The sequence below is a fragment of the Diospyros lotus genome, chromosome 7, assembly GCF_014633365.1.
Source record: "Diospyros lotus cultivar Yz01 chromosome 7, ASM1463336v1, whole genome shotgun sequence".
In the NCBI taxonomy this organism is placed as follows: Eukaryota; Viridiplantae; Streptophyta; class Magnoliopsida; order Ericales; family Ebenaceae; genus Diospyros; species Diospyros lotus.
The window spans coordinates 19,871,660-20,010,921 of NC_068344.1; the positions used below are offsets into that span (position 1 = coordinate 19,871,660).

The 139,262-nt window shown below is 37.6% G+C and overlaps 2 protein-coding genes across 3 annotated transcripts; both read left to right on the forward strand.

Annotated features, from left to right (window-relative positions):
- Positions 1 to 26,880: 26,880 nt before the first annotated feature.
- Positions 26,881 to 116,115, forward strand: LOC127806465 (pyruvate kinase 1, cytosolic-like). The gene is made up of 17 exons (XM_052343776.1): positions 26,881 to 26,893; positions 103,734 to 103,865; positions 104,139 to 104,235; positions 104,525 to 104,622; positions 108,023 to 108,178; positions 109,162 to 109,239; positions 109,702 to 109,833; positions 110,499 to 110,579; positions 110,802 to 110,873; positions 110,966 to 111,055; positions 111,285 to 111,429; positions 111,609 to 111,697; positions 113,364 to 113,459; positions 113,607 to 113,674; positions 113,873 to 113,972; positions 115,015 to 115,074; positions 115,612 to 116,115. Exons 2-17 carry the CDS (start codon positions 103,797 to 103,799, stop codon positions 115,762 to 115,764), a joined length of 1,584 nt encoding a protein of 527 aa, XP_052199736.1. The 5' UTR covers positions 26,881 to 26,893; positions 103,734 to 103,796; the 3' UTR covers positions 115,765 to 116,115.
- On the forward strand, positions 30,769 to 102,778 carry LOC127806464 (phosphatidylinositol-3-phosphatase myotubularin-1-like). 2 transcript variants are annotated; one of them, XM_052343774.1, is made up of 19 exons: positions 30,769 to 30,985; positions 31,108 to 31,176; positions 32,766 to 32,840; positions 32,932 to 33,003; positions 34,421 to 34,490; positions 44,474 to 44,523; positions 47,044 to 47,333; positions 47,448 to 47,521; positions 47,604 to 47,667; positions 47,850 to 47,915; positions 48,405 to 48,504; positions 48,600 to 48,713; positions 54,672 to 54,841; positions 71,551 to 71,635; positions 72,346 to 72,573; positions 74,646 to 74,705; positions 74,837 to 74,901; positions 98,856 to 99,135; positions 101,069 to 102,778. In XM_052343774.1, the coding sequence occupies exons 1-19, from the start codon at positions 30,857 to 30,859 to the stop codon at positions 101,579 to 101,581; spliced, it is 2,574 nt and encodes an 857-aa protein (XP_052199734.1). In that variant the 5' UTR covers positions 30,769 to 30,856; the 3' UTR covers positions 101,582 to 102,778. The 2 variants fall into 2 exon arrangements, with proteins under 2 accessions (XP_052199734.1, XP_052199735.1); XM_052343775.1 differs by lacking the exons at positions 30,769 to 30,985; positions 31,108 to 31,176; positions 32,766 to 32,840; ... (1 more) ...; positions 34,421 to 34,490; positions 44,474 to 44,523 and adding an exon at positions 44,555 to 45,915.
- Positions 116,116 to 139,262: the final 23,147 nt, after the last annotated feature.

Below are 139,262 nucleotides of genomic sequence, written 5' to 3' on the forward strand. Positions count from 1 at the left end.
ACATCGAGCTACCCCGGGGACCAAAAGACAAATTATTCACGGCTGCTAAAATGACCAAAATATCCCTGCTACCTAGTAGCTATATTTTTGTCATTCTAAGTGTTCCAACTATCACCATATGGTAACACTGACCCCACGAATAATTTTGCATATGCCATGTCTTTGACCTACTAGTGTAATGACGAAAATACCCCTCTGCGTAACACCCATCATTTAGAAAGGAATAATGTACTAACACCTTTCTAAATGACTTCTACCATCCTTAGATCACTAGTCCAATAATCCGTGACTACTCGAATGTACTTGCTTATCACTGGGAGCTACCCAGAAGCACACACTCTTAAGTCACGTTCCCAGGGCCCTGGATTATTCGATTATTCTTGGACAATCACAAGGGGGTGAATCACAGAAACTATCTTGTAATAGTCTGTCTTAGCTAATTAGAAACCATACTCCCAACTCAAAAGGATATTGATCTTTGATAGACCTCACTTACAATGAATCCAAGAATATAGATCTAGGTTCACTAGACCACCAACTAATACTCAAGTATTAGAGTACTCGTCCACGTAGTAGCAGTGATAGACTAGCTCCATGATAATTAGTACTTTGTCATTAGCTTCTATCACAGGTCCACTCTACGCATTCCAAATGCGCTTGTACAATTAGAGTAAACGGACTGTTTACTGGCTAAGGCAAGCCATCCTCCATTAGGATCTATTGCACAATGATCTTATCATGATAGAATGCCCAGTTCTATCAAAAGATCAAGAGTTATATTTTCTTGCTTATTAAGTACCCATGATTCATGCCTAACTGTGAAGAACGACCCATCACATGAATCACTTACTTAATAGCATGGACACCTTTCCAACAATTAAATGCAAATAATATATGTGCCATAAACTGAATAAAAGAAACATCATTACCATAAATTAAACAAAACGTGTCTTTAGGGCATACATTTCCAACATATATCACGTAGGAATGAAATGCCTCAACAACCCTTATTATTTTGTGAAATCTTTGATGTTTGGGGCATTGACTTCATGGGTCCATTTCCTGTGTCATTTGGTTATGTGTACATTCTGTTAGCTGTGGATTATGTTCTAAGTGGGTGGAAGCTAAAGCCACCAGGACTGATGATGCTTCTGTGGTTGCAGATTTTGTTCGTTATCACATCTTTTGCAGGTTTGGCATGCCCAGGGCCATCATCAGCGACCAAGGATCCCACTTTTGCAATAGAAAGATGGACACCCTACTTCGTAAGTATGGGGTAATACACAAAGTGGCGACCCCTTATCATCCACAAACTAATGGGCAAGCTGAAGTCTCAAATAGGGAGATCAAACAGATTTTGGAGAAGACTATCCAGCCCAATAGGAAAGACTGGAGCCAGAGATTAGAAGATGCGCTATGGGCCTATCGCACTGCCTACAAAACCCCCATCGGCATGTCCCCCTATAGGTTGGTTTTTGGAAAAGCGTGTCACTTGCCGGTGGAAGTGGAGCATAAGGCATATTGGGCAGTGAAGCAATGCAATATGGACATCAGTCAAGCGGGGTCCCAAAGAAAGCTCCAACTTCAAGAGCTTGAGGAGATTAGGATGGACGCATATGAGAACTCCCGCATCTACAAGGAGAAGACCAAGGCTGTGCATGACAAGCTTATTGTGAGGAAGACATTCGAAGTTGGCCAGAAAGTTCTGCTATACAATTCCCGTCTCAAGTTGATGCCCGGTAAGTTACGTTCTCGTTGGACTGGTCCTTTCATAGTTATTCATGTTTTTCCCTTTGGTGCAGTTGCAATCAAGGACGAGTCCAATGCAAAGCAATTCACAGTGAACGGGCAGCGGCTTAAGCCATTCTACGAGAGCTTTCAGGAGCATATTGTGGAGGAGCTGCATCTCCTCAACGCCACCTCCATTTGATTCATCAGGCTATTTCTCTCTCCCTAGTATTTTACATTTACTTGTCCTATTCTTGATTGGAATTTCATGTTTACATTGAGGGCAATGTAAAGTCTAAGTGTGGGGGGAGGCAGCATTCTTATTTTAGCAGCATTTTCTTTATCTTTTCATATTTCTTTTTCCTTGGGTTTAGTTGAGTCTGTTTGCGTGGAAATGCAAGTTAAGCAATTAAATCTAAAAGAACCCAGCATGATTAGAACTTCGATCTTATCTTCCTTGATTTCAAGTGACTTGGCAATGAGTTTGATTTGATAGATTGATTGGGTAGTCTACAGCCGTGAGGATTTTGAGCCTATTGTCTTTCTTGTGTGTGCATTCACCTATCATGATCTCCACTCTAGAACTTGTTTTGATTCTTGGTTGAGGCTATATTTGTTCATGCATGACTCAAACATGATTAAGGCATTCTTTCTTGTCCTCATTTAGCCATTTTGTTATTCAAAAAAAAAATAAAAAAAAATCAATCAATCCCTTTTGCTTGCCACTTAGAGCCATCATTTTTACCCTTCATTTTCATACACCCTTTTTGGACCTTCCAACCTTAGGAGGAAGAGGAATATTAAGTGCATTCTAGAGAGAGAGATTGAATTCATCAAGCAAGTCATAAGGCCAAAGGCATCCATGAAAAAGAAAAAAAAAAAAAAGAGAGAAAAGGATAGAATGGTGAGTGAGTAGGAGCGTAAAACGCACTCATCTCTACCAAAAAAAAAAAACAAAGTTGAGACAGAGCGTAAAACGCACTAAACCGAATAAAGATGCAATGTTTTTCATAATGCTTGGAAATTCTATCTCTTGATCTTGGAGTTGCATGAAATGTTTTCTCAACCTAAGGCATGTTTTCCTTCATTGTTGTCTTTCCATTTCTTTCTTCCCCACATTACAACCCTGAATAAGCCCTTTTGATTTGTGGCATGCATGTGACATGGATAGTGGAGATTGAGAAGATAAACAAGCTTATGGTAGTGGAATTGTGATTGGGTGAATTTGAGCGAAACAGTCACCACCACCCCTTGAGAGATTTTTGAGCATACACTTGTCCTGTTAGAGGCTTCTACTTTTGATTTGTCTTATTGAATGAATTGCCATATCACTTGTTTTCTTGGAAGTAGAGGAAAGATGATCTTTGAATGATGAATTCTTGAAGACTTACCTACCTTGCATCTGATTTGTGTTTTTCCACATTTCTATTCTTGAGTCATAGAGTCTAGTGTTTTGCCCAGGAGTGCAAAAATCTAAGTATGGGGAAATTGATAGCATGCATATTTATACCATATTTTGGCATTTCACCTCAGTCTTATTAGGCCATTTGAAGTAATTTTTGCTGATATTTCATTGTTTCTATTTTATTATGCTTCAAATCATCCTTACACTATTTTCTATCTTACTCCTATGGATCCAGGCTTTAGGGAATGTTGGATGGACTAGAGAAGTGGCTCAACTAAAGGAGCTTGGGCTCACTTATTTTCTGTTGGGCTAGACCCAACCCTAGCCTTCCTAGCCCTTCATTTCTTAGCCATGTATTTGAGGCCTCTTAGCACATATATTCAGAGAGGAGGGAAGTGGAAAAGAGAGAGGATTCTGGCCGTTTTTGTTTGTTAGCATTTTTCTGTTTCCTTCATCTTTTGTTTTCACTTTGTTTTTCCTTGCTGTAATGATAGGCTAGAGCAATTGTAACCGGTTGTGTATCTTGAATCCATATGGAATCTGAGTCCCGGATGAGCTACAAAATCATGGTTTGTTTGTTTTAATCTTGTTCATTTCCATTTGGTTTAGTTTGAGCAGATTTGTGAATGCATGGAGTTCATGGCAGGTTTGTGTGAACTTGCATGGTTTCATTTTCTGTCAAATGCTTGAGAGAACAGAATGTTATAACCGGTTGGTATAACATCTCGGAAATGGATGTTATGTGCTTGAACGGTTGTTCTTGCATAGGTCCGGATAGGTTGAATAGAGAGTGGATGGTTGCATTTTGTTTATAAGAGGTTTCTATATTCATTTTGTTATTCCAATCATTCTAATCCTTGGACGGTTGTTGGGGATGCTTTAAGTTTGATATCCAGAGATTAAAACACCTAACAAGCTAAGATTTATAGAGTGGACGAGGAAGATTTCATAGAGGGGACAAATACACAGCCGGTTGCATTCCATTTATTGATTTTCATCCATCATTGTTTTTCTGTTTTGATAATTAGTTTTTTGTCAACCCCCCCCCCCCCCAAACAAACTGTTGGTTCTTCTTGTTCATAGAGGAAAGTGAGGCTCCTTGTGAGAGATGACCTAGGGTGCACTTTGCTGCAAACTAGAGAAGAGACATATAGATCTCTAATTCTGGAGTGGTTCGACAATCGCTGGCCAGTGAGACCCACGGCAATAAATTATGTTAATAGTGTCAGGAAGCGACATGTAAGGGAAATGGTATTTGGACTTGGGCGCCAATATGTGTTGATGTGGGCCCCAAGGACCGTTTATGTGAAGTTTATTATATGTTTACGCATCTAGAAATCAGATAGGTATTGGGCATGGCATGGTATGATGTTGCATTGACATGAATTGCATGGGGTGTTAGGGAAAGAGTTTTTTCTGTACCCTACAGCCTTTCTTTCTAGAGCTTGCTAAGTCCTGCGACTCACGTTTGTTTTCCATCATTCTAGGTAAGAGTATCCTGAGACCGCAGGTGTGTTCAACGAAGTTGGGTCCAGATTGTTGAGTCATGATAGTAAGTGCAGAGCTCTCCCGAACCTAGGTCCTGGGTGTCATTGTGTAATGTTTTATAATTTTGAGTTAGATAAATGTTATGTAAGCCAAGTGGGCTTACGGTCTGAATGTTTATGTAAGAACATCTATGGAATGCTATGTGATTAAAAAGATATGGTTTTAATAAGGGTGGTGTCTGAGTTTTTATTTTGTGTTATTGTTCTATATCACTCAAATAATGACCCTCTCACGGATCCTCTATGCTAGCGGGGCTCCGGGAGGCGGGCCGTTATAGTCCTAATGGTAAATCAATCAAGCTCCAAACTTAATTTATCCTCATGGATTCCATTTCATCTTCTAATGTAACTTTCCACTTTTCCTTAGCATGACACTCTAATATATCTTTGATTGTTTTAGGTTCCTCATCATCGCAAAGAGTGATGATATAAGCTTGATTTTCAATTTAAAAATTCTTTCGATGAGTTTTTAAACATATAATCCTATGCAATTGAGGATCATTGCTTCCTTCAATTGAAATTGGATCAGAATCAACCTCAACTCTCCCACTCAATTGCGATCTTTAAAGAAAATTTGTGTGCTCCTACTGTTAAGAGTAGGGTTAGGCACAATGTCTTGAGTTTCAACCATTTGTGTATTTGTACTGTCTTCTTCCACCTCATATAGATGATAACATTTATCCACATCTCCTTATTAGGGAATTGATCTTCAAGAAAAGTGACATCATGAGACTCAATTTTAGTTACCCTTCCATCATAATCCTCACAAACAAATACATAACCTTTTGAGTATTTGGAGTATCTAATAAAGATACATTTCTTCCCTCTTGGTCTTAGTTTGCCAAGTTTGTGAGAATTGTCATGAATGTATGCCATAGACCCCTATGGATGCAACTTATTCAAACCAGGTTTTCTACTTGACTACAACTCATAAGGTGTATAGGAAATTGACTTAGAAGGTATACAGTTAAGTATGTAGGCAACAGTCAACAAGGCATCACCCCAATATTATATTCAGAGGTTAACTTGTGCCATCATAAACCTAACCATTTCTTGCAAGGTTGCATTCCTATGTTCAGCAAAGCCATTTTGTTCCTGAGTTCTAGGAGTCGTTAGTTGCCTCATAACACCCCATTCATTACATAGTTCTTTAAACTGTTCAGATAGATACTCTCTCCCTCGATCTATCTGTAATGCTTTTACTTTCTTATCTAATTGATTCTCAACTTCATTCAAACATCATTTAAAGCAATCTAATACTTCAAATTTGTGAGAAATCAAATAGATATGACCATATCGGGTGTAGTCATATATAAGTGCAATGAAATATTAGGCTTTATGTCTTGCCTTAACACTCATTAGTCCACAAATGTCTAGGAGTATAAGTTGTAAAAGAAATTCATTGTGCCTTATCCAAGTGGTTTTCTAGTAGTTTTTCCTTCTAGGCAAAATTTAAAAGTGGGCAATTAAAATTGTGTTTGACCCTAATAGACCATGATGAGCAAGTTTATTTGTTCTATCTTGCTTGATGTGCCCTAATCTAGCATGCCACAAATTCACATCCATATCATTATTGCTAGATTCAGTGACTAAGGAAAAATAAACACCACAACTATTATTGCAATAATTAGTGTTCACTACCATAAAACCATTCATTATAAACCCATAACCATAATATGTAGTGCCAAAAGAAATCTTAACATATTCACCATGAAAATAAAGACTATATCCTAATTTCAATAGTGCAAATATAGAGAACAAATTTCGTTGAAAATTAGGAGCATAAAAGATGTCATGTAGGTATAAGATCTAGCCTTCTTGCAAATCCAATTTGCATATTCCAATTCTTTTTACTTCTATTGTAACATTATTGCCTACATAAATCCATTTTATTCCACTTGGGATTCAACAAAACTCCACAAATTCATTTCTGTCTCTAGCTATGTGGTCTGTGACTCCTCAGCTTATAGTCCACATAGGATGAGATTCAGTAAGCAATACGATACTAGAAACACAAATTTCAAAAAATAGTTTCTATTAAAAGAGGTGGAAAAAGACATTACCTTTTTAGGCTCAGTGCATTCACGAGCATAATAACCCAGATTACCATAATTATAGTAAGTCTCTTTAGTCTTATCCTTTTTACCACCACACTTTCCTCTTTTGTGCTTATGATACTTGTTCGTCGTCTTATGTTCCTAACCAATCTCTGGCTCCTTAAGAACATAGTACATTTTCAAGTGCCATATGTTATAGTTGTATTCATTAAGTTTCTCACCTTTATTCAGGTTAGTTATGATGTTGTTAGTCACAAACTACAAAGAGACATTAAATGCAACATCAATTCATGTTCATTATACATGCCACTAGTTGCAATTTGAAATTAAATTATTGAAAATTCTCCATATGAAATAGATTCAAAAGTTTACTAGGTTCCCAATTAGCACCTATACTCAAATGGTAAAATTTTCTCTAACTTAATTTAAATTGTGCCAATTTAATTCTAGGCGAGAATTCTTCTTGAATTCTACCAATCTTAGAATGCCCATATAATGGAGTAACGTAGTTCATAATTGTCAAGAATTATTTATCACAAAGATTAAATAATCAACACTGAAGTAATGCATTTCATAAATATGAAATAATAAACCCATAGTTTAAAATTTTTCCACAAAAGCAAAAATAAACTAAATACAAGGATTATGTAAAACATTACCTAATCAATCTAATCCTACGAGGGATAGAGTGAATGACAGCATGAGGAATGAACACAAAATATTGAATATTAGTTAGTTAGTTCAATTGTTTGTTATCATTATTATGCAAGTTGTTTAATTTGTTAGAAGTTGGTTTTGCTTCACATTGTTTATATACAAGTAGAATAGCATTAGAGGACAATACTTTTGGAACTACATGAGTAAGAAATTCATTTTTCTTCCTTCTATCTTAAATTTTCCTCTCTATTTATTAAAATGCTTAATTCTTTACATGGTATCACAACATCCGATCATGGAGGCATGATTGTTTTAAAAATTGATTACTTTTTTGTCTATTAGATCATTGTTGGAAACTTTTAGCCTTCTTAATTTCAATCAGTAATTTGATTCTTCTTTACTTAAAGTGAGTTGCTTCATGGATTCAAGCAGAAGCAATGTTGCAACCAAACTAAAGCTTCGAAATCCTAATGTTGTATTAGGAGATCCTTTACAACTTCATGCTTCTGATCATCCAGGTATGATCTGTTGGGATTACATATCTCTCATCATATGTGCAGCGAAATTAAAATTTAGTTTGCAGGTATCCTGTTTTTCAAAAATTATGGTTTAACAAATTGAAAGCAAAAACAAAAGGTTACCTCTTTGATGAAATCCGATTTCACTGTTAGGTTTCCGACCGTATAATTCTCTAAGTGCAGGATACCGAGTCGGTTCACCCGAAATCACTTCTATTCAAGAATATTAAGAGAAATGATAGTTAGAAGAAATTTTCACAAAAATTTCTAACTTAACTTTTGGATTCACACCATTTCTTCAAGAACTCTCACAACTTCACAAGTGATTCAAGAGTTTCAAAAGATTGTAAATGAAAGGTTAATGGAGCTATTTATAGAGCTTCATTAACCCTACTCCTTTAATGGAAAATGGGTTGGGCTTCCCAAGCTTATTCCATTTAATACTATTGGGCCAAGCCCAATTAAATGGAGTTTTTGAATCCAAACCAATAGTGTCATTGGGCCAAACTTAATGTGTTAGCAAAAAGCCAAATTCAATTAATGATTAAATAATTATATTCATAATATAAACATTTAATTATTCTTATTTATCCAATAAATAATGGACTATTATTAGTAATTATAAAATTACTAATTTTTCCATTTTCTCTTTGAAAGTGATTTCTTTTGGGTAAGACTTTTTGGGTTCACAAATAAATTGGCAACGAGAATAATCAACGATTAATTATCGTAAATCATGAGTGACATCTAACAATATGTCATGATTACCTAATTTATGGTGAAGCGGGTATGTAAACCTTTTACTACGTTACTATGCAATACGGTCTTTCTATCATCTTATATCCTGACAAAATATGAGATCATGGTTAGCAGGTCGAATCTCTGAATCTCATCATATGACCAAATCCAAAATCAATCTTGACTAATTATGGCACAACCCTTATGGAACAAATTCCATTGTCATATTACCTTGGTCAAGAATTTATCATCAAGTGATTATTGGATCACATAGGATATCTTCCTCATAAATCTTGATGTGGTAGATTCCATGTTTGATGCACACATACCTCATGTATCATTGAATCAGGCACATAGATATGTATGATTATTCTTGATTAGAACAATCACTTAATATCGCTGATATCCTAATCTACCAATACATAGATATCCATGTCATCTCAGGTCTAAGGGCTAGTTGCATAATCGTAGCTAACATTAAATCAATAACCCGTGAGAAATAACCCCATGTGATTTAATGTTAACAGTCTCGTTCAGTGAACTCGTTCTTGCAACAGGCACCCACTCATCTTCCTTCTATATCTCCTATATAATGACACGAGACTCACCAACCTTATCTTTCAGTATCTCTTATTGAATAAGGAAAAAGACGATGTGCTAGCCTTTACGAGTTGCTATTATCCAGATTAGGAATTCTATTGCCAGGAACATTTTATAGTATAATGAATTGTGGATTATTCGTAACTCGTATTCTTAACTCTTAAGAATGGTATCCACTCCTTATTTTACTAATGGATATATGTTTTATTATTTAAACCATATTGTAATTTAAATAAAACATAAACTTGCCATTCAAATAATATTTAAAGAATTACAAGATTGAGTCCCTTTGTGTCACTAGAATCAGTCTTTTAGGCTCATATCTAACATGATCTTGGTCTCAGCTCCATTAACTAGTACTAATCATAGATCATGGAATAGGGGAATACAAATTGCTTTTGGAGCAAAGAACAAACTAGGTTTTATTGATGGAAAGATACCAGTTTCGGAAGAGGATAGTGATGAATTTAAACTTTGGAATAGGTGCAATTACATGGTTACATCCTGGTTATTGAATTCAATATCAAAAGATCTGGTAGATGCTTTTATTTACACAACAAATGCAAAACAACTCTGGGGTGAAATTGTAGAGAGGTTTGGAGAAAGCAATGAACCTCTAGTATATCAAATTCAATGAAAAATTGCTTATATTACATGTTTGTGATTTTATGTAACCCACAAATAAGACGCAAGTATAACTAGTCAAGACAAGTAAAATGATGAGTAAAGATTGTTTTCACAGAGATTGGTAACTAAACCTCTTAATTACTAAAATTAGTCACAACTAACTATGTTTGGACAATCGATTACTTAAAGAAATTAAACACTAAATTGTGCAACTAGAAAGAAACAAATTTTAACAACTAACAATCACTTAAATTCTAAAGAATTATAATTCAATTGATTAAAACTTAGGGGTTTCTAAATTCACCTAGCAACTCCATTGTATCGAATTACTTCAATCTTGATTGATTAGGTTACAAACTATGTATATCAAACACTCTACTTTATTTATTAGCCTATATCTAGGTCTAAAAAATTTATTCAAGTAACCTAACTCACTATATGTCTATGTGATTTAGAATTAGAGAACACATTAAGCATAAGTACTCATAACATGATAAAAATATTCATCACAAATATTATTAAAGATTGCACATGTAATCAAGTGAATGCCTTCTCCCATTAACACATGTTATTTTGTCCAATAGTTTATTCCTTACTTATCTATGTCTAGCATCATAAGAAATCTCAAATTATGTAATTGGTGATCAAATAATTACAAGCATTAAGTTTAGAAAAAAATAAATATAATCAAAGTAACAATTACAACCAAAAATTGAGTAAACTAATAAAGTTTCAATGTATAAGATCCTTTAGAAACCCTAGACAATTAATTAGCCACTCATAATGAATAATATATCTCTAAAAATCATCCAAGAGTTTCTGCATAATTGAGATTAGGGGTGAGCATTTGGTTATAACCAAACCGACCCCCCTAAAAATTCTTAACCGAATCGAACCATTTGAAAGAGAGTAACCGAACCGAACCAACCGACAAAACCCACCTAACCGAACTAATAGAAACCGATTTAACCGACCACTATTACCGTCGACCGGCGATTTCGATGATCGGAATCGATCATCAGATTCCCACAACAGCGATGTGTAATACCCGGTATTACATGGTATTGAAAATAAATAATTTTTGGATTATTTTGTCAGGACCTCGGGTGGTCCGGAAAGCCCAAAGGTCAATCCCGATAAATTAATTAATAAAATTCTCGAATTGGCGGCTGGGAGTGCCTCGAGACTTGGATGTCCAGGGAAGAGGGCAAGGGACTAATGAGCGTCTCGTGATGAGGATAGTGACGCTGGTGGCGGTCTGATCGGGAATGATTTTCGAAATAAATTTTGTATAAGCCCGAGTGGGTGCCAATACCGAATAGTTGAAGGGGACCTCCTGGAAGCTGAGGGGACCCTAGGGGTGGTTCAATTTTCTGAGTAAGGCAACCCTTAAGTGCTTTCGGGTCGAATAAAGGTTCCGTGCAGGCACAGGGACGAGGTCGGTATTCTTGAGTAGCGGTGGATTATTAATTTTGATAAATCAAGATTTAGTAGGGCTTGATATTTATTAATTAAGGTATGGAGGGTCAAAGTGCAATTGTTTAAATTTCTAATTGCAATTAATAAACCCTCAAGTGTAATTAAAGTGAATGGGGAGGGTTTAATATGTAATTATATGTATATATATATATATAGAGGCGCCTGTGTAAGGAAGCTTCAAGGAAGCTTCCTAGCCTCTGTAATTTTGAAATAAGAGTGAAAGGGAACCAAGTGAGAGAGCATTTCCGAGAGAGATAGGAGCTTGGCCGAAGCATCACGTGAAAGAGAGTGAGGCGAGAGAGAGCAATGCGAGAACAAGAGAGGAAGGAGATAGCTGGTGGTTGGAAGGAGAAGCCGCTGTGATGGCGGCCATGGCCGACGCGAGGCAGAGCAGAGGCAGACCAGCGAGGGGTGCGGTGGAGCTCATGGAGGCTGGAGGCGATGCTGGCTCGCGATGGCGCACGATAGCTACTTGGGTGCGTCCATGGCTAGCCAAGCAGCCAACGATGAAGGCAGCGGTTTGAAGCTGCCGATGATGGAAGCAGCAACCTCAAGGCAGGCGGCCATAGTCGCGATGGCTGAAGGTGATGCAAGCTGGAGCAGCGGCGGCAAGAGGCGTTCGGCGAGCCAGTGGGTGGCCACAGCAAGGCGGCCAGGAGCTTCACCGAGCGGCCATGGCAGAGACACGTAGGGGAGGCCGACGCGCAGCAGGCTCGCGGCGATCAGGGGCGGTTCGGTGCGGCTAGCGGTGGCTCGGCGGCGAGAGCCTGATGGCGAGGGCGAGCTGGTGGAGCAAGCGGCGGTGGCAGGCGTCGTGAGCAGGCGCTGTGCGCGCACGGGAGATGGTGAAGAAGACGGTGAACAGGGCCAACGCGCGCGGGAAGGAAGAAAGGAAAGAAAAAAAATAAAAAATAAAAAGAAAAAGGAAATGGAAAATATGGAAAATTCTAGAAAAATTGGAGGAGTTTCTAGAAATTATTTTGGGACTCAAGGAACGTGCCGGAAGCTCGAAATGGAGATTTGGGCGCAAGAGAGTGGTATAAAAAGCAAGGCCGGTATGGGCGTTTGGCTACGTTTCTCCCTACATGAGTCGAGGTAAATTATATTTCCTTCCCAAATTATTTACATTAAGCAAGTTAATGTAGAATAATTAATTGTTGGATTAAACCCTAAGTCGGGGTTGTTTGGAAAATTATTGATGGCTGGTCTATGTCGTGGTTGGTATTATTTTATTGAGTTTGTTGATGTATGGTTTTGATGGTGTGTGTCGAAGTTGAGGGCATTGGTTTAGTGCCGGATGTTGATAGAGTTGGGTTTGTGTGCATTTGTATCTAGATTCGACCAGGGAGACGGTGATCCTAGAAGAGGTTGGAGTTCGGACTGGAGTTCGTGCTGAGGCAGAGTTGAGGCTTCGAGCTAGGTAAGGGACGGCCCCATGTGGAGGTGGCCTCGCAAGTTGGTAAATATGTCTGATAATGTTTTTATGTTGCATTGGCATGTAGTGGTTATATCTTATGTGATGCAAGACCTAGTGGACCAATGGCCATATGGAGGACTAGTGTGGTAGGGGCTGATAGGTTGATGCCTCAAACCTTAGTGGGTTGTGAGGATGTGTGAGCCTAGCCTCATTTGCATGCATTGGCATACATAAACATGATTATATTCATATTTACATGCATTGCACCCTTATTGAGTCTTTATGACTCATGAGGTTTTACCTCATGTGTAGATGATGCAAGTCCGGATGCAAGTAGGGATGGCGCCGGGAGGCCGTTGTGGCAACTAGCTGAGTTGCCCGAGTTATGTATTTTTAATATTGCTTGTATGTAGCCAGGGGGCGTGGTGTATGTATACCCTTGTGAGTAAATGTCTGTGTTATTGAGCTTAAATGTATTTAATTGTGTAATCATCATAGTGTGATAGATGATTGTGAGATTGCTTGTTGAATGTGGCATAGTCGGTAAAGCCAAGTTTCAGACCGAGTCAAGATCAGCAAGGTATGTTCTCATAAATCCCCAATACTCAGCGAAGTGTTTGTATGCTAGCTTTTTGCCTGGGTCACCTCTGGCTTGCTATGGGGTGAGCTGAAGAGAGGTGAAGTTCACTCGAGTTTCTGGTCTTGGTCCGCTGGATTTTTCTTATTTGAGTTGGGACCGATTCCTGAGTGGAGCGAAGGGAAGGACGAAGCCTAGTTCCCACCTAGGGCGTTTCCTGTTGAAACATAGTCCAACCCTTTAGTTGTAGTTTGTCGGGTGAGTAATCCGGTCGATTATTTACCGGTGGCGCCCGTAAGTGGGAGCGGGTCGTTACACGATGTCTCATATATTAAAAAATAAGGTTGATCCAAAGGCTATTTTGTTATAGATCTAAAAATTAATTTTATAGTAAACAATATACAAAAAAAAAAATCTAGAGAATTTACCTGATAAAGGGTCGAGGTGGAGTGACTGAAGTCCACGACATCGGTGTCTTCATTAGAGAGAGCGATGGCAGCCACCTCCGCCATTGCACTAGAAAGTTTGTGATGAAGTGATGAAGAACAGAAGGGGAAAGGGACGGCCGAAGGGGAAGGGAGGGTAGAGAAAGAGAGAGGTGGTGGGGGATGTGGCAGTGGGTCAGTTGCTGCCGCAAAGGGGGGAGAACCAGAGAATGGGGAAGGGAAAAGAAGCGTCGAAAAGGGAAGGAAGGAAAGAGAGAGGGAGGCTTCTAGGGGTTTATGGTGGGTTTCTGGGGGGATGGGTTTCTAGTAGATGGGGGGTGTTGGCAGTAATGGCAGTGGCAGATGGGTTTCTGGCGGTTGATGTTAATATTGGGTAGTGGGCACTATCTTTTCTTGAGCAGCTGTAAGGCAATTGTCGTGTGCGATTCGGGATGGGGGGTGTTAGTGCGGTTCGGTTAACCGATTAATTTATAAATTAATAATCGAACCGAACTGATTATTAAAAGTAACCGAACCGAACCAATCAAATTAGTCGATTTGGTTCGATTAATTCGGTTAATCCGAATATTTGCTCACCCCTAATTGAGATCCTAAATAATCAAAGAAAAATAGAATTTAAAAAATGAAACCGATTTTCTTTGATATCGCCTTGACTCCTCCTTGAAGAAGCACCATTGTTTGTTGAACCTCTTGCCTCCAAAACCTTGCTTTTGGTACCTCTAGGCTGCTGCAAAAGTTAGGAGTAAGTGTGATATAATTGTATAGCAATGGCACCACAACCCAAGAGGGGGGTGAATTGGGTTAATTATTTAGAAATTAAAAACTTTTTAGGAGAATTTGAAATAAAAATATAAAAACAATGAAACACAACCAAATAAGAGAGATACAAACGATTTATAGTGGTTCGATTAAACCCAGTCTAATCCATTCCCTTAGCTTCCCACAAAGAATTTTCAAGCAATCCATTAAATCTCCTACTTAATCCCAAGAAGGCTCTCTAGTAACAAGCTAGGAAATTACAAAACCTCCTACCAAAACGCGATAGGTCCTCTAGCTCACAAGCTAGGAAATACGATAATGATGTACATAAAGAAAATTTGAGAGATGAATCTCTCAGTTACAATGATCTCTCAAAGATAAATACGAAGGCTTGAATAAATGATACAAAAGATAATCAAAGCCTTTTGAGAGAAAAATGAAAGCATAAGTAGAATGGAGAAGTGAAAATACAAATATTATATCAAATGAATTTATTCTTGCTTGTTAGTTCTCTCAAGTGCATCATTGAATGGTATTTATAAGCATCCCAAGAGCTTCAAAAGAAACTAACCGTTAGAGAGCCATTAGAGCCAGTAAAACTAGTCGTTAGAGATATCTATGGCAAACACGATCGACAGGCTCAAAGAAATGATCGACCGGTTAGTTCAAATATTCAAAATTTAGTCGACACAGTTCTTGATGCAGAGGCAATCGACAGCAAACAACCGAGAGCTTGCATAAAAATGGTCGACATACTAAAATACGGTCGACATTATAAGAGAAAACGGTTAACCATTTTTCAACTATTGACTCCTTGGCCTTAGATATTAAAACATGGCTTTGATAGCTTTGGTTACAAAAAGAGTTTTCTTGACCGGAAAATATTTTAACACATTTGATTTCAACCAAACACTCAAAAATCATGTCAAAATGAATGTTTTCCAGTTCCAAAGATAAACTTTAATTCGTTTTCAAATGCCAAGAAAATAAAGTTTTTCATCATCAAAACATTTACAAAGGAAAAAAAATTAGAGTGGATGGAACAAAAAGCTCAAAAAGATGAAGGAAGGAAGCAAAACGGTCTCCCCGAAAGAAAATCTGTCTTCCCTCTCCAAAGCTGCACTTTTTCTCCTCTTCTTCTTCTTCTTCTTTTTTTTTTTTTTTGTAGGGTTTCGTGACATCAAATCTCCTCTATAATGTGTTTTCCAAGTCCTTAAATAGATGGATCATCTAATAGGTCCTAAACCATCTTGGAAACATATTCCCAAACTAAAAGGTCTTCTTTCACAGTAGGGCTGCCTATGTTTAGCAAATATGCATGCTTTTTAGATTGCCTTCCCATCAAAATTGGGCTTTATGGGCTTCATGAAAGTTCTAGGTAATTGTCTTAGTTGTCGAATGCATATAAGAACACCCAAATCAAATATTTGTGGAAGAAGTTATGGTCCAAAACTGAGCAGAGGTCCAGGCTAGAATTTTAGTCCTTTTGCATGTAGCGTTCCAATTCGATCCCAACTTCTTTTTCCATGTTAATTAAGAACTTTGACTTCCAATTAGCCTCTTAATTCCTCTTCCAACTATACCACATAATAAAATAAATATTAGTGCTATATTAACTCAAAAATAAATTAATTAACACACTAATTATCTAAAACTCACAAAATTGGGCATTTAATTTGTGAAAAAAATTCAACTCATCAAATTCTCCCAAACTTAGCCTTTGATCATCCTCAAGCAAAGAATGAATATAATCAAGCAATGAACTTCCAATTGGTCATGCCTAATCTCCTCAATCAATCAACATCCAAGATTCACGTGATTGCATACATATATAATTCAAATAATGATCAAACACAAATCAAGCTAAATCCAAATTCTCATGCCAATAAACTCCAATCATGAAAAATGAGAGTGTATGAATAATGCCAAGTCAAGCTTGATGCATGCTTATTAAGTGGAGTTTATTTAAATCAATGAGTGTATGATGGATCTTTCAATGAATAATGTAAATGGACATTCCATAGGCTTGTTTTTCACATCATTCTCCACTAATGTAGATCATCAGGACTTTTACTAGCTTGTAATGTAAGGCCATGGGTATTGGTTACAAAGAAAGGATAAAGATAACGTAAACAAGGGAACTTAACACATTAGAAATGTTAAAACAGTCTTGTATGCAAAACTTCACCATCTCAAACAAATTTAGAGCTCATTCTTCAATTTTGCACAACAACCTCTTCTTTTGGAATGGGGATTATACACAACATATGATTTCCTTTTAATTTTTCATCATTTTGCTTTTTTTTTCTTTTTCATATTTTTCTTTTCATCATTTTCTTTTAGCTTGCATACTCTAAACTTATTTTCTTGCATCAACAATAAGGTTGCCTTCAATTATCACTTGAACTCCACTAAATAAACATATGAAGGATTGTAATTGCATACCAAAATTCAAGATAACATGTTAAGTGCTCAAGTAGAGTGTATTCATGGTTTTACATGCTTAAGGTTTCGAGTTTAATGTGGCTAAGAAAGAAATTTTGAATGGGGCTTTCACATGCATAGCATGTACCATTTTATATAAAGTTCGAAAGGAGTAAACTACAGATGAATGTAATTAGGGTGGTTTGAAAGGCTCAAACGATCCAAAGAAGCCCTAAATCTTCTCTAAGCATGACTATCATCTAGGATTTCGCCTCAAAAAATGTTCAAACAAGTTCTAGAATGTCATAAGAGCTCGAGTTTTCATTAACTCACATAAACCTTCACTAACAAACACACAATCAAGAAGTACTTGGCATGGAATGAATAATTTTCTGCATAATTCATGATAAAGAATAAATTGAAACAAGAATAAGTTTGGTTACATGATTCACATTTATTCAGAATTTAAATTATATATTGCAGCAATCAAGATGATCATAGATAGTTAACAATCTCAATCAAAAGATAACTAATGACTTTACTCATCAATACTCCAAAGATTCTCTAAGCTAAGCTTGTGAAAATTGGAAAAATTCAGCCCAAAAAGGAAATATTTCAAAAAAAATTGAAAATTTTGCTATTTCCCTCCCCCAAACTTACATTATCTTTAATGTTCAAATAAAAGAAAAGAGAGAAGAAGAAAGTACTCCCCAGAATGTGAATTCGAAGCATGCGGCTCATGTGATAAAGTTGGAAGACAATTGACCATATAGAAAGAAAAATGAGACCAGCTATAAAAAGGGAAATAACTGTTGGGAAGTTTTGAAAATCAACCTTGAATTTGACCCATAACCACCATCCATGAAGCCTAGAGACACTAGAGAACACAAGAAACAAAGCAACACTCAAAAAGAAAGAAACAACTAGTACTAATATGGCCAATTGCCACTTATTAAGCTTAAAAATAAGGAAATCATGAAACTAAAAGGTTAAGGAGAAGGGAAGTGGCAGTTCTAATTTTAAGTCTTTAGTTTGACTTGACCACCTTCATTGGGGAGTGGAAAGTGTGATTGTGGACACTTGACGATCAATAGGTCCACCAAAAAAATGCTTCAATCACTGTCCCTTAAGCTTAAAAGTTATATTAATACCTAAATATTAAAGTTCCATTGCTCTATCAAGAGAAACATGAATAACTTCCAATGGACCTAACAATCTAGACTTCACTTTACTAGGAAAAAACTTTAACCTAGAATTGTATGATAAAACTAGTTCGCCAGGTTCAAATTTCCTATTCAATATCTTTTTCTCATATGCCACATCTTAGTTTTCTCTTTGTATAATTTGACATTCTCATATGCATCTAACTTTAATTAATCCATCTCATTTAATTGCAAAGGCTCTTCTAACATCCAGCTTCCATATCAAAATTTAAATGCTTGATAGCCCAATATGCATGATGTTCAAGTTCAATAGGAAAATGACATGCTTTACCAAATACTAGTCTATAAGGACACATTTTAATAGGAGCTTTGAATGTAGTTCTATAGGCCCACAATGCATTACCAAGTTTTTGAGACCAATCTTTCCTAGACCCATTCACTATCTTTTCCAAGATTCTTTTAATCTCCCTATTAGAAATTTCTATCTATCCACTAGTTTAGGGATGATAAGCAGTGGCAACTTTATGAGTAACCCCATATTTGGAAAGTAAAGCATCAAACGGTTTGTTACAAAAGTGTGAACCTTCATTATTGATTATTACCCTAGGAGTGCCAAACCTAGTAAAGATGTGCTTTTTCAGAAATATGGTCACCACTCTAGCATCATTCTTAGGCAATGCCCTTGCTTTTACCCCTTTGGAAACATAGTCCACAACAACCAAGATGTATTTATTACCAAATGAAGAAACTAATGGTCCCATGAAATTTATACCCTAAACATCAAAAAGTTTAATTCAAACATTATGTTAAGTGGTGTAGAGATCAATACACCTCGCAAACAGCCACAAGAACAGATTGTTAGGGCAGAGAAAATAGCAAAACAGTAAGTAAAAATAAACGAACAGCAAGCTGGAAAAACAAAAACAACAAACTCCCTTTCGACGCTTGGCATTGGAGAAGAAGAAGGTGGATTTTCAAGGCTCAACATTAATCGGTCCGACACCCACAAAAGATAACCAAGAATCGGTTCCAAGCACAACCCAAGAATTGCATTCAATTAACACCCAAAATGGCCTCAAACACAAAACCCACAACCGAGAATCTCATACCCACACAAGGATGAAGAAACCCCACCAAGGAGAACCCTCTTCTCACTCTCGGCTCTCTATCTCTCTCTCTCTCTCTTCTTGCATTCTCTTCTATTCGGCGCCCCTTATTTCCACAAAATATCGATACAAATAACCTCCTAAGAACCAGATAGAGATCTCCAAGGATGAGGATAACCATCGGGTTATCCGATAGATTAAGATAAGGTAGGAGGATCAAACCTGCATGAAATCGGTCAAAGGAAGAAATCCAAGCTTCTGTTGGAATCGGGAGAACAAACGCCTTCAACAGAAATGAAGAAGCTAGGTCAAACAAGGATATATATATGTGGGCTTTGTGATAAGGTATTGTGGGCTGTGGACAAATGGGCTTGGTCATTGGGTTTGAGCAGTTGGGCCAAGACCAACTTTCCTCAAACCCAAAGTAAATGTGCTTGGGCCATCTTCTTGTTGGGTCACCTATTTGTGGGATTGGACGTCTCAATATAACTATCAATCCTGCATCGAGGCCTATGATAGATAACTTACCCGACCAAAACATCATCGCCTTGGACTTGTTAGGTATTACACCTCAACAAATCTCCACCTTAATACCTAACAAGGCCTACACACAAGCAAATGAATTTATTAGTTGACACAAATACCAAACAAATTGAAAAAAAAAATTCACTTACCTTTACCAATGTTTAAAAGTGCAAGACATCTTCTAAACTTGGCCAACGTGAGAACCTTAGTTCCCATATCTGAAGGATTATACTCAGACAATATTTTCTCAAGTTTAACAATTTCTTGGGACACAATGTCACAAATAAAATAAAGTCTGATATCAATGTGTTTAGTGCGTTCGTGAAACACGTGATTTTTGCACAAATGAATAGCAGATTGACTATCTGAATATAAAATCACGTCATCACTCAAAACACTTAGTTCTTTGAGTAAACCCTTAAACCACAATGCTTCTTTAATGCTTCAGTGGCGGCTATATATTCAGATTCGATAGTAGAAAGAGCAACTATGTGTTGAAGTTGTGACTTCCAACTAATGCAAGTATCACATAAAGTAAACACATAGGACGACATGGACTTTCTATTATCCCTATCACCGGCATAGTCAGAATCTGTAAATCCTTTTAGTTTTACTCCTTCAGTTTTATGTTTATACACTAAGCCAATGTCACATGAACCTTTCAGATATCTTAACAACCATTTCAGAGCTTCCCAATGTTTAGGACCAGGGTTAAACATAAACCTGCTAAGTGTACTAATTGCATGAGCTAAGTAGGTCTAGTACACACCATCAAATACATTATAGATACAATGACATTAGAGTATGGTATTTTACTCATGTATTCTTTCTCTTCTTCATTAGCAGGTGACTGTTCTTTAGACAATATGAAATGGCTAGCCAAAGGTAAGGAAACAGGTTTACAATCATGCATACCAAATTTTTTCAATATTTTCAAAACATAAGATGATTGGTGTAGAAATAAACATGAATTTGACTTATTCCTCTCAATTTCCATTCCAAGGATTTTTCTAGCATTTCCTAGGTATTTCATGTCAAATTCTTTATCTAGAGTTAGGTTTATTTCATTTATCACCTTCAAATTTGGGCCAATTAAAAGCATGTCATCAACATATAACAATAAGAACACACAATTATTATGTTGTTGAAAGTATAGGCAATGATCAAACTCACTCCTCTTAAACCCAATGGAATGCACATAAGAGTCAAAGCATTTATATCATTGCCTAGGGGACTGTTTCAAACCATATAAAGATTTCTTAAGGTAACACACATCATAAGGTTTATCTTTATCTTCAAAACCCCTAGGTTGACATATATAAATCTTTTCTTTAAGGTCCCCATGCAAGAATGCAGTTTTTACGTCTAATTGTTCAAGTTCCCAATTAAAATGTGCAACTAAGGCAAGTATTACTCTTATAGTGGTATACTTGACAAGGGGAAAAAAGATTTCATTATAGTCTACCCCCTCCTTTTGTGTGAACCCCTTAGCTACCAACCTAGCTTTAAATCTTATTGGTTCGTTCCCACTAGTACCCTCTTTCACTTTATAAATCCATTTGCAACCCACTAAGGATTTGTCTTTTGGCTTAGGCACTAATTCCTATGTTTGATTTTTATAAAGTGAATTCATTTCTTCTTTCATTGCTTTAACCCATTCCTTAGAGTTTTCACTTTTAACTGCCTCATCATATGTATTTGGCTCTTTGTCAACTAATTCTTGATAACTGGCATAAGCAAGACTATAGTCAATTCCTAATCTTTGAGGAATCCTATATGGTCTTCGCTCTCTATCTCTAGTCAATTGGTAATCGGTTAAAGGGTCTTGGTTAACAGGATGTTCTTCTTCCACATCCTCACTACTCTCTTCCTCAGTAATAGGCTGATTTTGAGTATCATTCTCCACCTCACTAGGGGTAACAGGAATGTGGGTACTCATTCTCTCCACCTCAACCACAGGCTCTTCACTATCTTATTGTTTCTCACTCACCAAATCAGACTCATCCTTAAGACATGGCATATCTACTTCATTAAATGTGACATCCCGACTAATAATGATTTTGATACCCTTTTGGTTTCTATCCCATAACCTATATCTCTTAACACCTTCAGGATAACCTAAGAAGACACACTTGCTAGCTCTAGGATCTAGCTTTCCCTCACTCTGATGGGAGAAAGCGTCACAACCAAAGGTCCTTAACACAGAATAGTCCGCACATTTACCATACCAACGTTCATAAGGAGTATCACCGTTCAAAACAACAGAAGGAGTCAAATTGGTCAAATAGCAAGCAGTCATAATAGCCTCACCCCATAATGACTTAGGCACACCAGAACTCAACATCATACACCTAACTTTGTCAAGTAAGGTCCTATTCATCCTCTTAGCAACATCATTATATTGTGTGATTAGTGGTTAATTTTGTAAAATTTTGTTATAATTATAACCCCTATTTTGATTTTAAATTGGTTTAATTGAATAGTTATGTGTAATATATATATATAATATATTATAATAAACATGTAAATATAATATATATATATATTAAACATAATACATATACTCAATGGAGTGCATGCGTGGAGCATCTATATAATATATAAGTATATAATATACCATATAATATATCATATAAATATATACATAATATATAATTTAATAACACTCAATTGCTTGCTTGTAGGATGAAAAGGGTGGGCTTGGAAACTCAAATTGGATTGAAGAATGAAGAATTTAAACCCAACCCATGAAAAATTAAAACCCAACACATGCCCATTAAATTGAAGGCCCAAGGCCCAACACATGTTTAAGGCCTAACTTAAGCAAGCTCATGGAAGACATTATTTGAAGAAGACCCAAGCATTTTTTTTAATCCTAATAAAGACCAAAAACCCAATTATAGAAAGTTATTTTTTATTTTTAAATATTTGTTTTATGAGTGCTTTATTAGGTATGTTTTTTTAGCTAAAATCCAATTAATTTTAGGTGTGTATTATAGCTAAAATCTATTTAACTTTATGAGTGCTTTATTATGTGTATATTTTAGCTAAAATCCATTTAACTTTAAGTGTGTGAGTACCCATTGGATATAATTATGTCTAGTTGAATAATTGAAATTATGTGGTTTGTATTGCATTTTATGGGCTATAAATAGCTCATTTGATTGCATTTGTAAGGGGGATTATTATTTTTGAATCAAAATTTAGTTGTTTTCTTAGAATTCTCTATTTGATAATTACTTTTGTTCTCTCTTATTTTCTCTATTGTTTTCTCTTATGATCTTACTTTCTTTCTTTTTTCTCTTGAATTCTTATGTCATTTATTGTTAGTTTATTATCCACCGCCTAAATGGCTAGTTAATTTATGCCTTTAAATTTTTGCAATTTTAATTCCTGTCTTTTTATTATCCACCGCCTAAATGGCCGGTTAGTTTTTACTATTTTAATTCATGTTATTTAAATTATGTTATTTAAATTACGCCATTTAAATTCCTGTCAATTAACTTTCAAATAAAGATGAGTAGCTAAATCCAATTTTGGGTTAAGACAAGGACAGTGTACAACGCTAATGATTCCCAAAGAAAGCTGCGCTTTAAATGAGTAACATTAATTTAAATTTCAGTATGAGTGTGCATTAATTATTGAAAAATCACTAGGTTTGGATTGGAGCATAAGCCTAACTTAGAGCTTTCATGCCATGTATGAGAGTTACTAGAATTGGAAACGCTATCATACACAAACCTGGATGATTAATTTAGTTGTTTCGTATATTAATTGCAATCGGATTTATGGTAGTTGCTTAAACTAGAATCTTGCATATCATGTATGGGGATTTCTTAAACTAGAACTATCATTATCTCTAATTGCATTTAATAACAAACCCTCATATCTGAAATTAAATTAATGTTACTAACCTTGTCTGCTAAAATTTGGGAATCAACAGGTTAGCGCTGAAATTGTCTTAACTTAAGTGCTATCCAATTTCATATTCTCACATTTAGCGTTTATTTCAACTTCTGCCATGCTTTATTTTCTAGTATCTATTGTCTAAAAATAGATAAAAAAATCTTGTTGCCAATTTGTCCAAATCCATGTGCGTGTGTGTGACATTCCTTTTCTTTTGCCATAAATAAATCTCTTAGTGGACGACCTGGACTCATCCAGAAAATACAAATTTAAATTTGGACTACAACTGCACTTGTACACTGACGAGTATAAACCTCTCACCAAAATAAAGAAAAAAATATAAAAGTTTTAATATGTTTTTATTGTGTTTTAATTGCAGGGTGAGAATGCAGCCATTGTGGAGTATAAGGGATTGTTTTATGTCTAGTGATGCCACTCTCAATGCACATATTGTCAAAACTAGCATTACAAAACTCAAGACCATTATCCGTTCTCAAAAATTTTATTTTATTGCCAGTTTGATTTTCAAATTGAAATTTTCAATTTTTAAATTTTTGAAAAGTATCATATTTTTCCTTTAACAAATAAACCCATACTCACCTAGAGAAGTCATCAATAATGGACGAAAAATACTTATTGCCTCCAAAAATGAGATTGCTCCTAAGTCCCCACAAATCCGTATGAATATACTCTAAGATTCTAGACGTCTTATGACTACTAGATGAGAAAGAAAGTCTATGGTGTTTTCCAAGCACGTAGTGGTCACAAAATGGCAAATCTGACACCTGATTCTTACCAAATACACCTTTATTGTTAAGAAATTTAAGTCGCTTAACACTTATGTGAGATAACCTATTATGCCACTTTTGTGTGTGATCAGTGTCAACTGATGCAATAGTGAGAGTAGTGCCACTAATTACTTCAACATAGGTGATATATATGTCATTTTTCCTAACTGCTTTAAAGGCTCTAAGAACGCCTTTAAACATTTTAATCATACCATTGCCAACCCCACCTGTGAAACCTATCTTTTCTAATTCCCTACATAAATTAGATTTCTACCCATCTGTGGAATGTACCTAACTCCATTTAGTGTATGCACAAATTCATTTTCAAATCTAACAGTTATGTCACCAACACCAACAACTTTATAAGCCACATTATTGCACGTAATGACATGCCCATGATCAGACTCATGCAAGTTTTCAAACCAGTGTTTATGAGATGTGATATGAAAAGATGCACCGGAGTCTATGATCCACTCATGCATATGGGAGTTCATAAATAGATTAAATTCAGATGATTCTTGGTTCATAAACATATATACCTCCCCAGTATCACATGTAGAAGATATAACATTGGCCTCACTCATTTCTTTCTCTTTTTGTTTGTTTTTCTCTACATAGCAGTCTTTTATAAAATGTGGTAGTTTTCCACAACCATAGCATTTTTTACCTTTTGCCTTCCCTTGTGATTTAGACCTATTTCTACCCTTTTTCTTGTCACTCTTATTTTGTCCCTCACCACCCCTATTTTGAGGCCTTCCCCTCACAAGATGTATCTCTCCACCTCTTCTCTCGTTTCGTTCAGCTTTCATTTCCCTTTCCTTACACTCAAGAGATTCAACTATAATATCTAGAGTAAGGGTTTCTCTCCCATATTTAATTGCATTCTTGACCTCCTTATATATGTCAGGAATAACATTTAAAAGAATAATAGCTTTATATTCTTCAGTAATTTTTTCACCGCAATTAGTGATATCTTGAACAACTTTATTGAAAATATCAAGATTATCATCTATATCTTTTGAGGGGTCAATTTTAAAACTAAAGAAACTTTCAAGTAAGAAGAGTTTGTTAGGAGCGAACTGGGTTAAATAGAGTTTCTCTAGTCTTTTCCAAAGTTCTTGAGTTGTATCATGTTTACCAACTTTGCGTAAAATCGAGTCAGACAAGTCCAAGATCAAAAGTATATGCTAACTCATCATTTTTCTTTTTTTCTTCTTTAGTGAGGGTTTTATCAAAAGTGTTATCAATTGCTTTTGAAACCCTTTGTTGAACCAATATTCATTTCATTTTTTGTTGCCAAATTGCAAAATCACCTTTTCCATTAAATACACCTAACTCAAAGTGATGTGCAGCCATGATATGCACAAAGCACACAAGAATGCAACACAAAAACAAGACAAAAAACATATTCGAGTAGACTATTTTTGGGTTCTTTAGATGTCAATCGAAACAAATTCTAAAGACACAAAAAGGACTAGTTGTTAAGGTGCAAATTTTACAACAACTTAAACAAACAGGAAATCAACAAAACATCAATCACACTGAGGATTAAATCACAGCTAATGAAGGCAAGTAATCACATAATAACCCTAGCTCTAGCAACATGTATTGGTTACCACCACAGGGTAACCCCCAACCTAATGGCCACCCCCTCCCGATGGCCTGCTAGTTGCTGGAAATTTAAATAGGGTTAAGAAAGTTCTCACCGAGCGGACTGATAAATCAGTTCGTAAATGAAAAGGGAGTCTGAAAGAACTGATCACAGAGGGCTGATGTGCTCTTCGGTAGAGCACGCTGTTTAGGAGTTGTAGTCGCTAAAGCCGCTGCTCGTCGCTGCTGCGGTCACCACACGCCGCTGCTGCCAGTGATGTTGAGTGACATGTGCCGCACCCACAGGTGCGCCTTAACGTTGAGAAACCCACGTAGGGTCTCACGCGCTGAGTTTTGAATGGAGCAAGGAGATCTAGCCAGATCTTCAAATTTGGGTTATGTTTGTGCAAAACGTTCCAGATCTGAAATCGGCTAAGAAGTTGCCAATTTCTTCCACCCACGAAGCCATCAAGGCTTTGATACCACTTTGTAGAGATGAATACACCTCGCAAATAACCACAAGAATAGATCATTAGGGCAGAGAAAATAGCAAAACAATAAGTAAAAATAAATGAACAACAAGTTGGAAAAATAAAAACAGCAAACTCCCTTTCGACGCTTGGCAATGGAGAAGAAGAATGTGGATTTTCAAGGCTCAGCGTTGATCAGTTCAACACCCACAAAAGATAACCAAGAATCGGTTCCAAGCACCGCATTCAATCAATACCCAAAACGGCCTCAAACACAAAACCCACAATCGAGAATCGCACACCCACACAAGGACGAAGAAACCCTACCAAGGAGAACCCTCTTCTCACTCTCGGCTCTCTCTCTCTCTTCTCGCATTCTCTTCTGTTCGGTGCCCCTTATTTCCACAAAATATCAATACAAATAACCTCCCAAGAACCAGATAGAGATCTCCAAGGATGAGGATAACCATCGGGTTATCCGATAGATTAAGATAAGGTAGGAGGAACAAACCTGCATGAAATTGGTCAAAGGAAGAAATCCAAGCCTCTGTTGGAATCGGGAGAACAAACGCCTTCAACAAAAATGAAGAAAGCTAGGTCAAACAAGGATATATATATGTGGGCTTTGTGATAAGGTATTATGGGCTATGGACAAATGGGCTTGGTCATTGGGTTTGAGCAGCTGGGCCAAACCCAACTTTCCTCAAACCTAAAGTAAATGTGCTTGGGCCATCTTCTTGTTGAGTCACGTATTTGTGGGACTGGATCTCTCAATATAACTATCAATTCTGAGCCGAGGCCTATGATAGATAACTTACCTGACCAAAACATCATCACCTTGGACTTGTTGGGTATTACACCTCAACAAGTGGCATCTCATGTTTGTTGGATATGTTACCTACTCTATAACATCTATCACAGATTTTAAAAAGGTTACAGGCATACTTAATTAAAAGGACTAAGCTAATAAAAGCCTAATTACAACACTTTTGTAGCAATCTTATTCCCAAAAAAGTGACCACCATAATCAAAGGCATGACAATGCATCAAAATATCATTATATTCTTCACTAGGCATACATCTCCTAAGCATTTGATCATTACAAATTCTGAACAAGTAAGGTTTATCCCAAATATAATACTAAACATTGTGCAAGAATTTCTTCTTTTGATAAGCATTCAAATTAGGGGGACAGACTTTACTTACAATAAAGTTAACAAACTCAGCATACCAAGCCCAAACTTCGACGAAGCAATAGGACTCACCATAAACTAGCTTGGTTAGATGAATTTGTCAGCTTGGTTCGCACATCAACTACCCACGCTTCTACTTCTAAGTTATTAGGTAATAGTTTTCTTCAAACAATTTTATACAGCAAAATATATATATGGACTCATCCACTTGTGGTTAACTAATAACCTCAAAAATTATGCTACGATAAAATCATTATTGGAATTTTTTTTTGAAATAATAAAAAAATGCCAAACATGCCCTTAAGGCCAAAATACCTTTTAAACCAAAAACGAGAAACCTTAATTTCTCAAATAAAAAATCCTAGATGAAATTGCTATCCCCTTCATGCCTTCATCGTCCATGGCTTGGTCATCTCCGCCATCGCTAGCCATTTCCTTCATCTTCGCCTCTCATTGTTGTAGTCAGAGTTGTAGGCGTCACCATCGTTGTCGCTGGGGAAGGTTAAAAAAAAAAACGTGACATAGTGATGTACTTTGGCATTGGAAATGGTGGATGTAGGCAGTTGGTTGAAGGCAAAGAGTTGCATCAATCATCCTCACTAAGAAGATGTTCAACATTTCTAATACTAGAAAAGGTAGTGGAAAGCCAAGAAAATGGTCGGTCGTAGGTGGATATCTTCACGAAGAAGATGAACAACGACAGATGTGACACCATTGGCTTCTCCCACTAGCCTTTCGCAACCATCGACTTCTCTCACCACCAACTGCATTCGGTCAGTCTCTACTATTTCTTCTCTGTGTTTTCATACATACGATCAAATACTTGTTAAAAAGAAAAAAACATATTCCCTTTCACATACATACACATTGAATCCTTTTTGTACAAACGTATATACATATACCCACTATACATTTATACTTTCATATAGTATGAACAAATTTACATATGTATACTAGTATGTATGTGTATATGTATACTACATTCATGTATACATATGTATTACTTGACACATACACACATGTGGATACTTAACAAGAAAAAGACCTTTAAGTTCTAAAAGTGTAGCAATGGATTCAATGCCAAGTCTTAGTGTAAATCACTGAAGGAAATACACTATGAACCACAATCCTATTTACTGTAAGTATTTGTTCTTTCATTTTGAAGAGAAAAAGACTACGTTCTCTTTACTATTTTCAACTCGTTTTGACTTTTTAATTTTTTTAAAACATTGAAAATACGTTTATTTTGTTATTTTCAAAAACAAGAAAAAAATTTGTAAAGGAAAACCAAAAGGTGTTTTTAGCCAAAACACGTTGAAAACACCAAAACGCGGAAAACACTCATTCCTCCCCCTAATCTCGCACACAGTAACATCTCTCGTGTTTCTCCTCTCTTATCTTCATTCTCAAGGCTTGGCCGTCGATCGCGACCGCCATCGTCATCACTGTTGCGAGCCACTATTGACCCCATTGATTATGTCTCATCTCTTATCTCTTATCTCTTATCTTATCTCTCTTCTCTGTTGGTTTTTGGGTATGTTGGTTGATGGGGATAAGTGTGTCGGGTGGTTGGATCTGATTGCTAGAAACCACTGGCCATAGTGGTCGGTGGCGACTGGTAGTGCGTTTATGTGGGTATAGGTTTGGCTAAAAGTTTAACCATAGATGTATGGAGATTTGACCGTTGGATATTGTTGATTTTTTCATATGTTGGTTGATGGGGATGAGGGTGTCGGGTGGTTGCTTTTGATTGCCGGAAACTACCGACCATGGTGGCCAGTAGCAACCGACAGTCTGTTTTTCAGTTTTGGCTAAAAATTAAAAATAAATCTATGAAAATTCTGCTGTTAAATCTAGCCAATTTTTGTGTATGTTAACTCACTTGATCTGACGTTTCTAATGGTAGGTTCTGATCGTGTGAATTTTCAATCGGAGTTGGTCGCCGACGATGAAAAAGATGTAGGGTGCAGAAGAGAATAGAAGAAGAAAAGAGAAAAAAGAAAAAGAAAAAAAAGAGGAAAAAAAATTATTTTTAAAATTTAAAAAACGTAGTATATCTATATTATAATTAAAAATATAGACTAACATATAGTATATTATTAAATATTACACATATTATGTATAATAATATTTAATATAAATTATCACTCAGATGTGAGTAATTCATTAATTAAATTTATTATTTTATTTTAATAATAGAATTTCATTAAAAAGAGTTAATTTTATTATTTAATAATCAAATTCATTGAATAAAATATCATAAAATAATTTTTCTCAAAATTCTAAAATAAACACGTTTTATAGTTTTTTGTTTTAAAAAATAATTTTTTTTAAAATAACAAAAAATATATTTTTAGTTTTTTGAAAATAAACTATCAAAATAGAAAAATAAAAATGAATTTAAAATTTAAAATTAAAAATTAAAAACGTAAATAGAATATAGCCTAAATCTTTTGATAAGAGAGTTTTTTGTATGCACACTTTAATCACTTTGCATGGTTATATTTATAATTGCCCAACAATTAAAAAGGTGCAACTGTTCTCAATGACTATAACTACTCAAAGATGTGCACTCATTATAAATAGCTGCATCTCGGTTATAGTATTATATATATATATATATTACACTATTATATATATAATAGTGTATTATATATATATAATAGTGTAATTGATAAAATTAGATTCGAGTCAACCTCTCATTTAGGTTTGGCCCAAATCAAATATTAATAATCTTATTATTATTTTATCTCAATATTATTCATGATGTTATTTTATTTTCTCCACTTTTCAAGTGATTTGCGGTGAATCTTGTATAAGGTGTTCAAAATTATATTAGTCGTGTGGATTTATTGCTATTTTTTTTAGAAATTTTTATTTTCTGAACATAAGAAAGTTTTTTTTTTTTAATAAAATTGACATCATCTCTTATTTGGAAGTCTCGTTAGGAAGTCAATTTTTTTAATAAAAATAATAAATATATATAAATAATATATCGTGACGTGACGGGAGCGTGAACACGTTGTTGTTCACTGTTTAGAAATCTAAACTCGTTCGCTCTTTGATTTTGATTCTCTCTCTCTCTCTCTCTCTCTCTCTCCCTTGCCTGTCTTTGTCTTCAAGCTCGAGTCGCCGCATGGCTATGCCCAGACCAAGGCCTGGCCGATCGACCGCTCTTCGCGACTCGGATGACCCTCGACTCACCGAGTCCGAGAAGTTAGAGGGCCCTGGAAGCTGGGACGCCCTCGAATGGACCAAGATCGAGGTACTTGAACGAATTCCCCCTACATCTTCTTTTCCTTTTCCTTTCTAGGGTTTTCAAATTTGACTGTCTGAACCCAACAATGTTCGCGACTGATTTATTTGTTTGCTTCTACGACACCGCAGTCTGTTTCGAGGTCTGTTCCTGAAGGCGTGTTGGAGTTCTTGCTTGAATCTGAACGAGTCATAGCTCAGGTACTTTTTGATGTCAATTCTGCTTATCTTTCAGTTTTGTTCTCGGAATGCATCGCGGTGCAATTTGGTTTTAGAATCTTCGTGAATTTCAAATAATTCAAGCGAAGGGGGTTGGGTTGGGTGGAGGATTCTGATGAATGCGTCTTAATTCTACTACTGCGGTATGATTTCTTTGGTGAAGATGAAAAAGTTCTTGACATTTCTAATTCTTTTGGCTAGATTTTCTGAATAATATGAATATTGTAAAAAAGGACATTCCCAGAGCATGAGGTTCTGCTTTGTACGTAGCATTTTCTTTCCTTTTTGAAAATATGCTATTTTAACATTTCAAGACCGTGACCGTTTAATCTCAAAAGAGTAACTTTACCGTTTCTACCAAGCCTTGCCCTCAAATAATGTGAATTTTTCTTATTTAGTAATTTGCCACAGTTTCTAATATTTGCTGAATTGGAATCTGTATCTTTGTTTCTTCATCGAAATCGCCAATGGGTTCTTCACCATTTCTTTGAATTTGCTTTAGCCCAGAGAGTAGAGTTTTTTGATGTGAAAATATAGTAACAATGGGCAAGGACGGTCACTCATGACGATCTTCATGCAAATTTCACCAATCTAGTGGGTAAATTGACAGTATTTAGGGTGGCTTGCTAACTCACCTTCAAAGAAATATTTAAATATTTTTAATGCATGAATATGTGTGTGTTTTTTTTAACTGCTAGTATTTTATTCAATGATGAATCATGGTGGTAGAATGATAAGCCCAGTTTGCAATTGGAAATCCATGAATGCTAGCTGAGGTCAAGTTAATGGACCATTGTAGATCAAAGTCGACTAAAATTAACATGTTGATTTCAAGAATATGTCTGTTCAAGCAAACCCTTTTGGTCCTATTTAATGTGGGCCATTCTTTTTTCCACCATTACCAATTATTTCTGTATTACTGGTAAATATTAATGCACATACAATGTTGAATTTTCTGTTTACTTCACGAGATTAATGATTCACATTTTGCCTTTCCGCGCTAGCTTGTTCTAGATTTTTGTTTCACTTCTTTCTTGATGGTATTTAAAAGTCAAGCTCGGTCTGGGAGCCTTTTTCAGAAAATTACTTCTTCATGTTCCTCTGTTGTTTTTTGGCACAAGAGATCAGAAGCGATGATAACCACCCTGGTGACTACTCCATTTTTTAGCCTCTACCAATCACACGAATTCCCTGGGCTATCACTCTCTGTACATTCTTTTTTCTGCCTTTTTCCCCTTGTAAAGATGATGTGGGAAACTTAAATGAGAAAGCATTAAATGGTTGAAACTTTTGGGCAACTTTCTATGTTTGTTGATCTTAGCATGATGTTGGGGACTTTTCATTACTTTCCAAGTTGTCTAGTTTTTCTCTATTGACAATTTAATACAGGTAAGTCAGTTCATAAAACAATTTTTTTCACTTGTTTGTTTTATTCTTCCCCTCTGCCTAGTGGGATTAAGGCTTACTGTTGTTCTTGTTGTTTTGATTGTTTTATTCTTCCTATTTCTTTGTTTGGCTACTGATATGTCATGATATAGCTAGACTTTGTGGTTCCTCAATTTTGGTTCCAGGGATATGGTGTGGTTCTGGTTAACACTGACGAGGCAGGTACCTTATTTGTGACCAATTATCGTCTTCTATTTCTGGTAAGTTCTGCATGCCATAGTATCTACCACTGCCCCTCTTCTTTTCTGGAAGCCAATTATTTATTCCTAATAAGTGATTACTTTCTTCAAGAGTGAGGGATCCAGAAATGTTATCTCTCTTGGCACTATTCCACTGGCTACAATAGAGAAGTTCAACAAAATTGTAAGTCTGTTCCTTGTTTCTTCTTTTCCTTATACTGTAATCTTTTTATCCATGTTCATGATGCAGGATTTTCATTCTTCAAAAATCCAATGCCCTCTGAAAGAATAAGAATTAGCCTTTTGGTACTAGTGAGTTAGAATGAGTGTTTTGGGAATTATTTAGGGTCTAAGAGGTGCTCTTAAATTTTTTAGTGTGGTTAGTAGAACAGTGCAGAATGTAAGTTTGGTCCTCTGATTGGGTAAATGGAGTTCATACATTTTGTCATACTGACTACTATAATAATATGTAGTTTTTCTTAAACTATATGCATACTCAAGGGAGTATTCAAGTAAAGTTGAGCGTGATACTCAGATAATGAAGATCAAAGTTTGTTTATTAAAAAGAAAGGAGGCCAAATTTTGTTATCGTCATGGGGTACTTGATTGAGAAATCTTAATTTCTAATTCATTTAACTGACACTAAGTACTTGGCCAAGCCCTGGGGCAATGTACTAATGTGATTCTTTTGAGAAGAGAACTTTGTGGTGATGCTATACTGGCCCCTCTCTCTGTCTCTCTCTCTCCATATGTGTGTGTGTGCATGCTTGTTTCCTGTCTATATGTTAGGTTCCTAAAGTTGAGCTAGGGTTTAGAAGGAATTTTGAGGGAGGAGAACAGATTGGACGGAGGAAACAAAACAGAACGAGGGAGAGACAGAGGTGGTGAGGGAGAACAGAGGAGATTGAGAGAGAATTCTAGAGGGGAAAAGACTGAATTTCAATTATCAATTTCCACAACAACCCCTATGTACATCTCCGGTAGCTTTATATAGCTACTTCCTTTAGGTTGGCGGTAAGTTGGTTACAGTTACAGTGTAAACCAAAACAGAGAACACAAACAAACAGAAAATACCTACTAGATTTACTATTTTATACTTGGGGTCCTAACACTATCTTTGGTTTTAAAGAGAAATTGCATCATGGTCATTTATATGTGCATACTAGAGAGTAGAAAGAGGACTTTGTTGCACTATGTTCATATTGGACAAACTTAAGTCGCAAAAACACATGCACTGGATGTCACATGTAAACTGTGCTTTGTGAAGTATCCTCTCTCTCTCTCTCTCTCTCTCTCTCTCTCTATACATATATAAGAAATTCTAGGGGTTGCACATGTTATGCATGCACCATATATATACATATATTGGAATTGGAGACATTCCTGCTATTTTTGTAGGTCACTGTGTTTTCTGTGATCTACTTGATACCTAAGATGGTCTTTGAAGTCTTGCTAAGAATTGATGCACTCCTTTTTTTCCTTTACCGGAATGAAATTTATTCAATTATCAACTTCTCATCCTTCAATTCACTTGACCTCTATTATTTGTTTTTCTTCGTATATGAATTAAATCTTTATATTTGGTCATTGCTTGGCTGTAGGTTATGAAGCCACAATCAGCCCCTCGACAGTCTGAGAAGAATCCATCACGGCGACTTCTCCAGATTATAGGTATATTATTCAACAAATTGCTCTGGGGAGTTTCTTGTATCTCAGTTTATTTAATGACACTGTTTCAATAATGTTAGGATTTTATTGTTTGAGGTCAAATAGAATTGTTACTGTCTGGTATTTGTAAACTTTTGGAGTATAAGTGTCTAATGTAAATCTAGCTTTTTGATTTTTTACATGGTAAAGGTGTTGAAACTGATGCCAATATGGGAGTCAGTACCTTTTTTGTGGTTTAAATGCTAAAAATACTGATATTCCTTTTTATATTTTTTTGCACTCCAGTTGTGCCTCGCTTCCCCTTCCCCCCTCCCTTTTTATTTATATTGGAGAACTTCTACCAGCACACTTTGTCATCTAGTACAAGCCAGTTTTGGATTTGCTCCACCCACACAACAATCTTATCTGTTAAGCTCAAGCGATTTGTGCCATGTGAGATTCAAACATGAGATCCTTGTAGGTAACACCAGCATGCAATCACCTGCAAATTATGCATATTAGTTAAGCTCAGCTGTTTATGACCTTTGGGAATGAACCTTTAGGCCTGCAGGCTAGTAATAGAAACCTTCTTAACATTTGGGCCACTTGAACGGATTTTGTTCCCTGCTACTTATAAGCAACAATTAGTTAATGTGTTGAAAGTTATAATGCTTCGTGTTGTGGGTGGGATTTTAGTGGGTCTGCTATTCACACAAATTTTGGAGTTGTGCAATCAGGCAAGGATTGGTTGGTCCATATCCCTGGCTAAAATTTGTGTCCTGTTCCATCTTGATTTGGGAATACATAAGCTTTTTCATCTTGATTTTGGAATACATAAGCTTTTCCTTTTTCACATTAGGAAGTTGTGTTTAAGTGACTTTAACTGTGCAAAGATCACATGAAAATTTTCCTCTTGTATTGTTGAGAAGTAATTAATGGAAACCCTGCAGGTGCAGTTGGAAAAAGTGAGAGATGTTCTCATGACAAAGGCTGTCAGAAAACCATCAAAGGGACAATTCTCACATTGGCGTATAGAAACAAAGGGAAAAAAATGAACAAAGTCTCTGATGGAAAAACCATTGGATTGGCTATTAGGGTTTTGAAGGGTCAAGAATTGCATGAGCAGAAGCTATGGGTCCTCTCCCATGGTTTGACCATGAGCACACTTTAAAAGAGAGAAGGTATAGTGGAAATGAGAGTGGTTAAGATGAGGTGAAGAATGAATGAGGGATTCTCTTATCTAACACTATCCCCCACTGACACGCAATACGTGCTTTTCTGTTCACATTGTATATTACTATTGATCTGTTGTGTGCGTGAGTGGCTTTGGGCCAGCCAGCTATAATTTATAGTAACCTTCAGCTTAACTGTAGCCTTTCCAAGGAATGAGAAGTGGGTTAGAATCAAACTGAACCAAGAAGTTTGAGTTTGGCTTGATATTTGTCATGTACCTAGGGTTTAACCTAGGGTTTGGATTGGAATTTGGAAGAATCTGAGAGAATTAGGACCAAGAACAGAGTGGATTGAAGGAGAATTGAACAAGAGTGGGGAGATAATAGATAGAAATGAGGGGGAGTTGCAGATAGAACAGAGAAAGGGAGAGATTAGAGAGAAAGCAAAGGGAAATGGGAGGGAATTGATGAGAGGGAAGCTAAAATTCAATTATCATTCAAACATATCCTATGAATAGTCTTCAATAGCTTTATATAGCTATTATACAGAAAATAACAAACTAACAAAAAAATACAACTAGAGAAAAATACAAGTAAAATGTAAAATAGGCTAATTGTTGTTTTAGCCCTAGTAAGACCCTTGGGTCCTGACATTTCCCCCGCTTTAAAACTTTCCTTATCCCCCAAGAAATGCCAAATCGATGTCACGGATGGACCGTGACAGGGTCAGCCTTCTAATAATGATTGAATTAGGAGGCTTAAGAACAAAACAAGAACAGAGAGAGAGAGAAGGAGAAGAAGACGATAATGAGAGAGAGAGAGAGAGAGGGAAAGATTCGTGTAGAGAGAAATTCTGAATTCAATTCATTGATGCCCCCCAAGATAGCCTTAGAGAGAATATATACTCAGCCGTGGGAGGATAGGTCCGCTGTAGCAGATCCTATTCCCTCATTCTGTTGCAACCAACCTTTTTGTCTTTTCCTAGCCACTACACGTGGGACCTAGAGGCTAACTAATCCTCAACAGAAAATGACAGGAAGGAAAGCTAACAAATTACGGCAGAAAGGAAATAACCAAGAATTACAGCAATAAAGAAATTAAAGATAGGTAAACTGGATTCTTCTCATGACAGTCAAGCCTTAGGGAAGAAGAACTGAGAGGAAGACTAGAAATGGAGGGAGGATTTGAAAGGAGGGAGAATTGAGAGAGAAAAGAGAGGGAAAGAGAAATTTAGAGGGAAAAATAAACTTTGTATTACTTTCAAACATGCCCCTCTTCCTCTTCGCTTAGTCTCTTTACAGGCTTCTTTTCAATTATAATGTCTAACTAAAATGTACAATCGTTTCTAGCACTAACTGAAAGGAACAAAACATCTTAGGTATTACAAGCATAATGACTAGGTTACCCTTGGGGTTGTGACAATTCCCCCGCCTTAAGAAAGTTCTTGTCCTTAAGAACTTGCAGTGACGGGCTACGGCTTAACCAATCCCTACTTTCACTACTTCTTGTTCCCTCTCTCTTTCTTTCTCCCATGCTCTTCTTCATTGAGGAGTTGAAGTGTAGCAGTGTTTGCAACCTTTGAATGTTCTTCCTTTTCTTCAGTCCTTTCTTCGAATTCAGTAACCTATATAGAATGCAATGGTGACTCTTGAGTCCCTTTCTATAATAATTTCTGCAAATTCTTCCCGGTGATCACCTTGCAGTCATCGGTTTCTTCTTGGAGAACAACCTCTTCGTCTTCTTCTTATTCTTCTTTTTCATCTAGTCCTTCCATGTTTAGTAGCAATCTTCTACATTTGTGGCCTGGACGGAATTTGTCTCCGTTTTATAGCATGATCCTAGTTGCCTCCTATGTTCTGGCATAGAATTTTTGATTGCCTTAAGGTTAGAGTAAACCTCAGGATTTCCTTCCAATTGCCGAGTGGTGAGAGGATTATTACTCGGTAGGATTTTGTGTTTTTTAAAGATTGCTTCGAGAGCAAGTTCTTTTAACCTTGCCTTCTCTGTCGCTTATCTCACTGTAGCAGGCATCAGCATCTTGACCATGGACCTTAGTTCACCCTTGAGGCCACTGATAAAGCTTGACACAAAATATTGCTCCATGAGGGATGGTTGGGAGCTCCATATTAGAGCCCCTAGCTCCTCAAACTTCCCTTGATAGTTAGCCACCGATCCTTCCTACTTCAACTTGTTAAATTCCTCAATTACAGCTGCTATATTTCTCTCCAAAATGTTTGCACAGTTCCTTAGCAAAATCAATCCACTTGGTTTTAGTCCCTCTAGACTTGGTCCACCTTGGTACCAAAAATTAGTCTTATCATTCAGATAGGCTGTTGCCAAGTTAATACTCTGGTTTTCAGCCACATTGTATAATTGGAAAAAACACTCACACCGATGGATCCATCACCTCGGCTTTGATTCGTTAAACAATGGTATATCTAACCTTAGCATAGGAGTGTAATTGGAAGTATGAGGGGTTAATTCCCTTACCTAACCTCCTAAACCTCCTTGCTCCTTGTGTGGCATCTCCTCCGTCCTTGTCACTCCTTGTGGCCTTGGGAGGATGCCCTGATCGGACAAGCCTGGATTGAAGACTGCCTGAGGAGGAAATTCTAATGGTAATCGGAACTGAGGGAGTGATGACAACATATTGAACGTGCTATAAATCCTTTGGCCATACTGCTCCATCGTCTCCTGATGCTTCTCCAATTCTTGCTGCATACTCTCTTGTGTGGCTGTTAGATCCTCACGCATGCTCTCTCTGATCGCAGCCATATCCTTCCTACTTTGGGTGACCGCCTCGTGTGTTTGAGTCATTCCGAACTCCAACGCCTCCATCCTTGATTCCAATTGCCTCAACCTCGTTCCTTCTGCCATAGTTTCGAATTTCGATTTTGGTTTGCTTGTACGTATTGCCTCTAATCATAGTTGAAAGTCGCTTAGCTTCGCTTCGCCTTCACACTTCAAATTGAAATTGCCAAAATTCTCAACCGAGAATCGTTGGCTTGTTCCACCTTTCAGAATTGCAACAGTCGAGGATTGGTCGACTTTGCTTCAATTGTGGTCCTTCAAATCTACTCGCGATCATGACGGATTCAACGGTTGCTCCCTGACCTGCTTCTCCTTTGCGCCTTCCTTACTTCGTCGAAATCATGTTGCCATCGTCGTGATTCAACAATCGCCTCCTAGCCGATGCCTTCTTCTCACACGAACACCATCCAATGGTCGGAGGACCCTCAACTTTGATGTCACTCCTTGAGTTCACCTAGATGGCCGGAATTGCTATTTCATATCTCGCACCTAACTACCAAGGATTGCTGGAATCACCACTGATAATTGTCGGAATTCACTTGGCCTTGCGTTGCTACCAATTCTCCTGAGTTTTTACCAAAATTGTAGGACTCACAACCAAGAAGTGTTGGCTCTGATACCAAAATGTCAAGTCTCAGGGTTGAGACTTGGATAGTTTTCGGAATTAAAGAAGAACCGAAAGAAAGAATAGAAATGGAGGATTTGAAAGGAGGGAGAATTGAGAGGGAGAAAAGAGAGGGAAAGAGAAAATTAGAGGGACAAAGAAACTTTGTATTACTTTCTAACATGCTCCTCATCCTCTCCGCTTAGCCTCTTTATAGGCTTCTTTTTAGTTATAATGTGTAACTAAAATGTACAATTGTTTTCGGCACTAACTAAAAGGAACAACATAGCTTAGGTATTACAAGCGTAATGACTAGGTTACCCCTAGGGTTGTGACACTCCATAGCTTTCGATATGCATTTTCCTTCTCTTCCATAGCTTGGGTGGAGAAATTTTGAGAAACCTCTGTATACATAACAAATTTGCAGTAGCTCTCATCTACACTTTGACTAGAACACAACCAGAATCAATCACTCTCTGTTGGTCATAGTGAGCAGCTGAAACTTGCAGAGTGTTGTACTCACCAACTTTCCCCATCAGAGCTCCTTCGATGTGGGCTGGTTTGAGTCCATAGGATTGGCTAATCGTGACCCGAACTTCCTTTAATGTTTCGCCACCATCTAGTGAAATTAAGGATGATAGACATGCATCCTTAGTGGCAGTTTATGGATTCCAGAAAGACCAACTGCCATGCTCACATGCAAAAATATTTGCAATAACCTTTAAATACAATAATGGAGAAATGTGGACTTGCCTCGGATACTCAGACAAAAGCTGTCTGAGAGCGTCAAATCTAGGAGTTGTTGTAGCACAAATTTCAGTCCTCAATCCCTCCTTTTATAGAGGTGATAGAAATCTTAATTAGCCAGTTGGAGCAAGAACAAACAAAGCATCAACAGCTTTATTCTCCACAACAAAACTTTTGACTTTTGCAGCTATCTTCCTTAGCTTTCCTTTAGCTACAACCAGTCTCCAAAATTCCTCACAACTTTGAATCTGCTGTCTCTAAAATTCATTACAACTTTGAATTTGCTCTTTACGGAGAGAATTCCTGTTAGGAGACTTCCCTAGGTTGCTACTAGGACATGCGTTGATTAATTGTAATTCTAGAGGTTAGACAATCAAAGTTCTTATATTCCAAATCCTATCATGCGGAACAAGCATGGTGTCCAACTCTCTTTTGGTCTCCATCTTATGACTGAAAGAGAAATCAACATCTGTCTTTTCAACAAGTATGTTTTTCTCCCTTGAAACACTTGCTTTAGTTACCTCTATTACAACTAACATCAAAAATTGGTTTGCACCTTTTGCAATTTGGCTTCCATCTTCTATAATAACCGCAATACCGTCATATTGTTCAAGCTCAGGATCTTCCATGTTAGCACTAAGATATCCTCCTGCTGAAGCTGTCTTAACGTTCTTATTGCCTGTTTTAACCCAAGCCAAGGAATCCTCAGCTTTTCCCAAAACCAAATCCCATACATTAGTTGATTCTCCATATATTGGACTAGGCACCCAGGGACTTTCCTTCCTTTATCAATCCCTCCAATAATCATTTATTTTTCTCTTGCTAGCTCTCATTAGGCACATCTTGATGTATTAGTCGCCCTTTTTCTAGTTGTGTAACAATTGTCAGCGTTCTAAAACGCACTAGGTGCTAGTTGGGCGCCTGGGGCCTAGCGCCTAGGATGCCTAGGCGAACTGCTATTTTTTTTTAAAGTTTTTAATGTAATTTCATGTTATTTTCAGATAAATCAAAGTTAAAAAGACAAATGAAACTTATATAAATCCGAAATTTATATATATTTATATATAAACTGGGGTGATGGCTAGGGCTGGGGAAGAACAACTAACAACGAGAGAGAAGATTGGTGGCAGCAGCCAAGGGGCTAAGGGAAATCAGGGCCAAGAGAGACGATTGGAGCGACGACCAAGGGAAATTGGGGGCCAAAAGAGACGGCTGGCAGCGGTGGGGGCGTCGGTAACGACAAGAGAGAGCTTTCGAAGAGGCGATTGGTTAATCAGATCGACGCCTAGGGAGGCCGATTAGCCTTTAATTGCGCGTGGCCAGGGGCCGCCTAATGCATTGGTGGCGCCTAGACAGGCTAATTTTTAGAACCCTGACAATTGTAACCGAATTCAGATCAATAGAATTCTCCTTCAGTGGAGTTTCAATAATATTTGCAATAGGTAAACTACCTTCCTTTGTAGCGTCAGCTGCCAATATATCTCCTTCCACATTAACTCCATTATCTGAATCAACCTTCTTCGGTGGTGTCACAGTGACTATTCCTGCAACTGCCATTCCTGTATGGACGTCTTGATTGCATAAGAAGAGATGAGAAAGTTCCGCAAGATCCTTAATGGATGAAACATGGCCTCTATCACAACTTTCATCCCCGACATGATTTGTAGCCGGAATATGTGATGAATCAATATTCCTGTCCGGGATATCAGATGCATGAAAGTTATCCTCGTCCCAGTTCTCATCTCTAATATGATTTATAGCTTGCATATCCATTGAATCATTAGCTTCCTGTAATTGTAAAATGTGGTCTACACGGATCTCCTTATCCAATCTCTCTTCATCTTTGGAATCTTGAGTTACAATTGACTGGTTCGCTTTAGTTCATTTCTTAGATTCCTATAAATCAGAATCCTGCGGGAGGACTCCAACACCAACTTCCTCACCATTGACTGAGTTTTTAGTTAGAACTTCCTGATCCAATATAGATAATTTAGCAACATCTTTCTCTTTTTGTTCGTCGAAATATTCCAGAGGCTCACTCTCAACAATTTTCTCCTCCAAGAGTTCTCTGTTATGTTCGTTCAATCCTGATGATTGATTGTTTGAATCAATCATCTCTTGATTATAATTTTCGAGATAGTCACATGAAACATCTCCTCCCAACTTGTCAAAGAATTTAGCTGGAATACTGACATGATATATCTTAGACAACATCTCCGCAAACTCCTGCAGTTGCTTGCATAACATATTGTTGGTTTCCTCGCGTATCTATCTGAGCGTACTTTCAAATTCTTTTTCCATGTCCCATGATTCTGGCTGGTCGCCTCATGATTTCTGTTGTATCCAACTAAAATTGTAGCATTCTTCTGCTACAATTGAGATTCGTATTATTTCATCGTGCGTTGTCTGCCATGGTTGAAATCTTACAAGTAGGAAGAGTCAAAGGCCAAGGAACTGCTTGATAGCCTCTTATGACTCAATCGATCTTGTTACAACCTCCAGAGATTGCCTCTGAACTAATTCTAGTCTAGTCGATCCTGAATCTAATTTTTAGATAACCTAAGCTGCCTTGTTTGAAATTGCATCCAGGAATTACTTAGATCCAACCTCAGCAATCCTAAATCTGCCTCTGTCACAGTTGGAATTGAGAAATCGATAGCCTGAAGGTTGCCTTTAACTTGGCTCCCTGAATCGCCTCCTGCGACTCAGTTTGCTCTTGAAATTGCTCGCTCTACTTTGCTGTCAAAGAATCAGCTACTCTACTTGGGTACAATGTCAAATCGGAATTACTGTATCGCTGAAGCCACCTAGCTTTGTTTCGTTGCTTAGATCTCCAAAGTTGCTTGACTTTGCTTGTTTTAAGATTGCTAAAATTTGCCTAGTTTTGCTTGCTGTTGTGATTGCTAGAACGCACAACTTCTTGAATCTGCTTCGTCTTCCTTGTTCGATTGCTAGAAATGTCTGATTGAAATGAACTACTATGCAATAGATCTAATTGACTCGCCTGCTGCAACAACTTCCTCTACTCGCCGAAATAACCATCGGAATCGCCTCGCCTGCTCAGCTCCTAAAGTCAAACAGCACTTACTGGATTTCACAATTGAGAGTCAATTGTTGGCTTCGTCTTCAACAATCAAATCGAGAATTACTTGCTTGCTCTGATATGCCAGAATCACCGAAATCCGCAGCTTAACTGTTTTCGCTAAAAGTTGTCTGAACTTCGCTTTGCCTACTTGCCTTCAAATCGAATCGAAATCACAACCAAGGATTAACTGCTTTGATACTAAATTGTCATGTACCTAGGGTTTGGAATTTGGAAGAATTTGAGGGAATTAGGAGAGGGAAAATTGGACAGGAGATAATAGACAAAATTGAGGGGGAGTTGCAGACATAACAAAGAAAGGGAGAGATTAGAGAGAAAACAGAGGAAAACGGGAGTGAATTTGAGAGAGAATTGATGAGAGGGAAGCTGAAATTCAATTATCATTCAAACATATCCTACAAATAGTCTTTAGTAGTTTTATATAGCTACTCTACAGAAAATTAGAAACTAATAGAAAAATACAACTAGAGAAAAATACAAGTAAAATGTAAACTAGGCTAATTACTGTTTTAGCCCTAGTAAAACCCTTGGATGCTTACAATGTTTTGATGGTTTGGCTCGGGATCTTTCTTTTGAGAACTAAATTAGGAGGTTTTAATTCTGGTTTAGTCAAACTGATTGCCGATCAAGATGGTGCCTTACTCAGGCCATAGTAGTGCGAGATCTATGGGCACAATGGTCTGTAGTGGTGATTGGTGTGTGTACAAGGAGTGTACCACGGACAAGTTGATGACTTCTTGGTTTCTTCACGGGCAATGAACTATCTCCCCTGTTGATTTGGATTTATTCTAAGAGACAGTCTATTTCCGTCAACCAAAAACTTAGAATGTGAAAACCTGCACGTGCATCTTCCATTTAAGAAAGCAAACAGTTTTGGGTAAAAGAAACATGTCGAAAAATACCTCAAATGGTACATTTCATTTATTAATAATAGAACTGCTGGATCAAAAGTGAAACTTTGTTCAAATTATAGGGGCCACTCTTGTAATGTATCCAACTTTGTTTTGAGTTCTGCATTTCTTCCATTCAGCACACTTGGGAGAGTTGTGTGTTTTTTTCATCTCTTTTCTGACATGATTTCACATTGTCTGTTCTTTTATTAGATGTGATCTCGTTATGTGCTTCTAATATCATGACATGATGCTCCTAGCAGTGAGCACTGGTTTATTAGATGTATCTGCAAATTTCCTTGTTTCAATTTGTGGAATCTGTTTCCCTTTTTTTTTTTTTTTCTCTTTAAAGATAAATTCCAGTTTTCCTTGAATGGATTTTCTATGTTATTTGAGATTGTGTTTCAAATATTGCTTTCAGAACTGGAGTCCTTGTGCGAAATGTATTCTGTATGTAGACTTTACTCCTTGGTACCATATTGTTTTAGTGGTGCTTGCACTTCTCCTTTTGTTATATTTTATTGGAACAGTAACTGAAAGACAATAACTAGTTGCATGTGATTATCCTAGTTTCTCCATATGCATAAATTTAAAATGGTTATTAAGTATCCTTGTCATTATTACTGTCGTCATTTCTGGTTGGAGATAGTGATTGAGTCATGGTTTCTTTTGCTTTGCAGGCAAGGATATGAGAATTATTGTGTTTGCATTTCGACCTCGAACAAAGCAGGTCAAGTGTTATAGTTACGGCTTTAGTTAATTTTTTATACATATTATCTGATTATGGATGACCTAGCTTGTATGATGTTGATCAATTCTTTTCTTCTTTTTCCCCAAGTATAGCATTGACATGGCTATTAACATCATGTTTTTCATTATGTATTAACAGTGTGATGTGTAGACCCGCCTCTAATACCTTTTTTCTTTTCTTTTCATTTTTATTAATGTTGAATTAATTGTGTAACTATCAAAGATGTTACTCATATAACCAAGGCAGGATGGTTAAGTGGAGAAGTACATCCAGTATTTTATGTGATCGTAAAATCCTTTAAAGCTAAAAGTTAGTTTGAAAGGACAGGCATAAGATCATCTTTGTTTATAGTGCAAAATGTTGGGTAGTTAAGTATCAATATGTGCAAAATATGAGCATGGCTGTGATGGGAATATTATGTTGGACATGAGGCCATACAAGAAAAAGCCAAATAAGAAATGAGATCATATGTAATAAAGTTGGAGCACTGCCTATTGAAAATAAGTGTGGGAGTCATGAGTAAAGTGGTTGGATATGTGAAATAAGACCTATCAATGCACTTGTGAACGGAGTGGATAAAATGGAAGAAGTTTATAGAGAGCGAGTGAGGGAAACTCTAACGGACGAAGGATATAATAGCCTCATATTTGAGATGCCTTTTTTTCATATTTGCTCCTGTTGTCTACTTGTCTTTCTAGGATTTATTTTGCTTAGCTCAAAATTTTGACATCTAGCAGGCCTGGCTTGTATTTGATATAATTGCTATCAATACTGGGATTTTTATCATTTGCAGTTTTTAAAGCTTAAAGTTTATCTGGTAGTATTTGAATGCAGTTTTCCTTTCTTTTTCTTGACAAGTAAGTGGATATATACTACGTATATTATATATAAGCCACCAGAATGTGGGGGCAATCTCCATACAAATAGGAGAATTGCCTAAAGTGCTTGACCAAAAATATATGTATAACTAAATAAAATAAATAAAAGGACTTTGGAAAGCTAAGCAAATCCTCCTTAAGCCAAACAAACAGAGAAACAAGAAGATTCCTTTAACACAAAAAACTGACTCTCTATACCTTCAAAGACACTCAATTTTTTTCGTGCTAGATGTAGTACCTGATGGAGAAAGGAACCAATCTCCAATCACTAAAATACCTCCTACTTGGACAAGCCCAGCTCTAAGGACCTCACAGAAGTTAGCATCAGCCATGCGCATCAGAAACACAAACAGGGGAAAAACAATTCTAAATATCACAGGACACTGTACCATGTAATAATAGAAATGAGCAAATGACTACTTTATATTCCTCTTACATAGATAGTGTCTCTTCACTGGACCGAGGCTTGGCAGCGGTCGTTTGGTGTTATCAGGTTTGCTGCTCCATTTCTCTGTTTTGTCTAGTTCTCTCTATGCCCCCCTCTCCAAGTGAATGTTATATATATATATATATATATAGATATACATATAGATACAAATCCTTCTTTAATATGGGTATGTATCAATCTCCCATACTTTTATGGAACTGGAGTTTTTTCCCTACCAAAGTCTGTGTTTGTGTGATTATTGTTATCATTATTATTATTATTTTTACTGCTTTATAAAACTTGGGTGTCTATCCATCTTGTGTGCCTCGGTAACATCATAATTTCTCATTTTTGCGCAACTCAACTCCCTAATGTGGTAGCTCAGCATCATCATCCCTTTCCTCCACAAATGGGGAATCAAGCCCCAATTTATGTTTGAATTGCAGCGCTCAAACCAAGCTATTGGCAGAAACTAGAAAAGAAATTCTAACTGTACTAATGTTGTCTCTGCCTAACCGAAATATATTTTTAAATTAATTCATGCAATGGTCCATGGCCATATTGATTACCAAGCCAGAAACTGAGTCCTTGTATCATTATGAAGTTCCAAAAGAAATAAGCCTGACTCAGTTCAAATATTCATGACTCCTTTCATGATCAGCCCATCAAGATGTGACGGTTGTAGACGAACCATAAAAAAACACATTTATCAGTAATGAAATTCGTTCCAAAGACACTCCCTATTTTGTCAACCTCCTCAGCCACTTACCACAAAGGGATTTCTTGAAGTCCTCAAATTTTATTGTCCCTACCCTCTAAAGGAAGACAATTTTTTCCAATTAGCTAAATAATGCTTAAACTCATCACCCAGACCATCCTAGAGAAAATCTGTTGGTAATTTTTCTAAAGTGTCTAGCCACTAAAGCCAAAATAGTGAAGAGAGTCATAAAGTTTGTCTCAATACTGTACAGAGTTTTAAGAAGAGTAACTTACCTCTTGGCATTTCTTGATGCTTCTAGGAGACTAGCCTCGCTTGATATTTTAGAGCACATCCCTCTACAATAACAATTTTGATACTTAATAAGTTTTGACAAAATTGATACTTATATTTAGATGTTAGATAGTTCAAAATTGATGCTGCAAATTGCTTCTTCATGCGGTTAAAATGATGTAGAAAAATTGCAAATTTTATAGAGACGCACTGTGTTTGAGGCATTGCTGAGGTGTACGAGGCCAACAAGGCTCTGGGATATCTATGCTTTTACCTCTCACCCTTCCAGATTCAGGAACACTAATCCTAAGACGCGGTTGCTAATTGAGTACTTTAGGCTTCTTGGAGTGGGTTCTTATCATGCATCAACGACCTTTATTGAAGATGAGTCTTTCACTCTGTCAAATGAATGGTGGAGAATTAGTTCCATGAATTCAAACTACACTATGTGCCCAACTTATCCATTTGCCTTGCTTGTTCCCAAGTGCATTAGGTGAGGCATTGATAACCATATTGCATGTTATCATTAGGAATTTTCTAAGTTGTGAAAAACACTCATCTTTCCTTATATGCGTGTCTGATGAGGGTTTTGGACTGCTGATGTCAGTGATGAGGAAGTGCTCCAGGCTTCCATGTTTCGTGCGCGGTGTAGGTTGCCTGTAATTTCATGGTGTCATCCAGGCATGTGTTGGAAGTCAGATTTCTGATACAAATTTCTGCAGCTTTTCCATACTCATTTGTTTTTTTATGCAATTTGTCACAGAAACTGGAGCTGTTCTTGCACGGTCATCCCAGCCATTAGTTGGTCTCATGATGAATATGAGGAGGTAATGGTGTTCCCATCTTTGTTCAAACTGCTGCTTCTTTTTGTCAATGATTTCTCAAACTGAATACATTGGATTATGACTTATCATGAAGTGTTTAGAACTGGATGCCAATCTATTTCTCCTTCTATCTCTTTTTCATCTGATGAATGGACCTTAATCTACTGCCATGTCTTTGTATGCAGCAATGCTGATGAAAAGCTTGTTGCTGCACTTCGCGCTCAGCTTGCTGATGCAAAGCAACCACAAAGGTATCAATTCATTTTTGTGTCATTTTTTTCACTTTGTGTTCTTTTTCCCAATGTTCCGTCCTTGGTTTTCTGATTATTTCTTCATTTTCTTTTTTCTGGTTTGGCATGTCCATGTCCATGTCCATTTCCATTTCCATTCATTTTTGTTTGGTTTTTGTCAGTTGTTACCTCTTTCTTATTATCTGATGGTCTTTGATTGCTAAAATCCATAGTTGAATTCCACTTCCAGTTTTACACAGTGTCAACTACCTACACTATCAGTTCTTGTCGGATCTCAAAAGATCAACCATTATTTTAATGTTTTTTCTTTCAGTAAATCCTTTCTTTCATTTTATGCCTGTAGTTGTTAAGGTTTTGATCATTTTCTTAAATTGTCTTGTAAAATTAGTATTTCATCCAATATCATGTTAAATGCACTGAATGGATTCCTGAAAGTTGGCTATGTAATTATAGTACTCTGGGCTGAAAAATGCTACACTGTTCCTGTAGGAAGCTTTATATTGCAGATGCAAGACCTCGAAAAAATGCCTTGGCAAATAGTGCAATGGGAGGTGGATCAGAATCCTCTTCTAATTATTTTCATTCTGAGGTTGAAACTTGTCTAGTTGTTTGTCCCTCATCAATAACAGTTGAACTTTCTTAATTTTCTAATATTAAATTCTTTTTCTTATAATTTGTTTACAGATAGTTTTCTTTGGGATAGACAATATACATGCCATGAGGGATAGTCTTTCTCGGCTTAGAGACTACTTAGATACTCATGGTACAACTTCATCAGATGGAATGTCGTCATTCTTGGTATTTTTGCTGCCCTTACTTAATTGCTTTATGTTGATGAACAAAAAAATTTCAACGCCTCAAAAGGTTGTTCTATTAAGAGAGGGCCCAATAATGCATGCCAAGATTCTCTAATAGAACTTCTTTCATAGCAATGAAAAACTTGGTTCGGATGTGTTTTGGTATGAAGTGCTTGAGGATAGGTCTGGGATTTTTGCTTTTGGTTGATTTTAAGTGTGGAAGAACATAATGCTTGAGTAGCAGTCATTACTTATGTCATGATGTTGATAATTATAATGGTTATATTGTTGTTGTATTGTTATAAGTAATGTTCTGTTAGTTGGGTTGTTGCTTAGGCAGTTCTGGCTATTATAGATTGCAACAACAATCTGTTATTAAGGTGAGCTGAGTATAAAACTCAGCTATACCTTCTCCTTCATGTAACTTTGTCTTACATTTATATTTTTAGTAAAATTGAGCAAGATTTTTTCTTTCTTCTCTCGCGATTTTCTTTTCGTGACCTAGGTTTCTGCTTGATGGTATCAGAGCCACAGACCTATATCAATGGCGTCTAATCCAGATCTTAGTTCCTCTTCCTCTCCCCTTGTTTTTCTTCTTCCTTGTCATTTGCCTCGCAATCTAATTTTTGCGGCGGTGGAAAAAGCATTCAGTTTTATCCTTATCAAGTTGGATTCCAACAATTACATTTTCTGGAAAGCTTAGATCCTAGCAACGATCAAAGCATTTGATCTTCTGCCATTCCTCAACAAGTCTCCGCCTTCGGCGAAGTATGTGGCAGATTTGGTAGCCAGTGAGTCTAGATCTCCTGTGATCAATCTTGAGTATATGAATTGGATTAGATCCGACCAATTGCTGTTGGATGGCTATTCTCTACAATCGATAAAGAGGTTTGGCACAGGTGATTCACTATGAATTATCTACAGAGGTATGATCTTCTTTGGAAAACTTTCATTCTCGGCAAACTATTGCTAAATTGTTTCAGTTAAAGTAGCAATTGAGATCAATTAAGAAGGACTCGTCATCTGTAAACAATTATATCTCGAAAATCAAGACTATAGGGCATGCGCTTGCTGCTATTGGTGAGCCTTTGAATGATAAAGATTTGTTGCTTGCTATTCTCAATGGTTTAGATCATGATTATGAGACTGTTGTTAGTCTCATCACTTATCAAATAGATGGCATGGATCTAGAGAAGGTTCAATATTTGTTGTTGATGCATGAACAAAGATTAGTTGCTAAAAATATGCCACAATCTGCTGTTAATTTTGAGTCTGTTATGCTGATCTATGCATGTTTATATGGCTTCATATTTGCTGAGAAATGGTAGTGGATTGCTGAACAATAGAGGTGGTTTTGTACGAAGAGGAGGTGGTTATATGAACAGAAGAGGAAGAGGCCTGTGGTAGAACACCTGGTAGGAGGATTTACTGTCAGTTTGTGTGGTAAATCGGGGCATTTTGTTGATAGGAATTTTCAACGAACACTTAGCCAACATTTTGGGAGATCTAATATTGTTGCTCAATCAAATTTGAGAGCATATATAGCTTTCCTTGGTGATTCTAATGAAGCCTTCATGAGTGAAGTAGGGTTAGTTCAAGGGGCTCATTATGGTAATTTTTCACAACCTTCAAAAAACCTATCCCAATCTTCTTTGCTAGAACCCTCATGGTTTGTTGATTTTGGAGCAACAAACCATATCACTTCCAGCCTCAACAATTTGTCTTTGCATGCTCCATACAATGGTGTTGACAAAGTTGCCATTGGAAGTGGTAAGAAACTTCCTATTTCTAATATTGGCCTTAGTCAATTATATACTTAAACCAATCCTATATCCATTATTTCATTGCCCAATGTTCTTTATGTTCCTCATATGAAGAAGAATCTCATTAGTGTTTCACAGCTTACAAGAGACCATAATGTTGTTGTTGAATTTTATTCTAATTCTTATTTGATTAAGGACAATGGTTCAGGGTTAGTGCTACTTTGAGGACACCCTAAGGATGAGCTTTATCAACTGGGTCCAACATTTGGTCATGCTACTAATAGCAACTCGACCCAATCCATAAGGCCTGATCTATTTGCTAGTAGTGATTTTTCTTTGAATAATTGTAAAAGACAGCATTCATTTTGTCATGACCTGTCTCCAAATGTCACTGTAGCCCAAAACAATAATGTGTGTCAACAATGGCATGCAAGATTAGGGCACCCCTCTTTCAATGTACTGCATTTGATTCTGAATAAAATTCATGTTCCTTGTTCCCGTTCAGCTCTTTCATTTTGTGATTCTTGTAAGATTGGAAAACTACATCAACTTCCTTTTGCTGATTGTGAAATCATGTAAAAAAAACCATTAGAATTGGTCTATCCAGATCTATGGGGTCCTTCTCCCATTGTATCTATTGAAGGGTATAGGTATTACATTATCTTTGTTGATGCATGTGCTAGGTATACATGGCTTATATCCTTTGAAACTGAAGTCTAATGCATTGTCCACCTTTATGATCTTTCGTAAGTTTGCTAAGCTTCAATATCAGACCGAACTCAAGGCTATCCAAACTGATATTGGGGGGGGGGGGGGGGGGGATTCAACGCCTTTTTGCCTTACCTTCATAGTCATGGCATTCAACCTCGATTTACCTGCCCCTATTCCCACCAATAGAATGGTGTAGCTGAAAGGAAAGACAGGTACATAGCTAAGATGGGTCTTACATTGTTAGCCCATGCTCACATGCCTCTAAAGTTTTGGGTAAAAGCCTTCCAAACTGTTGTTCACACGATCAACTTGCTCCCCGCTTCTCCCCTCAAGTTTAACACCCCATTTGAATTACTCTATCACAACAACCTAATTTCCTACTGCTGTAACCCTTCGGATGTGCTTGTTTTTCTTACCTTAGACCCTATAACAAGCACAAATTTGATTTTCACTCCACAAAATGTGTGTTTCTTGGATATAGCCATGCTCAAGTTGGTTTCAAGTGTTTGCACCCATCGGGAAAAGTTTATGTTTCTAGGCATGTGTTGTTTAATCTTGATGAATATACGTTTCCTACTTTGTTTTCACCCTCATCCTCTTCTTCTTTTACACGTCAACCAACTCCTAATGGTTTTTCTACTCCGTTCTTTCAATCCCTCCCTTCACTCTCTTCCAATTATTCTTCTCCTCAAGTAGCACAACCCTCAATTCCTGCCTTATCTACTCCTGTCTCTGTTGATTCTTCTTCCTCAACTACTGATCACTTGACTCCTATTCATGAACCACAACCAATTCAGCCTTAGTTACATAAACCTAAAGCTCATTTACCTTAACCTAAAGCTGCTCTAGCTCCTTCTATTCACCATATGCTTACCAGATCAAAGTCTAAGCAACTTCTGGTCACTTCCCTCATGCCTTAGTGAGTTCCTTAAAACCTAATTCAATTCTTGAGGCTCTATTAGACCCTCGATGGGTTAAGGCTATGAAGGAGGAATTTTCTACTTTGTAGCACAATCATACATGGGACCTTGTTCCCTTCTCTAAAGATATGAATTTCATTGGCTGCAAGTGGGTGTTTAGGGTTAAGTACAACTCTGATGGATCAGTTATTAAGCACAAGGCTCGGTTAGTGGCTAAGGGTTTCTTCAAACTCTAGGGATCGACTATGCTAAAACTTTTAGCCCTATTATTAAGGCTCCTACTATTAGAGTGTTGTTCTCATTTGCTGTTACCTTTGGATGGGACATTCGACAGGTAGATGTGAATAATGCTTTCCTCAATGGTGTAGGCTAAAAAAGTCACTTTATAGCCTTAAACAAGCTCCTCGAGCTTGGTACACAAAATTGAGATCTGCATTACAAAATTGGGGGTTTTCAAGGGCTGTTTCTGATGCTTCTTTGTTCATTAAATGGACTTCTAAGTATGTATTATTTATTTTGGTGTATGTAGATGACATTCTTGTTACCGACTCTGATTCTACAACCCTTCAAGCTTGCATTTAGGACTTGGATACTCACTTTGCTCTTAAAACTCTAGGGTCTGTCAATTACTTCCTAGGGTTTGAGGCACATAGAAATAATAGTGGCATTTATCTCACTCAATCCAATTATACTTTGGACTTGTTGAAGAAGGTAACTATGCAAGATTGTAAACCCTGTGCCACATCTGTGAATTCGAGTGTTTCTTTAACTGATGAGGGTGATTCCTTTTTTAATCCATCATTATATAGAACCATCATTGGTTCTCTACTGACATATATAAGATCATACATTGCATTTGTGGTTAACAAGTTGAGTCAGTTTTTGTCTACTCCTAAGCTGCAACACTGGTTAGCTTGCAAATTGCTACTTCGATATCTTAAGGGAAGTATTGGTTTGAGCTTGCTATTTTCTCCATCTCCTAGTGATCCATCCTTAGCTGTGTACACGGATGCTGACCATGCAAGCTGTAAGGTTACTAGGAGATCCACTAGTGGGTTATGTGTGTTCCTTGACAATAATTTGATAGTTTGGGGCTCATGGAAACAATCTGTGGTAGCTAGATCGGTTGGAGAAGCTGAATATAGGGCTATTGCACAGGGTGTTACAGAGGTTTTGTGGCTGAAATCATTGTTTTTTGAGTTGGGATATTTGTATGTTAATACTCCAGTTATTTGGAGTGATAATCTAGCCGCCAAGAGCATTGGTGAAAACCCTATTTTCCACTCACATACTAAGCACATTGAGATTGATGTGCATTTTGTTTGAGAGAAGGTGGAGAATGGTGAAGTTGAGATTAGATATGTTCCTATTTCTCATCGGGTGGCTGACATTCTTACTAAAGGGTTGCCAAGGAATCAGTTTCTGTTTCTGTGTGACAAGCTTGGTCTTAAACTGTCGCCAGTGCATCTCAGTTCTAGTGGCTCTTCAGACAGTCCAAAGATCAGAGTTTCTTCTTCTGTCACGGAGTCTGATTTGAGGGGGAATGTGGAAGAACATAATGCTTGAGTAGCAGTCATTACCTATGTTATGATGTTGATAATTGTAATGCTTATTTTGCTGTTGTATTGTTATAAGTAATGTTCTGTTAGTAAGGCTGTTGCTTAGGCGGTTCCGGTTGCTATAGATTGCAACAGCAATCAGTTATTAAGGTGAGCTGAGTGTAAAACTCAGCTATACCATCTCCCTCATGTAACTTTGTCTTGCATTTCATTTTTAGTAAAATTGAGCGAGATCTTCTCTTTCTTCTCTTGTGATTTTCTTTTCATGCCCTAGGTTTCTGCTTCACTAAGCTTGAAAGTTGGTTTAATTCAATGTTTCTACAAGTATCCCCTCATGACAAGTGAGCTAATAGGCACCCTTGGTGCTATTTAAAATTACCTGTGCTTGATAACCTTAACTGTGAGCAGGAGCAACCTAACCAAATGCCTCTCAGGGTGGTGCTCTCTGCTTTTGTGGTTAAGGCATTCCCCTTCTCAATAGAGGCACCCAGGGGCCTCGATATTTTTCTGCAAAACAAAATAGGTTAATTCATTTCTACATTGCCTCTTTTGGAACAATATCTTAGTAGCTATTCCAGAAATTGACTTTGGTTTTGTGGTTAATCAAAATTTGCTTCTCTGTTTTGAGGTTCCTCATAAATGAAAACTCGCAGTTACTTATAAAGTACAAAAACTAACTTTCTGTAATTATCTATCATCTTGGATCGTTTGTTTATTAGTTACAAATCTGTCTTGATTTTGTTAGACTGATTCATATTACTGTAGCATGGTTGACGGTCTAAGTACCCTACCCACCACTCTCCTGATAACTTTGGTGGAAACTAATGTTAGAATTTAAGTCATGTCCATGATATATATTCCAAAATGGGTGAATGCATTTATCCATTTTTATGTTGACTGGGATTATCATCATAAAGAAATGCACAACACCAGGAAATTGAATTTATTTTGGAGGCCTTCCTGTTTAGTCATTGCGCAATTTTAATGTCTTGTTTGGCCGTCACAGAGACACGGTGGATGGACTTGGGGTGGAGGTAATCTCAGCAGCATGTCTGCTTCTGTATCAACGCTGGGAGACAGTGGTTGGTTAATACATATTCAGAGTATCCTGGCTGGGTCTGCTTGGATTGCAGCACGTGTTGATTTAGAATCGGCATCTGTCCTTGTTCATTGCAGGTCAGAGTTTTTAGATGACTTTAATCTCGTAAGTTTTGTGATAATTTGATGAAACTGATTCTCTGCTGCTTTGCGGATTGTCAAAATTAATAGACCTGAAATTTTTAAGCTTTTTCTTCCTTCATCATGGCTGATTCATGAATTTAATATGCATTATTATTTGATGAATTTGTGATTGTGAAAAAGGAATTATTTAAATGCCGAAATTTTTCCCAAGTTTTTTTTTTTTGGCTACTGATTCATGACCTCTATATCTATTACTATTATTCATGGATATCCTATTACTATTATCCATTAATATCTCCCCAAAGAGTCAAGTTGTTAAAGGGATGAGCCAACAATGTTCAAGACAATGATTTATATATATATACACACACACACAATTAACATGTGTGAAGAGTGTTACAACAAGTTTCCACTGCAAGATAAAATATAAACTCTTAAATTCTCTTACACTCCCCCTCAAGTTGGAGCATTCATGCATGCCCAGCTTGGAACAAATATTTCTCATTTTAGATACATTCAGTGACTTGGTAAAAACATCGACTGACTAATATCTCATTCCTACATCACATGTCTCAATGATCTTCTGTTAGAGGTTTTTGCAAATGAAGTGGCAATCAACTTCAGTGTGTTTGGTACACTCATGGAAAATTGTGTTGGATGCAATGCAAGTAGCACTTGATTGTCACACCATAGCTTCGCAAGAATGGAATTGATAGACCCAATTTCTTCAAGTAGTTGGTGAATTCACATCAATTTGCAAGTGAATTGAGCTATAACTCTATATTCTAATTCTGCACTTGATCTGCCTACCACCAAATGCTTCTTGCTCTTTCATGATTCCTGATTTTCCTCCTAGAAACACCATAAACTAGTAGTTGACTTTCTATCTTATGGGATCTTGCTCAATTGGCATATGAGAAACCTTCGATTCTGGCATGATCTTGTTCACAATAGAGGATACCATAACTGGAGTGCTCTTGAGGTAACACAAAATCCTCATAACTGCCTCCCGGTGAGTAGTCTGTGGGGTTTTCATGAATTGACTCACTACACTGACTGGGAAAGCAATATCTTGTGTTGTCATGGCTAAATAATCCAAGCTTCCCCTAGACAACAATACAGGTCTGGATTATCCATTATCTCACCATCATCAGCTGTGAGTTTCTATCTTGAAAGAGGTCTAGTACATATTTTCTTTGATGCAGAAAATGCCCTTTTTGGATTAAGTGTAACACCCAAATTTTTATAAAGAGATGAACAAGAGGGAAAACGAAGTCCAAGAGGAAACAGGATTTCTAAAGCCATTGTAGATTGGAATTGAGTTCACATTCTAAATGGAGATTGAGATAATGGGGGTTATCATTGTTGTGGAGGGATTTAAATGGGGCTGGAATTTTGAATTAAACTTGATTAAGTTTGGGATAAATGAAGAAAAATCATGATATATACATTATTGTTGGAAAAGAATTTGGGAAGGATTAGGATCGACTCTAAGGGATAATCAAGAGATAACTCAAAAACATATATAGATATTATCTTAACATGATTTGAGGATGATAAGGATTAGGATTAGGATTAATTATTATGGAATTGAAAATAAATGAGAAAATTGAACCAAAACCAGAAGGGTTTGTGAGAATTAATGAGAAGCAAAGTCAATGGATAATGGTGGATTTCTCTACAAAGGGTTTAGGTGAGTGGTTATTCTTGCACTAGTATGTTTTGAAAATTGTTCTCATGCTTGATTGAAAAGTTGTTTCAATGTGATATATGTTCTTAATTTATGTTACTTGATATACAAGAATTGTTGATTTGAAAATAAATTGAGAATTGTGATTTATCAAATCATTTTGAAAAGAATGTTGATGGTGTTTGTTAGCATGTTGTTTTTTAACTGTTATGAAATTGTTGGGAGAAGTATAGGGATTACTTTGACAACTAAAATTTGACTATCTATACAGTGCCATTTTAGTTTCTCAACAGGAGGAGATGAAAGTGATTATTGTGTCTTGCTTCACCAGGTACTTGGGGTAGATCCCAAGGAAGTTGCTAGGTCCCCTTGCACATTGATTGGGTCCAAGGTTATGCTACCCATTGAGATTTGAATTGATTATGGAATGATATTGTGGTTCCCTTGTGTCATGACCTAGGGTTTACTTAGGGTTTGGATGGGAAATTGTGAAGAGTGTGGGGAAGAATTAGATAGAAATGGATGGAGACAACAAGAATAGAGGGAGAATAGAGGAGATCGATAGGGAGAGGAGAAGAGATTGGGAGAAACAGAATTCAGATTATCATTCACCATATCCTAATTCTCTAGGTTACAACCTATTTATAGGCAAAGGTACAAACCAGGAAAGTAGTAAGGTACAACCACTAACTAATACATGCAATATCCTATGCCTAATAAACCCTTGGGCCTTGGCATTGTGACAATCCCCTTTCCTTAAGAGGTTTTTTGTCCCTTAGAAATTTATTACAATCGAGATGTTGTTTTTTCATCCAATTCTTATCTTCACTATCTAATTTCTTCTTCGCCTTTTCTTTTCCTTTTTCTTTTCTCTTATTTTCCTTTTCCTTTTCTTTCTCCTCAACAATAACAATACTATGATTTGCTGTAGCACCAAGTCCAGCCATCCACCTATTCCCTATTGCAATTGAAAATTGTTCCAATTGATCTGTCATTCTTGGAATCATATCAATTCCAATTGTAGAAAGGAATTCAAACTTCTCTTCCAATGCTACTTCATCAACTTCTTGCAAATATAAACTGTGATCCCCACCAATATCCTTGCTTAATCTCTCTTCCTTGTCGGAGTCTTTAGTTACAATTGGCCAGTCCAACTCTATTTTTTCCTCAGATTCCTGCTCGACATGATTTATAGCTTTAGAAACTCCTTCAATCTGTTGGCTGCTCTTATTTGAACCGTTAGGCTGTAGCCCATGCTGTCTAAGAATGGCTTCTAAGGCAAGTTCTTGCAACCTGGCTTTCTCGACTGCCTGTTTCATAGTTGCAGGCATCATCATCTTGACCATTGACCTCAGTTTGTCCTTCAGACCACTAATAAAACTTGATACAAAATAGTGTTCCGTCAGGGCTGACCATGTTACTCCATCGTCTTTCGATGCCTCTCGAATTCTCTCTGCATTCCTTCTTGAGAGGCAATGAGATCCTCCCACATGTTTTATTTGTTGGCCGCACTTTCCTCCTGGTTGTGGGTCATTGCCTCATGCATTTGCGTTATCCTGAAATCCCACGTCTCTGTCCTTGATTCAACGTGTTTCATCCTGGTCCCCTCGGCCATCCTTCAGTTCCCGATTGTAAATGTGCCTTCTTCAAATAATTCCTGATTTGGACCTAGCGGTGCGTAAAGAACGGCCAGAGCTGCTCCTTGGTCCGATCACCAATTTTGATCGGAATTGCTGTCGATCAGCAATTGCCCGATCTCTGTAACAACTTCCAAGGACCACAAAGCACAAGCTGCTTTTTGAGAATTGATTCTCTTCTCACCATTTCTTCCTCGCCTTCCAAAATTCGAGTTTGAATCAATGTCGGAGATTACTGACCGAGAGTCATTTGTCGAAAATTAATAGCCAAGGATCGTTGGCCTATTTCACTTTAAAGTCGAACCTGAATTTGGTTCAGTAAAATGAATCTGCCTCCCTAGTGGCTTCAAGTTTAGCCAACCTAATTCTGCCTTCCTAAATCGTCTAGATCCAAGTTAGTAGTCAAGGACATCCTTGTTCTAAGTTCGCCTGGATCTGCTTCAATTATCAGCCGAAATATACTTGCCTAGAGTACTAGAAATTGCCTGGCTCTTTGGAATTAGCTGCATTGAATCACCTTGGTCAACTACTAAAATTTATGGATCACAGTTGAGAATCGTCGACTTTGATACCAAATGTCACGACCTAGGGTTTACCAAGGGTTTGGATGGGAAATTGAGAAGAGTATGAGGAAGAATTAGACAAAAATGGAAGGAGACAACAAGAATAGAGGGATAACATAGGAGATCGGGAGAGAGAAATGTAAAGAGAGAATACAGAATTCAGATTATCATTTCACCATATCTTAATTCTCTAGGTTACAACCTATTTATAGGCAACGATACAAATCAACAAAGCAGTAAGGTACAACCACTAACTAATACATGTAATATCCTATGCCTAATCTACCCTTGAGTTCATGACACCTTGGTTAATTGATGTTTTATAAGTCGTGGAAAATTGTAGCTGCACCATGTGATTTCATGTGATGTATAATATTGATGATGCTTGTTGGGTGGGGAATAATGGTGAATCTTTGATTTGAAATTTTGTATTATTATATACATATGAAATTTTTTATTTTTATATTGATCTATTATGCGGGACGACCTTCACTAGGCTTCAAGCTCACCACTATCCCTAACATATTTGTTGAAGGAGAGAAATTGGTAGAGAGAAATCGTAGTTGGAGGAAATAAATTCCTCACCTAACATAGAAATTATGCACCTACATATACTAATCCTAAATGGATGATGACATCATCCATGACATAAGCATGATGTGAATATAACTAAAATGATAAATCTCGCACTCCTCTTCAAGTTGGAACATATATATTATATGTTCTAAGCTTGTTACAATTATAATTTATTCGAGGGCGCATGAGGGTGTTGCTGTAAAAGATGGTTGCTCCGCAAATGAGTAACAAATCTGACTGACGATTGGAGGTTGTTAAGGTGATGACTGGAGGCAGATCTTGGCAGCAACGACGATGATGGCAGATTGACGATGCACCGGCGACGCAAGACCTGTGCGATGCACAAGATTTGGAGAATAGATCGGGAGATCTAAGAGACACGCCAAAAGGAGATAGAAGCGCGAGATCTAAAAGCATGCCGATCTGAGAGCCGGGCTGGAAGGAGATGAGATTTGAGAAATCCTAGTCACAAGATATGATAAGCAGCCACGAGATTTGAGACGAGTGGCCGGATCTGGACTGGTGCGGTCGGATCTGAAGATTGACGGTCAGATCTGAACAGTGGTGGCCGGATCTGAGGGATTGACGACCAGATCTCAAGGATTAATGGTGATCTAAGAAATGATGGTTGGAGAGACAACAACCAATGAGGTAGATTCGGCGAGAGACCGATGAGGCACATCTAACGAGAGACCGGTGAGGCAGATCTTGATCGAAATTGACAGATTTGAATGAAGAGAGGCAAATCTAGACAATGAGGGTTGGATGGACAAATCTGGACAGAAATGATGAGGGGCACTAGCGGCTACAAAGGCTGGATCTGGCACAGATCTGGAGAGGAACGACCGGATCTAAGGTAAGCACGGTCGGATATGAGAAGATGCGATCAGAAAGAGATCAGAGAGACATATCTGACTTGATTTGGCCGGATCTGAAGCTTTGGTTGGTTGGATCTGGGTAGATTTGGTCGGAGAAAATCACTCGCAGTAGCAATGGCGGCCAGATCTGGTTGGATCTAGGTGGATAAGGCTGGATCTGAGGCAGGCACGACTAGATCTGGGGTTAGCCAGGAAGAAGATGGTCGGATCTGAAGCAAGACCAGCTGAATCTGGTGAGCAATAGCGACATCGACGACGAATCTGGATGGGAAAGGCGGCGGTAGCGGTGGCGGCGGCGGACAACCGCAGTGGCAAATTTGGAAGCAGGGGCCGACGGCGGCGCTGGGAAGACGATCGATCTGGAAATGGTGGCAGCTATGTAGGCAAGATCTGAGGCTGACCTGCGAGATTTGAAGCCGCGACGAACCAACAAGGATGCCGAAGATGAGATCGGCCGTTGATTGCGACGGTGACGGCCTGATCTGTGGTTGACAATGACGACAGACAGATTGGTGATATGGTGGCGATGATAAACAGACGCGGAAGGAGCATTGGACGTGCAAGGAGGTGGCCGATCTGGAGGAAGGAGGCGGTGCTGGGCGACAGGTAGATCTGGATGTTAACGGTGGCCGACAGATCTGAAGCAGTTGGAGACAGTGACAAATGTGGACACAGGAGAAGGTGGCAGCGGCGGAAGTGGTGGCCGAATCTAGGTGATGGAGATGGCTGACAATTAGGGTTTTGGTGGCTCTGATACCATGTTGAATAGGAGAAATTGATGGAGAGAAACCCTAGTTAGAGGAAATAAATTCCTCACCTAACGTAGAAATTATACACCTAGTTATACTAATCCTAAATGGATGACGACATCATCCATGAGATAAAGATGACATCAGCCATGACATAAGCATGATGTCAATATAACTAAAATGATAAATCTCACAATATTGTTTAGGTAAGTAGGAATAGGGGGCTAACATGGACTTGGATTGGGGGATTATCAGTGGACTCAATTTGGGATGGTTTTATTGTTAGTTGTTTTATGTTATTTTAGTTACGTAAGTATGGAAGAATTTCGACTTAGTAAACTTTAAGTCTTGGCTTAAGGTTCATGGCCGGTTATAGAACTTGTAGGGGGGGGGGGGAATGTGACAATAATTTCAATCCCAAGCAACTATGTAATGCTTCCCTAATCTTTAGACTCAAATTTGGATTTTGGAGAAATACCTTCAAATTTTTGTTGTCCATGACATAATTCCTTGTGGCAACAATATCGTGAATGTGAATAACTAAGAGTATACCTTCAGAAGTTGACTGTTGATGAAACACAGAATTATCACTTTTAGAAAGCTGGAGACCAAACTCTTAAACCATCTCACTAAGCCACCCAAACCAATACCAAGATTTGCACTATCGCCTATTAATGAAGGATGTCAAAATACTTGTGTTACCAGTCTTATGATCTGATGCACTAGAATCAATGACCCACGTGCAATGAAATGAAGATAGGGCAATGGGTTTACTTGTCTAGAGTAGAGTAGCAGACGAGGGAGTAGCTAAGTGTTGAGAAATATGAAATTGATGTACTGAGCATAGTCATAATCTATGATAGTTATGGCTTCATAGGTGGTTGTGGTTTGACGTTCACTTCATTTCCAAAAACTACATTTGCAAACATATTAGGAGGTTTACCATTTGGCTTCTAACAATTGCATTGCAAATGCCCTAGTTCACCACAATGATATAAAATTGCCTTACCACGTTCAATATTGCTTCAGATATGTTCACCACCTTTACTACCACGATCATGACCATCACCAGTTCTTTGATTATGGGCACATGGCTCACTAAGACAAAATTATCACCATCCCTGTTGTCCTTAATGTACATATCACCTACTGCATCCAGAAGCCTCCACCATAAGGTGCAAACCCATCTGGCCTTGCTGGCAAAGAATTTATTTGACCACATTACGCCTTTCTTTCTTTCACCAAGCAAGAAATTAGACCTAGTGCAGAACCAAACTGAGAGGTTAGAAGTTTTCGTACGTGCTTCCAAAATTTTTGAAAACCCCTACTTCTTGGTGGGATTTGATTTTCTATTTCTCTTCCTAAAGTTTGCACAAAATCGAAGAATATTAGACACCCTAATAGTATTCACGCCTTTTTTTGTGCTATCCACCAACAATATGTCACCTCAAATAACATACACCATGACACCTATGCCTGAACATGTTTAATTAATTTTTCCATTACTAGGGTAAATAGGGTAAGGACTTAATGTAGATCCTTAATGCAATCGCATTATAGTTGCGAAAGCCTTAGTATCTCATCCACATGTTTTGGCTCCATGATACATGTCTTTAATTAGTATAAGAAATTCATACTCCTTTCTTCTCTAAATCCCTTCATAAAACTTCTTTAGGAGTATTGTCATAAGCTTTTTCTTGATCTATAAACACTATATATAGATCCTTTTGTTTATCTCTACACCTTCTCATTAGATATCTCAACAAATATATAGCTCTCATTGTTGACCTACCAGACATGAAATAAATTGGTTTTAGATACCTTGGTTTCTCTTTTTAATATTTGCTCAATCACTCTCCCCCAAGTTTCATTGTGTGGCTAATTAACTTAATTCGTGTATAATTTTCACAATTTTGAGCTTCTCCTTTATTCTTGTAAATAGGCTAAAGTGCTTTCCTCCAATCATCTAGCATCCTTTTTGATCGAAGGATTACGTTAAATAATTTTATTAACCAAAAAATGCCCCATTCTCTCATGCATTCTATACCACTATTGGTGTATAATTTGGTTCAACTGCTTTGCTATTCTTCATCTTTTTTAATGTTTCTTTATTTCATTTGGACATATATGCCTATAGAACATTTAATTACTATCTTCTATAGAGTTACTAAAGATATCCCAAAATAATACTTATTTCCCTACCTTCTTTTAGTAACTTCAAGAAGTACTCTTTCCATATATCTTTGATTGCCTCCCTCATTTACTAGCACTTAACGGTTTTCATCTTTTATGCATTTTACTTTGCTTAAATATCTCATTTTTCTTTCTTTTGTTTTGGCTAGTTGGTACAAATTTTCATAAGCATTTGACTTTGCTTCACTAGCAGCCTTTTTTGGCCAAACTATGCCTCTTTTGGTTTTCTTCCTTATGACATTTGTGTAAAATATTGTAGCAAGCTCTCTTAGTTTTGACTTACCCTTGTACCTCTTAAATCAACCATCAAGACTCTTTTGATTTGGGACTTTTCCCTTTGACTCTCTCCAAGAACCATATTAGTCGTATTTTGAATAGTATTAGCCATTTCGCCGAACATTTGGTTAGCCTCTCCTTCTACGGTCCAATCTCTTCTATATGCCACACTTGTTCCTTGAAAATGGTTTGTTTTTCACCTTTTAATTCCACCATCTAATTCTTAGGCTTCTTTTTGTGCTTTTTTTTCTCTTCCATTTTTTGATATGGATGTCACAGACTATAAAAGTCTGTTAGGTAGTCAATGATTCTCCAGGTATAACCTTACAATTTTTACAACTTAACCGGTTCTCGTCTCATAAGAAAGTAGTCTATTGGGTGGTTGATACACCCTTTGAATATGTGATTTAAGTGTTCATCTTGTTTCTTAAACCTAGTGTTGGCTATTACGAGATCATATGTTGTGGCAAAATCCAACATAGCTTTACCCTCGTTTTTTTCCATGACCTCCATGTACATTTCTATACCTATTCCCTTTGCTATCTGCATGACCCTTTTAGTCACTTCTTATCTTGATCTTTTCTCCTCTAGGAATCTCTTGTACCCACTCCATTGAATTGCATATAGGATGACAATATGTGTGTCCAATACATGTTTATATTATTTTGTAGCTAGGGATTCCTTATTGAGATGATGATTTTTCCATAAACTGTAAGAACTTCTATAATGGACTTTAGACCAGTACATATATTCTCTGGGTGGTCAACCATGATGGTAACACTTTGGGTGCTAAATTTTTAGACTCCAATTGGTACTCCAAATGGACAGATCATAAATAGTACTCTGAAACTGCATCTTCATACAATCAAAAGCCTAAAACTCACAGATTTCAGTCCCAATGTCCCAATTATGTAGTAGTTGAATATTCAAGTGCTCAGAATAGCCTGAAAATTTCCCCAATCCTGTAGATCTATCCAAGGCAAACCAAGAGGAACTTGTGTAGTTAGTTGGAGCATCCATGGATCCAAAGACTATTATAACTACTAGTAAAAATAAAGTTTGATTTGAATTTAAATGTCCCGCTAAATCTGCTGGTTCCCATTGGTACAACTTATTGTTTCAAGAGTTTCATAGTTTTCCTGTCTGTCCCAATATGTCTCTAGGGAAACATTAGAATTTTGGTTCTCTACTAAAGTATTGTGTTGGTTCCTAAATAATTCTTTTGGCAGTTTATATTGAAAGGAATGAAATTTTGTGCTTTTGCTTTGATGGACCAAGAAGGAAGTGATTGCTAGGGGCTGATGTCACATTGAATATGTAACTGTCACTATACAAAAGCATGCATAGTTTGCATATTTTATCCATATTAGAAGCTCCTAGGTGACTTTAACCATAGTAGCGACATGGCTTGGTTTTAAGGTGTAATGGATCTAGTGTGATGAGAGCTGATACACATTTTCTTTCTTTCTGTTGGAGAATAATGGGAGTACAGCTGGAACTAATTATGGGAGGGTTGAAAAAATGATAGGAAATTATGTCAGTAGATTTACTGGGCAAGAATTAGGGAAGACAGCTTTTTGATAGACAGTTTTTATGTTTTGTATATATACTATAAAATATGTAATTTCCATGTACATAGTTGTCACGACCCCAATGAATTAGGAAGATATTTTTTTTATTTTTATTTTCAGTTGTTATATATTTAATTAGTGGTTATGTTCTAGGAATTACAATTATGGAGAAGTGAGGAGGTAGTGGTGGAGTGTTTTAGGAGCAGTTATTGTCAGTGGAGGAGTGGTAATTGCCACAAATAACTGTGGTTAGCTTTCTATATAAAGCTACAACCCTTGAGATCACGTATAAATTATGAAGAATTTATTGAAGTCTCTTATTTCCCCCTATTGTTCTCTCTGATCTCCCCCTAAATTCTGTCAGATTTATCCCCCATTTCTCCTGGTCTTCCCCATACTCTCTGTCAGTCTCCCTCATTTCAATATGTCTCTCCCTTATTTCTTCCTATTTCTCCCCCAAATTCTAGTTCTGCCTTCAAAGAAAACATTAGTTAGGACTAGGGTCAAGTTCACTATTCCTATGTACATGGAAATTAGTGAAAAGTCTGGAGTAACATCTTGAGTAAATTTGTTGTAAAATATGTAATTTCTATGTACATGGAAATTACATATGTAATTTCCATTTACTCAAATGTTACTTTCTTTGTAATCCTGAGTAAATTTTCTAATAGATAATGGAGTACAATCTAAATGGGGAACAAACAACATCGAGTGGAGGGTGAAATTCTTGGTCAACTTCACTGTTCCTATTCTGGCCACTTGGGATTGTGTTCCATCAGCAATCTGAACAGTCCACTTCTCTCGACACGGACTGATTTTAGTGAAAAGTTTGGAGTCTCTAGTCATATATCTGAAGCTCCAGAATCTACAATCCACACATTTGAATGACTGCTTTTATCATTTAGGGCATGAATGATATTACCTTTATGAGCCATAATTCTTATCGCAATGACCAAGGAGGAGGGACTACTTTGTGGTTGGCCAAAGAGTTTCTGTAACAATTCCATTTGTTCTTTGCTAAAGAGAGATATCTTGGTCCTTTCTTCCGAATTCACCATGTTCCTCCTGCTTTCTCTTCGATTTGTTGGCTTCATGTCCTTCGATTTGCCATGTAAATCCCGACACTTATCCTTCATGTGGCTAAGATTTTGACAATGCTCACATTTTGGCCTGATCCTGCTTTTGTTTTCCATAGTGTGATTGAGGCTAACAAGTAGCAAGGGCAGTCGCTTCGGTGGATGGATTTTGGGTCCCTAGCATGACTTTCTTTCTACTCTCTTCTTGTCTCACCTTGACAAATGCTTCTCGAAGGCTTGGGGTTGGTCTTGTAGACAAGATCCTTCCATGAACATCATCCAAGTTCTTATTGAGACCAATTAAGAACTTGTATACACTTTTGTTTGTTCGACAATCTTCTTATAGTACAATCCATCTTCTTGGCACTTTTAGTTGTGCTCCTTAAACTTTTCCAATTGCTACCAGTGCCAGTTGAGGATGTTGACGTATTGAGTGACAATGAGGTCTCCTTGCCGCTGATCATGAAGAACACACTCTATTTTAAACAACTTAGATGTGTTCTCCATGTGCAAGTATGCCTCCCTTGCAGCTTCCCAAATCTCTGTACTGTTTCTTAAAGGAGAAAATTTTCTCCAATCTCATTCGTCATGGAATTGAGGAGCCATGTGTCATGACCCTAGGTTTTCCTAGGGTTTAGAATGGAATTTTGGATGAATTTGAAGAAGAAAGAACAAAATTGGAGGGAGAAAACAGAATGGCGGAGGGAGAATTTGAGAAGAGGAGATAAGGGTTTGGACGAAGAGAGAGAGAGATAAGAGTGAGAGGGAAACAAACGGATTTCATTCAATTCATAGCTACCTGTTCTCTATTCAACAACTTATTTATAGGTTGTTTACATCCTTGCGGTTATTACCAAACTAATCAACTAACACACCAACTAACTCAAGTAACTACAAACTAACAAACTCTAGTACAATTACAGCTATTGCCCTTTGGGTCATGACAATTCCCCCTTTCCTTGAGAGGTTTTTTGTCCCCAAGAAACTTATTACACCTAGGCCCCTGTTTCTTCATCCAATTTCATCTTCATGATTTGATTTATTCTTCGTCTTTATTGTTTTTTTCTCTTACTTGCTTTGGCATCTTTTTCTTTCTCCTTCTTGGTTTTATTTTATGGATGTAAGAGGAAACATCATCTCTTTGTTTAGTAGGTATTTAAAGCTCTCTTGAAGTACCTCTATTTTCCTTTGCTAGAGTCAACATCAACTCCCCTATATCTTCAGTGGCTAATACATAGTTACCTAGTTCATGGAACGCTCGGTACGCGAAACGTGGTACGCCACTTTTCCCTAGACGCGGTACGTGAGGGTAGACTATTTTGGTTTGCCACTTTAGGTCATGGTACGCTTTGGTGTGCCAAAATAGAACGCCTATGAAATATATAAATTTTTGGAAAAATATTTAAATTTTTTAACTATATTATAATATATGAGAATTATTAATAAAATATAAAATATATAGAATCTGTTTATATTTATTTTTTTAGATTGGTGTTAGTTTTTTTAAATATATTAATAATGATAAAAATATCAAACAAATAAATATTAATATAATAATTATAAAATCATAAAATTTAAGAAAGTAGAATGGGATGTGGAGTCCCAATAAAAAACACAATTCACGAGAGGCTAGGCTGTGCCTCTTTGCAGACCCACTTATTGTCTTCACCAGCTGATGCAACTTGAAGTACTCCATCGCTGAAGAAGTTTCGAAGATTTGTAGTTCATTGTAGTCACCTCTGTTTGGAGATGAGAAGATCTAATGTTGGGGAACTTGCTGCAACCTCATCTTCATCAACTTATATCGGATTTGATCCTTGTGATTGCTTCACCTTCTAGTTCTTGACAAAGACCATGAACTGTTGCAGTGAAAAAGGAAGAAGACAACATCACTGTAGAGAGGCGTATTGGAATGTGGTTCCCGGGGGGGAGGGGCGTATTAGGTAACTATGATATTTTCAGCTTCAGTTCATTGATTGTAGCGTCCTAGTACGCGCACCACTACGAACCAGTTCGAAAATGCACCACAAACTGGAACGCACGAACCAATTCGTGGTTCTTAAGGGAGGAGAACAAACCAGGTAACTATGGGCTAATAAATCTCCCACAACATCATCTACTATGATTTTCTTGATAGTGCCTAAAAGATCAACAAAATCTTTTGCCACACGATGACATTTTTCAACCGCCTTTTCCTCCTCTTTGGCTCTATTTTGTAGATCCTCAAAAATTAGCTTTGAATTGTCATTAGGTATTGGAGGATTACCTATTCCTCAAGAGAATAGACTTGAAGTCTTCAAAATCCACAGTTGTTGCGATCAGATCCCTTCTTGATTTTACTTCCTGAATTCCCTAATCTATTGCGGAAAATTCATTAACTTCTTATTGTAAACGGGGGCTAGCCATAGAAATACCTTTGTTTTGCTGGCTAATCTTAAGATAACTTTTAGGCAGCAGCCCATGTTTTTTGCAAATGGCTTCCAATGCCAATTCTTGTTGCCTTGCCTTCTCCGCTGCTTGTTCCACTGTGATAGGACAAAACATTTTCACTCTAGGCCTCAGCACATCGTTAAGACCATTAAAGAATTTTGACGCAAAGTAAGACTCATTCAAGGTCAGACAGAAATTGAGCATCAACACTTACAATTCCTCAAATCTTGCCTTATAATCCATTACAGGGTCTTCTTGCTTTAGATTATTGAATTCTTCATTGCACCTCTCATCTCCGACCTGATGTAATGCTAATTCATCTTTTGTCTGTAAACTGGAAGCATTAGGTATGCTAAAAGCTGACTCCATGGAGCTAGTGCTTTCGATGCTTGTTCGAATTGGTCCTATAGTGGATCTAGGGCTTTCCTTTATTTCTGAAAGCGGAAATTTCTGTGAAAATAGAATTAACAAGTCGTCCAACTTCCATTTGAGGATAGAGAATTGATTTCTTGTTTCAACACATTCCTCCTTGAGTGGTTTCTCCCCCTAACAGTGTGCTTCCAAGAAGTCCTTTGGCCATCTTGATAGTTTAATTCTTGAGAATTTACCACTGTAATAGCTTCTTGATTAGCTTCTAAGGATCCCCTCGGAAATCTGAAGTGGTTCCGATAAATCTAATTCACCTCCTTAGCAGCTCCAAGTTCTGCCAACCTAATTCTGCCTCAAACAGAATCCGTTGCAATCTGACAAAAATTAACAACGGGTAGGAGAGGGCAAAAGCCCTGAACTGCTTTGTCAACCTCCTACGACCCAATTGATCCTGGGTTGATCTCAATCAGACGAGCTAAGAGTTGCCTGGGTCTGCTTTTCTTTCACACGTCTTCAAATCTAAACCACTTAACATGATCCTCAAATCTGAATCGAGAATTAGCTAAATTCACAGCTGCGAGACTAGCTCTTACTTTGCCTCCACGATTCAACCCGAAAGTTGCTTTACTCTGATTCGCCTTCAAATCCGAACAAGAAGTTGCAAATTCACAAGCGAGATTCATTGCACTCGCTGCCAATCAGACTAACAATGGCTTGACCCACACCCGACTACACGTTCAATTCCAAACCAAGATTGGCGGGATTCGCTTGAGTTCGTTAGAATCACCTGGAATCCTAGCTCGACCGATTCCAATTTGTTGGCCTGTTAAATGCCTAAAAGTTGCTGCTTCGGCCAAGCTTCAATCCACTTCCAGGGATGAGAAACTTCTAATTAGCAAGTAACTATTGCCTCTGTTGCGGCTTCTCAAAATTGCCCTCGATTAGCTTCTGAAGACAACCGTGCTTGTTTCGCTGGATCTGCTACTTGATTTCGCAACTAGAAATCGTCGGAATCACAATTGGAATTTTTTAGAACCACATCCAACAGCCATTGGCTTTGATACCACTTTCCACAACCCTAGGTTTTCCTAGGGTTTAGAATGGAATTTTGGAGGAATTTGAAGAAGAAAGAATAGAATTGGACGGAGAAAACAGAACGAAAGAGGGAGAATTTGAGAAGAGAAGGGAAGGGTTTGGACGAAGAGAGAGAGAGAGAGAGATAAGAGTGAGAGGGAACCAAATTGATTTCATTCAATTCATAGCTACTTCAACAACTTATTCATAATTTGTTTACATCCTTGCGGTTTTTACCAAACTAATCAACTAACACACTAATCAACTCAAGTAACTACAAACTAACAAACTCTAGTACAATTACAGCTATTGCCCTTTGGGTCATGACACCGTGACATAACTAGGTTGTTTTTTGTATTCCATGACCGATACTTCGATCTTCCTTCTTGGGTTGCACGACTTCATTAGTGAGGTAATTATCTCTCCCTTTCTGGGAAATAAAGATCAGGACTGACTAGGACCATTGAAGGTAGTTTTGGCCATTCAACTTATGGCTGGTGATGGTGAACGATGTGTTGTCGATGGCTCCCGTGTGACTCAGGAAGGAACTCTCATGGGAACCCGACTTGACTTTTCCTTTGTCGTGAATGTTGTTAGTCAATTTCTAGATTTCCCTTGTTATAGTCACTAGAATGTTGTGACTCGCATCCTGACATACATAAAAAATGGATTAGGTAAGGGTTTATTTTATGAAGATAAAGGACACACTCAGGTTGTTAGTAACTCTGATGCTAATTGGGCAGGATTGCCATCACATAGACGCTCCACTTTTGGTTATTGTGTCCTTGTTGGAGGCAACTTAGTATCGTGGAAAAGTAAGAAACAAAATGTCAGTCTAATGCTGAGGCTGAATATCGAACTATGGTTGTAGCAACCTGTGAACTCATATGGTTGAAGCAATTGCTCTAAGAACTTAATTTGGAGACATAAGGAAAATGAAACTGATCTGTGATAATCATGTAGCTATTCACATGGCCTCTAATCCAGTTTTTAATGGGAAGACCAAACATATAGAAATGGATTGCTACTTTGTTGGAGAAAAGGTTCTTTCTAAAGATATTGCTATTACATTTCCGAACTCTAATGACCAACTAGCTGATATCTTCACTAAATCCCTTTGTGGACCAAGGATAACTAGCATATGTAACTAGCTGGGGTGCATATGACATGTATGCCCCAGCTTGAGGGGGAGTGCTGAATATTATAATTATTGTTTTGTTGACCCAGCTGGTTAACTGATTTATAGGCTGATTTGATAGACTGATTTATTGGCTGATGTATAGGCTGTATTTCAGGCCTGATTCTTTGTCTAAATTTCTGCTGTAAATATGTTCCACAATACTATAAATATAGATTAAACCGAGGCTCTTGCTCTTAGGCATTCAGCCAATTCTCTCTTCTCACAGTATAACTGAGTTATGTAAATCACTTTTCTCCTTCCTACATAGAATCTCCTAAGCAAGTCCTTGCCTATAGTTTTTTTTGTTTCATCTTTCTTTACAATACAGTCATCCTTGCCTCACATTTTCCTATGCATTTCAATTGTTCTCATTATAATAATGAAAGCTTTTTAGCATTTTCATATTTGCTTATTAGTAATAATTTTTCCTTCTTTTTGTAGTGATGGGTGGGACAGAACAACTCAGTTGGTCTCCCTTGCTAGTTTGTTGTTGGATCCATATTATCGAACTTTGAATGGGTTTCAGGTACTGACCAGACACTGATGGATGGCGTTGGTTTTGTTCTTTTAACATGCTGGACCTTACTCTGTTAAATCAGTGGTTGCATGTGCGAGTGAGTCAAAACTGGTTTGGATTTGCAAAACCCTGAAAAGAAAATAAATTTCTATTTATGTTTTGTTCCATTTCTATGGGCTAACAGCAATAGTTCTCTCATGGTGGAAAAAAGCTGTATTATGGTTACCATACAAGTACACACTAGTATTTTGTGCACAAGATGGTGAAAGTAAAATAATTTCCAGTTATGGTTTGTTAAATTTCCATTGATGAAACAAAAAGTAGTTATTTGACTGATGGTGGCAAAATTCCTAATTTTTTGTTAGTATTTAAAGTACCTTTAGCAAATGAATATTTGGTTTTCCCTGATTGGATCATCCTTATCTTAGGATTATTTTATTCACTCCACCCTTTCCCAAAAAATGGATAAATTAATAAATACATAAATAAGCACAATATAAGTTCATCTGGCTGTGCCTTGCTGCTAGGTTCATGTTTGGTGCCTCATTTTCTGCATCCGTGTTGTGATTCTTTTATCTGAGCCATCTCTGATACTTGATGGAGGCTGACAACAAAGTCAGGGTCCTGCACCAAGCCCCCATGCACATAATGCTGAGTATTTATTTGATTGCACTTAACTGGCTATAACTTGGGTTTTTACATGTTTTTTTTAAGTACAGGCATTAGTGGAAAAAGATTGGCTGGCATTTGGTCATCCATTTTCGGATCGCTTGGGAATGCCAGCAATATCTGGAAGTGGTAACATGGCTTATGAATTACCTCGGCAGTTTTCAACTGGAAGTCTCCCATCACCATCCATGCGTCAAGCATCAGGATCATTTACAGCTCAAACTCAAAGTTCTTCTCATGCTCAAACTTCAAATAACTGCTCTCCCATATTTTTGCAGGTTTGTGTAGCAGAGTAATGCAGCTTCCATTAGTGCTACTGGAGTTTCATCTTGAAGTTTGAAAAGATGCTTAAATTCTATGCCTATACCTCTTTGTGTCCATGCATTTTGTGTTTCTATGAGTTTATGTTGTTGGAAACCATCTTTTGTTTAAAAGCTTTCATACTTTTCTTCTTTAAACTGTCATTAGTGATTATTTAATTCACTTGACGACCTGAAAGCATCAAATTCCAAGCCGTATCCTTTTTTGCTTCCTTTTGTAGTCACTCCTAGAAACATGAAATCACAAACCAGCCTTGTTTGTTGTGGTACTATTGCAGTCCCTAGGACAGCCCAAAGCTTTTCTTTTTATCCTTCATTACATCCAGGCAAATATCCTATGTTATTAGTATTCCTTCAGCGACATATGCAATACTCATTGAGAGTCTATTCTTTGTAGCCCTTATGTTCTGAGATTCTTCTTTTCAAGCTAATCAAAACTAAATGCCAACACAAAAATTTTAATCATGATGGTTATTGCGATTAGTATTCACTGCATCAAAACCTTTCCTGGTTTTGCTCCTAAAGCATTTCCTGATTTTTCTTCTAAAAAATTGCCATGGATAGAGATGATTGGAGATCTAAAATTCATGTAGTGGGATTAAGGCTTCTGATTGTTGTTGTTGCTCCTAAAATATGTCCTGATTTGCTCCTTATTCCATATTAGATTGTCCCCTACAAAATAAAACGTGGAGCTGCATTGCTAAACCAGCACCTTTTTTTTTTTCTCCAAACCTAAACTTCACTTGGGTCTCTGAGCTTGTTGAGAAGGGCAAAGGCATTGCTATATATATTCTTGAATCAATCTATTATATCAATTAGTAAGATGTGTTAACAATGTCCCAACAACTGGTTCTTACAGATTTATCACTCATCTTATTAACATGGTCCATTATGGGCGAAAGAAAGTGAAGTTCACTGTTAAATCACCCAGATATGTTGAGAAATATCAAAGAAGAAAAAAGAAAAGAAATAACAGGAATCAGGAGATACAATTTAAAGGAAAAAACATATCTTTCATGAATGAGTCAAAGCTAGAACTTGTTTGAAATGAGTCAAATAAAAACTAGATACTTATTTGAACTTAAAAATTGTTTAATGTTTTGAACTTCATTCTATTTATTTGATGGATACTTTAACATGTATATAACAAAAGACATTTTATTCTGTTACTAATAATTAATCTCAGAACATGTAGTCATGGTGATGCTATATTTCTGAAGAACAAGACGTGCAATGAAACTTATCCCTGCAAGTTCTGTTTTAATATTTGTTGCCTCCTCTATTTGGCAATATGGAAACTGCTATCTATTTGGGATTGTGGTGCGGGTTCAAATTATGGGAAGCAAATTTCGAAAACTGGGGCTAAATTCTGCTCATATATTTCAATTTGGGGTTGCATACCCCTTATAATGTGTTTATGAAACTGAGCGGATCTGAATTAAGGTGTACTCTAGGTTTGCCAAGAGCCACATAGAACCCAGATCCTGATCATTCTCTACTCCATGGCTTGACAATGGATGTGGTTTGGAAACTGTCAATCCAAGGACTCTTTGATTTGCAGAGGGCTAATTCGTTGATATTTCTTGAGACCCAACCCCAACCCTAACCCCTTATTTTTCCCTGAATCCACTCACAAAAGGAAAATGTAAAGTAAAAGGAAGAAAGAAGAGAAAAGAAAAAGGGAACACAAGTGTGCACATGGAGTATTAGTTGTCTTACGTGCCATTCATAGATGGATTTGGGAGTTTAGCTTATCTAATCAATGAATTGAACTTGAAGTGAGGAAATATTAAATTTTCTTCAAAATTATTTTTTGGAACTTCTAGCATGTCAACTAGTTCACCACCAAGGAGAATCCTAATGCATTTGGAATTCTTAAAACTTGAAACCGCTCGGCCTCTCCTCCCTCCCTCCCTCCCTCTCAATAAGTCAGCACATGGCTAATTGTGAGACTTCTACTTTTGGAATTGGCCTCTCTCTCTTTGTATACATCTGCTTACAATTATGGTTTGGTATTTGAATTTTTGCAGTGGGTTGATTGTGTTTCACAGCTCTTGCGGATGTATCCTTTTGCATTTGAATTCTCCTCGGTATGTTATTTATCCCATGTGTGAAACTTATAGTCTCAATTATTTAAACTGAAATTGCTGTATCAAACCAGCAGGTTGTTGGATTGTCAATTGTTGAGTAACGGCTTAAGACTCTCCTATTTTTCTTGCAGGTTTTCCTGGTTGATTTCTTGGACTGTGTACTTTCTTGTAGATTTGGAAACTTTTTTTGCAATAGGTACAAACCTTCTTCTATAGCCTTGGTATAGTTATATGTAGTCTAATAAAAACATTCCTAATATGCATTTCAGTTTGTTGCATTTTATTTTTGGCTTAACAAACCACAAAAAATTGGAAATCATGGATTAGTTATCGCAGAGGAAGATTTCTCTCTTTTGATACTGTTAAAGAGGATTATGATTTGATTATAATATTCATATTAACTAACTGCGCACAGTTAAATGTTTTGGATATATTTTGTGTATGTCTCTTGTATATATTGTTTCCTTCTATTAGTATAGGATGCATGCATGTAATTCCTTGTACTAGTCATTTGTGTAATAGATTATTTTATTTAACATGGTATCCAAGCCATACCCTAACCCAAACTAGTCGCAAGCAGTGAAGTAACCCTTGATAGCAAGCACCACCATCTCTAGTCATTGAAATTGTTACCGTTTTCGTTGTCACAACCTCCGTCACCTCCAATCACCGTTGACAACAACAATGAGCCCAAATTGTGTCTCTCATGCAATCACATCCTTCATTCACTGCCACTGAAGCTTCTAGTCATCGTCTATGGCAGTGGCGAGTTCGGATTGTGCTTCTTGTGTGATTGCAACCCTTTAGCGACTCAGATCTGCAACTTCTTCGCGCTGTTTCCCTCCAGATCGCTCATCCCCTTGCATGAATCCAGGCCTGTCTCCTCCGAGTGATCCTCCAGGTCCAGGTCTGTCTCTCAAGATCATGCATCCCTGTCCTTTTCTGTTATGTGTTCTCTATTCTGTATTTGCAACAATGTCCACTAAAGCCTATGACACTTATACCACAGCCTCATTGACCTTAGTCACCATTCCGCATTTTTTAGGAGTAACAGTTATTACAACTGAAAAACTAAATAGAAAAAATTATTGTGTGGTCTTCAGGACTTGAAGATGAATTAACAAAGAATGTCAGATATTTCCATTGCAAATCAATTGACTTAGAGTAAAGTGGATGCCCAGTTATTATGTTTGATATGGCAGACAATCGAATCAAGTTCAATGCCTGTCTTCACCCTCTTCGTACAAGCAGTGACTGACCTATTGAATTGTGCTGGCAAGTTGTATACTGAAGAACGGTATGCATAATTGAGAGAAAAAGAAGAGAAGAAAAGAGAAATTGGAGGAAAAAGAACAAATCAAATCTATTAAGCTAGGGTTACAAGCATTTATACCAACACATTGTAACTGTTATGTACGAGCTACCCATGCTAGGTACAAGGTGCAACTATTCCATCAGCACACTTTATATAAACTAATAGGAATTTTCAACACTTCCCCTTAAGCAGGTACATGCATATCATATGTGCCTAGCTTGGAACAAATATATTCAATCCTCAGACCTCAAAGAGCCTTAGTAAATAGGTTAGCCAGCTGATCCATAATCCTGACAAATGTTGTAGAAATCTCACTAGAAACTAGTTTTTCTCTCACAAAGTATGTTTATTTCAATATGGTTGGTCCTTTCATGAAAAACAAGACTAGAGGCAATATGGATAGCAGCTTGATTGTCACACATAAGCTGCATAGAACCTGAATCACCAAACTGCAGCTCCTTCAGAACCTGTTTCAGCCAAATCAGCCCAAATGTAGCTAATGCCATGGCTTTATACTCAGCTTAGCACTAAATCTAGCAACAACTTGTTACTTTTTACTCTTCCAAGAAACCAGCTTGCCTCCAACTGAAACACAATAGCTAGAAGTGGACAGTATTAAATGGACAACCTACCCAATCAGCATTGGCATAACCAGTCACCTATGTATAACATTTATCCTCATATAATAAACCTTTACTAGGAAAACTTTTAATATATTGCAAAATATGCACCACAACCTACCAATGACTATCACGGGGAGAATCCAAAAATTGGTTAACCATAGTAACAACAAATGTAATATCTGGTTGAGTCATTATAAGATAATTCATCTTCCCAACTAGTTTCCTATAATGCTTGGGATCATGAATAGGTCCCTTTTTCCAGGAACAAACTTATAGTTAGGATCCATAAGCGTATCAATAGGCCTAGAATCCAACATGCATTCTCCTCCATAAAATCAAGGGCAAACTTCCTTTGAGAGATTCAATGCCATGCCCATATCTAGCAACCTCATCATCATCACTAGTAATGACAATATCATCTACATAAACAACCAAGTCGATAACACCACTAGCACCATGGTGATAGAAAACAGAATAGTCAACTTCACTCCCTAGTCAATCCTACAGAGCTAAAGCAACCAAACTAGCACCTAGGTGATTGCTTTAGACCATACAATGATTTCTTTAGGTGACAAACCAGTTGAGACTCCCCCTAAGCAACAAATTTAGGTGGTTCCTCCAAATAAACCTCCCCAAGAAGAAATCCATGGAAAAAAGCATTTTTTATGTCAAGATGATGAAAAGGCCAATGTCTAATGGCAACTATGGAAAGAAACAAAAAAACTGAAGCAATCTTAGCCATAGGGGAAAAGGTATTTTCATAATCAAGATTGAAGATTTGTGTATAACCTTGGTGATAGGACTTTACACAATTGATTGAATTTTAGCTCTTACAGTAGGAACTTCCCAATTACAATAGCTTATAGTAATGGATATTAGCAATAGCAAGAAAAGAAAACAAAAGAAAACAGGCCTATTCGAGAGGGCCTCAGTCTCCAACGGTTTCTTCAACAATTTTCCAGATCCCTTCTCTCTCCTCCTTCCTCGCCTTTTATACCTATCTCTCATTCTGTTTCAGCCACACGCATGAATATTCCCCTCTAACCAACTTCTGACTCTTTTGTCCCTACCTTAATTCCCTTGGTTGCCCCTATTTTTCATCTCCTTTTACGCCTTTGATAGGTGAGACTAATGGGAGTTCTAACAATACTCCCGCCCACAAGTTTCACCTTGTCCTCAAGGTAAAATTTAGGAAATTGATGCAAGATCTGAGGATAGGGTTCCTAGGTGGCCTCTAGGGGTGGCAACCCCTTCCATTGTATCAGAACCTCAAGACTTCGTAGATTCTTTCCCTGACTCGGCCTTGCACCCAACAAAAATTCTGTATGCACCTTCAGTTCCCACTCAATTGTCAACTGGTCAAGAAATTCGGTTGTTTCCTGCATCTCTCCTTCCGCTTTGCAAAGCTGGGATACATGGAATACGGGGTGGATCGCACAAGAAGGTGGTAGGGACAGCTTGTAGGCCACCTTCCCGATCCTTTTCTCCACTGCAAATGGGTCGTAGAACTTAGGTGACAGCTTCTCATTCATCCAAGTAGCCAAAGTCTTCTACTTTTAGGGACGAATTTTAACATAAACTAAGTCACCCACCTCGAATTCCACATCCCCCCTTCTTTTATCTGCTGTCTCCTTCATCCTCGCTTGTGCCTGCAACAGTTGGGACTGGAACTCTTCTAAAACATAATCCCTCTCCAACAATTGTTGTTCAATCATCGAAACTGCCGTGGTGCCCTTCTCGAACCTCAACAGAAGGGGAGGTCCACGCCCATAAACAATCTGGAATGGAGTCAATTTAGAGGAAACATGGAAAGAAGTGTTATACCAATATTCCGCTCATGGTAGCCAGCTGCACCATGCCTTAGGCTTGGAGGAGGAAAAGCATCGAAGGTATGTCTCCAAGGTGCGATTTAGGACCTCCGTTTGGCCATCAGACTGCGGGTGGTAGGATGTGCTTCTTCTCAATTGAGTGCCTTGCAGCCTGAATAACTCTTCCCAAAAATGGCTAACAAAAATTTGATCTTTATCGGAAACTATAGAACTTGGAATCCCATGTAATTGGACTATCTCCTTCACAAAAATCCCTGCAACGCTAGCCGTTGTAAAAGGATGTTTCAAGGCAATAAAGTGTCCGTACTTAGGCGATCCACAACCACTAAGATAGTATCCATCCAAGCTGACTTAGGTAATTCTTCGACGAAGTCCATAGACACATCTTCCCAAACTCAACTAGGAACCAAAAGTGGTTGCAGCAATCCACCGGGTGATAGAGCCTCATATTTATTCTACTGGCACACATTACATTGCTGAATGTCTCGCTTCATTCCCACCCAATACATATTGGAAGCTATCCTCTTATAAGTCTTGAAAAACCCTAAATGACCCCCAACCAGTCCATCATGCCCTTCCTTCAACATTAATGGAATTAACCCTAACCCCTTAGGAAGATACAGCCTGCTCTTGAATAGCAATTGGCCATCCACCAGCGCAAAGTTGGGTCTGCTAAAGGGATTCACCTGCACCTCTCTAACAATCTATTGGAGTGTAAAATCTCTTTTCACCTCCTCTTTTAGTTGGTCTAGCTGCACTATTCGGGGAATGGAAAAAGCCATCAATGTGGCGGAAGAAGGGAGGCGTGAGAAAGTGTCGGCTACTCAGTTCTCCAATCCGGGACAATATTGAATCTCAAAATCTTACCCCATCAGCTTGATGACCCATTTTTGACACTCCAGGCTAACCACCCGCTGCTCCATAGGAAATTTAAGGCTTCATTGATCTGTTTTAATTACAAACTTATGCTCAAGTAGGTAATGTCCTCATTTCCTCACTACAAATACTATTGCCATCAATTCCCTCTCATGCACCGATCTAACTCGACCAGTGAGGTTTAGGGAATGGCTGAAAAAAGCAATTAGGTCTCTGCTATTGCATCAACACTGCTCCTAATCCATGCCCAAATGCATCAGTTTCAACAATGAATTCCCTCGAAAAATCTGTCAAGGCCAACACGGGAAAATTGGTCATTGCCCTTTTAAGGGATTGAAAAGCCTGCTCCGCTAATTTATCCCAAAAGAAATTATCCTTCCAGAGGCAGTCCGTCAAAGGCCATGCCACTTTTCCATAATCCTTCACAAATCGCCGATAATACCCCGTAAAACCCAAGAATCCTCAAAGTTCAGGCAAGGACTTGGGGCTAGGCCATTCCATTACCGCCTTAACCTTAGAGCTATCTGCAGCCACCCCATCTTGAGAGATGACGTGCCCCGAATACTCACTCTCCCGCTACCCAAATTGACACTTATTCGCATTGGCCTACAACTGGTGGACTATTAGGAGGCCCAACACACAACTCAAATGTTTCTTATGTTTAGCCATATCCTTACTGTAAATCAGAATGTCGTCAAAAAACACTAAAACGAAGTTCCTCAAATGCTCTTTAAAGATCTTGTTCATCAAAGGATTGGAACGTGGCAGGGGCATTTGTTAACCCAAACAGCATAACCAAAAATTCATAATGCCCCTCGTGTGCGGAAAGCAGTTTTAGGAACGTCATTAGGTGCTATTCGAATCTGATGATACCCTGATTTCAAATCCAACTTGGAAAAAATAGCATCCCTATTCAATTCATCCAATAGTTCTTCAATAACTGGAATTGGAAATCTATTGGGAACTGTTACCTTGTTTAAAACTCTATAGTCAACACAAAACCTCCAGCCACCATCATTCTTCTTGACCAGCAACATCGGGCTGGAAAACGGATCGCACTCGGCTTGATAAGTCATGTTGCCAACATCTCTCGAACCAGCCTCTCAATCTCGTTTTTTCTGAAAGTAGGGGTATTGGTAGGGGCGTACATTCATCGGCGACACTCTCGGTTGCAACGTAATCACGTGATCCTGCCTCCGGTGTGGGGGAAGCCCACATGATTCCTCAAACACATGCCTAAACTCTGCTAGCAGCTCCTGCAAGTTGCCAAGGACTACCCAGCCCACATTTTTTTCTTGGGTAATTAAACTCCCCAACTCCAACAACACCCTTTCTCCATTCTCTCTAAACGCCCTCATCATCAACTTCAACATTACCAAAGTTTTGCTGAGGCTACGATCCCCATACAGCGCCCCCCCCCCCCTCCGCGCTCTAAACTTCATGACTAATGAACCCCAATCCACTTGTGTTTCCCCAAGTGTAGCCAACCACTTCATTCCAAGGATTACGTTCGAGGTCCCCAGCTCCAATGGCAGGAAATCTTCCACTACTTCCATATTTTGCAACGTTAAGCTTACCCCTTTCCACACTCCAGTTCTCTGAACAGCTATGCCGGACCCCATGATCACACTATAGCCTCTCGTTTGCGACCTGACCAGTCCCAATTTCTGCACCAATTTCGACAATATAAAGTTATGCGAAGCCTCGCTGTCAATGAGAACCACCACCTCTTGGCCTTCTATTTTCCTCTTGATCTTCATGGTCTGTGGAGGGGTTAAACCAACTACCGAGTTTATAGACAACTCCACGACCTCCCCTGTTTTGACCGTTTCACCTAGCTTCCCTGAATTCTCCCCTGTTTCAACTCCTTCTGTAACTTCCTCTTCTTCTCCCCTTGCCTCCTCGTGAATTACCATCACCTGCAGCTCCTTGTTCATGCATTTGTGCCCATTCGTATATTTCTCATCACAACGGAAACACAACCCCTTAGCTAGTTTAGCTTGTAATTCACTCTCACTTAGCCGTTTAAACGAGGGACTGTTCCACTTACCGACATTAGGAGGCCGGTGAGAGGAGCTGGGCATGGTGGTCGTCGGTCGTGGTGATGCCACCGAGGGTGGTAAGACCAGTACTCTCTGGTGGTTGGCGACTAGGGCTATGGGGGTCTGAAATCTGGTTGTGCCTAGACTGGAGTGGCTCCCTCGCACCACCAGATTCCTCTCCTCAATTCGTTGGGCTTGGTCCATCATCTGCTCTAGCCTAATTGGTCTCATAACCCTCATCTCCGCCCTTATGTCGGACCTCAATTCATTTATAAAGTGGCCCTCCAGCAGCACCTCTGGCATGTCCTCAAGAGGAGCAGCCAGCGTCTCAAAGCAGAGGCGGTAGTCCTTGACGGACCCCCACTGCCGTAGCGCCAGGAATCGTTCTACCACCGTGCCTTCTTGTGTGGGTCTGAATCTATTTCCCATTCGACCTCCCATATGAATCGTACTCACCGCCAGCTACCTTATGCCGATTTCCTAGTTCGGGCGTGGCCTCCCCAGTGAGGGTCGAACCCACCGGTAAGTGCTCGCCCGACTGTTTCCCCTTCCTCCCTTTCTCGTGGTCCTCCCATCTCTCCATAAGCAAGCCAAATTGTTCCTTCATTGTCATTGTGTTTTTCTCGATGTTTTGCACCTTCTGGAACTCTTTTGCATTGATTCTAATCCCATATGTAATCCCTCCATCTTCCCTTCAATTTGCTGTTGATAATTCTCCATTCTTCCCTCCAGATCCCCCACCCTCTCAGAGATGATCACCCCCATGGATCGTTGCTCTGATACCAGATTGATAGGACCTTACACGAATGAATTTTAGCTCTACAGTAGGAACTTCCCAATTACAGTAGCTTATAGCAATGGATATTAGCAATAGCAAGGAAAGAAAACAAAAGAAAACAAGCCTATTTGAGAGGGCCTCACTCTCCAACTGTTTCTTCAACAATTTTCCAAATCCCTTCTCTCTCCTCCTTCCTAGCCTTTTATACCTATTTCTCATTTTGTTTCAGCCACGTGCATGAATATTCCCCTCTAACCAACTTCTGACTCTTTTGCCCCTACCTCAATTCCCTTGGTTGCCTCTATTTTTCCTCTCCTTTTACGCCTTTGATAGGTGAGACTAATGGGAGTCCTAGCACTTGGCAACCAAATCGGCTTTCAATTTGTCAATAGAGCCATCAGGACCAACTTTAATAATAAGCACCTAGTGGCAACCAACTAAGGATTGCCGAGGAAGGGGAACCAAATCCTAAGTCCCATTAGTAAGCAAAGAAGACATCTCTTTATCCATAGATTGAGGCCTATCAAGATAAGCAAGAGCCTCTAACTATTTTAGGTATAGAAATAGATGAAAGAGAAGAAACAAAAGGTAGAATGGACAAAAGATAAATGATGATAGCTCAAAAAGTGTAAATATGATGAGCACTACGAGAAGAATGAGTACCTCTCCATAGGAAACGTTGAACGAGATAGGGAACTAAAGGAATAATGGCACCTATAGAAGGAGCTGCAACATCTAAGGGAACATGAGGTGGAGAAACCACACCATCAGGATAAATAGAAATTCGAGAATGACCCTAATATGTTAAGAATGGATGAGAAGGAACAAGGGAAGCAATGGGAGAAGAGATAGTTGGAACCAAAGAGGAAAAAGAAGGAACAGGAAGAACCTCTTCGAGAGATGAAGAAGAAGAAAGTACTAGACTCAAAGAAAGTAACACTAGAAGAAAGGAAATACTGGTTGAGATGTTTTTTTTTGCGGGGGGGGGGACACATAATCCTTCTGAAATTGAGAATATCCCAGAAAGGCACATTTAACATATCAAGGTTATAGTTTGTCTCTTTTTGGTAATAAAAGATGAACAAAATAGGTGAAACCAAAAATACAAAGAGGAAGAGGATATAAGGGTTCATGAGGAAAAAGTAGAGTATGAGGAATATATCCATCAAGAACAATAGAGGGTGTCAGATTAATCAGATAGCAGGAAGTCAAAAGAGCAACATCTTAGAAAAGAAGAGGAACATGCATATGAACAAATAAGGTACAAGATGTCTCAATGAGATGACAACTTTTATGTTCTATAGCCCCATTTTGTTGTGGAGTATATGGACACGAAGTTTGATGAAGAATGCTTAGTGGCTTTTGGTGCAAGTTCAATAGGAGTGATTGGATTTTGTCCGTAGACGATCTCAACATGACTTCGACCAGTAGTTTGACTTGGAGATTGATTGTAGGCAAACTTTGTTGGCGAATATTTTTTCCAATGAAAGGTCGAAATACTTGGTTCAGAAGTCACATAAAAGTGCTTGGGGCATCGGAGAGACCAAAAGACATCACCATCCATTCATACAACCTGTCTCTTGTCTTGAAAGTAGTCTTCTATTCATCTCCCCATCGCATTTGAATGTGGTGGTATCCACTTTGCAAAGCAATCTTTGTAATGATAGATGCACCATGTAATTGATCTAGCAAATTGTCAAGATGAGGAATAGGAAAATAGTATTTGATAGTGATCTTGTTGACGGCATGACTGTCAATGCACATATGCCATGATCCATCCTTCTTTGGTAATAGAAGTGCTAGTACGGCACAAGGTCTCACTTTCTTTCACTAATCCGTTAGCTATATGTTCAATGACTTGCCGTTGCAATTCCTCATTCTCCTTTGGACTCATTTGGTATGAAACTTTATTTTAAATCACAAAATTATGAACAAAATCAGTGCAGTGTTGAATTTCTCGCATTGGAGGTAATACAATGGAATCTCTTTAGGGACTACATCACTGTACTCATTTAATAAGGACTTCACCATTTTTTGGAAGTTCTTAACCTTCCCTATTTTCTTTTAGCATGATCAAGGCACTTGCAACTTTAGCTTCTTCTAATGCTCTTGTGAACATTGATTTTGATTCAATATCACGTCTGACCAACTGAACTTAATGAATAATCCTTCTTGAAGGGCATCAATACTATATGTGCACCATCCTTCTCGAATGAGTAAGTATTCTTGTGCCCATGAATGGCTCGACCATTGTATTGCCAAGGCCAACCCAATAACATACGACAAGCATCCATAAGAATAGCATTACACCACACCTTGTCATGATACTTCTTACCAATAGAAAATTCTACTAGGCATTCCTTCGTGACCTTCACATCATTACCCTTTCGTAGCCAAGTCATCTTGCAAGGATTTGGATGTTGTTTAATTGAAAGTTTAAGCTTATCAACCATCGTTGTAGACACAATGTTCTCACAGTTAACCACACCAATAATAACATCACAAATTTTTCCATGTGAAGTACATCTTGTGTGGAAAATATTATGATTTAACCAGTGACCTTCTTCAACCATGGCAGCATTCAAAGCTCGACGTACTACTAGCATTTCACCATTTTTGACAAAAGTAATTCCCTCATCACTATAATCTTTGTATATTCTTCATCATGCTTTTCACTAGAAGCTTCCTCAACAAAAGACACCATCCTTCTATTTGTACAATTGGTAGCAATGTGATCGAAGCCTTGACACTTGAAACTCTTTTGGGAGTTGCTTGATAAACTGCTACTTACCTTATCACCTTTTATGTCGGTCATAGTATAGTATTTGACTTGGTGGACTTTGTCAGAGTGCTCCCTTGGTTGGAAACACTGTCCTTATTTGCACTTTTAAACCTACCTTTAGAGTTTTGTTGTTGTAGCACCACCTTTGATGACAAGTTAAAGACATCTTGAAGTGTCCAATAGTGTTGAAGTTGGACAGCATTAGAAATCTCATATTTCAATCCTTGAACAAATCTCGCAATTGTTTACTCATCGAGTTCCATAGTATCACACTTCATCATCAGTTCTTCAAATTCAGCGACATTCTTCAAGAGTCATGTTTCGCTATCGAAAGTTATGGAATTTGATGAAGACATCTTGGCGATAATGATCTGGCAAGTATTATCTCTTCAATTCTTTATGCATCTTCTCCCATGTTTTGATCTTGCTACGTCCTTCACATTCTCATTAGAGTTTTAGGTTCTCCCACCAAATGGAAGCATTCTTCTTGAGTTTGATGGCTATTTATTTAACCTTGCATTGCTCAAGAACTTCCTTGTAATTAAATATATGTTCTACAATATGCATCCATTAAATGAACTCATCTGATTGCATCCTTCCTTCAAAGTTTGGGATATCAACTTTCACTCCCGGATCTTTATTTCTCTTTTTGGTCTAGCATGCACAAAGTCATGGTTAAACTTCTTGGTCGGATGGATCACTTTGATCATGATGGAATGGGTTTCCTCTCTTATGGCTCCATCATGTTGCTCTTCGTCTAATTCATGGTTATGATTCTCACGTCGCTTATATTGTTCAAGACATTTTTGAAGTTGTTCAATCTCATGTTGCCTGTTGTCGAGGACAACATCATGAACATGGCCTTCTTGGTTGTTGCGGTTTCTTCATGGAGGCTTCTTTAATACCTAGGCTTAAATGTAATTGGAAAGGGAGAGAGTAGTGTGATCAATAAAGAAAGATATCAAAGACTAGTTGATAGACTTATATATCTATCCCATACAAGGCTGTAAATAGCATATGCAATTGGAGTGGTAAGTCAATTCATGCATGACCCTAGAGAAGAGCATATGCAAGCAGTCTTCAGAATCCTCCATTATGTTAAGGCATCTTTAGGGAAAGGTATCCTATTTAAAAAAAGCACCAAGTTGACTATTGAAAGCCTATATCAATGCTAATAATGTTGGGTGTCTCACGGATCGAAAGTCCACATCAAGTTATTGCACTTCTCTAGGAGGGAACTTAGTAACTTGGAGAAGAAACAAAGAATGGTTGTTAGATCTAGTGCAAAAACTGAATTTAGAGCAATGGAAAATGGAGTATGCAACTTCCATGGCTCAAGATCATTGTTGAAGATCTCAAAGTCAAGCAAGAAGGGACTATGAGACTTTACTATGACAAGAAGTCAGCCGCCAATATTGCTCACAATCCAGTTCAACATGATCAAACCAAACATGTTGAAGTAGGTAGACATTTTATAAATGAAGAGCTTGGTTATGGATTGATTAGTACTCCTTACACTTTAATTGTGCAATAAATTGAAAGACCTCAAAGATGGGAAGATCACACTGTACGTGCTCTACAAAATTCCAAAAGGAGTGGTATCCAAGTCCATATTTTAGAATGTGATGGAATGCGGAAGTTAAAGAATTTCTGGATTGGGTGGACTGCGTTGAAAGTTATTTTGAGCGGAAAGATGAGCTGAAAGAGAGGAAAGTAAAGCTTGTGTGAGCAAAGTGGCAAGGACTAGCTGTCACATTCCTAAGGGCAAGATAGTAAATATAATTTCCTTTACGTTGTGAGGATAGCACCTAGTTAGTTAGGAGTAGCCATACTTCACCAATTGTACATTCTTGGTGGTTGTACTCTAGGTTGCACGACGGATACGAGAAATGTTTCCAATACGAAACGGAAATGGGGAAACGACATTTTTCCAAAAAAATAGGAAACGGAAATGCGGGTTAAAGTGTAAATTAAAAAAATAAAGGGGTTTTTTTATAAATATAATTTTTAATATAAAAAATAATTCAAACATAATACAAATAAACACAAACAATAGACATAAGTTTCATAATAATTAATAGTCTATCTTTTTCTATAAAAAAAATGGGAAACACCAATTAATAATATTATTATTGTAATTAATTTGGAAGAAAACCAAGAGCGAAAACATGCTAGTGTCAGTGTTATGACCCTAAGAAAACTAAATTTAATAATTAAAAATAACATAAATAAAGAATATTATTTAACATATATACATACATATCATTATATTTCTCTTCTTTTTCAACAGTCTATACGTACATATACATATATATATTATATCGTCTCGCTTTCCCCAAGATTTTCTTTCTCTCCTTTCTTTCCCCTTCCCTTAGCCGCCTGCCGCCCGTTCCTCTTCTTCTCCAGAAGGCAACAACCGCCTCTTGCCACCGACCCTCTTGCCACTGCCCCGGCTCTCGTCGTTGACCATTGTTGCACCCTCCTCCTCCGTCACCACTGCCCTGACTCTCACCGCCTCACCTCTCATTGCTGCATCCTTCCTCTCCGTTGTTGCACACCCCTCCATCTGTTGCTACCGCTGCAAGCTCTGACGACCAAGAGGGATTTGTGAATTTCATTGTCAGAAATGCTTTTCTGGCCCTTTTATGTAATTTGTGAAATGGCCCCGAAACGTTTCGCAAATTACAGAAACGGCCCGAAAAACCAGTTTTCGAAACAAGAAACCGTTCGGAAACGCCGAAACGACATCTCTGAGCCATTTCCGTGCTTCAAAGGTTGTACTTCAGCTGGAGGCTATATATAATGCCATAGCTAGAGAATATGATATCATGTGTGATGAATGATATGCAATTCTTCTCTCTCCATTCTGTTATCTGTCTCTCCCATATCTTTTCTCGTATCTTCTCTCTCCCTCTAAATTTTGTTCTATCCTTGAAAATACCTACATGGTCCCTTGTCAAATCTGGGGGTTTGATAATTGGTGTTAGAGCTCGGCTATCCTCGACAATTGATATCTAGGCACATCGAAGTAGTGAGCTAATTCTAATGGGTCAAGCGATTTTCGGTGATTTTGGCGTCGTCTTTGACTTGATGACTATATCAACTTGGGTAGGCACCAGCAATCGTGTCCAACCCATTTTTGAAAGGAGCAAAGGCCAATTGTAATCGAAGGAGTTAAGTCGAAGATGAGGAGCAGTAGAGACGATTGGAAGTTTTACTGATAGTTGTTGCTTCGACAATAGGTGTAGTCGGTCGATTGAAGGATGGCTGAAGGGACGAGAATGAAGCAATTGGAGACTTGTTTAGATGCTCTAGAGTTAGGTCTTCGCTAAAATCAAGAACAGTTGGAGGATAAGTTGGATATGATGAAGCTAGGCCTTTGCCATAGGCAGGAGGAGATGAACTGAAATAGGTTAGAAAGTTCGGCCACCAAAAAGGGTGTTACTAACCTTCGAACAGATTTCACGAGCCTTTGAGAGGAGTTTTCATAGTGTTGAGTTTGTTCACTCAATTACCAAATGCGAGCTTGCCAGCGAACTTTCCTCCAAGGTCCAACTCAGCTCTGATTCTGACAGGAACTAGAAATCGGCAGCAAACATCCAATCCCCTAGAAACAGAGTAATGATCGGAGTTTGTACTTGAAACTTCCATAAGAGGAGCACAGGTAAATCAAAACTATATCCCAATGCCGAGGATAGATATTCCGATATTCGAAGGGGATAAGCCAAGATGGTAGGTGCGACACTGTGAGCGGTTCTTCCATCGCTATCGAGTGGAAGAAGGCTAGAAGGTCAATCTAGTTGTATCCTACTTGAATGATGTGGCTTACGCATGGTATCAGGCTGGAGCAGAAGGAGAGTTGATCTCGTTTCACATGATTTTGTGGCCGATTTATGTGATCGCTTCGGGCAAAGGACAATGACTGATGTCGTAGAAGAATTCAACAAACTAAAGCAGGACAGATTATTAGAGGATTATCAAATCAGATTTGAAGAGTTGGAAGTCGTTACTACTCCTCTCTCACCCTACTTTGGGAGAGTCGTACTTTGTGTCGAGTTTCATCAGTGGGCTAAGTGATGAACTCAGACCAACCATCAAAATGTTGCAGTCAGCCACTATTAAACAGGCAGCAGAGAAGGCCCAACTTTAGGAGTTAGCCTTGGAGGCGATTTTTAAGAAGCAGAGGGCCATATCGAGGGTGTATGCTAGGGGCAGCTCACAGAACAATGGAGGAGCATAACTAAGTTGGGGCAGCAAATGCATAAGGATAACTTGCTTCCTAAGGCCATGCTCAACCCCATTCCGACGAGATCCCTCTTGGTGGAACCGAAACGACAGCTTGGTTTGTGCTTTCGTTGTGGAGAGAGGTATTCTCCCGGTCATCAATGTCAGAAACATTTTCTACAAATGGAGGGGCAACAAGGAGAGGAAGAAGAAGGAGCAGAGGTGGTTTGTGGATTGGAGGCTGCAAGGACAAGAGCCACCGAAGAGGAACTTGGAGAGATATCATTGCATGCCTTGGAAGGCTTCCCATCCGAGAAGATAAGTAAGGTGAAGGGTTCAGTGGGAAGGAGGAGGGTAATGATTCTCATCGATGGTGGGAGCACTCACAGCTTCCTGGATGAGGAAACTACCTTAAAATTGCAGTGTCTCATGCAGGCAACTCTTCCTTTGGCAGTGACTGTCGCCAATGGCAACAAAATGGTAAGTAGATTCAAGTGTCCAGAATTTAGAAGGGTGATGCAGGGCCATGATTTCACTACGGACTTGCGAATTTTAAAGTTATGTGGTTGCCATATTGTGCTAGGGGTGGATTGGATGAAAATGGTGAGCCCTTGATTTTTTATTTCAAAAAGCTAGAAGTGACCTTCGAATCAACAAGGAAAAGGATCACCTTAACAGGGAGTTTGGAAGGGGGTGAATGCAAATTGGTGATGGGTCGAAGGATGCAAAAATTATTTCAATGTGGGGAAGTTGCCATAGCCCAGTTGCATTCCATATATGCAGTGCATTCGGGGGTTGAGGAAGAAGATGCAGGAGGAAATATTCAAGGAAAAGGATTTCGCTGAGATGCCTAATTAAAGTGGATCTTCACAAAGCCTATGACTCTATTAGTTGGAGTTTCCTTCAACAGGTCTTGGTTCGGTTGGGTTGGGTTGGGTTTTCCTTCCCAGTTTGTGAAGTGGGTTCTTGAGTGCGTTTCTACCCCATCTTACTCTCTGATTATTAATGGTCCCACCTGTGGGTTTTTTAAAGGTAGGAAGGGATTGAGACAAGGTGATCCCCTATCCCCTTTCCTTTTTGTGTGCTGCATGGAATACCTGTCAAGGGCTCTTAAGTCTGTCATGAAGAATTCGGATTATAATTTCCACCCTAAATGTGGCATCCTTCGGATCACCCATTTGGCCTTTGCGAATGATCTAATGATGCTTGCTAGAGGTGATGTGCCTTCTGTAAAATTATTACAGATTGCCTTAGAGATTTTGGGGCGAAGTTGGGTCTGCATGCTAATGCTTTAAAGTCGAGTATCTTTATGACAGGTATAAGTGGGCAGGAGCTTCAGGAGATCCTTCAGGTGGCTAATTTTTCTTTGGGCATCATGGCATTTCAGTATCTTGGCATCCCCTTGGTTGCAGCTAAGTTGCGTGTTAATCACTAAAAAACCCTTAATTAATCGTATTTCTGATTGCATCAAGTTGTGGAATGCGGTGTCTCTCTCATATGCTAGTAGAGTGGAATTAATCAGAGCGGTCTTGCAGGGTATTGAGAGCTTTTGGCTTTGCCATTCTTCCTATCCCAACTGTTGTGATTGATAAAATCATTAGAATTTGCAAACAGTTCCTCTGGAATTCAAAGACCCCTCTGGTGGTGTGGAAAGTTATTTGTTTGCCTAAGGCTGATGGAGGGCTGGGGCCTCAAGGATCTTAAATGTTGGAATATGGGCTTTCTCTTAGTCCTATGGAATTTCCACACCAAAAAGGACTCCCCTTAGGTGAGATGGGTTCACCATTTTTATTTCTCTAATACTTCTGTTTGGTTCGAGGGTCTAATGTGTGTGCCTTCATGTTTATGATTTCTTTCGACCTAAAGGCCAAAGGGAGCCTTGGGCTTCGGTTGTCTGGAGCCCGTGCCTAGTGCCCAAGCATGCTTTTATTTTGTGGCTTAGCGTTAGATCATGTCTGTTAACGAGGGATAAGCTTTCTTTCTTAGACATTGACTGTTCATGCCTGTTATGTATTGAAGCAGCAGAATCAAGGAAGCACCTGTTCTTCCATTGCTGTGTTTGTTCTGATGTGTGGTCCCATATAAAGGATTGGCTAGGTATGGGAAGAAGGATGCCGTCTCTTGGTAGTGCCCTTAGATGGCTTAAAAGGGAGGCACATGGATCTAGCTAGCAAAGCATTGCTAAGCATATGGCTCTTGGCAACACGGTATATTTCTTATGTGAGGCCCGTAACAGATCGATTTTTGAAAATTCAAAGCCCACGATAGAGTGCATCATAAGAAGGATTAAAATCTTTGTATACAAGGCAATGTTTACTTTGTATCCTTATGTTTTAGTCCAATATGAGTCTCTAGCTATGGGTCTTTTGTAATTGTTTGGTTCCATGTCCCATGGGTATGCCCAGAGTACTTGTACATTCCTTTGATCATTTATACATATTTACTCTTTGATAAAAAAAAGAAAGAAAAAAAAAGATGCAGGATGAAATGTAACAGTAGAAAGAAAGGGGCACTCACGGCTCAAACTGGCTTCCACACTGCATTCTCTCAACGAGGTACAACCTAGTGACCCTTTACAATTATTGTTGATTGAGTTTGAGGATTTGTTTACCGAACCTTCTAGCCTATCCCAACCCGATTCCTTGATCACGCTATCCATTTGAAACCAAATGCGAAGCTTATGAATGTCCAGACCCACAGGTATTCCCCTTTCCAAAAGGCTGAAATAGAAAGATTGGTCAAAGAAATGTTAACCAAATCAATAATTCAGCCAAGTCAAAGTCCCTTCGCTTTCCCCACTCTCCTAGTGAAAAAGAAAGATAGCTCTTGGCAATTTTGTGTTGATTACCGCCAATTGAATTCCCTAACCATCATAAACAAATTCTCAATTCCAATCATAGAGGATCTCCTAGATGAATTATCCGGTGCCATTGTTTTTTCCAAGCTTGACCTATGATTAGGGTACCACCAAATTCGAGTGAGTCCAACAAATATTCCTAAGATTGCCTTCAGGACTCATCAAGGCCTTTATGAGTTTTTAGTTATGCCATTTGGCCTAACTAATGCCCCTACCACATGTTACGTTAGCAGGATGTTGTCATGTCCCAAGGGTAATTAGAAGGGCAATAATGTAATTAGTTATATTAGTTTGTTAGGAGATATTTGGGTGTTTGTTAGGAGCACATGGGTGCTGTTAAAAATTAGTTAAGGAGCTACCTAAGGCCTATAAACAGGCCCATTGTAAGAGGAGAGGGTATGCTGAAATTGATATTGAATCTCTATTTTCTCTCTAAGTCTCTCTCTCCAATCTCCCTCACGTTCCTCTTGCTTCTTCCCCTTTCTCTCTCAATATCTCTCCCTTTTTCTACTGCTTTTCCCCCTCCTACAATTCTGATTTCATTTCCCAATTCCTCTTCTAACCTATCACGAACCCTAGGTTCGTGACAAATGTTAGCTTGGTGTAGGGGTTGTTTGGCTTTGCTAGAGACTGTTTAGCTTTGTTTAAATAAGTTGCGTTTCTGGCATAGTTGGAGAAATGTTTCAACATGCACGTGACAGGTGTAAGACCAAGTGGACTAATGGTTAACCGTTTTTGGTGCCCGAATTGGGACATAGATCAATATAAATTCCAATGACAGGTTCTAGTTTCTTGGCCTATGGCTAGTTTCGCCCATAAAAGTTACGCCAAGACAGACAGGACATATGTGAGGCCATGGGAGACTCAATTGCAGCAAAAGAATGCTTCATTTTCAACTGGAATGGAACCTCAATGGCAGCCAAAGGAGGCTGCATTTTCTGCTGGCAGCAACAAGGACAAAAGAACAAGTAATGGGATTCATGAAGAGTGCGAGGAGTTTGGCCGTATGTTCTGCGAGAAGCTGCAAGAGTTTGCGATGATACTTATTAAGAAGTATCATTACAACTTTCCGGTGGAATACTTCGATTATTGTTACGGAAGTTTTAATAAAGAGGAATTTCTCAAAATGGACCAACCGAAGGAGAAGTCAAGATGGCAGGAAGGGGATTCAGTTGCAGTGGTTGAGAAGTTAGAAGAAAAAATAATACCCTAAGATGCATCTACTGAAAGGCTGCAAGGAAATAATAAAGAAGCAATTGATGAAGTGATAGAGGAAGCCAAAGCCAACTCGTTACCCCAGGGTGGCTAGAGCATGGGCGGAAGGATTTGGTAGTGTTCCAGATCAGAAGTTTGTGGGAAATGGAATAGCATTGGGTCAGGAAAACCTGATTGAAGGACCAACAATTTATACCGACATTGGAGCTGGAATTCTCCCTCCGATTCTGGACCTACCGGAAGCTAAGAGTGGGAATACCTACAACATTTATCCTAGGCTAGGTTAAGATTGTGATTAAAGAAGGCCCTAAGTATATTGCTCCTTTGTCTTTGGATCCAAATAAGGTTGAATCTTCCTTGGCTGGGGTTAAATTAGGTATCAAACAGCCCCCAGTGCTGGTTTTGGCAGAAGGCTAAGGGAGATAGTTGAAGAAGTCGAAGATTTTGTTGTAGGAAACAAAACTTCCGTTGCTGTGTTGTTCTTTACTTCCACTAGCGAATCCAAGTTGTTGTCTACTGCATGGAGGGATGATTGGTTGGCTGAAATTGAAGTTGCAGCAGCTCCTAAGGCTAATGCTCACAAGCATCCTTGGTATGAGTGTCCAAGGCAAATCTGCAATCTTCCATTGCTGCATTTCGAGGATGCTGTTGATATTTTTCAATGTGCAGCTGTGGTGCACCATGGAGGTGTAGGAACAACTGCTGCTGGTATTGAACTTGAACTCTATCAAATTGCTCCTATTGAAGTTCTAGGCCGAATTACGACGGGGATTAATCTTGGATACTTAAGAACGAGGAAGAAGAAAACGCTTAGAAGGACAAGAAAAGAAAGAAAGAAAAATCAAATAGAGAAGGCAGGGTATTGGATAAAGAAGCAACGGCGAGGTGGTAATAAGTTTCTTAGGGACAAGAAACATTTCAAGGAGGAGAAATTGTCATGTCTCAAGGGTAATTAGAAGGGCAATAATGTAATTAGTTATATTAGTTTGCTATGAGATATTTGGGTGTTTGTTAGGAGCACATGGGTGCTGTTAGAAATTAGTTAAGGAGCTACCTAAGGCCTATAAACAGGCCCATTGTAAGAGGAGAGGGTATGCTGAAATTGATATTGAATCTCTATTTTCTCTCTAAGTCTCTCTCTCCAATCTCCCTCACGTTCCTCTTGCTTCTTCCCCTTTCTCTCTCAATATCTCTCCCTTTTTCCACTGATTTTCCCCCTCCTACAATTCTGATTTCATTTCCCAATTCCTCTTCTAACCTATCACGAACCCTAGGTTCGTGACAAATGTTAGCTTGGTGTAGGGGTTGTTTGGCTTTGCTAGAGACTGTTTAGCTTTGTTTAAATAAGTTGCGTTTCTGGCATAGTTGGAGAAATGTTTCAACATGCACGTGACAGGTGTAAGACCAAGTGGACTAATGGTTAATCGTTTTTGGTGCCCGAATTGGGACATAGATCAATATAAATTCCAATGATCTTCACCTAAGCTTATAGCCATGGTTGACTGCACTCAGATGAAACAAATGGAGATGCAGTTACAACAAGTAACTTTGACAGTGATGGAGATACAGAGTCGGGTGGGATTGATGGAAGAAGTGATAGGAGATGTTGTTGATAAGAAGTTGGAAGTCGTCTCCGATTGGTTGCAAGGGGAGATGCGTGACCAGATCAAGGAGGAGATGCAAGAACACAACAACATGGTGCAAAACTAGATGCAACAATTCGTGATGATATTCACTCATCAAGCACCGATAAGGTTATCCCCTAATTTGCCACCTTGAGAGAGAATGAATCCCGTACTACTAGGTATTGGTACTTGTCATAGAGCAATCGAATCCTCAGATTTGGGAAAGGATCTAATAGCTACAGTAGAGAATGTGACAGGCAAGAGGCCTGAGGCTCTGATGAATTGCGGTCCTTCGAATTTTTCGGTGCCTAAGCGAGAATTGCCCGTGTTTGATGAGACTAAGCCCCAGTGGTGGATTTGGAGGTGTGAGAAGCTGTTTAATATTCATTAGGTGGTTGATGACCAGAAGGTTACTCTGGCAGCAGCATACCTGAACGACGTAGGCGACGTCTGGTTCCAAGGATGGGCAGGAGTGAGATATAATTGCAGTTGGGAGGAGTTTGCTAGGGGAATGTGCGAAAGATTTGGAGAACGGAGAACTGTAAACATTGTAGAAGAATTTAATGGGTTGAGGCAAATTGGGACTGTGCATGAGTATCAGCTCAAATTTGAAAAGTTGAAATCACTCACACTGAAGAAGAATCCCTATATGATTGAGGAGTACTTTGTGTCGAGTTTTATAAGCGGATTGAACAAAGATCTCAGGTCCATGGTGAAAATGATGAGGCCTAGATCGATGCAAGAGGCAGCAAAGGGGCCAAATGAGAGGGGTTAATCCAGGAATGGTACTATCAAGAGGAAGGATGCATAGCAAGGAGAATTTAAGAGGAGGAACTGGGGTGAGGAATATGGCCAATTCAATCTATGGAAAAGAAAGAAAAACAATGTTAAACAAGATAGAAAATAGAGAAAACCCTTATTAGGAGTAGAAATCTATATTAGTTCTAGACTCCTTCCATTGAAATTTATAATAAGTTGTACAATAATTAAGGCTACAATCAAGGCCTAAATAATAGCTAATTACATCTAGTCACATGCTAATTACATGTTAATTGACAGCTAATCCTTTTTACAATGGAAAATCTTTCTTCATCTTCTTTCCTTGATCTATGGCAAATCTTCTTTCCTTGATTTAAGGGAAATCTCTTTCTTCCTTGATTTATGGAAAATCTTCTTTAATTTTTTGTCTTGATTCACGACACTCCCTCTCAAGCTGGTAAATAGACATTATTCATTCCTAGCTTAGCTATAATCTCCTAGAAAGCTAGGTCAATTTCTTATTAGGATTATTTCTTTTCCTATTTTGAGTCAATTTCTTATTTCCTAATATTGTTTAGTCTTTTCCTATTTTCTTATCGAATACCCCCTCCTTGCTTTGGAAATGTGCTTGTCCCTAAGCACAAATGAAGGAAAATTAGACTGAAGAACCTCTTGCTCCTCCCAAGAAGCTTCAACCGGAGACAAATCAACCCAATGAATGAGAAACTCCTTGTTACCATTCTGAATTCATGAAGCCATGCGAAAGCGAGGTTCGGCTCCACATGGCTGAAGTGCAAGTCACACTGTAGGTAATCCTCCATGAAAGCACTTAAGAAACATGAAGCACATGGTGGCACGTGGCTGCAGTCGCATTTTCATGGAGGATTACCTGCAAGTCGCACTTTCATGGAGAATTGGTTGGTTACTACCAGTTTGCTCTGCAGGCTGAAGTGCAAGTCGCACTGTAGTGTGGCACAAATCCTCATCCTAGCGACTTCTTGTTGTCTTGGCCGCTGCACAATGTCCTCCCCTGCACCTGACGCTGTTGAACCCACCTTAATGGAGTCTATGTCACGCATAAGGGTTTGTATTTGTGCTGACATTCACTCCTGTTCAGCTACCTCAACCGCATGGTACTCTTCTTGCTTCTGCACATTATCGTCATGCATCTGTCATGAACCTAGGGTTCATAACGGGCTGAAATCGGCAAATTTAGAACTAAGAATTGACAGATTTGGGGAAGAAAATGAGAAGAAAGAGAGGGAGAAATAGAAGAACATAAGAGAGAGGAAGAATGGTATAAGAAGAAATTAGAATTTCAATTTCATAATTTTTCAGCATACCCCAACAAACCAATAGCAGTAGCCTTATATAGGCATTACAAGCTCAATAACAGCCTAGCACATACACCCCATGTGCTTCTAAAATATCTCCTAACTATTATTATAATACTATTACTATATTGCCCTGTACTTACTACTTGGGTCATGACAGCATCTTCATGAATTCATCAAAAGCCTTACGAAAAATGTTGTCGTCCATGGTTAGCTTTATTACCACCAATTTGTTAATGGTTCAAGTCCACAGGTGATTAGCTATATTAGAAGCTAACCCCTTCAAAGACCTCCTTTCCTGTCTACCTATGTTGAAAGCTAGGGCTTGATAGAGAGAACCCTTTGATCTCTTGTACACAGAGCGTGTTGGAAAAAATATTATTATTCTTATTGTCCATACTCAACTACAATGGAGTCTTTATAACATAACTCTAGCCTCTTAATAGAAAACGAATTGCAAGTCTTCTAATCGACATAGGAAAAGACCCGACAATATTAGGAAATAAGAAACTAACTCAAAATAGGAAAACAAATCTCCTAATCAAAATAGGAAAAGACCCAACAATAGTAGGAAGTAAGAAACTAACTAAAAATAGGAAAAGAAATTAACTTCTTCATTTTTGGACTTAGTTCTACACTTGTAAATTTAGGTGATTGGAGGTTTGGTTGTATTGCCCATAACAAATTGGCAGAGGAATGAATTGAGGTTGATACACAGAAGGCCTTAGTGATCCGGAGGTCATTACTCCCCCCCCTAAAAACTTGCAAATTTGATAAACCCCACAACTTCCATCATGCTCTGTAAATACCCATCCCATGAGAATCCCTTATGCCAATGCCATATAAGAACCATTTTCACTCTAGCCTATACTACCCTATAATTATCCTACCCACAGCTTTCAAACTTCAATGCAAGTGATATAGTGAAAATATGTAAGCAAATAATGATAGAGCAGATGCTTGTGCTTTACCTTGTCTCACGTTCATTCCCAAGGAGGGTATGTACTGCAAGAAATCTTGCAAAATGTGAGAAGCAGAACCATTTGCTTCTGGAAGAAATCAAAGAATTCCCTGGAACCACACAAATTTCCCATTCTTGTGGCTGGGTCAAAATCATCTGGTTCCTGTTCTAGGTAAAAGGTCCCACAGAGAAAAGAGGAGCACAGGTAATGCTGAGGCTTTAGTGCAGTTATGTGAATTTTGCATACTGGATGGGGATATTTTTCACATCACATTTGGAGATAACTTTGGTAAGTGACTCAGTTAGATTACCTTGGGGTTGGAGATATACCTAGTAGATAATGGATATTATTCATTTATAATGTGGTCTACATGAATGTTTGGAATATTGTTTATTGCGAAATACATCTTTGGTCTAGTCTCTAGTTCATTCTAGGAAAAAGCTATGTAATAGGAATTTTGACTTGTTTTTGTGCATTTTTTTTTCTTTTTTGTGGTGCCTTTCGAATCTTGTTTTTAGGTTGGGAAAATTAAAAGAAGTCAATATTAAAAAAATGGCTAAAGCAGACATGAAAAATAAGTTGCATATTATGTGAATGTCTTTTCTGTTTCATTTGCTCGCTTTAACTTTGTTTCAAAGCTTTCTTCCTGTTGTCAGTGTTTATCACTAAATCCAATATATCAAATATGTGAACCTTGTTATGCATGGTGTTCCTGATTGTTAAGTATATAATTATGCACATGAAAATCTAAACGTAGACCTCAATGAATTTGCTTGATTGTTAATGAAAGGCTTGCTACACACATACAGTTCTAAATCTAACCCTATCTTCAGAGATATGTGCAAGGCAGGATAGTGAAATATTAGTCTCTAGTTCTATAACGCAAAATGGAGTGCTTTATTTATTTATTTATTTATTTTTAATTTCAGTGAGAAGGAAAGACAGCAATCTAGCATCCCTGACACATGTGGATGCTTGTGGATGTATTTGGCTGATTTGCGGGCATTAGAAGGAAAAGCTCATGTGCACTATAACCCCTTCTATGATCCATCAAAGCATACAGGGCCTCTGTTACCACCTGCAGCAGCTTTAGCCCCAACTCTATGGCCTGAATTCCATCTCCGGTGGGCTTGCCCTTCAGAAGCCCTGTCAGGGGAGGTTGAAGCTAAATATAGGGGCATGTCTAACAAATTCTCTGAACTGCAAATGGTAATTGCTTTCATGCTTTCTTCTACTGTTAACTTGTGTCCTTCCTCCATCAATCTCTTATTATTACTTGTGACTGTTTTCTCCTGAACTTGAGTTGATACCAAGTGGCAGTTTTGAACTCATTTTAGTGACAACCACTGTACCTTTGTTATGGTATTGTGGTTTTTTGGTTTTCTGCAAATATGCCTAATTGGTGTCAGCCCGATCTTGATACAATCCATAATCCCTATAACTTCTTGCATTTATATATTCTTCTATGCTTGTCGGTAGTAGAACCACTAACATGATTCGTGCATTAGTTTATTATACCTACAAATCAAGGCTAAATGCTACAGCTTAGTTATAATTTTGGGACATAGCTGCAGATAATCATACTGCTGGAGCAGTAATGAGAAATTGATATGGATGCAACACAACTTGAGCTTATCTTGGATCAAGGTTCTGGAATCTTCTTACTGGGGATGGCAATGGGTGGGTAGGGGACCCCACCCCTGGTCCTGCATCTCCATACTTGTCCCCATACCCATACTCTTACCCTTAGGGTATTTCGTTTAACCCCACATCCCCATACTCAATAGGGTAATGGATACCTGTATACCCAATAAATTTTCATTCTGAGTTCATACTAGTTGGCCTATCATGGTGTCAATCCAATGGAACATTTTATCAATTCATCCCTAGTATAAAGATGTGATTGACTTAAAGGCTTAGTTTGGCTCAGTTGCTTTTCTTTTCTTTTTTGGCTACTGGAAGATGCCACCCCACCACAACTACACAAACTCGTCTGCAATTTTTACTCCCTGCCAAGCTTCTTCTTTGAATTCTAATTTGATCCCTGGGGGGACTTCTTGTGTTGAGGCTGTAGAATAGCATCTATCCTGGAGTTCCTTTCTTACTATGCAAGTTCATGAGCCCATCTATCCCCTGCTCTAGATGAGTGATACAGCATCCATCCGTTTTTGTCCTTCAGTGTACATTTTATATATCAGCAATGGGCATCAAAACTGAAAATTGTCAGTTCTGAGCTGCGTTGAGGGTAAGAATTCTTGGACTCAGCTGCATTGAAGATCAGAAGTCTTGGCTTTTTATTTAGTTGTGTTTCTAGTTTTCAGTTTTTATTTTCAAAATTTTAGGAAAGAACAGAAAATGGCTTTTGGTATGTATTTTGTTCCCAAAAAAAAAGTAATAATAAACACAATTTTCTGTTTCTTTTGGGGAAAATCACAGAAATGCCAAAAGGATGCTTCCACTTTGTTTTTGCTTTTGTTTATCAGCCAACAATGAAAACACCAAAAAGTCACCCGTCTATTTCTTCTTCTTTGGCTAGTGTTTCTTCCTCTGCCTCCGCCTTCTTCACTAGCAACCCTGAACCACAAAACTAGGTCGTTGACCACTCTCTTTTTTTATTCCCTCTCTTTTTCTCTCTTTTTTTTTTTTTTTTACTTTTTTTTCTTCATATTCTTCTCCACGGCAAACCCTTGCCAACATTGAAGGAGAGGAAGAACAATGGTTGATGATTGGTGGGTTTTCAGGCCCAGAGGAGGATAGAGTCAAGATATTCATGGGTTTGGAGTATTTTTGGCATTAAGAAATGATTTCTCTTCATATATTTAGTCACTTGTTAAACTATGCAATTCCTTTTCAAACAATATTTCCTTTTTACTTTTAGAATTTTGAGAAAAGACAACAATATCAGATGCAATTTCAGTTTATAATTTTCTGACTGAAAACAAAAAAACAAACACAAAATTAGAAGTGAAAACTGAAAACAAACACATTTTGGTCCTAAGCAAGATGTTTCCTCTTTTCTTTTCCCATTATCTAATGTTTTATTTAACTGGGAAATGAAATAGAGTTCCTCCTGGAATCTTCAATTTGATTATTTGTAGGATTATTTCGTCTAAATTTCTGGGATGCTTGCAAATGCTGACAGGCAAAAGAACTGGCAGAAAAGAGAGTTAAAGAAATGGCTGCTACCATGGAGTCCTTGACTGCGGCATTGCAAAATGAGAAACAAATCAGCAGCTCAGCAATGAATTTGGCCAGGAGTGCAAGCAAGGAAAGTGTTGCAATAAAGAGAGCAGTACAGTCTCTCGGGTGCAAGGTTCACTTCTCTTGCAGTGGTGACTGTATTGTTGACATTGAGAGCAACTTGACAGCAAGTCCACAGAAATTTATGCAGTCTCCTTCAAAAAGAAAATCAGATGGAACCATGCAGGATGATGAGAAATCAGATCTCTCCATGCCGATAGCAGCCATGGATGATGATACCAATTCCGATAATCCAATTTTTAGGATTTGTGAATCATTATGCCCATTCCGCACACAAGATGGAGGGTGCAGGTGGCCTGATGGTTGTGCTCAATTCAAAAATCAATTTGTTGGTATCAAAGCAAACTTTGACGCATTGGATCGTCTCTCTATTTATGACAGTTATTTTCACTGAATGAAAATATTGGGAGTATTTATCTTAGCAGCAGCACCAACTTTTTGGCCATGATTACTGTCTGAGAGGACCTTTCTGAAAGAAACTAGACAAAGTTTTGTAGGAAACTCTTTGTTAGAACAGATACAACAGGTAAATAGCAGAGTAGGATGTAGACGGACAGCGCAGGAAGATGGACCAGGCATCAGGCATGTGTTTTCATCATACTGTGACAATATGGAGCTAGCTCTGGACCATTTGGCTTTCTGATAATGGCAAGGACTAAGCCAGAAAGCTTAAAAATGTTAATGGCTCAATAGCTGGTGGTGTCTTAAGCAGTCCTTAGAAACACTGCATTGACACATTCCCATCCATCTCCACATTATATTCAACTGTGTACAGATATTTAGCAAGCAATTGACTGTTGAAGAGGTCCAATCAGGGTTCTTGTAGACCAGGATGGTTGGAAATAAAGTTCTGCATTCTAGTGGTGGAAGCTCTGTTTCTTCTTCTTCTTCTTCCTGCTGGAGGAACAAACGATGGAAGCTGTGTGTCAGTCATATGCTTACGTGTTATAGTTGTAAATATGGACCGAGGCTACATTTGTTGACAATATTGTGTTCGTTTGATCGTAATTAAGAATAAAGATTCAGATGTAGATTGGTGCATGTTTGAATAGAATCAAGCTATATGGAACTGAGGAATAGCCTTTGGTCTCCTGCCCTAGCAGGGTATTTGAAGGCAAAAGTGGATGCCTCTTTTAACATAAATCAGTCTTCTGGAGGTATTATCATAAGGGACTATAAAGGCGATTTTCAATAAAGCAAGAACATGTCAATTTTACTCTCCGGGGGTTGCTTGCAGCAGAGGCAAGTGTGGCTAGACTGGCTCTCTCATGGATAGAAAGACTGGAACTTGTGATCTTGGGATTGAGTTTGGTGCATTGAACCATGGGGGGTGTGGCCTTATGATGGAGATGTCAATTGGTATTTTTTAACTCCAACTTGGTATTAGTAATGTAATTGATTGATTGATTGATTGCAGTTGCGTGGGCACGCTGTGCGCGTGATCCATGCAACGGTTCTCTTTACACCGACATTTTCTATCATTTTTCTTGGTCCTAGTCTCATTAGGCTGTGTTTGGACTTTGGAGTGTACTGCCCCAAGGAAAGACGGTGTAAATAATCGTAAACTGTAATAGTCACAATCCACACTTTTAAGTATTTCTATTTTTACATTGAGGTAAAACGATTTTGCTTTTAAAAAAGAAAACATTTTTCTGACTTTTCGCACACTTAAAAATAAGTGAACTATTTTGTCAAAAAATATTTAACTCAAAAAGAGATGGACCATAAATTTGATTTTGTCTTCAATCAATAAATAAGATAAAATGAGAAGTAAAAAAAAAAAAAAAAATTCTCTCCTTTTTTCTTTAGGGTTTAGCCTTTAGAAGCAACAATTAAGAAATAGGGCGAAATAACTTGCTTAGTTGCAATCAGGTTTGAATTTTAAGTAAATTTGAAAATATTATTATTTTTATATAATCTTTCTATAAAAGTAAATGTTTGTAGGCAAAAGAAATAATGTATTTTTTATACATGTTTTTAAAAGCAACTACTTATGCCTAAAAAATTACTTTGTTTTATATTTCATAAAATATGTTTTATGTAAAAAAAAAAAAGATAAATATAATTCATAATTTTTTTTTGAAAATAGTTCCTTTAAAAGAGACTAGGAGGGGTCGAAATTAAAAAAAAAAATTTTAAGATAAAAAGGTGAAATCTCTCATCTTAAGAGTTCGCAGTTTAACCTCAAAATTTTTGCAGGAATGCCCATGAATCGTTAAAAAATAAAATAATTATTTTATTCCCTAAGAACTTAAATTGACACAATTATTATCATATAAGGTGTCAGAAAAAATAACGTGTTTCGATTGAATGGGTTTGGAGTTTTCTTAATTAATATTATTAAATTTAAAACTATATATATATATATTAAAGACCGCTTACGCCACGTAGCCCTGCTGCGGAGTCAGAAACCATTGACTCAGCACGACGGAAATGGTGATTCAGCTGTTCTAAAACTTAAGACGCCCATCTTTTTCATCGTATTTCAAACGCGCCCCCCCACAGTCACCAACCTTCATTCCTTTTCAACGCAACCCCCCCTTCAGCTCTCTCTCTCTTTCTCAGGCGCACGGCACAGGCTTCGGGCTTCGACTTCCAGTTGATCGAAAATGCACTCCAGTAACTTGCTCCTCGATGAACCTATGCGGATTGCTTCAGTCCTCGAGCCTTCCAAGCCTGTAAGTTTCTTGATGTGTCAAACTTTCGCTGATCCATCTTCGATTCTTCCGAATCCCGCCATGTTGATCTATAACTGTATCCTTACGCTTTTGATTATGATTTCGAATTATTTCTCGCGTCTTCACTTGTTCTTGAGCTTCTCTGCTTGTTATATAACTTGGACGTGTCTGCCTTTTTGGTTGTGTTGCTGAGGTGATCGGTTAATCACGTGTCCTTTTATCCTTGCATACTTGCTGCTATTCAATCGGATGAACTTTCTGCTTCTGCTGCAGAATTTCTTTCCAGCAATGACGAAAATCGTGGGGACGCTTGGTCCGAAATCCCGATCCGTGGAGGTTATTTCGGCCTGCTTGACGGCTGGGATGTCTGGTGTGTGCTCCTTCTCTCTGTTTTTGGTTTCTGATTAGATTCGTCGTTGAACGAACAGTACGTCGTTAAAAGGGAGACGTACTCTCATCAATTTAAAAGGACGCAAATAACAAAAGAAATAGATTTCAGTTGTCACCAAGTAGAAATTAAAGGTCTGAAAGGTTTTTATTTTCTCCCTAGTCCCTACTGGAGTGGAAAAACCAAATATCAATAATTGTAGGCTTAGTTATGATCGCCTAAGTTGAATCTGTGAATTTTTGCTAAACTAACAAGTTTCTTGATGTTTTAGTGGCGCGGTTTGACTTTTCATGGGGCGATCCTGAGTTTCACCAGGAGACCATTGACAATCTAAGGCTTGCTATCAAAAGTACAAAGAAGCTTTGTGCAGTAAGTTTACATTTCTTGCATTCATGCTTCCACGGGTTCTTAGTTATTGTTGGCAATTATGCAGAGGATATTAAAGATTTAAATCATATTTTTGGTGGCTGAAGTTGATGTCCAAAAAATTTGGTGATGCTATTCACATTCTCAAACACTCGCAATATTTAGAATAGAGACCACAACACCACCACCACACCAAGCCTTAATCCCACTAGTTGGGGTCAACTAAATTGATTCTAGCTCAGCAATCATCTCCATACCATAGTAATATCTTTGGTATATGTGTCATTTGTATGTAGTCTCTTGTATTTACGAAGTCTCTATCTTATTCCTTGTAAGATTATTTGACAGTCATCTAGGTAGATTTCATAATCAGCTCCTTTTAGGACTCTTTTGTCTAGGTAACCCGGTAGACCATCCATGGGCAATTTGGTTCAATAGTCTATCTCTCCCTCACACATGGTGAAACAAAACCATAGAAATTCCTTTCTTATCATAGTATATTGTAAGTTTGTGCAGACTGCAAATTGTATGACCATTGAACACACCTGTAACTTTGAGAGTGCTCCACTAGAAATTCCAAAAGAGTAACATAAAAGCATTTGCCAAAAAATGATGATGGCAAATCTATATATCAGTTCAAGCATTGCTATTCCCTTATAAGAACATGATTAACCTCTTGAGGCCATTATGTCTAAACTTGACTTTAAAACCAAATGATAAATTGTCAACTGTATATATCAAATGGAATGTATCAGATGTCTTCCTTTCACCCTCATGCTACTTGGTAGTAACCAACCAATTCTCTAGATGTCTCCCGGAAGGTACCACCCTTGATCGTATGCTACTTGTTAAAAGTGGAAATATTAAGGGGTTGTTCTCTTCGTGTTTTGAGTTTTGAGTTTTGAATTCATTTTCAATTTTGTGTTTTGAGATTGTTGAAAACGCATTCTTTTTGTCTGTAACGTTTTTTGCGTTTTGAAAATTTTGAGCGTGTTTATGATGAAAACAACCAAAACGACTTTTTGTTGTTTTGAGTTTTCTTTACAAAAATTTTCCTTGTTTTCGAAAATGCTTTTTTTGAAAATATGAAAGTAAGCACGTTTTTACTATTTTGAAAAATTAAAAACGGCCTGAAACAACAAAGAGAATAGGGCCTAATTCTTTCTCTTCTCAGTGTAATCCATTGTCAAATGATAAAAATATATTTTTGCAAAAATGACTACTAAATACTAACGACTCATACGGTGATGAATAAGGCCATGCACAACATAGGTTATGTCGCTCATTCTTAGCTTAGATGTATTAGCCCAATGGCTTGCAGGTCGCTCCCCAAGCTCTTATGACAATTCACACATCTCAACACTATGTTTATCACTCCTAACTTCTTTATCGTTTTCCAGTGGCCAAAAGTCCACTTTTTAGATCCAGTTTTTATGAAATCCTCTCTGTGTGCTTGTACAAAGTAGGGTAGAGCCAGATTCAGCATAACTAGGAGTGGGTTTCATTTGTTTTGGGCTCATTTCCTTCCTTAAGAAATTCTAACATTCAAATTCATGCCAATATTTTAAACCCGTATGACTCTCAAATCACAAATTCAATTCATGTAAATAATATATCTACCTAAACCTTGTGAAACAATGATGCTAAAGATGCTAATTCATTCCATGAAGCTGAATACAACAACAACATATCCAGCCTTTATCCCACTATGTGGGGTCGGCTACATGAATTCTAGACTTCCATGTATTTCTGTCTTTTGTCATATCTTCATTTGAATCCATACACTTCATATCAAACTTTAATGTCTCTCCCAAAGTCTTCTTGGGTCTGCCTCTACCTCTTTTTTTGACTAATTGTTCCATTTCATCAACTCTCCTTACAGGAGCGTCTCTTGGTCTCCTTCTCACATGACCAAACTATCTTAGTCTAGTCTCTCTCATCTTCTCCTCAATTGGCACTACTCCTACCTTATTACGAATAACTTCATTTCTAATTTTATCTTTTTTTGTATGGCCACACATCCATCTTAACATCCTCATCTCCGCTACACTCGTCTTTTGGTCATGCTGGTATTTAACTGCCCAACATTCTGAGCCATACAGCAAAACTAGTCTTGTAGCTGTCCTATAGAATTTTCCTTTCAGTTTTAATAGGATTTTACCATGCATTTCTCTATTTTAGCCAACCTGCCTTAATTCTATGTGCGACATCCTCGTGAATTTCTCCATCTTTTTGAATCACTGATCCCAAATATCGAAAATGGTCTTTTCTTTGTAAGATTTGGTCTTCCAGTTTTATTATAACATCATCTACTCTTGCATTCTTACTAAATTTACATTCCATGAAGCTGAATACAAAAAAGAAAATTAACTCGTCAAAATATCATGCCTTTTCATTTAGGATTGTTTAGGATTTATGATTTCTCCCAAACAGAACCAATTGAGATGAAACTTTCCAGGCACGATCTAATATGTTATGATTATGTCCTCATAAGATTTTAGGTCAATTGAACTATTGAAGGTTGAATGATTTAGATTCAATTAAAGCTGTAGCAAAGTATCTTTTGTGATTTTCAAATGATTAGTCCAATCAACATGAAATTTTGCAGATGTTTTCAAGTTTATATGGGATACATCATCTTATAAGTTCATTCCAAAGAGGCCACATGAAAAGATGCCACTTGAGCCCAATCTAAACATTTAGTGCCAAAACATTCTCGGGCTCTGATACTATGTTGGAAACATATGGACAATGGAACACGAAATTTAATTATACATCCAAGTCATTTCCAAGAATCAACCTGAACCTCTAAAGGCTATCCTTGATGTAAGATTACAAGAACCACACTGCTAATCTGCAGCTCAAGACCTCATTATCAAACAATTACAATATTTTGGAGAGAGTAAAGCAAGATAAGGTTGGTTCTTTGTGAATAGAAGGTCATGGATCCAAGTCGTGGAAACAGTCTCTTTGCAAAGCAAAAGGGTAAGGCTGTGTTAAAATAGTGACTCCCCTGTCCCTCACAAAGAGGGGAGCTTCTTGCACTGGGGAGGCCCTTTTTCTAATTCTCCTTTGTTTATGAAGCCTCTATTCTAATCCTTGTAAGACTCTGTGCTGGTCATATGAATTAGACTTCTGTGTTTGAATCTAATTAAATCATTGCAATACAACTCTTACTCACACAATTGGGAAGATTACCCTGAGTGCCATGGTTCAATATCCTACAGTTGTAAGTAATTTGGTTCTAGATACTCATTCTTTTATAAATGGTTTGATTTACTCTTTTTTACGTTCTGTTTTTCATGAAGTAGATACTCTTTCTATAAATGATTTCTTGCTGAAACATTATTATCTTATGATCTTCTTCTGCTTCTTTTTTGCTTTCCCCCCTCTCCCAAATCAGGTTATGCTGGACACAGTGGGTCCAGAGCTGCAAGTAGTCAATAAAACAGAGCGTTCTATTCCCCTTAAAGCAGATTCCTTGGTTGTTCTGACTCCGGATCAGAATAAAGAGGCCTCTTCAAATCTGTTGCCAATAAATTTTAGTGGACTGTCTAAGGTAAGTAATAACACCAATGTCCAATATATATTTTTGAAGTGTTTCAATATGTGGATTCTTGGATGAAAATTTGTCACAAGCAATTGACAAAGCCTTCAATGAAAATTTTGGAATAAATAGTACTTCAGTTTTGGTTATAAGGTTTATGTAATTTGTCTCCTTTTCTAAATAAAGAACTCATTCTATTGAATTAAGGTGTTTTGCTTCTACAGTTTCTTCTAATAATATTTGCTAAACTAGTTTGCCCAATTGCTTTGACCATGATTAGCTCTTGTTACATAAATTTCTGGCTTCTTTCCTAGCACACAATCTGATATTACCGATCTTTACTTTTATGATCCAGTTTGTTATATGAAGTCCATAAAAGTTATGTTCGATATGATGCTTGTTGATATGTAAACTAGATAGACATTGCAGTTGTGCTATAAGGATGCTGTTGAAAGTTGCCTCAAAATTTAATTGGTACCTGTGTGATATCTGTCACCCCTTCTTATGTTTCTAGATTATTATGAATTGACATAATTTCTTATGACTGGGATAAAAAGGCATTATTGAATGGTTAACATCTCAGAAAAAATATGATTAAATCTGAGCATACTTAAACTTTAACCAAAGCATGAGGCTCCTAAGGAGCTTAATTATTTTTGTAACCATGGAAGAATTGGGAACACTGCTAGGTGGAATTATAGATACTCAGGTATATAGGAGTGAGAATAGAGCTTCAGATCTGAAGGCAGCCCTGTTTAAGGGAATGATTGTTATGTAATTTCCTTGTTCTAACCTAGAATAAACAGAGAAAAGTCCCTTTCTGTTGCCACCCCATTGATTTTATCAACTTACTTAGTGCATTTCTTCTTGGACTTCATGATAATAGTATGTTGAAGATGGTTATGGCTCATGCATTTGTTTTCCTTTCGCTGTTCCATCTAGATGCATTCATTAATCACTTTAATCATAATCTGAAAACAATTTTATTTTTTCAGGCAGTGAAGACAGGAGACACTATTTTTATAGGCCAGTACTTGTTCACAGGAAGTGAGACTACTTCTGTCTGGCTAGAGGTATGACCAGATATGTATGATGTTTCTGATGATCACTTGATTCAAACAACTTATTTTATGGTACTGAAAGGAGTTTTCTTTGAATTGGAGTTAGGCATGTGATTGACCTACTTTGTTGTTGTGGAATGCAATGATGAAACACTCTACACTCTTCTTTATCCTTTTAAATCCAACTTTATAGAATAACAAAAGGTAGCATGATTGTCGGCAATGCCATCGTCGCTTAGTTGGTAAAGCATCTTTGGAGATGGACAGGTCATTTCCCTTTATCAACAGCAGAGAAACCTTTTGCCAATGACTGATATACTGTATCTTCTGGTCAGTTTTTATTGCAGACCTAATAGGAGAGAAGGGAAAGCGTATAGCAAGCTACTTAAGCATGACCACCTTTTCTTCACCATAAATGAGGAACCATGAGTTTGATCTTTTTTATAATTGAGAAGTTCCAGTTCCATGATGCAGGTTACTGAAGTGCATGAGGAAGACGTGGTCTGCCTGATAAAGAATTCTGCTACACTGTCCTCGACATTATACACATTGCACGTCTCTCAAATTCATATAGATCTTCCTACCATCACTGACAAAGATAAGGAGGTACGTTGTTCTCTTTGCATGAGATTTTGATAATTGGGATATGCCTAAAGGGAGGTAGGTTGATCTCCCTATGCTTTAATGTTAAGCCATATTAAAGGATGCCCCCCAGTGGATGAGGCTTCCCATTGGTGGAGGGTTGTTTTTGTACACAACCTTACACTTTTGCAAAGTGGTTGTTTCTACCAGTTGAAATTGTGATCTACCAGTCACAAAGGAGCGACCTTATGTTGTTACCAAAGCTCACCCTCCTCCAAGCAACCTTAGTGCCAAGCCATATTACTGCAGAAAAATCATATCAGTATAGAGTTGGCATATAGTACGTAGCAATTTGGAAGCTTTGCTTTCCATTAGTATTTTGTTTCACTGGTAAATGTGGTTGCATAATTGTTATATCTTTCAGTAGATCGGTTATCATTAGTTTATTTCATTCATACTCCAAATGTGACTCATTATCTTCTTTCTTAGTTGTGTTGATCAGTGGTGCTACATGTAATTTCTGAATGATGATTATGTGGTTTGAGGATATATTAAGTTATTTATTTTGTAAACTCTATGCGATGCCTTATGCAAGTATAAAATTGCTGTGAATCTTCAATTTCTAAAGTTCTCTGCTTACTATGGCTTCTTAACAACTGCTTGCATGATATTTTAGTGACTAATTACAGGTTATCAGCACCTGGGGTGTCCAGAACAAAATAGACTTTCTTTCATTGTCATACACGCGACATGCAGAAGATATTCGCCATGTAGGGACAGAATCTTGATGCTACTTTTTTATAATTGTCCCATGTTAACTATTCAATGTACTATTTCTCCATTGAAAATTTTTTCCTATCATATTAGCATCCTTCTATTTTACAGCATGGATTAGCTACGATATATTCAGTTTATTGCATTAAGTGCTACCAATTTTTTTTAAGTTATTTTTTCCTATCCCATTCAGTTATTGCCGTCTTGCTATTGTGCAGGCCCGGAATTACCTTTCCACATTCAGTGACCTCAATCAAACCCAAATTTTTGCAAAGATTGAAAATTTCGAGGTGACCTTCATAGAGATTGAGGTTCTTTGAAGTGTTTTCACTCAGAACTCCACCTTTAAGTGAAGATTCATTTTATTCACATTTTCTTATAGGGATTAACCCATTTCGATGAGATTCTACAAGAAGCAGATGGCATTATTATCTCTCGTGGACAACTTGGAATTGATCTCCCACCAGAGAAGGTCAACTTTTAAATCTGAACATTGTAAATACCTAATGTCTTCTGGACACTAGAAATAGAATATTGCATAGATGTTTTGATGGTGATGGAACGTGTCATTACTTGCACATCTACTTTTCTTCTGTTTGGATATGCAGAGGCTGCAGTATACATCAATTAGCAGTTTCTGGTCACAACAATTTTTTCCTCAGATTCTAACTAGATTTTCTGGTTCTATTCCCCAATTTCAGGTATTCTTGTTTCAAAAGGCAGCTGTTTACAAGTGCAATATGGCAGGAAAGCCTGCAGTGGTTACTCGTGTTGTGGACAGTATGACAGACAACCTAAGACCCACTCGTGCTGAGGCAACTGATGTTGCCAATGCTGTATTGGATGGTAATTTTAACTTTCTTATTAAAGCTGTGCCAGTATGATGTTCTTTCAGTTTGGCAGGCATTCTAATTGCGTTACTGTATGTGGTTGTAAATGGCATTGCTCGCTTCAGCTAATGAAATTTATGTTCATGGCACGTATTCTTGGATCTTATGTTTTCTATCATCATTAACATTGTTCAGGTAGCGATGCGATTCTTTTAGGTGCAGAAACCCTTCGCGGACTGTATCCTGTTCAGACTATTTCTACTGTTGGTAAAATTTGTGCAGAGGTAGGACTTCTTGTTTTTAGATTTAATTTGTTTTCTCTTCTTAATGCTTTTCTCCCTCCCTTATTTTTCTGATCATACACCAACTTGTTGAGCGAAGCAGCCCACACCCACCCCCACCCCTCCCCCCCCACCCCCCCCCCCCAAAAAAAAAAAAAAAAAACTGTCCCAGCTTCCTGCTTAGCTCTACACAAGTCAACGGGACATGTTTTTTAATTTTATTTTTGTCCCAATCCAATATTGAGTTATTTCTTAGTCAGGCCTCTTTTCTATAGGAATATGTTGCAGGTACTTTCTATCTATTTCTCTTTCCGATCTAGGAACAGTCTTTTGGCATTGTCCATTTTAATCAAGCAGGCTTTTGCAATCTGTTCATGCTCAATTCTCTTTTCTGGAAACGTTTTGTTTAGGAAAATATCTTATGTCTGCCACACTGGTGAACAGCCCTGCCAATATGCTGATGGTGGATCTGTCTTTTGTCCCTTTTTTTATAACATGGGGTATTCAGACCTATGGCCCAACTTAATCCCATGAGTCCATACAAACCACCCCGTCCACATTGAACCTATCAAAGCTCCACCACATGGCAAGCAAAGCCCCACAACAGCTACAAGGGGTATGCAATGCATGCCTACACAGACCCCATCAAACAGCATGGTGGGCAGAGCACTGTATTTACCACACATGCGTGTAGGGCCAGACAGACCCCACCATGCATCGTGGTGCCCCCTCCCCAAGAAAAAAAAAAAAAGAATCCAGGAGCAGTCTGTTGTCAGTGCCCATGATACAAGTTCATTTACTTGTAATGCCAAGGGAGAATTTTTTATGGGCTTCTCTGTGACACCTTGTTTCCCCATTCCTTGTTAACATCCATACTGCTTCATCTGAAGTTTATGCTGACTATATTTGAACAATAAGAAATAAGCTTATTTAAGCAACTTAATCGAGTAATTTGGAAATTTTACTCGAGTAATGTGGAAACTTACTCAAGTAAATAGGAGAGATTACTCGAGTAAGTAGAAGGCTTACTCAAGTAGTTTAGAAAGATTACTCGATTGAATGGAAACCTTGTTCTATCTTTATTGAACTCACGAGTGGGATATATATATATATATATATATATAAGAAATCTTCTACATCTCCTAAAAAATAGGAAAAAAATTGAATAACTTTAAAAGGTAAAGTTTATCAACTGAAGTTGGAATTATCTCTTCAAATCAACCGCCTCCTTTCTTCTCAAAACCTTGTCTCCTTATCACTTTAATCTTTGTAATCTTTTCTTATCTCCAACCATCCTTATCACTTAGGCTTGGCCATAAGAGAAATAATCAAAATTTTGATTTCCATCTCTTATCAATTTACTCTCGATATTCGCAATATTCATTTTAGGACGTGACTAGTTTCATGATCATATTTGACCTTGGAGTGCTAATTTGCAAGTGAAACTATAAGTTCTATTTCAATAAATTGGATATGTTATTTCCAAAATTTAACTTGGATATATTACTTTTAAGATCTATGTTGGAGACTTGGAGTTAATGATTCTAAAATTCATCAATTTGAAAAATCTCATTAACAATACAAATTTCATATCTAACTCTTGCATCTATTACCATCTCACTTGATGTTTTGTCTTGAGTTTAGTTAATGAAACAAACTATATCTGCAGGCAGAGAAGGTTTACAATCATGATGTTTACTTTAAGAAGACTGTCAAATATGTTGGAGAGCCGATGACTCACATGGAATCTATTGCTTCATCTGCTGTATGCACTTCAAAGATTTTTTTTTTTTTTTTCTTTTGGATTCTTAGTCTTAAATTTATCATATAAATATGGAGTGTTCTGGTTGATTGAAAGGTGCTTTGGGGAAATGAGTTCCTTGTGTTGATCTTCACTTACACACCTCTTTAGGTCCGGGCGGCTATCAAGGTGAAGGCATCTGTCATCATTTGCTTCACTTCGACAGGAAGAGCTGCAAGGTTCCTTTTTGATATCTTGTTGATTTTTAAATGGAAATGATTATAGTGGGTTCCATATCCCGAGGAACAGTTAGACCGACTTCTATACCCTTTCTCCCTTTGTTTCTTACATTTATTCAACACTTAACACACTGGCCTTTGATAATAATCCAAATCAAATATTCCTATCAACATTTGTAAATAGTGCCACTGTTGCAGATTGCTTGCTAAGTATAGGCCAACAATGCCTGTTATATCTGTTGTCATCCCTCGGCTCAAGACAAATCAACTCCGCTGGACATTTACTGGTGCTTTTGAGGTATATGATATGTTCTATAAATGTTTAAACTATGCCAAATAGTACTCTTTTGCACTTTTAATAAATAAATCTTGAAGGTGGCTCTAAAAGTATATTCTATTAGCTTTTCCCTTCTGACTTTACTGTATTAAGACTCGCCAACTCTATGTTGATGTTACGGCATAGTTATGTGGAAATCTGAATCTATTTACATGAATAAATTTTAAATAGATTTACATTGTCATACAAACTGCTATGTGCCAAGCAACGGCAGAGTACTTACATACTACATCAGCTCTAGGTGAAGCATTGCATGACACATCACTGGAGTTACAGTTGCTTCTTGAATTATGGAGCAACCATTCTGCTGACATATGTATGATCTTGTCAAGGACACAAACTTCTGGCTTTTTTAGGACTCCTGAAAGAAGCTGGATAAGAAAATATTATTTTTCATAGTTACATCTTTATCACACAGTGCAAATAAGCACATTGGCAATGCTTTAAAGACTTGTGAAACTGAGCTCGTCAGGATCATGTAAATGTCTGTATTATGATCTTGATTTTATGCTCTGTTTAAAAATGTTGAGTATTGTAGTCCATCAGCGTGAACAATTTTTCGTTATCTCAGCTTCTCCAATTGCAAAGTCATTACTTCATATTTGTGAAGTTTCAGTGTTTTTTAATACCAAAAGACAAAAAGAAAGGAGCCAAAAAGTAAAAAAATAAGGGTAAAGGTGTGTGCTTAGGGTGCTTCAAGGGGTAAAATATTAGTGGCCTCTGAAAGTCAGGGTCACAGCTGGGAGTTGATCCTCCCCGCCTTTGATTTAGAAAATCCAACTATTTCCTGATGCATATCAGTGGATGACTAGCATGCATCTTTTAGTGTCCATGGACAACAGAAAACACATGCACAAAAGTAATGATGATGTTTATCCTGTAGCTGCAATGAACTTATGTCCATATAGCTTGTGATTCTTTATCAATCGTATGATTTTGACAAGGCAAATAAAAATTGCTACTCGTCAATGACATCTGTTCCTTTCTGTTATATCATGACCAGGCAAGGCAATCACTTGTAGTACGAGGTCTTTTTCCACTCCTGGCAGATCCTCGACATCCAGTAAGTTCTAGTTTTGGAGTTTAATGGGCAACATAGGTGTATTTTATCCAGCAATTGAATGGTAAAACATATGCTTTGTGTAGATTTATTGCTTTAAATTCTTCTATTCCCTCCAATTTCTATACAAAATAAACCACCATGCGACAGAACTACAAGGGTATTACCCATTTGGACAACTATATGGATACAAATGTGTCGAACTACGTGCACAAAGTTGCTACCCTTAGATTTTTGGCATTTGATTAGCCTCGTTGTTTCTTCCATGATATTTTTGAAATCATCACTCAAAATAGGAATTGAAACATGGATAACATAATTTCTTTTCTACTTGTCTGGAATTAAATTTTCTTGATGGAATATACAAACTTTCATCATCTTGATTTTTCAGTCCCAACTGCTTCAGTTTCACCAACAATCGAGACATTGTATGGAAGATATTAGAGAAAATAAAAATAGATCAAACAGTTTGTATATAATAGATGGGACCTCCAAATTTTTGTTGAGATCTTAGACAAGCATGTTCCTTGGCTCTCGCAGGCTGAGTCTACAAATTCGGCAAACGAGTCAGTTCTGAAGGTTGCATTGGAACATGGCAAGGCTTCCGGCTTTATAAAGTCGCACGATCGCATTGTGGTTTGTCAGAAAGTTGGCGATGCGTCGGTTGTGAAGATTATCGAGCTTGAAGATTAGAATCTGTACTGTACCATCACCTCTGGGAGGCTCTTCCAGTCTTACTGAATTTTGAGTGCAACGGAAGTAGTTGTTTTGTTCCAGCCTAAATATCCTCGGTAAGTGTCCGTCTAAATGTCTACTACTACATACCATGAATGGATTTGTTGTCCTGTGTTTCCTATCCCTTTTCCGGTGGTTGGTCAGAGAATACCATCATTAACCTGTTAGGTTTAAGCGTGATGGTGAGAGTCTGCTATTCTCCTTCCCTCCATGATTAGGTTTAAACCTCCCTTGCTTGAGCTAATATATAAATTTTTGGATGATGTTATGTTTACTTGGTGATTATAATTATCAACTATTTTGCGAGTCTACTCAAAAAGTAATACTTGCGGATTTGTAGTCGTTTCTGGCTAGCCTATCTCTAAAGTGCCAACGTAGATCTAGTATTGTTGATCGAGTCAATTGGTCTTAATTGAGTTTTTTTTATATGTATGTTTTACCTAAAAATTTAGATTAATTTTGTTTGGATTTCATTTAAAAATGAAAATTTTAATTGATCTGCCAAAGTAATTAAGAAATATTGATATTTGACTTTTCCAATAAAAAGATTTTATAAATATATATGTTTCTAGAGTGTAATACAAAGATCATCTCAACTCAATTTTGTGCACCTCTTTCAACGGGGTGAACGATATCTTTGTCAATTTTGTGGGGCTCTTCCCTCTAGGGTGTGCTTGTTAATATGAAAAATACATAAAAAAATGTTATATTTAAGAAATTAAATTTCATATTTAGTGTTTGACATGTTATATTTTTTATAAAATTTAATTTTATGCTATAACTATTTTAAAGATTGTTTTTTACTCTTTTTTAGGAAAAATTCTATTTAGGGAAGAGATGGTTTTGTTTTCTAAGTTGAAAAATGTTTTTTTTTTTTAATTAAAAGCTATCAAAATGTTTTTTTTTTAATTAAAAGCTATCAAACGTACCCATCAGAAGAGATTAAATTGGGCGGAGCCTAATATCAAGCCTCATTACTCATTATAGACAACATGTTGAAAAAATCAGTGTAATTCATTTTCATCAAAAAATCATCAAATGAAGAAAGTTATTCAAAATCAAAATTGGGTGACAAACACATGGGTTTGTCAGGTAGCCAACTATGGATTTACCAAAAACTTGATCAAGACAAGATCAAGATAAACCAAAAGGTAGATATCAAAGTTGACACAGTTGGGAACATAACAATGACTTCGAATTTCAATATTGACTGCCAAATTAAAAATAATTGGGTTAGAAATGTTATGAAAAATAAATGGCATGGCACTATGAACATTTTAGGAAGGTGATTTTGGACTTAAATTCTAGACATATAAATGAGAAATGGATTGATTCATTTGATGGGTCTCCTAGACATGTTGAAAGGCAAAATGTACTTCTAGTTCAAATTTTTGACAGGTAATAAAATAGATATAGAAAGTAAGAATAAAAATAAAAAGATTAAATTCATATTCTTACTTTTAAACTTTCATGTTTTTTTCATATGATTATTTAAATTTTTTACTATTTTAATTATACCTCTAAACTTGATTTTTTAGTCAATTTAATTTTTATACTTTAACTATTTTTTTAATATGATAATTTAAATTTTCTTGTAAAAAAAAAAATAAAGTGAAATGACAAAATATAGGTCATATTTTTGTTTATGTTAAAATATAAAAGTTAAATTAATTTTAAAATATAATTAAAATAATAAAAAATTTAAATCATTAAATGAAAAAATGGTTGGTTAAAGTACAAAAGTTAAATTAGTTTAAAAATATAAATCAATAGGTGCAATCAAAATTTAAAAAAAAAAAAAAAAAGCTTAAGTGGTCACAAACAATAAATAATATGAAAGTCTATGAACAAAAATATAGATTTGGAAAAAAAAAAATTATTCCAATCGATGCTTGCTGAGAAATTATGCATGGCAGTCCCCCGAAACCTGCCGTGATTACCATAATCACTCGAGGAGTGAGGAGAATTAATTGAGGGATGGGATTACGCTGGAAAAAGGGAAAGATTTGCAGGAATCGGCAAATTTTCGGGGACAAATCAACCCAAGACGTTCGTCGGAGAGATTGGAAGCTGAAATTGGAAAGATTTTTCTTTGAAAGGGTTCGTTCTGGAGGCATAATCGAAACCAAAAGCACGTGAGGGTGAGAACGGGAGAGATTTGGAGTGTTTGGGTAGTTTCCAACGAAGAAGCGCCGGTTAGCGATGGCGATCAACCGTTTCCAGAATTTCCGACCATCTCGAAAGCAATAGAGGGTTTCTGAGGGGTCAATGACAGTCGTAGGAGCTGCTGTTTTCCAGCGACTGGCGGTGATCGAAGAAGTTTGAACTTTGCCAAGTGACTCTTTTGCCCTAATTTTCTGGGTTATTTCACTTAGACCTGATATTTCTGAAAATTGTACATTTTATCCTCTATTTTTTATGAAATCTCATCAGTAACCTGTACTTTCTTTATTATTGCCTTTACGCCCATTTAAATCTCATAAATTGCACTTGGGAAATAAAATGCATGTATACTTTAAATTATTAATTATTACTTGAAAGCTCGTGTATCATGATATGTAGGCATTAAATGCTTTAATGACTTGGCACAAAACAAGGCTGAATTTGGTTAGCAAATAGGTGATTGGCTTTTTTTTTTTTTTTTCCCAAACCAAATGGTCTAGGTTCACATGTTGAATTGAAATTTGTCAACCACACATTGTTAGTCATAATGGATATAATGTAGTGATATATATCACAAATTTTCTCTTGTTCAGGTGTATAAAATATTTTGAGAGGTGTCACTAAGTGGTTTATCACTTAATCAACATATTCTCATGTGCTAATAAGTGATATGAGATTCTTTAAAAGAAAAAAAAAAATAGACGAATAAGAAGGAGATTTGCATTTAATTTTTTTCTGTATGATCTTAAAATATGTTAAATTGAACTTTATTTATAGAACCTGGATTTTGTGTTGTGTAATAAATTACGTGAATGCCTTAATTTTTATGCAAATTTGTTAAATAGGCTTGATCTTTACGACATTTTGTGTTTACATTGATTTAGTTGCCTTATTAATATGTATAATACTTATGGGAAATTTATGAAAATCTATTAGTAGTTTTATTAAAAAAACATTCCTAATTTTTTGCGAATTATACGTATAAAATAAGAACATTACAATTGGTATTAGAGTGAATTACAGGATGTTCACTGCACAAGCAAACCAATGGGCATTAAGTGTATGTAAATTTTCCTTAAAACTACTAATGTTTTGATTTCTTCCAAGATGATGAAGACACAAATGTTGGCAAGATGCTGACTTGTCATAGGTTAATAGACATGGTCTCTTGAGATGAGAATTATAGGGACTTGTCATATGTTAATAGACATGGCCTCTTGAGATGAGAATTATAAGGAGAGAAAAGTCTTTCGAAGTTCTTAGACTCTATTGAAGAAGTAATGACGAATTTTCCCTAAACCACGTACTTCTACAGCTCTAATTGAGTTGAATGTTAGTTAAATCTAACCAATAAAATTTTGACACCTAAGTAGGTTTTTGAACCTACTAGGCTTCTTGACCTTTTCCTTGAACAACTCATATTGGAAGTCAGAAAAGCCACCCATTCAACTCGTTAAACTTTGAAACTCCATTTTCAAGACGAATTTAGTTTTTCTCCTCCTTTTTTCAATGCATCTTTTTCTATAAGAAAATGATACTTGTACAAACAATTGGGTTATCAAAAGGATAATCAAATACATCAAATGAAATACCCTCACCTAATTTGCCACTACCTCCTCTAGATGAAGCCCGATCCCACTACCGCCTTTAAATCATTCCATGATAAAGCCCAATCGAGCTTCGAGAAATCTGGGTTTTTCCCATCCTCGATACTTTGATAATCGATGATAAAGTTCAATTCAATCATTAAGCTTGTGTGTCTCATCAATACATGTAGCACGGTCCTTTTCTATATAACACACAAGCGCACACACAATCTTTCTATTTGTTAATGGGTGCAACAAAACTTGATATCACTTTAGTTTACATCTTTTTGACAATTTTGATATCTTTGTAATTTTAAATGCTAAAGACAAGTGTACGGTAAAGCTTAGTTTAAGTAAAACTTTAAGAGACAATTTGCAGGAGTAGTTTTTACCAATAGTAACACTTTTTGTACTCAGCTTTGTTTTATATTAGATATATGAATGAAGAAAAAACAACATTTTTCATTTTCCTTCCAACTTTTTTTTCTGATATTCTTTTATCTAATATTAAAATTGGCCTACAACTGGTATCAGAGCACTTATAATCTTGGAGGGTCTATGATTAAACAAAGATTAGAAAAATTGGAAAGCCTAAGATTCAAAATCTAAAACTAAGATAGCATCATCAAACAGCTTCTCAGCACCCATATATACCTCTTACGTTTGTCAGAGAAAAGCATGTTTATTTGGGTTGTGAAAATAAAGGCTTACTTAAAAGGCTTTGATCTTTGGGAGGTCGTCAAGTTACCACAGATCCACATCCTCACCAAATAATCCAACAATAGCTTAAATAAAAAGTCATAATGAAGAACGTGCTAAATGGTTCAAGGCTCTTACTTGCTTACACTTAGTTGTATCTAAGTTCATATTCACAATAATTATGGCTTGTGAAATAGCTAAAGGAGTTTGGGACACCTTTTAAGGAAGAATTTTAGGGAAGTAAGAGAACCCAACAGATAGGTTTTGTTGGTCTCTTAGGAAATGGCCACTCAAGAACGGGGTGAATTAAGTGATTAATTTTTTTTTTAATTTTAATAAATATTTTTGAATAAATTTTAAGGAATATATATTTGATAAATATAATAAATTATATTTGAGATTAATAATAAATACAAGTCATAAGATATAACAAAAATAAATAAAATGAGACATAAGACAATTTATACTGGTTTGATGTCTCCACACATACATACTCCACTCTCTTAAGGTCTAATCACCTTTAGATTTCACTAAACCAATTTTACCAAGATTTCTACACTAATTTACCTTAAAAACTAGATACACACCTAGATTACAATGGATACTAAGCAACCACTACATCAAGGTTTCCACCATAACTTACCTTGAAAATTATACTCACCTAGATTTTAAATGGTTCTAGGAAATCTACACAATTCTTAATGATAATTTAAATATTTACAAATAATTTGTTCACACTTAGACAAATAAGCAATTAAGTATAAAATATACAAGGCAATGAAATAAATATTTTTATAACCTCAAGTTTGATGGAGAAATTCAGAGTAAACTTGAAATTTTTTTTCTCCTCTTGCCTTGCGGCTCTTCGGTTAATGTGCAATAATGTTTCAAGAGTCTCAAATTGCTTAGATGTTAACTTGAGAGTATTTGAGATCTTTCGGGTGTTTTGGATATATAATGTAAGCACTTGGATATCTCCAAAATGAGTTTGGGGGAGTATTTTAGACACTATTACAACGGTTAAAATTCTGATCGTTGGGGTGAGAGTCGACTCTTAAGTAATTAAGAGTCGACTCTTGCTTGAACGTGAGTCAACTTTCGTTTTAGCGAAAGTCGACTTTCGTTGGCACTCGTTTGACAGTTTTTATAATGATAAAAAATTCAACTGTTAGGCATCAAGAGTCGACTTTTCTCATTTTGAGAGTCGACTTTCGGTCCAGATTTTGTAAAATATATTTAAAAATAATTTTTATTCATTTAAAATTATTTATTAAATATTTTTAATAGAAAATAATATTTTTGGTAATACATATGCTATGAAAAATATTTTATAAATTAATCAAAAATAATTCAGTACTACAATTAGTATATTTAAGAAAAATATTATTTTTTTAATCACAAAAAATACTATAATTTGTATATTGAAAATACCATTTTTGTTAATCATCAAAACTTAATTAATATAAGTAAGTTGGCTCAACGTGTTTGAATTTGAGGAAAGGGTTTGAGGCTTTAAAGATGAAAGAATTTTAAACAATAAAAGAATAGACTCATAAGCTAATAAAGATTGTTAAATTAAATTCTATTGCTTGGAGATGAGTTGTCAAATAAGAGAATTGTAGAAAAATTGCTTGTTAGTTATAAAGGTTTGAAACTATAAACTAAGAAGGAATAGATTGGGAGAAGAATATCTATTTATTTTGCAATAATTGGAAATCCATGACTTCTCTCTTCCTATAAGGAGGATACAACAACTAAGAAATGATTACAACATACTAGGAAATAATTTACAAAATATATATTCCTATTCTAAAATAAAATCAATCAAACAAAGGAATTTGGGGCATCAATCAAGAGATTGGAGCCAATCCCCACTAATCAAGCGAATCTGTCTCCTTTATATTTGAACATTCCCCCTCAAGTTGGCTTGAAGATATCTTCCATGGCAAGCTTACTTATTAGATTTTCAAACTGTCTCTTGTGTAATTCCTTAGGAAAAAATCAACAACTTGATCAATTGTTGGAATGTGAGACATATAGATTACTCGATTGTCAAGTTTCTCTTTGATAAAATACTTATCCACCTCTACATGTTTCGTTTTTTCATAAAGGACCATATTATGAGCAATAGAGATCATAGCTTTATTGCCACACTAGACCTTTTCCAGTAAAGAAATGGAACATTTTAAGTCCTCTAGTAATCTTTTATCCACATAACCTCACAAATACCATGGGCTATTAAATAGAATTTGACTTCAGCACTACTTCTGGCTACTACGTTTTGTTTCTTGCTTATCCAAGTGACAAGATTACCTCCCATAAAGGTGCAGTAGAAAGAAATAGATCTTCTATCTATTATGCGGCCTGCCCAATTTGCATTAGTATAAGCCTCTATGTGTAAGTGTCCTTGATTTTTGAAGAGCATTCTTTTTTCAAGTGTTCTCTTTAGGTGAAACCATAGATCTTCACTACCTTTCAAAACCTTTCAAACCACGTTCTTGGTGACTATTTCAGGCCATACAAGGATTTTTTCAATATGCAAACCTTGTTGGTATCGAGGTTTTTCTCGAACCCAAGTGGAAGATCCATTAACACTTCTTCCTCTAAATTTCCATTTAGAAAGGCGTTCTTTATATTGAGTTGTTGTAGAGGCCAATTGGAATTCACTATTAGAAAGAGAGGTACTTGAATTGAATTTATCTTTGCAACTGGAGCGAAGGTCTCTTGATAATCAATACTGTAAGTTTGGGCGAACCCTTGGGAAACGATTCTTGTCTTGTACCTCTTTATGCTCCCATCTGCCTTACATTTTATAGTGAATATCTATTTACAACCTACAGTTGTCTTGTCTCTCAATAGCTCCACAATCTCCCAAGTCTCATTCTTTTCAAGAGCATTCTTCTTCTCATTTACTGCTAACTTTCAATCTGGATCACCTAGGGTATCTTGAACAATTCATGGTACATGTAAGTTAGAAATGTTTGAAAGACATGCTTTGTGGTTATTAGACAATATCTAGAATGCCAAGTATTTGGCGATGGGATGTTTGGTATAAGATCTTATCCCTTTTTTAGTGGTAGTAAGAACATCAAGATTAGATAAATCAAGTGAGGAAGTATTTGAAAGAGTAAGTTTAGAGTTACCTTGAGAAGAATGACGACTATGATTCGAAGATGCCAAATATTCAGTTGCTGGAGGAATATTCAGATCAGTAGCATTTTTTTGAGTTTTTCTTCTAATATAAAACTAAAGCTCAGGTTTCGAATTGCTTTGATTCATTTGTAGTAATTTTTCCCCTGATTCTGACTCCATCATGCTTCGCACCTATGAACTAAACACATCCCGTTCTTTATTTTTTTTTTTTAACATCAATTTCCTTGGATTGTTCATCGAAGTGGAGTGGAGTATCAATCATAATTGGAAAAGGTTCAAGAATTTTCAAAAATTATGTTCTTTTACATTTTTCTCCCCCTGAAGATGATCTTTGGGAAAAAAAGGGTTGATTTTGTATGAAAAACACATCCATGCTTATGTGGGTTTTCTTTGTCATATGATTAAAGAACTTGTACATTTTTTTATTTAGAGCGTAACCAACAAACACACATTTTTCAGCAGATCCAATTTAGATCGAAATATTTGAGGAATGCAAACAAAGTAAGTGTGTTGTTACCAAAATACAACAATTAAAATTTGTGATGTAGGGTCTACTCGGGCTCGGTGTCGGGTGAAATTAGGTTACCGTAAGAAATGTCGCCTCAAGGGAGATTGCCGCTAGGATGCTCGCTGCAAGAATTCGCCACTAGCTCTCGCCACTAGCTCTTGTCATTAGCTCTCACCACAAGCTCTTACCATTAGCTCTCGCCACTAGCTCTCGCCACAAGCTCTCGCAACTAGCTCTTGCCATAAGGTTTCACCACTAGGTCTCGTCGCAAGCTTTTTCCTTCGCTGCTAGGTCTCTCCGCAAGCTTTTCTCTTTGCCACGAGGTCTTACCGCAAACTTTTGCCTTCGCCGTGAGATCTCGCCGCAAGCTTTTGCCTTCACCACGAGGTCTCGCCACAAGCTTTTGCCTTCATCACTAGGTCTCGTCGCAAGCTTTTTCCTTTGCCACGAGGTCTCGCCCCAAACTTTTGCCTTTGCTGCGAGATCTCGCCGCAAGCTTTTGCCTTTGCCACAAGGTCTCGCCGCAAGCTTTTTCCTTCGTCGCTAGGTTCGCCGCTAGGTTCACCGCAAGGATTTAACTCTGTTGATGCTCAAAAAATAGGTTAGAAGTCTTGCGGGAATCTTCCCCCACGAAGACCCTCCGATGCCAAAGTCAGTCTCGAATCCCAATAACTATTCACGAAAATCATAAAAGTGCATTCAAAGTGTCTAGATTTTATCGAAAATTGGAAGTCCCCGTCAATGTCCTGTAGCTGGGTATTTATAGGTCACGGTTCTCAATGGTGGCTGGTGTCGACAAGTGGCAGTTGTCGAATGGGTCAAATTTAATAAAAGAAGGGGGAGGTTGCCACAAAAATGGCTGTGAGGCAACTCACGGTAGGCTACCGCGAGGCTGGCATTTGAGCTAGCCATGGCTCACGGCAGGCTGCCGCAAGGCTGGCCTTTGCGACCAGCCTTGGCTTGCGGCAGGCTGTCGTGTGCCTGCCTTTGCGGCTAGCCTGGCCGTGAGCCTGGCCAGCCTTGGCTCGCAGCAGGCTGTCGCGAGCCTGCCATCGCAGCCAACCTAGCCGCGAGGCTGGCCAGCCTTGGCTCGCGGCAGGCTGCCGTGAGCTGGCCCTTGTGGCTAGCATTGCCTCGCGACTGGCTGCCATAAGGCTGGCCCTCGTGGCCTGCCTTGTCGCCAAGCTGGCCTTCACGGCCAGCACTTGCTGCGAGGTTGGCCCTCGCGGCTAAAACTTTTTATTTTATTTTTTTGGAAAAATTTATCATTTTTCCTACCAATTTCCATGGCACAACAAAGTGCATCCAAAAATTTTTAAAGGTAACTTAGAATGCAACTGGCACATGGGAAAATTTCCTTTAAGGGTGTGTTTGATTGCACATCTTTTCCATGGAAAATGGCCAATTTCCACCCAAATTCTAGCTAAGAGAATTTAACAGAGTTTCAAAGTATAATAAATGAGTTAGCATTCTATTGATTAGATAGAAAGCAATTAAAATAGCATCTTCCCAAAGGTATTTTGAAACATTTATAGAAAACATAATAGCCCTAGCTACCTCAAGTAAATGTCTTTTCTTTTTTTTTCATTCAACGATGTCATTATGCTAGGGAGTTTCATGACATGTTAATTGATGTAAAATACCTGTTTCTTTCAAAAATTGCCCCAAACATTCATCGAAATACTTTGTTCCATTATCAGACTGAAGAATACAAATTTTGTGTTAAATTGGGCTTCAATCATGGGAAAGAAATCATAGAAAATTCTCGCCATGTCGGATTTCTTGGTAAACAAGTAAATCCAATATAGTATAATATGATCATTAATAAAAGTTACAAACCATCTTTTGCCAGATAAAGTGATAACTTTTAAGGTCACTAAACATCATTATGAATCAAATAAAATGGTTTTAAAGGGTTGTAGGGTTTTGAAACAAATTTAACATGACAATCTTTAGACAAATGACAACTTTCACATTAAAATATAGAATAGTCAACTCCTTTAAATAATTTAGGAAACAAGTGTCTTAAATGGGGAAAACTATGATGACTCAGCTTAAGATGTCATTGCATTATTTAATAAAAAATAGAGATTGAACTAGTACCACTAAGTTCGTGAACTTTTTTATTACTGAATAAATTCTCATTCAAATAGTAAAGTCCGTTTATCTCTTTAACACTACCAATCATTTTCCCTAAGTTTTGGTCCTTAAATGTATAATAACAGTCAAAGAAGGTAATATAGCAATTAAAATATTTTTGAGAGTTTACTGACAAATAAAGATTACAAGCAAGTTTAGAAACATGAAGATACCTAGGTTGCATGGAAATGAAAACAGGAAATGTTTTCGATACGAAATGGAAACAAGGAAATGATATTTTTCAAAAAAGAAAAAGAAACGCAGGGTAAAAGCATAAAAAAATATAGGGGATTTTTGTAAATATATTTTTTAATAAAAAATAGTTATTCAATGTAAAAATAAACATAAAGTCCTTCCATAATACATTCAAACAAACATAAACATAAAGTCTATAATGCATTCAAACAAATATAAATATAAATTCCATAATGTATTCAAACAAATATAAATGTAAAATCCACAATGCATTTAAACAAATATAAGCATAAGTTCTATCATCGTCCACCATGACTTACTAATTAAAAAAAATAGATTTAAAAATATAATCAAACATAATATAATTTATAAAAGTTCATCAACTTCATCATTCCCTTTCTCTATGGTCTTATTAGTTTCTTCATCAAAGAATACAGACTTCAACTCTAGTCCATCTAAAGAGAGATTAGCAAACTCAAGAACACCCCTATCTTCCATACTCCCAAATTCATCTCCACCTACATCCCACATCTTTGTCTTCTCATCATAATATTAAGATGTGTTATTTGATAAAAGACGAAGACTATTAAGAATAAATACCAAATCCTTTGCACATTTTGAAGTTAATTTATTCATTCTAAATGAATGAAAGAAGGAATAAATACTCCAATTCCTTTCACAATAAGAGGACGAAATAGGTTATCTAAGCACCTTAAAAGTTAACATTTGAAGTAAAAGAGCACATGAACCATAACATGCCTACCACTTCCTACGTTCCGTGCCATACCTGCTCATGATAAAATCTAGATATCCAAATAGTCAATTTTTGAGAGAAAAATCAACAATCTCATTATTAGCAGTAGCACGATCATCTTTATTAGAAAAAAAAAAAAGTCTCCTAAAGCACTTAGTTCTTTCTTTGGAGACTTCTCCATCCATATGTGGAGGCATTCTACCTTCTCTCTCTTGAAGCCATTTATCACTATAATAACTTCAAAAGACAAAATGGATAAAATTTCAAAAAAAAAAATAAGTCATACATAGAGTATTGAATTAGAAACAAATGGAGATTGAATTTGAAAAATACCTTGGGTTCAATGAAGGAGTTAGGCAATGTAATGAAGTGTTATTTTTTGTCTAACGAGCAACTTTCCTTCTTGTTCATAAATAATCATTTTCACCTTGGAAATCATAGAATCCCATATCTCATAAACCAAATGAAGCCATGGCTTGTTTGTATCACAAACTCTAATCATGTCAAAAATAAGTGATGTGAAAGCAAGAATGTAATCAATTTTTTTCCCACCAAATGTCATTCACCATCAATTCACGAACAAATCTAGCTTTTCCTTGGTCATCATCTCGATATTGTGCCCATTGATCACTAATAACTATTCCTTCAAGTACACGTCTAATAAGTTTAAACCTTTTAAGCATAACAAGTATAGAAGTAAATCGAGTGTCAACAACTACAAACAACTTCGAAGAACTAAATCGATTGAACATGACCAAACTCATTGAATGATTCATTATAAAAAAAATTATGACCAAAGCATCTCCATACACTTCAGTGATCTAATGACACTCATCATATGTCTCTTGATTACTTTCTACATTCCTAGCTGCACATATATTCTTCAAAGCAAGATTGAGCGTATGGACAACACAAAGAGTCCAATAAATAGGTGGAAACATACCTTCAATGATTTTTCCAGCTCCCTTACAATTAATAGCATTATTAGTAATGATCTGTGCAACTTTTTGATGACCAATTTCATCTATTACCTCTTCGTCAAATTATTAATAAATTGTTTATCCTTTACTTCACTTGAACAATTCACAACTTTAACAAACATAAGACCATTCTAAAAAACAACCATAAAATTAATCAAAGGCCTTCTTTGTGGATCACTCAAACCATCAATAACAATGCTAACACTCTTTTTCCAACTAAATGTTTTTAATAGGTTCCAACAACTTTTCAATATTTATATTTTCTTGTCGAAGTAATGTGATCCTCAACTTATTATAACCCAAAAGCACATAACCACCCAATGGATGTGTAGCAGCAAATGAATAAAAACTCAAATAATATGGGTTTCTTGCAAGATTGGAAGGCAAATCACCAATATAGAACATTATAGCAATCTTAGCTTCTAATTATGCTCTAGTTTGTATGTCAAAAGCTCTAGCAATAGATGAATGTTAGAATAGAACTGCTATGGCACACACCGAGAGGGGGGTGAATTGGTATATTAAAAATTCTTTTGATAATGAAATGCTTGAAAAGATAAAATAGAAAGACCACAGGCGTACAAGAACACAAGGATTTATAGTGGTTCGGTTTAACTAAGCTTAATCCACTATCTTAGCTCCTCACTAAGGATTTTCAAGCAAAACACTATAATTCTCCTATCACGCCGGATAGGCCCTCTAGCATTAAGTTAGGAAGATACAAATCTCTTGCTTAAATAAGCAAGTTGTAACGCCACACTTTCTCGGGCGCATTATAATTTGGGACAATTTCGGGACAATAAATTTTTTTTCTTTCAAACTAATTCTAAACCACATCATTCCTTGAATCCGTCCCAGAATTCCCATTCATTTTTCTCAAAAGAGAATCATTATACACATCAAGTGCAGAAGCAAGGATCGAACTTGACATGTTACCATTGATCATAAATCAATTCTTACATTATCGTACCTCAACATAACTTAATACAAAGCATAAGTTCTCAATATTAACCCTAAATAGGATTATACATCATCATTCCTTAAACGTTCAAATTTCAAAGTAGCAGAACTTAAATACATGGGCTATATAACGTAAATTTCATTCCTCATGCACTCTGCTAAGTGTCATTTCATGCCTCATTCGTCCTCGTATTTGCTACAATTTCCATCTGGAACATTTGAATATTCCAGGAGCAAAGTCCAAGTTAGATGATGAATTATCTAAGTAAGGGTACAGAAAACATATTTCATGCATGAATGCAATGTCTTACTCATCGTAAACGTCAATTGCACCCTTCATGCTACTCACCATTTTTGCAGCCACCTCTTTCAAAGCCGAGGTGTATGGGTGCACCCTTGGTAAATTAACGGTGCCAGTTCGTACTCCTTACGGCCATAATGAGCATGATCAATGATATCAACGTGTACATATGCATTTCATAGCATGTAATGTATGCAGTCTACGTGATAGATACATATCAGAGCATGTCAATATGATGAAAGCATTCTCGAGAATCAGGGTTTGAAACATAAATCATCTACAACCAACCATTTTCCATAAAACTAAATCCAGTTAGAAAGTACCACTTACCTCAATATTCGCGCCTTGCCTCAAAATACATGCATTGCCACGATTTGCGTGCCAACCTCAAAATTTGCACGAGTCACTTCAACTTTAGCCCCAAAGCATCATAATCACCATATTTGATTAAATAAGCATTAAAACCTATTTTCTATAATTTCTTGCATTTTCTTTATTTTTCTCTCTATTTCTTCCCATTTTTCCTTAATAAATCCAAACTAAATATTTCTCAAATATTTCCTCTAATATTTCACTACGACAATTCATAAAATAATATTCCTGAATTTCTAAAATTTTTTAAGAAATTTTACTTACCTTAACTTAGCATCTTTGGCTTCCTCGATATGCGTGCCATATCCTCGAAACATGTGCCTAAATCGTTTTCTCACCTAAAATCTCTGAAATATTGATAAATACCCAAATCCTATTTTTTGGTACTTTTTCAGAAATTTTCTCCAATTTTTTTTTCTATTTTCCTTCTTTTTCTTTTCTTTTCTTCATTTTTCTTTTTTTCTTTCTTTTCTTTTCTTTTCTCTTTTTTTCCTTTCCTTCTTCTCCCTCCTCCTCCTTCTTCTTCTTCCTCTGCAACTCCCGCATGCGCACAGCAGCAGGCCACTTGGCCCTTCCACCGGCTACCGCCGCTGCTAGCGCCACCGTGCACCTCCGTCGTCAGCCGCACCATGCCCACTACCGCGAGCCGCCGCCGAGTAGCCTCCTACGCGTGTTGCAGTTCCCCTTCACGTCGACCATGGCTGCTTGCAGCTACACCAACACGCACTGCCATGGCCGACTTCGGCCATTCCGCTCCTGCACGCATCCGGTTGCCGTTGCTTTAGCTCGTTGCGACCCCACCAGCCACCTCTGCACGAGCCGCCCAGCTGCGCCCCCACCTTACTGCCCACGGCCATGGCTACTTGAAGCTTGTGGCTATGGCCGCTTGCTTCTTTGGATGCCACCGATCAGCCTCTTTCTCTCGCGATCTCCTTCTCTCTTTCTCGACCTTACTCAGCCCAAGTTTCCTCTCTCAATCTCTCTTCCATTTCCTCCCATTCTCTCAACCAAGATCTCTCTGCAACTCGCATTCGATCTCTCTTGCTGCTTCTCAATCGGCCAAGCTCCCTGCCTATTTATATGCAACACACCATGCACCCAATTGCGTCGCCCATCCTTCCTGGCGTGCAAATCCGTCCAACACTTGCAGAGACGTGGCTTCAATCTTGCAGGGTGTGGGTTGAAGGTTGTAGGGCATGGGTAATTTGCAGAGGGATGGCTCACGCATGCACGAGATGTATATATATATATATAACTATTATATAATACCCCAACATATAAGGGAAATTACACTTTAATCCCATAATTCATCTAATATCACCTGGGTAATTTTCTTATTGCAACCATGCCCTCAAACACTGAATTAATTTGCATTTTAATACCGAAAACGCAAAATTAATAACTTCAAAGTTACTCGAAAATGCCAATTTTTCCCCAGTATCCTCACCGGGCTATCGTTTCATCCTGAAACTACTGAAGGGTTGTTCATTACGAAAAACTAGAGCCCCCTCAGGCTTCCGTTGACTTCTCGGGAATCCCCTACAATGATTCGATTTTGCAGCCTAAATGGCAGCTGCATTTTAGCTGTACCGAAAATTATTCCTGATTTGATTTCTTTCGATACCATAAATTCTATCTCGGAACGCTCATCGAGACCATATCATTTTTCTTAGATAATTTCACTCTGAGACACTCCCTGCAATCGATTCAGTACTTATAACTACTATTAAGCCAATTTTTCGATATTCTAAACTCATCGAAATTACGTGGCAACCTCATACGAGCATAGAGTATTACATTCTCCCCTCCTTACACAAATTTGTCCTCGAAATTTGCCACATATTCTAAACCTTAAAATTAGAACTCTTGGGCTGACTACACTTATCAATCCCTAAACTACCCACTTGTCAACCACACATTCCCTTCAGATTTCTCTTTCAAAGCGACTAACCACATAACTCGGTCCTTAGGCCACGAGTCTCCACTCGAGCTCCTATCTAAGTCGGTACTCACATCATCATAATGAGCACGCGGCTCTCATATCCATATTATCAATTTTCAATCTTTTTTTTTTCTAAATCATCCAATCTATATACATATCACTTCTTTATTGTCGATTTCCCACGATGCCATTCATCTTGTACTAATCAATCATGCTTTGATAATCTTTCAACCTTAAAACAAAAGTCCTTAATCTTAATACATCTTGACTCTTATCAAATGAATCCTCCAAGAAATATTCTTATGTCATCAAACCATTTCACGTATCCTTGGTTCCTCAAACATTACATATCTTGTTATCACTAGGTTATTTCATAGGCTTCCAGACTGCCACAACAAGTAAGTGGTCCTACCACATCACTTTGGTTATCACATATCCTCGAATGATTTTTTTTTTTTTTTTTTTGTCCTCGAAACTAATTATGTCTCACCTGAAGTCATCTCACTTAATCATTGCTCGATCCTTACTTGTGCTAATCTATTCGAGATTTCTTATAAATTATTGTTTTCTCATTCATCACTCGATATAATCTCAAGTTTCTGTCAATTGACCACAATTATCTTCTAATCATGTCATGTAACTATTTTCTCAAGAAATCTTTATTACTAGATTCTATCTGTCTCCAAAACTTCCTTCCATAACTTACCTTTTAATATCGACCAAAATCTAACGTTGTCTTCCAAGTCTAGTAATACTAATATCCTTACATCGCTTACTCCTTTGTTACTTGGTTGCCAAACTAATATCCATTCATCCATATACCCATAACTGAAATAACTCCTCGCACTTTTCGAAGTGATCCTCATTTTATATCATCAGACTAATCTTTTGATCATCAAATTTGCTTGAATCAATCCTCGAGTAATAACATTTCATGTCAACTAACTTTAATCATGGTCGATCCTTAAGGCACCATCTCATGTCAATCATACTTTATCATAAAGAAATCATCTGATTACTTTCCTCGCATCTAACCATCGGCTCTTTTGACTTCCAATCAACCGTAGCACAAGTTCACTTGTAAACTCGCAATCTCTAAACTTGCTCCCTGACTCTAATGTCTAATCGTCTTAACAATAGTTCTATCAACTTTATTCGTACTATTCTAGCCTCTTAATCCACACATAGTTCAGCATCCAATAATCTCCAGCCATCTTTGGAAGACTCATCATTTAAGAAATAGTCCCAATAAATCTTTCGGGAATATGTCCTAGCATTTCTCTTGCTTACTACTTTTTGCATGCGCCTGGACCACATATCCATAGGCTCATTTTTTTTTTATTACTCATTGACATCATTTTAATCATTGTTCAGCTACACATCCCCGATTTTCCCACCAAGGCTATCTTAAACTAATCATCTAGCCATACGAGAGTTTCATTCTCCCAAAGCCGAAAATTCTAGATCTCCAATAGATTTCGATTTATTAAGAACGCTATGTTTCCTACTACAATTTGACATCCTGGCACATTTTCCATTACCTATCTCTCTCAAGCACGCCAAAGATTCTCAAAGACATCAATCTGTAACCATCCCACTAACTGGAGTGGGTAGGTACTTACGTCTCCCATGGTACTCCAATTCGCACTGAATCATGACTTTCATAGCTTAAGAGAATCAATCTCTATTTCCTTAACGATATTACCGAAAGACCTTCCAAATCTTTTCTTGAAAAACTTTAAAGTCTTATCATGAATCCTTACATTCTCAATCCTTAGGGAAATTCCTCGAAAAATCTCAAATCAATTCATCTTTGAAGATCTCTATTCAGATCATGTTACCTGGTTTCAATCATTTCTTATAAACAACCGAACCTCAAAACTTCCAAGGACTCTTTACCAAATGATACTTTAAACTTCAAATAACGATTCTGGTCCCCATGCAATGCACAAGGCATAACTTATTCACGTGCCTCTTCTCACGGACTTTCAAATCCTTAAGCCCACTTGGCACACTAACCGTAGTCACAATTTTTGTTAACCAGATTTCTCATCATCTTCCCTTAGGGTTGATATGACCTACAAGCAACTCTTGCCTTTTAGGTACCCGATCTCTTCCTCGAACTGAGATTGCCACTTCACCACTCTTCGTCAAGGCCTTGAACTGGCCATGCTCTACTACCCGAAATCTCATTTACCGAAAATCCACTGCTTCTCGCTTTTTGTTTTTCAGATCCAGTTAACTATTGTCACATGAGCATTAAATTAGTTATTCCTAAGCACTACACTTACCGTCAGTCAGCACACAAGTTGTTACCATCCACCCGATCACATGGGTAGTGCCTAAATGACACTTACATCTTCCTTGTCCATTTCACATATCGGGTAGCTTTTCCTTTGTGCCACCCAAAACACGACCATCTCGTGATCCCATTGCCATATTAGATACCGAGGTATTTTACCCTTCGAGCTTTGTAATGTTCGTCGTGTCACCAACTCCCAAGATGACCACGAACTCAAATGCAATTCCTTAAACAGGACACACAGTCCACACACAATCCATCTCATTTTGGGTTCATTCCTTAGACTTCCAGCCAGTAATACCTCATATTGCAAAGTGTCAAGTAAGTTCAAGAAACTGAAAATCAATTTGAGAATTTAGTTAACTAATTGCCAAATCAACTGTAGGAAGTACCCTGGACCCTAGATTTTTAAGGGAAATAGTATGGTAATGACGAGTAATACGAGTTATGATTTTAGGCATCAAAAGAAGTTAGATCTGGAACAGTTTCTGGTACAGCTATCTACTAGATTGAGAAAACTAAATGATCGTAAGGGATGTAATACTCGAGATTTTTAGATTCAGATACTTGAGGAAATAGGATATTTTAAGGGATTGTGGATGTTTGGAGACAAAAGTTCAATTTCTGAGCCAAGAGTAAAATCGTAATTTTGATGTTCGGGTAAAAGTGTAATTTACCTAAAAATTAGGGGTATTAGCATAATTAATCAATTCTTCAAGGACTAAAATGTAATTAAAATTAGCCCGATGACTATGTTGAAAAGGGTCTAAGTGTAATTACCCAAACGTTTGGGCCAAAATGTAATTCTTGAAACCTTTTTACTAGAGGCATTTGGGAGATTCAGGAAAAGCCTCATAAATGACTTTAGAGATAAGGATGAAATCTCATGATGATGTTAGAGATAAAATAAGGCCTCATGATAACATTAGAGATAAGATGAAAACTTATGATGACTTTAAGGATAAGATTTGGATAAGATTTGATTGGATAAGATTTTGTTGGATATGTTTTGATTTGGATAAAGATTTGATTTGAATAAAATTTGATTCGGATATCAATGATTGCATAAAATCTTAGAAGATTTGGAATGATTACAGAAAATCTTAGAAGAATTAGAATGATTGCAGAAAATCTTAGAAGATTTATAATGATTGTAGAAGATCTTAGAAGATTTGAAAATGATTATATAAAATCTTAGAAGATTTAAAATGATTGCAGAATATCTTAGAAGATTTGGTAATGATTATATAATATCTTGGAAGATTTACAATGATTGTAGAAGATCTTAGAAGATTTAGAATGATTGGAAAAGATTTTGGAAGATTTAAAATGATTACAGAATATGTGTTTCTTGGTGGCTAAGTTTCCAAAACCTATAAATAAGGGGTTCATGGCTAAAGATTCTCTCATTAGAAGTTGTGATAAATTCATGTTAGACGAAAGTGCTTCGGGTTTAGTGGATAGAGTGTTTTTTAAGCATACGCGAAGCATCACACACACAAAGCACTTGAGCAGCGCCTGAGGGCGTGTAAGGAGGTGGTTTGGTAAAAAGACTTGAGGAGTTGCATGAAAAATGAGGTTGGGCACAAGATTGAGGTGTTCTGAGTTTCGTTCGAGGTAAGTGTTCACCCCCATAACTTGATTTACTGCGGGTGCTTCTACCCTAAAAACTTGGTGTTTGTTCTATCTAAATGTGTTGTGACTTCATGCAAAATGGTTTTGTTGGATGCAAACAGTAACTGGTGACGGTTGGTTTTATGAGGGAGGTTCATCCCTAAACGTTTTGAACTTGTACATTGTATTTTATGAAATGTTGTTTATATGATGTTTTGAATTGTGACATGTGGCATTATCTTGCTTTTTGTGTGTTCGTATGGAATGTCAGCCTAAGATGTTGTTTGGATAGTGTAGCCATAATTCTCCAGGGGCGTGACGGAATAATAGGGGTATCTGATGCTAGTGTGCATGTCAGGATAACCTCTTTGGTTTCCGTGCCGGGTCGTTTGACCAGGGACGTTGCACTAGGATGACTAGGTGGTTCATACTGTATTGTTCATGTGGGATGTCAGCCTAGGATGTTGTCTTAATAGTGTATCCGTAATTCTCTAAAGGCGTGACGGAATCATAGAGGTATCTCGTGCTAGTGAGTATGCCGGGATAGTCGCCTTGGTTTTCTTGCCAGGCCATTTGGCCAGGGAAGTTGCACTAGGATGACTAGGTGGCCAATGTGAAATTTTGGAGTTCGGATTGTGTGGTGGTTCCCGAATGCTTAGAGTGGGTACGTAATCTGGAGAGATGCGTTGGCTTGCCCTCTTAAGCTAGAATCGTGTCGTGTCGTCGAGTCGGTATGGTGGCATAGCTCTTAGAGATTACTTTTTTTCCTGTGGTAGGGTTAAGCGCTTGGGATTCTCTTGGGCTAGGGCTTGCCGAGTGTATTGGTTTATTTCATGTCTTGCATTCATTCATGAAAAATGTGTTTTGAACTCTCACTTAGATGATTCATCATCTAATATGGACTTTGTCCTTGAAATATTCAAACATTCTAGGTGAAGGCAGCGATGCGAAAGGGAAAGGGATCGCCAAGGAGTGACGGCAATTAGTGGATAGTTTACTTTATGTCGTTTTCAATTATGCTGTTAATTTTGATGACGTCATGTAAACGTTGGTTTGACTTTATAATATGAATAAAGTGGTTTCAGTTATGACCTGTTAAGGTTTCGATTTAGCTTTCGTATTTGAGATGATGTACCTATCTTAGTTTAATGATGGTTCATAGTTGATATATTGAGAAAGTGTAACGGGATCTTCGTGGAATGGTTTGTGTTGAGTTTCCATTGATTGAAAAAAATATCCCCGGAATCTTACGTTACCTAACACTCCGGAGAAGCGGGGTGTTACACAGCCTCTTTCAACCAGCTAGTGTTACACCTCGCACCCTAAACCATTGGAACTTGGACCCATACAAGGTACCTACCCTACTGGGTTGTTCCAGATCTTCAGCATCTGATCGTCTCCCAAGCAGGTCCCCTATGATGCTTTGGTCAACGGGTCTCATGTACCTTACCTCAAGCCATCCATCAGCCCTCTGCATGTGGGTCCCTAGATCTATATCCGTCACTATGAACACCGAATTGGTAGTGTCGTCACGCTGTTAGGGTTCCTTATTCCGTCTCTACGAGTCACTTTGGCTGTCTCACAGTCACCTCATCAATTGGCGCAACTCGTACGCCATCACTTGGCCATCTTCGGCCTCTTGCTTGATCCAATCCGTTGGATCTTGATCTACTCATCTTATTATTGAGACACTAAATGATACTTGAAAATTCTTTATCACTCAATCTTAACTCATCAGCTAAGCCATGTCACATCAGACTAATCATTCTCGATTCGATCATCCTTGATAACCATCAGTTATCCTATCTTTCATTGTAAGGATTTCAACTAATAACCTCAAATCAATAGTCTCTAAATCTCTCGGATCTATAATCACGGTTACCGAGTCAACCTTACACCCAAATCATATCATCGAATCCTAACTTCAATAGCTAGATCATTCTGCTTATACTAGCTTCCATCAGGCACCCATTATTCACTGAGAATAGTAATCGAATATTGGAATAGTGTATGTTCGTGAATAGTACACCAGGTAAAGCCCTTTAACATTAAGCTATAATTCTCCTATCACGCTGGATAGGCCCTCGAGCATTAAGCTAGGAAGATACAAATCTCTTGCTTAAATAAGCAAGCTATAACGCCCCGCTTTCTCGAGCGCGTTATAACTTGGGACAATTTCGGGACAATAAAATTTTTTTCTTTCAAACTAATTCTAAACCACATCATTCCTCAAATCCATCCCAGAATTCCCATTCATTTTTCTCAAAAGAGAATCATTATACACATCAAGTGCGGAAGCAAGGATCGAACCTGACATCTTAACATTGATCATAAATCAATCCTAACATTATCGTACCTCAACATAACTTAATACAAAACATAAGTTCTCAACATTAACCCAAAATAGGATTATACATCATCATTCCTTAAACATTCAGATTTCAAAGTAGCAGAACTTAAATATATGGGTTATATAACGTACATTTCATTCCTCATGCACTCTGCTAAGTGTCATTTCATGCCTCATTCGTCCTCGTATGTGCTACAATTTCCATTTAGAACGTTTGAATATTCCAAGAGCAAAGCACAAGTTAGATGATGAATCATCTAAATAAGGGTACAGAAAACATATTTCGTGCATGAATGCAATGTTTTACTCATCATAAGGGTCAACTGCACCCTTCATGCTACTCACCATTTTTGCGGCCACCTCTTTCGAAGCCAGGGTGTATGGGTGCACCCTTGGTAAAGCAGCAGTGCCAGTTCGTACTCCTTATGGCCACAATGAGCGTGATCAATGATATCAACGTGTACATATGCACTTCATAGCATGTCATATATGCAGTCTACGTGATAGATACATATCAAAGCATGTCAATATGATGAAAGCATTCCCGAGGATCGGGGTTTGAAACATAAATCATCTACAACCAACCATTTTCATAAAACTAAATCCAGTTAGAAAGTACCACTTATCTCGATATTCGCACCTTGCCTCAAAATACGCACATTGCCTCGATTTGTCTGCCAACCTCAAAATTTGCATAAGTCACTTCAACTTTAGCCCCAAAGCATCCTAATCACCATATTTGATTAAATAAGCATTAAAACCTATTTTCTATAATTTCTTGTAGTTTCTTTATTTTTCTCTCTATTTCTTCCCATTTTTTCTTAATAAATCCAAACTAAATATTTCTCAAATATTTTACTACGACAATTCATAAAATAATATTCCTGAAATTTTGAAATTTTCTAAGAAATTTTACTTACCTTAACTTAGCATCTCTGGCTTCCTTAGTATGCGTGTCATATCCTCGAAACGCGTGTTACAACTCCTTCGCCTGCTGCAGCTCCCCTTCGCGTTGGCTATGGCTGCCTGCAGCTGCACCAGCACACACTGCCATGGCTGACTTCGGCCGTTCCGCGCCTCCACGCATCCAGTTGCCGTTACTTCAGCTCATTGCGACCCTACCAGCCACCTCTGCACCCACCTTGCTGCCTGCGGCCATGGCTGCTTGAAGCTTACGGCTATGACGCTTGCTTCTTTGGCTGCCACCGATCAGCCTCTCTCTCTCGGGATCTCATTCTCTCTTTCTGGGCCTTACTCAGCCCAAGCTTCCTCTCTCAATCTCTCTTCCATTTCCTCTCATTCTCTCAGCCAAGATCTCTCTGCAACTCGCATCCGATCTCTCTTGTTGCTTCTCAATCGGCCAAGCTCCCTACCTATTTATATGTAACACACCATGCACCCAATTGCGTCGCCCATCCCTCTTGGCGTGCAAATCCGT

Bases quoted from the DNA above. Each gene is read 5' to 3' on its own strand.
- LOC127806464 (XM_052343774.1), top strand. From the start codon at position 30,857: ATGGCTATGCCCAGACCAAGGCCTGGCCGATCGACCGCTCTTCGCGAC. The intron at 31,177-32,765 runs GTACTTTTTGAT...TTTTGGTTCCAG, and splicing joins CTGAACGAGTCATAGCTCAG to GGATATGGTGTGGTTCTGGT. The intron at 74,902-98,855 runs GTACAAACCTTC...TTTTAATTTCAG, and splicing joins GGAAACTTTTTTTGCAATAG to TGAGAAGGAAAGACAGCAAT.
- LOC127806465 (XM_052343776.1), top strand. From the start codon at position 103,797: ATGCACTCCAGTAACTTGCTCCTCGATGAACCTATGCGGATTGCTTCA. The intron at 108,179-109,161 runs GTAAGTAATAAC...TTATTTTTTCAG, and splicing joins ATTTTAGTGGACTGTCTAAG to GCAGTGAAGACAGGAGACAC. The intron at 111,430-111,608 runs GTAATTTTAACT...AACATTGTTCAG, and splicing joins TGCCAATGCTGTATTGGATG to GTAGCGATGCGATTCTTTTA.